At 44.1% G+C, this 144,179-nt stretch overlaps 1 protein-coding gene and 2 long non-coding RNA genes across 5 annotated transcripts; 1 reads left to right on the forward strand and 2 right to left on the reverse strand.

Annotated features, from left to right (window-relative positions):
* Positions 1–2,450: 2,450 nt before the first annotated feature.
* On the reverse strand, positions 2,451–6,270 carry LOC310901674. Its single transcript, XR_014586010.1, has 3 exons — positions 6,056–6,270; positions 5,713–5,789; positions 2,451–4,796 (listed from the first exon to the last, which is right to left on the reverse strand). It is a non-coding gene; the product is annotated as an uncharacterized lncRNA (long non-coding RNA).
* Positions 6,271–7,685: 1,415 nt separating this feature from the next.
* On the reverse strand, positions 7,686–32,737 carry LOC310901677. Of its 2 annotated transcripts, none has more exons than XR_014586012.1 (3): positions 14,086–32,737; positions 12,512–13,325; positions 7,686–7,822 (listed from the first exon to the last, which is right to left on the reverse strand). It is a non-coding gene; the product is annotated as an uncharacterized lncRNA (long non-coding RNA). The 2 variants fall into 2 exon arrangements; XR_014586013.1 differs by having other exon boundaries at positions 7,709–7,827.
* Positions 13,357–69,860, forward strand: HUNK (hormonally up-regulated Neu-associated kinase). 2 transcript variants are annotated; one of them, XM_083841720.1, is made up of 10 exons: positions 13,357–14,160; positions 32,757–33,049; positions 40,767–40,822; positions 46,341–46,476; positions 48,319–48,446; positions 54,215–54,350; positions 58,774–58,942; positions 60,050–60,130; positions 65,004–65,184; positions 67,564–69,860. In XM_083841720.1, exons 1-10 carry the CDS (start codon positions 13,693–13,695, stop codon positions 68,208–68,210), a joined length of 2,295 nt encoding a protein of 764 aa, XP_083697846.1. In that variant the 5' UTR covers positions 13,357–13,692; the 3' UTR covers positions 68,211–69,860. The 2 variants fall into 2 exon arrangements, with proteins under 2 accessions (XP_083697846.1, XP_083697847.1); XM_083841721.1 differs by having other exon boundaries at positions 13,358–14,160; positions 65,121–65,184.
* The last annotated feature ends 74,319 nt before the right edge of the window (positions 69,861–144,179 follow it).

The raw sequence follows: 144,179 nt of genomic DNA on the forward strand, positions 1-144,179 counted from the left end.
AAATATACATAATTATCAAAATGGACCTTGCCAAAATAAATGTTACTCTGCACGTGTGACTCTTTTCCCTACTTAAAGGGAGAACACAAGTTATATGATGGGTGTGTGGTTTGCCTTGCTACTCTGAAAAAATCAAGTCCTACAAAGAAATGGCTGATATAACAGTCTGCATTGTATGTAACAGAGATGGGGAGGCAGGGTACTGTGGCAGTTCTGGCATCTTTTCTGTAGCCATGCTGCAGAGTCCTTGTGCTACTGCTCAGCCCCTTGGCCCTTGCACCCTTCTGTAAGATGTAATTGATGGTTCCTCTAGGGTGAATTCATTACTCACTTGGACAGTCTCAGAGGGGTTGGCATTTATGAAGAGATGTAAAGGTCTATACGTGTTCCACTGCGAAACAAGAAAATAGGAAACTGCAGTACATACTGCTGTGTGTTTGACTCTCCTTAATATGTTAGGAGATGTATTTACATTTCACTGGGTAGAGTCTAGAAACAGCTGCTGAACCCATTAACTGAAATTAAGTCTATCAAAATAACAATCCACTGGTGAGGTGATTTTTTCAGCTAATTGCATAGCCTCCCACAAAACATATGTAGGCTGTTTTAACTTAAACACACAAATCCCATTGTGAGCATGTGAAGTTATCATACAGGGTGCTAATCAGTCAGGTCTGCAGATGGGAGCCCTTTATTTTTCTGCAGAAAAGCTGTATTGTTTGTGTCAGTATAACTTCCTGACAGGGTGCCGTATAGCACAACTAGTGTTCTGCCACCATGGCTGGGATGGAAACACAGCTGATGTACTTTGCTGAGACAACCAGAAGGTTCTAGTTAGAGAGGTGTTTGTTTGGTTGCTGAAGCTCCTAGATTAGTTCAAGAGTACTCTTGACATCCTTCTGTGAATGTAAAGTAATCTTTGGTTACTTCGTGGAGATAGGTAGAGGTAGCCATCCCAGGCCTGAGTGGTGGCATATTAAATTTTCAGGCAGTATATCCTTCAGCTGCACTTGTTATTTACAGAGATGGCGAATTCTACTTTTGAAGGAAGGCCCAAAGCTCTCTTTAAAAAGAAGTAAATGCAAAAGTGTTTCCTGAAGCTACAAAAGTATTTAGAAGACTGCATCCCACAAAAGTCCACAGGAACCAGATGGCCATGAGACACGCTGTTTCTTGTGGGAGGCGAGACAGACATCTGGGAGAAGGACCCTTGTCAGATGTCCCAGTGCCACCCACCTGGGTAGGTTCAAATGCTTTTGAAGGTAGGATTTTGTCCTCCAAGCCATTCAGACTCTTCTGAGAATGACCTACCAACACGTGAGTAGCATCCCAGCACCATCAGGTAGGTCCTGATGAGAAGTGGTGTCTGCTAGCTGCTGACCAGTGTGGGCCCTGGGTAGTCTAGTGATATTCCTGGGTGGTTGATGTGTACGGAACTGGACGGGTTTATTCAATAATTGTGATCTGGGAAATGAAGCTTATTCCTCCCTGAGCCATCCATCTCGCCTGCAGTTTCTATTTGTAGGAATATGCATCTGCCATGCAAGCAGTGGGGCTGACTGTAAAGCAGAGAAGCAGGCCCCTCTCAGCTTTAATGCAGTTAGCATAGGTAGCAAGAACAGAGAAGACAAGACTCCAGGGTGACCTGTGGAAAACTGCTGGAGGGTCAACATTTCTGAGCCCCAAGCCTTCCTGTATCTCAGGGAAATTAAGACATTTGGATTTTTCAGAATTTTTGTTTTGAATTTCCTGTTAAAAAGAGCAGTATTACTCTATTTTGTCCTCTTACTCTGCAGACTCATTATATATTTGCAATATTTTGCCTTGTGAGAGCTTGCTGTAACTACAGTCTGGCAATACTTTGGTTTCTCTGCTCTGCTGTTGCTAGGCGATGAAACACTAATAGCAATTTGCATGACCCTTTCTTTGGATGATATCAACACGCAGAAATTAATGCCACCCAAAGCTGGCGATGTGACCATCCACAACCAGCCTCCTCCTCCTTGCCTGGGTCTTGCCTCTGATCCTGCTTGAAATGAGTTACGGTGTGTAATTTGGTAGGGTGCGTTTAAAAATTGAGTACTGGCACAAACAGGACATACTGGCTGCCCTGTAGGCCCACGGCGCGCCATTCCTGGCATTGCTGCAGGCCTTCAAAGCATTTAGCCTGTATGTTCGAGCGAGCTCTGGCTTGTAGATCCTTTGTTTTCAGGTGGCCACTCCTGACATCCTTGTACTTATAGATGTGTCCTTTGTACTCTATAGTGCAACTCAGGAGTTTCTATTAGGAGATTCGCAGTACGTTATCTGGAGTGAGTTATTTACACAAGATCACTGCAATACTTTCTGTTGACCTACCATGTAAGTGGGTATATAAATAGAAGTGTAATATGTAAAATGTTATCCTAAAGTTAAACCAGAATAGATTGATAACTTCTGTCTTTTAATTTTGGTATATTTGCAAAGACTCTCCTGATAACATAATTATAACCACACTGCCTTCGTCAGTGTGATCCTTGTCCTGCATGCATGTATAAATGTGCATCATTCTCCTAATGATTATATGGCTGGGGCTTTTTGTGTGGTGAGACATGTACGTTGCAAACATTTTCTGATATATTAGTTACTTTATTCTGTTTTCCTGTGATTAATCTTTATCTACAAATATGAGGTATGTTGTAAAAATATAACTTTGTAGTGGAATCCAGGAAAAATATCTTGCCACGAGCTTACAGATCTGGAAACACGTTAATGTTGAATACATGTGGTTCTAAATAAGATTTTTATTTAGATATTTTACTTGAACGTAGTGATTGAGGCATACTTCAGAAGTAATTATTTCTGACATTTGGAAAGATTCTTAAAACCATTCTGTATTTTTGCTATTAACGCTATTTGGAAACCAACCAACTGGAAATGAGATACATTTTGCATGTATGGTGAAGAAGCGTGCGTTAAGCTTTGAATGAGCATGACATTTGCTAGCATTTTATTTAGAATACCAAGAAACTGAAGCTCATGTCATTATGCTTTTTGTACGCATTTTTGTTTATTTTGAGTATTTTTTGTGAAATCAGGCTTTCCTCTAGTCAGAGGATAACTTGTTTATATCCCTCCTTATTGCTTAACTGATTGGCTATTGAGAGCCCAAACCTTTAACTCCCTCAAGTACTGATCCTTATATATATGTATATATAAATATATATATGTGTATATATATATATCATCCTGTTCTGTCAGTAGGGTAGCTTCTAGAAATAAACTTTCATAACAATGGACTGATTTTAAATATTATGCTTTTAACATATTTGTGCACGTCTTTGATCCACATAAAACTGCTTACTCTGTTTCAAGAAGAAGACCTATTTCTTTTCAGCTGTCTTATTTTTTATCCTCTATTACTGTATTTTAGCAGTCAGGCTCTCCACATAAGGAGCATGTATTTTATACCATAACTGTAAGCGATTCAGAATGCTGCAGTGCACTTAATAACTAGGTATTTCATTATAATCCTCCTGGTACATAATCTTCACTGTCTGTCAGTCGATTGGGTTTTCACGCTCACTTGACTGTCTGACACAGTAAAACTGCTTCTATGAGGGACTTGCAGGATTACTGGCATCAGAAACAAGCTTAGAGCACTCTGGGTGCTCAACACTCAGTTTTCCTGCTCCATCTCAGGTCTCTTTAGGGGCCAGAAGGCAGCTCAAGGTACCCTGGTCCTGCAATTGAACATTCCTGCAAAATTAAGCTTGTTAGTGATGGCTCTTACTACAGCAGTAATTTTAAGCTGTGATACTCTTGGTTCTGAAGGGTTGAGAGTTTCACACAATATAATGCAGGTGTGGGAAAGGGCTGCCTCGAAAAAATAGGATGTGCTTTATATTATACGTAGCCATACATAGTTGTCTTTCTGTAAATTATTTATCCCGTTGCTGTGCATGCAGCTAACACTTTGCCATGCCCAGATAGTTTGAAACCACTGCGCCTAAGGATATGTCGGATTTCAATTCCTTGACCGAGAGGGGGAGCAGATGTTCTAGATGATTTGCCAGGCCGCCTGTGTAAAATGCACGTGAGGGAAAGAAGAGGGGCACAATGTCTTCAAAGGTTAGAGCTCATTTTCCATAAATGAGGTGGATGTCCCTGACTGAAAGGAAGATGAAGCAATTTAGCCATTATCCCTTTTCTAAACTTCTGTGCCAAATTCCATGCATGCTCAGGAGCTCAGCACCTTTGCAATGAAGAAACCAAGAATTTCTGGCTTTTGACTGTGTACCTAATCAGTAGGTATATAAATATGCCCCTGGATTCTTCGCATAAACACAGATTTATCCATCTTGTCCTTTCCATGTCTTACAGCTGCTTCTCATCTTCATTGTAAATCTGCTTCTCTCTCCCTTTGAATTTCATACTGACAATCTTGTGACAAGACCTTCAATCATTTTCCATGGTAAGTGAAGCTGGGTTTGTCAGGAGATAAAATATTTTATTAGGTGAATGCATATAGCTGGAAGAAACTCCAGGCAAGCTAGTGAAAGCTGATCAAACTGTATCAGTGGATTGAATGAAAGATAGCATCTCTGCCTATAAATAGTGCTTTGCTTCACCTTTTCACTGTCAGTCTTCCAACAACATAACTTCTGATTCCAATGGCAAATCTTCCTCCTGCTTCTTCCCAGAGAATCTTGTTCATTACAAAAGAATAATTCCAAATTGTGGTTCATGACGCCAGATGGGCTACTGTGATGCTCTAGCCCTCCTTCCTGTTTGACACAGCGTCAGGCTTCTTCCTGCTTGAAATAGAAAGTCATTTTTTTTTAAAAAAAAAAAAAAAAAGAAAGAAAAAAAACCATCTGATTTTGATTAAAAAAATTCCAAAGAAGGAGAATTTGCCATAGCACCTCACTGGGTTGCTGTGATGGTTAATTACCCTTACTGTTAAAAATGTGTGCCTTGTTTTACAGCTTGAATTTGTCTAGATTCAGCTCTTAACCGCTGGATCTCATTATAGCTTTGTCTGTGTGTGTGCACTTATACTTCTGAGCAATAGAGACTACAGACAGTCATCATCTCCTTCTGCCAGGCTAGAAGGACTGAGTTCTTCCACTGTGAAGCGTATTATTTAGGTCTTTAATCATTCTCATAGTTCTTTTCAGAATTTTCTTCGGTCTGCCCACTTCTTGAGTTGTGGAGAACAGAACCAGATGTGGTTTTCCAGATGGGGTTACATGAGTGCAGGATATTCTGATAATTTAACAACTTCTTTCTTTCCTCCTCCTTCTTTTTCCTTTGTGTATGCATTTATGGGCCACACTTTATATAGACTAAGATGTTATTTTTGATAGGCAGAAATATCCACCCAGGGCCTGAGTCACATTCTCTCTTTTGGTCATTCAAGTTAAGAGCAAACAGGGAGTGGCAGGGTCTGAATGATACCAAAGCCAAAGCTTTCATGTGCAATTCCTCTTCCGTGCCAAATCTTTCATGACACATAGTGTTCATCAGCCAGGTGGATAACTGAGTGCTGATTCAAGAGAGAAAGTGTTTGCTATAGAAACAGGTGCAGAAATGAATAATCTACTGAGTTTTGTAATAGTCAACCTGATATCCTGGCATATTCAAACACATCTTTGAGTGGTGCTGCAATCACGTAAATGCACAAACCCATAGCTATTTTTTTTCCCTTCTCAATATCTCTAGAAAGTGTACCTGTAAAAATGTGAGGGCTTTATTGGCTTCAATTTTTCCATTGAATTACTTGCAAGGACATGCTTACTGGAAATTCTCTGCAGAAAAAAAAAAAAAGTGAATAACTTTTTATAGTCAAAATGGATTTGATCATCCCACACATATTTAGGACCTAATTTGTAAAACTTCCTGATAAGGACTAGTATGACTTTGTTAAACAGGAGTGTTCATATGAATATGGACTACCCATGTAAACAAATGGTTGAAGGAGCACATATGTTCAGAGCTAGACTAAATGTCCTACACAACACTGACATAAAAAGCCAGAAACCAAGAGGGGAGAATGTAAAGAGCTAGCACTTACTTTCAGGAAAGTTTCATGACTTTTGGAGGCCTGAGTAATGGTTTTTAGATGCCCAGCTTAGTGCAGGCTCTGCAAGTGAGCTGGCCGAGGAGGTGAGCTGACAGTGCTGGGAGGCTGCTTTGAGTCTGTAGATTCAGGATCTTTGTGCAGAAACAATGAAGTAGGTTGTTGCTAGCACTTCTGGACTGCAAGTCACGTAAGGGAGAAGCAATAAGCTGAAAATAAACGGAGCAAACATCCCTTTTGAGTGTGCAGAAGGCACAGTGGAGATTCAGCTGTGGGCTGAAATGCAAGTGGGATGCAAGCGAGCCTTGGAAGGAGGGCTTTGCACAGAGTCCTCAGGCTTTCCTAAGGAAGAGCAAAAGAACAAGGCTAACAAAGAATATATATGTAGTGCAGGAAAACTTCGGATCATTTAGAAAAGAGTTGCACCAGAATATCATGCATGAACTACGCTATCAAGAGCAGCGTCCCGCGTTGAATAAACACTGTCTGCGTGCTATGTTTGTTTCCAATCATTGCTTCCTGCACTGATCCTGGGGCTGTGGATTTGCAATGACCCCTTTGGACCAGTGAAGCTGTGTGGCTGGGACTGGGGCTGCCCGAGGAATTTCCTCCTCTCCTCTTCCGAGCGCTATCTTGACAGCTGAGAGCAGCCAGAGCACTCTCGCCGGCACACCCTGAATCTGCACATCTGGAGAGTGTAAGCTCTGCTTTCCTTGTGAAACATGCTCAGCTCAGGAATTTACTTCTCCCAGCGGCCTAGCAGAGCCAAAGTCCGCTGACTTTCAGGGCACGATGTAAGGCCCATCTGTTTGCTCAGATCTGTGCCGGAGGGTCTGGCAGCGAGGCTTATGGTTAACGTGTCCCGTGGGAGTCTGTGCGAGAAGAACAGTGGCCAGCGCGCTACGTGTCTGTTTTTTAAACAATCTGCATGCATGCAGACTATCTGGAAGTTAACAACTGTAGGGAAATTAAACAAAATAATTTAACCTTACAGGCATTTTACAGTAAATAGATTCACTGAAAGGACCCCCATTTGCTGCCTGTGCCACTAGGGTTCTCCATGCGTGACCAAGAGCGTGATCTCTCCTCGGCTCTTCTTCCTTGGTCCTGCAAAGGAATCACCTCACAGACACTTCCGTAACGACAGACGGGCACACATTGTACGCTCAGGATTGAACCAACACTGAATCATTGAACAGAAGAAGCTTGTGTGACACAAAGCCCTTATTAAAACTTAAAGAATTTCAAGGTAACAAAGAAAGAAATGTATTTCTTCTCTTTTTTTGAGTTCACTCTGGTTGGTCCTTCTTTTAAGCACGCAAAGGAAAGCACTGCAAGCCTGGCATCCAGCTGGGTTACCTGTTGACTGAAATACCTGTAGACTAAATGGAGGGTGGTGAACAGGTGCTGATTAACTCCTTCAGGCTTTTGTCGTAGATATAAAACCAGGGGGAATCAGAAGGTGTCAAAACCTGTTGGAAAGTACTTTAGGCCACAAGTACCGTAGTTCCAACCTAAAAGCTCTTGTAGAGCCCCTGATGCTGTATAACCGTGTTTCCACTTGAAATCAGATGTGTTCCTCCAAGTTCACCTCCATTCACCTCTGCTCAGTGTGGTCTTTTGCTTCCTGTGCAGCATCGTCAGGTCCATCCTTACGCTGTTTCTGCTTCCACAGCTTGTCCTCTACACCTGCTGCCGCCTTTCACTGCTTGCAGAACTCTAGAGCAAGGACCAAAAGCCAGGTCTTCTTTCCTGCATGAGCTGTCCTACCAAAACACAAATCTCATAAATAAACTAATTTTTCAAATTAAAGATAGACACACATAGATTATTATGCTAATTGGGAATTGTTAGAAATTTCAGATACCAAGTCCCATTTAGGTAAAATCACTCAAACAGGATTCACAATTTATTTATTTTTCTTTATTTATTACTAAGCTAATATTACTTTGGAAATGTTTTAGGACTGTGCCAAGTCTTGGAGGTATGTCAAAGTATTCACCTCTTAAAAAATGCACACTTCATATCTGAAACTCCCAGCTCTGAATTTTTGGTGTGGTTTCAAGTTAGAAAAGTGGCATACAGAGCAACATGACTGGAGCAAGTTAACCATGACATGCAGGTGAGATTTGCAGTAATCATGTAGGAAGTCTATCTGTATATAATGGAAGGCACTTGGAAAATTAGTATTTTCAGTTTCAGAGCACCAAGATGAGTTTTCATAGCTGAATACAAGACTGCATTCATGTCAAGGTTTTTAATCTGTTTAAATATGTAAGGTTTCCCAAATTCTAATTAACACTAACTATACCCACAAGATTTGTATTTATATCGGTTTTGTGATGGGATTTGCATGACCGGCATAGAACGGTGACTGGATAAATATATATTTTTTTGTTTTCCTTGACAGACTATGCCATCAGGGAGGTGCGTCACTCCTTTTGTATGTCAGAGACGAAGTCCTGCATAGTTCGCGGGCTGCATAACTAGTAGATCCTGAGCCTACAGGAACCTGCATCAGTTAGGAACAGAGGAAGCTGGGCCACAGCTGAGAAGCGCGGAGTTGCTCTGCATGAAATCCTGGCTTTAACACGGCACTCTGTACCTCCCTTGAGGGAAGGAGCACGGCAAAGTTGCCCCCTGCACACACCTGGCTACATACAGGTATAGGCAGCTTGCTGCCCCTATCCGTGGAGAAGTCAGGGGCAAAGCCTGCAGCAGGACTAAAGCAGGACGAGCAGAGGCAGACACCAGTTGGACCTGAGCACCTCAGACCCTGTCCCTGAGCCCTCAAGCCCTCCCAGAGCCCATATGTACAGAGTACATATCCGTAATAGTTTTGTGATAGCGTAACGTGTACTTTCACCGCTGCAAAACTGTGCTTTCCAACAATGCATTCAGTCATAAGAAATTCTTTCAGGCTTAAACAAAACATGGAAATCTTAGTTCAGGAGTGAGTCACTGGTTTGTTCACATTTTAGCACTGATGTAAACAAGGTGCTTGGAACTTGTCTTGCAAGAAAGCATTTAAATAGCTGACTTGCTTCAACCCCAAAATCAGTGATTACTGTAGGTGCGAGCACACAGCAGCCACGGGCTGATGGTGCTCAGCCTGCAGCAACAATGGGAAAATCGCCAGTCCTAAATCACGCTCTGCAGTACTGGCACATTTTCTGATTTATTGCCAAGGAAAAGGAGAAGAGGGAGATGCAACCTTACGGCTTGCAGGCATCTTGATTCTGAATTTTCTTGATGGCAGGTTACTTACTTGAATGTTGTCTAGCATCACATTTACCATTTATAGGATCATTTGGACTAGTGTCAGTCCCTACTCAAATCTAAAGCTTTATTTCAACTACAAGCTCATTTAAATTTCTCTCAGAGCACATTAACAGTGTACCAATGACACCAGGGATTGACCTGGCAGTCCATTGTGGGGGTTTTGACAGCATTTGTAATACCTCGTGCCTGTTTCTGCAAGCCCTCCTTGGCTGCAAGGCCATTGCATTGCAAGACCCTTAAGCTGAATTTGGCTGTACTTATTTTTAAATTTCACATATGTGTGGTGGTCTAGGTTGTTGTATTGACAGTCCAGTATTTGAGTAACATACTTTTTCTCTACTGTTATTGAAAAAATTACCACGGGGACCTTCAGGAGAAATGTAGTATGAAAAGATACACTAATTCCAGAGATTTACAAAAGTCTGATTTCCTTTTCCTTTACATGTCCTCCATCACCGATATCCAAAGGCTTTTTAAAATATAAGGACTTCCAATAGGCATAATTAAGCAATACTCTTGCGTTCCCTCACATGTAAATGAAGCTTAAATTCGAGGTGCTAGCTTTTGACACCATGTGCTGCAAGAAGGGCTTCACAGCAATTTAAGTTCAAAAATTGAACTTCTTAATTAGTGGAATGTGGAAAAGAACAACAACATCAACACAGCTACCCCCTGCTGCCTGCTTTGATATTAAATTCAATTTCTTTTATGATACCTCCCAGTCATCACACACTCTTGACTCTTATATCAGCTGCGCAGAGCTACATTAAAGAGGCTGCAGGGCAGAGAGCAAGCTGAAGATTTCAGTGGGAGCACAGGGAAAGCTAGATCAGAGCTCAGAGAGACAGCAGCAGATAAACCCATTGCCAACACGTTTGTGTAAAAGTCAGCAAATAGTTTCAATGCTTACTGACTCAAGCACTTTTGCACCTATATTCGTCCTGAATATTTTTGAGGACAAATGTTTGTTCGATATTTTTCAAACACAAGCTTTAAGCTTACGAAAGCTTAACTGTGAAAGTCCCCTTCCTGCTGCTGCTGAAAGGTGAAGTAATCTTTCTCTGCGATTACAAGACCACAAGGATTTAGGAATATGACTGTGAACATCAGCCAGACAGTGTCTGCAGCATTCACCCGTAGGAAGAGAAGTCATAATGTTATTAGTCGATCCTGGCCATCACTGCTGTGCTGGAAGAGACGTGTCCTTCACTGCTGTCCGCACTGCCACGTGCAGGGGCAAGGGCACCCTTGCTGTACCGGGTGCATCATCTGCTACTGCAGACTTTTACTGTGCCAGTAAATGTAGAAGGTCCTCAGCAGCCTGAACTTGGACCGGGATTTGAGCACTGCAAAAAACACGCCCCATAAATCCGTCAAGAAGAAATGGAAATACCTTCCCTCTTCAAAAACTATAATAAAAACAACTGTTCTGAATAAATATCCCTGTAATATCTGAAACCCAAATATGAGAAACGTGGACATCTGTCCAAAAAAGCACCCCAAAACCAAGCTGCCATTTTAAAGCAGAAAGAAATGCTGAAGAGAGAATAAGCAATAGCAGCAGAACTTTTTTTAACCTAAGGTATCGGTACTAAGCCAGTGTTCCTCCTGCAATCCAGCTGAAGTCAGCAGTTAACCATTGCCTTCCAAAGGCCTGGTGATGGTAGATGGAGCTTTCCATTTTTAATTTGATCTGAAGAGAATTTACGCATTGCTCTTGTGCAGCACGTTTACAAGTTTACCCGCTTCTTAATTTACCATTGTGCTGTTGAAAAGAGACGCAGTTTCTTCCTTCCTTTGCTCAAGGACCTCAGACCGCTCCAGAAAGCAATTAATATGGATTGCACGCGCAGGTGAGGTGTAAGGAGAATTCAAGCATCCCCGGCGACAGCCCTGTGCTCCAGCAAGGAGCGTTTGGCAAGCTGCCACCGGCAGCTGCACCAGAGGAGGCACCAGCAAGGTGAGATGAGCCTCTCTGCTGATGGGCTCTCAGGGTCATGAACATTTCTTTTGCAGGACCACGTTCTGCTGCTGGACCAGCACTTTCCAGCTCTGTCCCCAGCCGCATCCTCCCCTGGCGTGGCAGCAGAGCCTGGGAACACAGCCATAGAGCTTGACCCCACGAAGGACGCAGCCCTTGGCACTGGGGATGGGGCTCGGGGGCCTCAGCCTTCCTCGGGACTGCAAAACTCCCCGTCTGCCCACCGACAATGCATTTTACTACGGTATTTTAGAATGGTGCAGACGGCCAAGGACAATACTGTCAGGGTAACTCTGAATTTCTTTGCTTTCACAGATTTAAATCAAGCTTTAAATTATTTTTAGTAGCTTGTTATTACAGCTTTTGCAACCTGAAGACAGACTACTGCCTTTAATTCATTAGTAATTTCAACAGTTAATCAGAAAATGTCATTACCTAGGAGGACTGCGGCTCAAAATAAAGCACACTGGAGTTACATTTAAATTAAAGCATGGACAGAAATGAATGCAGCCTTTGATCCCCCTTCCATCCAGACTGCACCCTGATGGGCACAGCTGGACAGGATAGAAATCGTGAGAAGGGAGCAGTCTCGCCTGTTTAAAAGGGCACTGTCAACTCATTACGTCCTCAAGTTGAGCAAATTAAAAAAAATAAAATAAAATTCACCGGGTTCTTTTGGAGCTCCACTAATGTTTTCTGCAATGGCCACTACTTGCCCGTTTAATTTTTAAAAGAGGCTGATTTTCAGGTGTTTGACTGAAAAAAAAAAACATAGCCTACTGTTAACAACTGTTTAACCTTCACGGTGGCCCCAAACCACCTTTCTGTTAGCTGAGTGAGAGCTGTGAGCCTAAACAAGGGCATGTACCTCTGCCTGCCTGTCTGTCTGTCTGTCTTTCAGCATAATCCTTTGGGCAAGCTCAGGGCCCGCTCGGCAGGTGCCAGAGCCCCACGGCGGCAGGGTGGCACCAGCAGGGATGCAGGCGCTGAAGGAAATGCCCTGGCGCATGTGGTGTCCCTGCCCGCCTTCCCTGACCCACGAGGACTCAGTGGCAGTACTGTGCCCTCCTTCCGTGCATACTGAGGATGGTATGCGAGGAAGGATTTTTCCCCTTCCATTCTGCAGTACAACTTTCCCCCCCCATACATCCGTGTTGTTAAAAAGCTCACGCACACCACGTCCTGACCTGCGGAAGGATGGGGTCACCTTCCCTGCGAACAGCGGGGCGCCCCGGGCACCTCCCCGCTTCCAGCTTTGATTTAGGCAGCGTCAACAAAGCTGTTTCCTGGACCGCTCACAATGGGCGGGAGACAGATTTACCAGCCCCAGCTGATTCAGCGGGGCTGGGACAGTCTGATAATGGCGCGAAATTCGGCTGAGGGTAAAACTAGGGACGTCGCGGCATCCAAGGGGACCCCAGCTGCTGGGAGCACGGAGCTGGCACAGCAGCCGGCAGCCCAGAAGTGGAACCATGGTGCATGTAGCCACAGGGAATCGATTTTGGAGGCTTTGGTAGAAGTTTAAGGGAGCTAAAGCGGGGTAGGGGAAGGTAGCCAGCTGTGCTCCAGAAGGGTGTAGAGTGAGTCTGCCTCCCTGGTTCTCTTTCCCTACACTTTGCCTTGCCTAAAGGCAGCCCTGGCCGTGTGTTTGTCCTGAATACCGGTGGCTTGGAAGCCTGGACTTACGTGGGAGAGGCTCCCAGTCGTCATTCGCTACAGTCGGGAGGGTAAAACTACGATGTTTCTCAGCTCTGGCTTAAATTAGGAAGTTTTACCAGCGTAGCCTTGTCAACGGCAGCCGGTGTGAGAGGAGCACACGGCTAACCAAGACCTGTGCCAGCCGAGATCCTATTAGCGCCGCGGCTGGGCTCCGGAGGAGGCAGGGAGCAGAGCGCTGCGGCTCAAGCAGCGTTCAGCGCGGAGCGGAGGCAGCGCGCAGGCTAGCAGACGGCAGCACGGCGTAAAACCGCTTCGACATTTTTGAACGAGTGAAAGGAGAGCCTTAAAAAAAAAAAAAAAAAAAAAAGAGGTGGTGGCACGGGAGAGCAAGCCCCCTAGCGGGAAAGCAGCCCTGCGAGCCGCCGGCGGGGTTTTCGCTGCGGCCAGGTACCCCGGCATCCTCGGGGGGGGGTGCTGCCCGCAGGGCTCCCTGCTGGCCGTCCGACACCCCGCCGCAGGCAGCTCAAAGCCTTCGGGGGTGTCAGGGCGGAGGGTGCGAGCGTCCCAAAGGTGGCGGTGGAAGCGGACCCCGCTCCCCGACCTTCCCTTTCCCCGTCCGGACGGGGAGGGCGGGCAGCGAGCCCCCAGCCCCCGGGGCAGGGCTGCGCGAGCCTCCTGCGGGCTGTGCAAGCGCTCCCTCTTCTCGGGGATGAAATTACCGCCAGCCCAAAGCGGCGGCGGCGGCGGCAGGAGGAGGAAGAGAAGGAGGAGGAGGAGGAGGAGGAGGAGGCGGAGGCAGAGGGAGGCGCCGTCCCCAGGCGGAGGGGCGGCAGCAAGGGGCCCCCCCTCGCCCCGCTCCTCCCCTCGGCGCCCTCCGCCGAGCAACTTTGCTGCCGGGCGGCTGCACGGCCGGGGGATGCCGGCGGCGGCGGGGGACGGGCTCCTGGGCGATGTGGCGGGCGGCGGCGGCGGCGGTGGCGGCGGTGGCGCCGTGCCGGGCCCGGTGGCGGCGGAGGGCAGGCTGCTGGCCGCCTGGCTCAGCGCCGCGGCGCCCCGGGAGCGGCTCCGCGACTTCCAGCACACCAAGCGCGTCGGAGGCTACCTGATCGGCAGGAAGCTGGGCGAGGGCTCCTTCGCCAAGGTCCGAGAGGGGCTGCATGTGCTCACCGGAGAGAAGGTACCCGGCCGGCCGGGGAGGGCTGGGCGCGGGGAGGGCGGCGGGGCGCTCTGCTGCCCCCCGGGGATGCTCCGCTGGAGGCGCACCGACCCTTTTTCCCCCTCCGGGTTGCCCGCTTTGAGTGTCGGCACGGTAAAACCTTCCCCCCCCCCGCTTTTTTCCCCCCTTGGGTATTCGTAAGAAAAGTCCGCCGAGGGGCTCTGCTCCTCGTCTCTTCTCCCCAGCCCTTTAGTGGAGCCTCCTGCCCATCGATCAGGATGTGTCACCGCGCGATAAAGAGCAGAGGGTGTTTTAGTTCGATTCACCAGGCTTGGGACCCGCGGAGGAGTTATCCTGCTCCCGTTAGAGCTGCCCTGTCGGATCAGACGAGGCAACAAAGCTCTACCTAAAGCGGGACACCTTACCACTACTGCAAGCTCCCTGGACCACCAAGACTAAGCACCTCCAGAAATTCCCTCCTGCACTAGCAGCACCCTAAATATGCTGTCGGTACGGTTGCATCTTCGTAGTATGCGTTCCTGCACTCCTGGGTCCTTTTTCTTTCCCCTTCCAGTAAGTTTGTCGTGGAGTGAATTTTGGAGTTAGGGCTCTGGATTTCATCGGGACAAAAAATGGTAATGTTAGTGATTATTATCATACAGGAACGCAAGAGGAAAATAATTTTGTGCTCTTCTGTTACCAAGCGTGTGCTTCTCCTTGGTAACAGATACATCCAATGATCCTCTCGTTGATAAAAGGCACATGCACACACACGTCCTTCCCACCTCCACTTTTTTGGATTGCTACATTTATCTCAGTCTGTTAAGAGGAAAAAATAAAAAGGCCCACCACACGCCCCTCCGTCTCAGCTCCCAGGCCTGCTGCCTTCCTTTTTTTTTTCCCCCAGTTTCTTGAATAACACATGTTATGACAAAGTGCCGAGCAGAAACTCTAGGAGGATCACCCTTCCCTCCTGCTGAGCCCCCGTGTCCTTATTTGTGGCCGGGTGCGATGATCTCTGAGCTCTGCCTGACCTGATCTTGTGCCACGGGGTCAAAGGAGGCGCTCGCTGTCGGCTTCAGCGGGTAAAAGGTTGGTCGCATAGCTTCAAATTCACACATTCAGGGTCCGTCCGCCCAGAAAAATCACCTCTTTAATTTCAGGTATTTATGGATGAGCTATTTGAGTTAACGGATGGGAGATAAGGGCAGCTAATGACTTCCTTCAGGTGAGGCCCTATCTCAGCGAGGTGCCTCCCTCTAACCGGAGGGGGGAACGCTTTCCGTCCCACGCGTGACCCCACGTGAGGATCTCACAGAATGGTAGGGGTTGGAAGGGACCTCAAGAGATCATCAGGTCCAATATCGTGCCCGGCAGAGAGAGTTGATGGACACTCAGCTCTTCCGGGCATGTTCCTCCACCACGCTTTCGCGTGGCCTCCAGCCAAAGGAGGCTGAAACGTGCCCAAACTGGATCTGCCTCGCAGCTGCCGGCAGCTCTGCCTACACGGAGCCCACCACAGGCGACAGAGCTCTGGCTGTAACATGAGGAAGAGAAGAAAAACATCTGCTTACCCGGGCTCCTTTCTTTGGGAGTGCATTTGAGAGGAGGCTGGGGCTGGCAAGCAAGCGTGTGCATCGAATGGGGAGGGAAAGCATGAGGCAGTGGGAGAGCTGGGATCAGCGGCACCGGGTCGCGGAAGGAGGCCCTGTGGGAAGAGGCCACCAGAGGCCAAGCACAGACCTCATCTGGGGTGGAAACCAGGGTCAGGCTGGCATTATCAGGGCTGCCCGGGAGCGCATGAGTATGTGACAGTCACCCTTTGCCACCTCTCCATACCCACCTCCGTCCCCCAGCTCAGGACATCCCCCCGGCGCAAGGCTGGGGGAGAGCATCACCCTGTTACGGCCTGACCCTTGGTCATTGGGGTGAGCCAGAAACTATCTTCCAGTCCGTTCACTTGCAGAGGAAAAGTTAATCTGCAGGAGTGTGTAGTCAGTGCGCCTGCAAGTGGAGTTCAGCAAAGTGAGCTGTGGAAACAAAGCCTTCTCCTGCGGACAGCCTGCTGGATCGTCCCAGTCGCTGCATTTTTCTAGGCTGATGTTTTATGAGTCTGTTATTCCAGGATTAGTGCCTGCATGTATTTTCAGAGGAAAAAAAATAATAATTGACATCTGATTTTTGTTTTGTAAAGCAAGGGCGCTGTCTGAATTTCAATAAAATTGCAGCGATAGTGTAAAGTAGGGGTCTTACTGCTAATTCCTGGTAGCTGGTTTGGCACAGCCCAAGCTGTTACGGTCACCAGATTATCTGACTTCAGCCAGGGGTGCCCAACCAGGTTTTGATTTGCAGCAGACTTTAGCAACTCTGGAGGAGTTAATGCGCATTATTGTTTCAGAAAATTGTGTATTTAGAAATGAAATCTGTGGATTAATGAGTCCCCAGCTAGGCTCGGATCCATTGCACTGACACAATGCATTGTACAGAATCAAGGCAATGCGGAGTGAATGCCAAAAATCTGCCATTACCTCACCCTGAAATCGCTAGGAGCTAAAGAGGTCTTCAAGAGAGCATGAGATGGTGTGTGCTCTGGGCCAAACGCTAGTTGCTTTACCAGCTGCTCCAAGGGCAGCTGGCTGGATTATGCATTTGGAGTACAGCGTGTGGGACTGCAACCAACAGCTCTTACGAGCGCCTGAGCATGGGAGGGTGAGCTAAGGTGAGATCTTAAACCTTAGCTGCGAGTGTCTGCAGCGCTGGGCTTTAAATCCAATCCGTTGCAGTGCTTCTTGTGGTTTATGTTACCATAATGTAAGGCATGTTATTATTTTCTGGGCTTGAAAAATGTTTGGTAATGCCTGATGCAATTAAGTATATTTTAGCTGAGCATGGGAGAATGCTGAACAGATTATTCTTTCCATTGCTTTTGAACAAAAATATCACAGCCTATAATCTAACATTTTGGAGTAAAAGGCTGATTTGTCAGATCAGCTCAGGCAGTCTTTATTGCCAGTCCTAAGGAAACGTAGTTTCTCTATGAAGAGCAGGCCAATTTAGATTTAAATTGTGGCTACGAAACCCCGCTGAGCTAGCTGCATTGTTATTCAGCTAACTTTTGCAGCCTGTGCACAAGATACTCCCGGATTGTTTCAAGCTTGAGGCTCGGCATGGTCTATCTCTGGGCAGCAGAAAGCAGGCAATATTGCAAGATAGTATTTTTGTGTAGTTTCAGACAGCTGAAATTGGGTTCCTGTCAATGCAGGGGGGTAATATGCTCTACTGGTAGACCAGACGGATTGTGTTATCCGCTGTGGACCCCAATGAAATGTCTCAATAACTCCGTACAGCATCACAGGATGGCAGTATGTTGAGGGGAGAAAACGGCGTGAGCGTGAGTCTTTATAAACAAACTTGACCCGAGATTGCTTTTGTCTACTTTTAGGTACAATCTTTAGCTCGACAAAAAAAAAGGCATTGAAGCAAATTGAATCATTTGACTTCTCATCCACTGAAAAATGTGTTTATCAGTTTCTTTAGCGCTATTGTTAAGCTCAAAAAGGGGACATTTTTAGTTACAGTGAATCGAGTGGTTTTCTGTAACAATGCTACTTAGTGGGAAGTGGCTGCTAAAAATGCAGTTTACCAGCTTCTATGAAGGCAAAGCAATTAATATCGAAAGTGGCCTTTTCACAAAAGGGTTTGCTTTCAGAATGCTTTTCTGTGTTAAAGTTGCTAAAAAAAAAAAAAAAAAAAAGAAAAGAAAAGAAAAAAAAACTAAAAAGCTGCATTTGAGACTCCTGGAAGTGCCGGGGCGGGCTGCGTGGGCAGTTGCACCCTAGGAAAGGAACAGGGGAGGTGTTCTCAAAGGGCACCTGGGCAGCGGTCCCGCAGGCTCTGTCCCCTGCTGGTGGCACATTGCTCTGCCTGCGTTTTGCAGAATTACATGCTGGCAGCATCGCGGGTGTGTTTCTGCTGGAACATCATGGTCTGTTGTCACCTTCTGAAGCAGATCAATGGGTGCAAGAGCTGGGGGGAGCTGCACGGCTCCGCACCTCTGCGGTGGGTGCTGAGCCATGGGGCTCAAGCTGCCTCAGGGAGGCAAAATGGGATGCAGAGGTGGTTGGGCAGGTTGTGTTGCTGCCCTACACCAGCCAAGGCTGTTGGCTCCTAAAATCCTTGCTGTGGCGGGGAAGGCTGTCAGACAATCTGTACCCTAGTCTCAACATCCCGTTTCTAATCCCTTGCTGGCACTGAGGACATTTGTTGAGTTGCTTATGGGCTCGCTACCAGAAGCAAAGGCTGGAGTGATGTGTTTTGCATAATTCCTATCTTCCAGCAGTGTCCCCTAGGAAACTCACCAACCCTTCAGGATAATATAGCCAGATGGACACAGAGAAACATGGACAGAAGTAATGCCAGTACACATCAGTAGATGTTACAATGCCATGCACATTTTTTGTTTTGCATTTTATGCAAAGTGAACACACGCTATGGAGTTAAATTTGCCTTGAGTAAATTCACTCTTTTCCTCTTATGTTCTGCCATGGACTTGAGGGAATTGGGGCTTGACTTGGTGGCCAAAAGCCTTTGGGTGCATTGGCAGTTGAGATTTTGCCTTGTTCCTGCCCTCGATAACTGTGCCACCCCTGTGACCTGTTTGGGAAACCAAAACCTGGTGGGGGCTTCACATGAAGGACTTCTGCATCAGGATTTGCAATCATCAGCCGTGCCTGTATCCCAAGATCCAGGGCTGCCCAAGTAGTAATGCTGGCTTGGGATCAGAGAAATGTGGTTTATACTCATACGTAGTCAGTTCTAGGATCATAACCTTTTTGAGTTTGGGGGGCTGTGTGTGCATGGGGGTCGCTTCCAAGCCATTTTACCAAGCAAGTGGGCCAGAAAGTTACTTCACTGTAAATAAAAGTTGAGTTTCTAATGTGACCATTGGTCTTTCAGTTCAACCATTTGTTTTTACTCCCAAATACTATCAGGCTGCAGATTGTCCTTCCTCCAGTGATAGTTGTATATCAGTTTCCTCAATGCAGTTGTGCTCTCACTGTATTTAATTAGTAGTTCTCTTCTTAGCTGTTCCTCTACATATTTTAAAATTTTATCTATACCCCAAAAAAAAGCTTGCTTAAGAAAGTACTTAACATAAATTTGCATGGTGGCTTTCTTCTGGGATTTTTATTAACAGCTGCCAACTGTTACACCTGGATGATGTGTTATGATGCCGCTCTTAATTATATGCACCGAGGAAGTGAAATGAGGGTGTTTCTGCAGCCTTAATTTTGACATTTCTGTGCTTCTAAGTGCTTGCTTTCACAGCTCTGACACCATTCTTTTCAGAGAGGTTTGTGTACGTGCACGCAGATGCATAATTTGTATTGAAGCCACTAAACACATGCTTTCGTTAACATGCGATACTTCAGAGAAGGATTTCAAGGGGGCTGTCAGGGTTGCAGTGACATGAGCAAGGACTTGGCTGGAAGCAGGACCAGACAACCAGATGCTTTGTCAGCACAAAGTTCTCCGAAGCGTGTTCATTTAAGAATTTGAGCGCGGGGCAGAGTAAACACCAGACCGCTGCTGTGTGCTCACCTGCTCAGTCTCTTGTATGAGCACCTGCTAACAGTTGGTTCATCGGGAGAATAACCAGTTGCAACAGGCACTTGTTATAAAGCCACACTCTTGACTCTAACCCTTTTCTGTGTTGCATGCTTGGAGTAAGCAAGAATAGGCCTGAATAGGCAAGAGAGCCTGTTCATTATTGCAGTCTGCTTCTTCCAGGAAGCTTGTTTTAATATTTATCAGCTGTAGCTTGCAACTTGTTCTGCAATGAGCTGAATTGATGCACATGTGGCAGTTGCTTATCCTCTTGAGATAATCTGCTTTCAAGTTTACATTCAGCAGTTTTAAGGACGTCACTAACAGTGCATGTCAGCAATGTGCTGCTTTTCATACAGACTGTTATAATTTTAGTGGCATAGGCAGGATTGAGGGAAGCTGAGTGTTTAGGTTGAATTGATACCAGGTGTAGTTCTTCTGTGGCACTCACATCTGGATCCCTGTATTTGTTCTCACAAGTTTTGTGTTTTTAACATATTTAATGATGTGTAAAGCTGCGAGGCTGTTTTTGTAGGCATGCGTTACCTACAAGAGTGTTAGTAATTAAAACACGTCTAGCTTTCCACGTCTTGCAGTTTGCTGTATCTCTTTTCACACTAATGAGCTGGGGAATGCTACCATAGCTTCATGCTTTTCAGTGGACATAACACATTAGGCATCTTCGCCCCTCTGCCCTTGTGAGTTATTTGTTAGCCTGCACTCGGGAAAGTGGTTGTTATTAACGTTGTTTACCTCACAAGTGAAGCAGTCATGAGGTGACGTGATGGCCCTTCTGGTGACTGAATTGTAATAATAGCCTAAAAGCCAAGCTGTTGTCTTGTATAAACGACAAAAGACAAATAGGCTGAAAGTTCATGTGCTGATTACGCTAGTCTTTGAGATCTTAGAGAGGGATCTAAAACCATCCATACCCAGTGGTTATGTAGATATTGGCCAGAAGAAGAGTTATGTGGGTTGCTGTGTTGGTGCTCACCTGGCAGCATGGGGTGCAGCTGGACCAGGATAGATGCAGGCTATCCCGAATACCTTCTGCTGGCAGCATGGTCTCACTTTGCACTACTTCTCTTTCAGATTGGCTTAACTACTATCTTCAGCTAATCCGAGGAGCAAAAACCTCAAACCTCTTCATTCTGTGTCTCTGTAAAACCTTTTCTGCTCTACTTTCCTGATGTGCTGTCTGTTGGCCAATCTCCTCGAGGGCATGAACTTAGCGGTGCCAGTGTTTTCAGTGGGCTGATGGAGCTGGCGCTGATGAAGAGAGACAGGGAGTTTTTTCCTGGTAAATTTTACTGCAGAAGGAGAGAAGCTGCAACCACAAGCACGACCCTGTGGCCCGTGCTAGGACAGAGGTGCCCGTTTCTAAGCTGTTGAGGTGAAGCACTGCCAAACCCGTGTTTGGTGTCGGTGCTTGTAGGGGACAGAGTCAAACCTCCTCCTCCTGAGGGGGAAGACCACTTCAGGAAAGAGTGGTTGAGCATTTAACGTGGTCCCCAAGGGAGACCACCTACAAAAGCTGGTGCTGCCTCAACCAAAGCTTTCTTTTCTGTGCATGCTCTGCTGCAGTATTGCGCTGCCGAGCTGCAAGTCTGGCACTTCCAACGCGGGACCCAGTTGAGCTCTTCTCGTTCCTGGTGCGAGATCAGGTGCCACCAGGAAAATCACTGCAACAAAGAGAACTAAAAAAAGATAAGTTATATATAATGAAGTTCCTTTGCTTTCTGCCTGTTGTGGAAGATTGTCATGGAAACATTTGCTTTCTTTCTTTTTTTTTCCAAAGAATAAATTTATTTTCTGTGATTAATGTCCACAGAACTAAGGGAGAGAACATATGTACAAAAAAACTTTATTGGCGACACCCTTTTCTCGGTTCCCAATGGTTGTAAATGTTTTATCTACTGTATTTTAAATTGCTATAACTGGGCTTTGAAAGCAGTGGTTCTTGTTGATGTAACAAACATATTTTTTCTTTTTTCCCCCCCTTTTTTTCCCCCTCTTTTTTTTTAATCATAAAGCTGTATTGGTGTTAAGGCGCTTTAAATTAGGGACACTTGGTCTTCTGAAAGTCCAGTTATGGATTTGATCACTAAAATGTGAAGCAGGGACTGCTTAATATGAAACATGCCACAGGTCCATGATCACGCAAGGGGCAAGCGGCATTAGCCGCAAGGTTTCTCCTTTGAGGAGTGGTGCTGGAGGAATGTTACTCCGTATCACTTCTCCGCTTTTGTTTCCCCACAAGTAATCCGAGATCCTCATCCATCTCACTGTGACAGAAGACGTTTTCAGCGTTAAAAAAGCGAGCTTTAGTTTATCAGAAGCAGCTGGATAGGATACGGTTCATTTGTGACCGAGGCGTGGAGCATGCCTTGCTGTGCTCCAGCGCTCGCTGCTTCCTGTTGTCCTAGCAGCTTACTGGGGCCGTGTCTGGGTGAAGAGGACCTCTGGTTCCCCAGCAGTTGTCACACAGCTTCCTTCATGCTGGTTGTGAGTAGCCATCAGCTTTGGTCAATGTAAAATAAGGACCTTGCTCCTCTTAGCAGGCTTTCCCTCAGCTGCAGCGGCTGCACATCAGGCCCCCATGTGCTTGTGTAACAGGACCTGAAAAACATCTTTCCCTCTAGCTGTTAATACCTTGAGCTCAAAAGAGATCTCGAATTGAGTGATGGATGGTCTTTTAGCATGTCAAAGAGCCCTTTTCTGCAAAATAGCTAATATTTGGAAAGTGATACCGGGCAAATATTTTTACATTTCAACAGCTGGGCAAATCCAGCCGTTTCAGACACTCAGATACACGCTTTCTTCTCGCAGCACGTGGCCCAGGCCTGAAGGCTGGTTTTGACAAGCTCGTTAGGATTTTTTGGGGAACCTCAGTATCACATCCTCGTTTATCTCCGCCTCTGGCTTTCTGCCGCCGCCACGTCCATCGGTCTCTGCGTAATCTCTCTTGACTTGTGTAGATATCGCTAGAGGCCAGCGAGGTAAAACGTGCTCCCATCCGTCAGGGGACTCAGTTATTGCTACCCCCTTAATTAGCTGACCAAGAGAGCAGTGAAAGGTCACTGCAACTGGTTTCTTCTGCCAAAGGCTAGGCAGATCCCACCCGTGACCCACTCAGGACAAGTCGTGTGCCCTGCCTGTAGATGTGCTGGCACTGTAGCAGCATGGACTCCTGCTTACCAGGCTCCTGTGCTGGGCTCTGACTGTCCTGCATCCATACATCATACACATTCTGCTGGTTTGGACATAGAGCTCCAAGAAAAAGTGTAATTCATGGAGATTTCCGTACAGAACATATGGGAAAGGACAGAATTGCTGCAGCCCCTTACCTCAAAACCATCTCCTGGCAGTCGCTGAAGGTCTGGCCGTGTCAGGTGGCAGAGATGCTCACAGATAGGGGTATATCATTCAGTTCGAAAATGGAGTGAAGCAGAAGATGAGGGGGAAGGAGGTAGTTAGCATTATGGAAACAGCAGAGCAGAAGTATGTCCAGCAGAGGATATCTGTAGTTACCTGTGAAGTATGGCTTGATGTTACCTGTAAATATGGCATGAAGTAAAAAGCATGTTGAAGAGAAATATGGCTGGGAACGGCTCTCCTCCAGTGAAGCTGAGCTGCTCTGTGGAAATAGACCATGTCGAACAAGGCATTAGTTGTGTGTTAGATCAGCAGTTACCTCTGTTTCCTTCCTGACTGACTGAAGGAGGAGGAAGCATTGCAGAAATATGGGGAATGCCGTACCACGTAAAAGGGCATGAAGGTAGATCACGAGGAAGCTCTGACCAGTCTGTGCTCACAGCCTTGCAATATTGACTGTTTTAAAGCCTTCATATGGTCTGCCCTTGCACATAGCATGGTGGAAGCAGCCCTATAGTATGTCCTTACAAACACCAGTCCCTTGACACATCAGGACTCTGGCTCCTCACGGAAACACTAATGCGACTGTGCTGATGCAATAGGCAGCAGCAGCAGCGTGGGCGAGTAGGGCTGTCTGCAGGAGCATCAATATTTGCCTGAGTCCTCGTGACACTTCGTGTCTTCTGTGCCACAGAGCTCAGGAAAGGATGTCGGAGGGAGCTTTCAACATTTGCATCCCTTGATGTGACTGCTGATTGCTCCCAGACTATCTTGCCTAGCTCAACTCCAGTCTTCCCGTGCTGTGCCTTGCCCCTGTCTCTGCTGGGACCAGTGTTTCTTCTCACTTGTACTATCACTAAAGCTCAAAGGGGTCACGGTGGTCATCCAGCCTGACCTCCTGTGTAAGACAAGATCTAGTGTTCTCTTTGGGAGTATCTGTATCAATGTCTTGTTGAGCTATTGCACACTCAGGGGGCGGGGGGGATTCAAAATCTACTTTCATCTCTGTAAGATAAGATGTTCCTGTCACTGCTTCACTGCACCTAAAAAGCATGGATCGTGCTTACAGCCTGAGTTTGCTCAACATTACCTTTTGGGCAGTTAATTTTATTTTATTAAAGAGCTGTCTGTTATCAGCAGTCCTTTCCTCCTGCAGGTACTTGCAGAAAATCATCGTCACTGCTTAATTTTCTCTTAATTAAAATTTCTGAGCTTCAGTCTGATATTATGACAAGAAGTTCTTGGACCTCAGACTGTTCCTGAAGCTCTTTTCAGAACACTTTGCAAACTTTTAACATCATTCTTGAAGTGCTTGCACCAGAACTAGATATAGTAATCTAATAATAGTCCCCAGTGCCATGTACAGGTGTAATTAATACCTTTTCTTACCTTAACAAATACATCCTGCTTATGCTTTTAAGGATTACATTTAAGTTAGCTGTGACATCAAGAGGGTTCATTTGCTTATCTGAATCCTTTTGCACATTGCTGGATACTGTTGTCTTTGCATTGTAGGTAATGGTAAGATTTTTTTCTTATCTCCCAGTGATTTGATTCTTTCCATTCAAGCTACCTTCAGTCTGAAGTATACAAATGACCATACTGTGAGCTACTTTCCTGTTTATAAAAGTTTATTCTCCTTTAGGGGCTGATTTAAAGTTTTCCTGACTGTCTAGTCTGCCAACAGAGAGAGTGGTCCCCTGCGTACTAAGACATTTATCCTGTACTTATCTCTCCAGCAGCTGTTTTTATCTCTTGCTAAACCCAAAACTCTTGGCTTACACTGTCATGGACTCTGAAGAGAAGACAATAATTTAACAGAAGTGACTCCTCCCTACGTTTTTTAATTGTTGATTTTACTAATTCCAGAGCAAATACAAATGAAACAGAATATATAATTCAGCTGTCCTGCAAAGAGCAAACACAAAAGTTATCAAAGGCTGAACATCACCACTCAACTGTGAAGCAGAGAGATGATACTGCTTGTTTAACATGAAATCTCAATGCATCTCTAATTGTATTGCTACTGAGAAGCCTTTTCAGTGTGTGTACATGCACATGCATGCATGTTTAACTCAGTCTCTGATCCTCCTATTCTATTCATAGCAAGCACACAAGGCAAGTATAAAAGGTATCAGATGGCCATGGTTGAATGGTTGGTCTTTTCTATCCTTGATAAATGGAACAGATGTCATTCTTGTGGAAAAGTCTGCCTTCATGCGTTGCTGTAGGTTTGGATGATTGCTTACTTCCTTGAAGTGAATGGCTAGGCTGTAAAGAGAATGGTTAACAAGCGTTTATCTTTTTGTAACACTTTTAGAATTGCTCTGCAGTCTTCTTTGAGAGCAGTTCTTGAAAGGATGCTGGTGTTTGTTAAGGAACTGGGCAGCGGAGCAGGATAGCCAAGGGGAGTTCCTCCAGAAGTGCCACCCCAGGACCACTTCAGGCAGATCCTCTGAATTGGCTGCTACAGGCTGCTGGGTAATTCAGTGAATGCCAGTGTCAGGCCATGGAGAAAGTTAAATTTGTGTTTCTGAAATGGTGCATGGACTCATCCACGTCTGACAGTCGAAGCAGAAAAGCTCTGACTTCTCTCTGTCTTGAGCAGAGTATGCGTGGTCCTTTCTGAAGGTGTACAGCTTATTGATTGCTGGTATGCATCTACTTGGATGACCCTTTAATGCTTTATTTCTTGGGATATTGGTACTTATGATCTATGAAAATATTCCCCTGATGTACTATAAAATTTACCAAGCTTTAACAGTTAAAGCAAAGAATAAACACTGTCCGGTGAAAGAAGTTAGCATTTTCTAATCCTTGGATTCAGTTATGAAAAGCAACTTATTATATGCCTGGTTGGTTGGTTGGTTGCCCAACCTGAGATACCCTGAAAGGGATTGCTCTCAAGAATATGCTGAGAACTGGGCAGGCTTCAAAGTTAGGTCCGTTTAGTATGACCTAAATTGGCCCCCCCCAAATCACCATCCAGCTTTGAAAACTAAGCTCAGATTTTTGTAGTGAGAGCAGTGGTAATTACAAAGCAAGCTACAAGTGATGCCAGACACCTGTCACCAAAAGGAGGGAAAAAAAGAAAATGAATTCACTGCATGAGTTGTTCTGGGCACCTCAAAAAAGAAGTGGAGATCGACTTACACTAACTATGGCTGTATGAAATATCTACATGGTCTGGCTCTTTGTCTCATTCTCCTCTAAGCATAAATCAGGAAATAAAGGTCTGGTTTATGGTGGAGGCTCAGTCCTTCCCATTGGCTGTCCTCCTGGCTGCACCCAGTAACCTGCAGCTCTGAGTTTCATGTGAATGGTCAGGGTGCACTGGGACAGTGCTGAGAACTGGCTCTGTTGCCTGTCTTGGCATCATCTCCAGCAGGGCTGCCACCAGCAGTTCCTGGAAAAAAAAAAGAAAAAAGGAGGGATGTGGAGGTGGGGAGGGGAGGAGGTGTCCCTCCAATAGTCTATAGCTGAAGTTTCTCGTGTTGTGTTGGTCTCCTGGCCAAATCCCACAGTGCCTGCTGGATTCTTATTCAAACCAGCTTCCTCTCAGTTCAGCCGGAGCTCCTTTTGGCAGAGATCTGCAGGAACTGGCTTCCTCTTATTAAAAGTTAGGAGCGAATTTGCAGAAGGAAACTATTCAAGTGGCTGGATAAGTGGGAAAACTCTCTAAGAGTCCCCTAAATATCATACCCTGATTTTGCAAGGTCACGTGCAGTCTTCTGTTCTCTATAAAGTTAAACATGTTATAACATTTTTTGCTAGGCTGGGGCTATTGCTACGAAACTGTTCTTCCAGTTGTTACCGCAAGCGTCTGACATGAGTATTGTTTAAGACCTCTTGACTTCAACTCAGCAAACAGGCCATTGAGAAAACCCGTTTTCTGGCAAAGCGGAAGGCTTGCTTCCATTGAGATTCATCCGCCTGCCAAGAGACAGCCTGCGTAAAGGCATCCAATCTGGCAAGCCAGAAACCTGAGGCGAAATTAGGACCTGGGTTCCCTGGGTGCTAACATACTGCGTGACTGAAGTCACTGGTAGTCATATGCTTGCTAACTTAGTTTAATTCGGGCGGAATGATGGTGTGTCTTAACTGGATAAAGCCTGAGATTCCCCAGGGAAAAGCTAGGTAGTGAGAGGTTTTTGTTGCAAAATCATAGCTTGAATAAAGCTCTTTGCAGCTTTGGAAGCAAACAGAACCCAGTAACTTAAAACACACACGCACAAACACCACCCAAAAAACAAACAAACAAAAACAAACAAACAAACAAAAAAACCCACTATTACCCTCCATCAATTTTGCATATATTTGAAAATCAGCTCCGTAGCAGGCTTGGCTTGCCACCCCCTCCAATGTTCTTTTGTTTTGTGTGTTTGTTCAACTTCATTGTGGTTTCCAACATTTGGTTTCGCATCAGCAGGACACTGCAGGAATACCTATCAGAAGTATTACTCCTTGACCCATGGTTTCTCTGAATGTCACTGTCGGAGTTACAAGCCGCAGAAGGGGCAGGGGAAGGGATGACGGTGGCTTCAGCACACCAAGCACCAGGAGGTTCCTCCTTCCTACCACAGCATCCCCACCCCCAGTTTTGTGGGCCTGGCGTGCTGTCAGGGTGCAGATCTGGGGAGCTGGCATTGCACAGTGTGTCTTTCGCAAAGACATACAGGCTGCCCCAGGGCTTCTCTTGGGAGATGGCAGGGTGAGCCCAGCAGAAACCCTTTGTGTGCTGCGTGCTGGGTCAGCCCGAGACAGCGTGTGTTGGAGGAAAGGCAGAGAGAGCTTCGTCAGCAGGATACTGGGTATGGATAGCCTTTTGTAGGGTGGTCTGCTGAGGTCTGCCTGTTGTCAGGTCTGAAGGCAGGGGTCTGTCTTTTGGGCAACTCATTCCTTCCGTAATAAAGTTTTTCCCCGCCTTGTGTTTGAGGAGCAGAAGGGAAGGATGGAATAGGCAAGGAGGAACCAAGGCATTATTTGTCCTCACTTGGGATCATGGGGAAACGCCAAACGCTTCCCCTGAGCCGCCTTCCATGCTTTGTTGCAATTTTATGTGTGAAGGTATGGCTGTTTATAAAGAGCATGCAAAATGTGCTTTCTCTGGATGCTGAAGCCCTTGCTCCCAGCTTTCTCCAGGCAACATCTGGTCCTTTAAACTGTCTCTTCTTGCTTTTTCTCAGGGCCTTGCTGTGACTGGTTTTGTGCTGTCTGGTGCCAGCCAGCTCCACCCCCTGCCTCTATCTTGCAGCTTCAGAAACCCTCCTGAAGCACTAAGTGGCAAAAATCCTCCTCCCACGCGTGTCAAACGTGTGCCTTTGTTTGGGTGATGGCACGTGCCTGTATTTGCCGATGTTGGTTTAGCTGTTGGGTTCTGCAAGCAATGCAACCGTCTCCTACAACTATCTTTGGAGAATAGTGGTGTTTACACTTCCCCCTCACCTCCGTTCCAGTACATTTTAGCCCAGCCTGAACTATTTTAGTGCAACGATCGAGAGAAGCAGCAATTGCTCATATGATGTGTCACACCATAAACTTCAGGAAAGTAATTCATTCCAACAGTAATTCTAGGACTCTGGAACCAAAAATATGGCCTATTACTCATCTTCGTATCTCATAACACAGAATAACCTAAACCATTTATTTATTTACACAGCAAAGATTTAGCCAAAAGCAAAGTGTTGAATGTCAAGAGCCACTGTTGATACATATTCAGAGTAATTACTTGCTTTATCATTTATTTTTATTTCTATGCCAATATTGGCTGGCAATTCAAGTCAGGAGATAAGCGTGATGCAAAGAACCCCCACGTGAAACTTGGGAGAGCAAAACAGAATAATTGTCATATCTTGAGTAGGTTATGAAAGCTTGAATGTGTTTGCTTTGTGGTTAGCTAGCATCTACAGAATTTTCTGTACTGAATGCTTTTTCCTTCTGCATGGATGAAAATTTCAGGTGTATGCGTGCAAAGGCACCATACATGAGTCCGTGCATATTAAATGTGTCAGGGCACATTCCGTCTCCACTTACCTCAGTGTAACTCTGGATGAACTCAAAATCAGGGATATTGAGCTAGGTCAACCCTGGAGTTACTGAGCACACAGTTTGATCCATAGATTTTCTCTGTATGCTTAAGAATTAATTGTAAATTTGAGAAAAATCCAAGAAACTCAAACAGGCAAAAACAAAAACTAAAACAAAAAACCTACAACAAAACAACAACAACAAACCAAACCAAACCACCGGAGCTCTGCCTGACAGTGCTGACCCCCTGTCATGGGATGCATTTCATTTAGGAAAGAAAAAGAAAAGAAAGAGAAAACAAAAGCAAGAAGAGCAGTGCAGGGAAAAGGGCATTGACTAGAAGAGCAAAAGAACAAATGAAAGGAGCTGTAATGAAGATGAGCTGGGATGAAGAGAGACAGAGAGGCACAACAGCTAGAAGCAATTATGAACACCTGTATGACAGTCAATAGGATGCTTATGTGTTGGGTCAACTGTGTATTTTTTTCTTTAGATATATGGAGGTTTCTTTAAAGCTTTTGAATTGTCCCTGAGATGGAGAGGGGCATCCATCTGAAATACTTCTGGAGTACCCTGTGCTGCAGCATGGAACTAGGAGAGGAGGCAAGGTCCTGCTTGCACTGTCCCAGGAGCAAGCAAGGTATCACAGAAGCTCGTGCCCTCTCTGATATGGGAAATGCAAGCTTTCCATAGTCTTAGTTGGTGTTTTACTCTTCTCTTTCCCCTATGCAAAGCTGTTGCTGAAACAAAACTGTTATTGCTTCCTTTGTCAGCTGGCTGTTAGCTGTGCTGGTGGACCTCTTGGGCCCAATGCAAAGGATGTTGAAGATATGGAAAAAGTAGCTCAGACTCAACGTTGGGTCTGAAGGCAGCTCTGCTGAGATAGATAGGGTGCCTGACCAAGCATCTGTCAAAATCAAGGAGAAGATTCATCCTTAAGACACAGATAGCTAATTCTTTGTGATAGTGAAGAAGTTGGCAAGTAGTCATGTAGTTGGCTCTGCCTCCTGGGTTCAGGTGTTTGCCCGTGTTACCCACAACCATGCTCAGCCTGCGTAGGAGATATGCATGTGTTTAGTAATATGCTTTTTTTAGTCAATGAGTTCAGGATGACTTCCTGATATGGACAAGAGGTTACTGCTCCATTTTGTTAATAACCCATGTTGTATATCCTGCAGCTGTGGAAAACAGCAGCATTTTGGTGTGCATTGTTTTCAGCTTTAGCAGAGGTTGTGTTGTGCTGCCAGCAAACAAACTGGTATATCATGTTTCTGTTACCCATGAATTTGTTTGTCCTCACCAGAATAGCTTTTGTGGTTTGCTGTCCAAATAATCCATGCAAGCCTCTGTGTTCTTGGTCTTATTTCATTAGATTGAAAAACATACTAATTTAAGACTGTTTCCTTGGTGAATCACCTGAGGCTTTCAAAAATGGTTAAGTAAAGCTCTGATTTACCTGTTGTCTTATCTTAAAACAAAATGATCTTTCTTTAATGTGACTAGTCAGGAACGTAGCTTCCAGGCATTTATGGCTCTGATGCTGCTCCACATTTCACCCAGGCAGCTGTCATGCATGTGGTGTTTAGCCTTGCCTTCTTATCAAGGGTATTTCATTAGAATCATCTTTTAATAGCAGAAATGTATCCAGCTAATAACGTATGCCACGATGCTGACTTCTGTTTGTTAAGACAAACTATTAAGCCCACACTCATGTAGTTTTATTCCTCAATTCATCTGCTGATAAAAACTTGACTTTGACTCAAGGAGTTTGTGTTAAAGAGTCTGGGTTCATTTTTATTTATTTATTTATTTATTTATTTAGCTTCAATTTTCTGAAGGAAAACCAAATTGTTTACTAATTCAACCTTTCTTTTTCTTGTAGAAAAAAGGCTAGGCTAGCCAAACTGGGAGCTGTCACATGCCTTATGTGACACTTTCTCATGCGGGGAGGGCAGCTAGGCATTTTGTGAACAACTTTGTCTCCCTGTTGCCCAAGACCAGCAGCCCACAATGCCATGGATTTTAACAATGTAGTTGGCTGTAGCTGGAAGCGAGCGTGCTGTGAGTAGGTAGCTTGTCAGCCATGAGGAGGGATGCTGTACGAGATGGAAATGGATGGAAGAAACCTGTTTGGCTTGAGCTGCTGTCTGGGTGTTGAGAATTAGCAATTGGGTCAGTAAAACTCCAAGATTTTCCCCATGTTTGTTATTTCTCCTCATTGTAGGAGTAAGGTAATGCAGGAGATCCTCCAAGGCCAAATCAAGGCACGCAGCAAAGATGCAAGTGTAGCATCTTTGTGCCTCCATCAGGGAGGGCAGAGGGATTGTGGCATTTTTTCTGCCTTCTGTTGGACCTGTACGTGTGCAAGCAAGAACCTTTCCAATCAGTTTCATGTAAAATTCAGCATCACATGGAAATACTAAGCACTGTATTTCCCTCCCCTCATCCTGACAAACAACTGTCACTTGGGTAATGATCAGTGAGCTGTTGGGGCTGGTGCATGCGTTAAAGGACTTCCTTTGTTGCAGAGCTCTGAGGAAATGAGGGGCAGGGGAGGAGGATCCAGCAGTGCCTTTTGTTGCTCTGCTGGCATATGTTGTTAAATCATTGTCTGGCGCAGATGACCTGGAAGTCTGCGGCACGCACTCTAAATAAGAAATCTCAATAAATAAATATCTATAAATTTGAGGCAGATAAAGGCAGACACTAATTTATTGCAATTATTTAGTGCCTCCATTAATTCATTAAAAGGAATCAGATTCTTTAAGCATAGAAAAGAGTGATATCCTCACTGGTCCCGTCCTTTTGTTCTCATGTAGTGTCTGCACCAGCAGCAGGAATGAAAGCACTTCGACAGGGGCTAGACTGTGTCATAGGCTGTGGTGCAGAGTCTCTTTGCTTTTATTATGTACTTTCATGATGGGCTTCAGTTGACTTGGACAGCTCTGAGTGGTATGCAGTTTAGTACCTGCATTTAAAAAAAAAAAAGTCTTGCCTTCTTGGATTTTGCAAAGTTGCTTGGTTCTAAAAGTAATAAGGGGATTGTCTTTCCTGTATGTTTTAAAAGAGAAGAAGAAATGTGCCAAGAGAGTGGTACCAAAACAGTGGTTTTTCTTAGTAAATTTTTTTTCTTTCCAGTCATGTAAAACTAACGCTTGGCTATAGTTTCAGGAACTTGTCATGGAAGCATATCATCTGAAGTCACATGTCCTAAGCCAGGAAAAGCCAAAAATGAGAGTTAACAACTTGTAAATACCAGCTTGGAGACTTTTTGAGATAGTAGATGAAATTAAATGTCCAGCATTAAATATGCTTAGTATTTGGGAGTGGTTAATGAGATCATTGTCTTCCCTTTGTTACCTATTTCCTTGCAATAACTTTTGTCTGTCACCGCCCAAGGGGGTAATTGTCAGTGGAGGCTGGGGTTGCAAAATCAGCTGTTTCTCTGACCTGGGCAGCTGTGCCTGAAACAGTGGCATATCAGCTGCGAATTACACCCCTTTATTTATTTATTTATTTTTATTTTTGAGGTTGTTTGTGCAGGTTTAAAGCGATAAATCATTAGTGTGCGACTGCTAATAGCCCCCCCCTCCTCTGTTTTTCACTAGGTGGCAGTGAAAGTAATTGACAAGAAAAGAGCCAAAAAGGACACTTATGTCACCAAGAATCTGCGACGGGAAGGGCAGATCCAGCAGATGATCCGCCACCCAAATATAGCCCAGCTGTTGGACATACTGGAAACTGAGAACAGCTACTACCTTGTCATGGAGCTGTGCCCTGGTGGCAACCTGATGCACAAGATCTATGAGAAAAAAAGACTTGAAGAGCATGAAGCACGCAAATACATCAGGCAGCTTATTCTGGCAGTAGAACATCTTCATCGGGCAGGAGTAGTCCACAGGTAATGTTTAAAACCCTCTCTGGAACAAATTTACCTCAGAGCCTCAAAGTGGTGTGTATGCATGTATTTATATAACAAGGTGACTTCCTTTTGGAAGTGTATTCCAGCCAGCTTTTCGGCTAATCTTTAAGATATTGTTTAGTTGTTCATATTTTAGACAATAAAGGTATCTCTACAAAGCACTTATCTAACTGTTTAACTTCAGAAAGAGTGCACAGGAGCTGCACCAACTCCGTGTCCTTAACCATAGGCCTGTACTACATCAACATAGGCCTGTACTACATTAGTACTATTTTGCTTCTTTGAAGCTCAGTGCCAACATTAACTAATGTATGGTTTCACCGTGTCTTTGAGGAGGTCATGTCTGCTGTTTTGCTGGTGGAAATACAGCAGTATAGGGAGATGAACTGATTTGCCCAAAGTCTGTCAAGGATGAAGCCTGAATGGGTTCACAGAAGTCCCTTGCTTGTGCTTCTCTGCTCTTTCCACTATTGCATTGCCCCAACAGGACCTCGCAAGATTGGAGAAAGGAAAGTACAATCCAGAGTATGCAGCTGTTCCACTCATCTTGCAGTGTCTTCTCAGGAGAAATCCAGAGCTGCTGTACTGCTCTGTGATGCGTTTCTTTCTTTAGGACTTTATTTTAATCAGTGCATAAGCAAGATGTTTACCTGGGCTCAAGGGGAAACAGGACAAGTTAATCAAATAGAGGTCTGCTAAGGGTTTCGGAGTAAGGAATAGCCTTACTGTACCTCTGCCTGAAGCCCATGAGCAGCACCTGGCAGAGGCTGGGAACGCACAGGTGGAGATACCACACATGATTGCCTGCCCCTATTTCCTTCTCCACTTATGTGCTCTTGGCTGCTATGGAGACAGGAGGATGGTGGGCTGATGTACCTTTGGTACCCAGTATGTCTCTTATTCTGTTCCTAGGTGTATTTATAGGAAGTTGTCTAAGAAGGAGACTACACTTTCTAAATTCGGGATGACGGGAGTCAAGTCTGAACTCCCACAGGTTTGCCACGTGGCGCTGAGCAAGTCATGTAGGCCCCACCCTCTCGGGTAGCAGGAGCGAGGCACCTGCATACTTCTGCAGATCTGGGACTTAATACAGCCAGCCTACGCTGCTAGGCCCAGCTCCACACGCCTGGAAAGCTGCTTTTTTTGGTCTCAAGGTCTCTCTGCTTGTTCCCTGCGGTCCTTTAGGGGTAGGTGCTATGTGCACCTATAACCTCGGGTGCACTGAGGTCTTATCTCGAGCTAAGCTTCTGGTACCACTGCACTATAAATATTTGAGCAGCAGCCAGGTCTTGTCTGCAGGTTCTCTATCAGCAGCTGAACTGCTGATCTCTTTAAATTATTAACCCTACAGTTTGGGGCATGGAAAAGGAAGAAGTCTATTTATTGCTCTAAAGGATCAATTCATATCCTGTATGTAGGGAGACGAGGTGCAGGGGAAGAAAAAGGTCAAAGTTTCTGAGAAGGGCAGAGAAAAACCTGTCAGGAACAGATGAGGATGTTGAGCTTCTAGTAGCAGCACTGAGTTCAGCAGCAGCAGAGGTACCTCTCACGGAGAAATCTGCCCTCTGCTTAATGGCATGGTGTCCAGTGTGCTTATGGGGGGCTGGCAGGACTGGCTTTGATTTCCTTGCTGGTCAGAGGATCCAAACCATCATTATACGTCTGGATAACTAGCAGGTCTGATTCTGGTTATACCGATAAAATATTTTCTCTGGCTTAACTGTTAGCATCTTGACTTACTATATTAACAAGGTATGTAGAGCAGCACAGAGACACAAGAAAAACACGGGCAGCCCAATCCAGATTTCTTCTGCCGTCCCTCCATGTGCAAGAGAGGGACAAGGACTAGTAGTCACTGCAGGAATTGTCCTTCAGCTTCTTGGGCATTTGACCGTGGCAGTTCTAAAAACAGACTACTTAACTGAAGAGGGGAAAAAATAGTGCAGAAGTCTGATTCATGCTCACCCTGGATGAAATGACAGTGTTCTGTTGTTGTTATTGTTGTTATTTTTAAAACAGGTAAAAATAACAGAGCTTTCATTGAGGTGGTGATCTGTGGGTGTTCACATTCACTGTGTGTGAAACAAAACACGGCATTGTAGGCCAGGAAGCGGTCTGCTGTTTGCCTCTCTCAAAATGCTTTCATCATTCACCCTGAATCAGGCAGAGCATTGAAAAGTATTCACTGAACCTTTGATTACAAAAGTCACCGGCATTTTGGTCCACATTATTCAGGGAATAATCTAGATGACTTGCCCCCTTTTATAATTCTGGGTGGAAAAAAAGCCAGAAAGAAGTTGCATGAAATTTGGTTACATTATTTGATGAATATTACTCAGCCAGCTTCATGATTTACAACCAAGACTTGGCACGGCAGAAAAGCACTCTGATCTTTGGACGAGTGCTGGGACTCAGAACTCAAAAGAAATGCCTCTTTTAGGAAGCAGTGTGACGTGCAAGCAGTCAAAAAATTTTCAAGAAACCTGACTCTAATTAGAGACATTAAAAAAATAATTTGAGTTTGACCATATTTTAAATTATAAATATTTCTTCTCCTATGATGTATGAAAGCTGCAAGTACCCCAGGGTAGGAATGGTATCTTTGATGAGGAGTGTCCAGGTTTCAGTGGCCGCTTTCTGGAGAAAGAAATGCCGCTATTCTAAATATAATTCCATGTAATCACTTGTGTTTCATTGCTTTTATCAGAAGAGCTGGTTGGTTGCTAAAAATACACTTGCAACAAGCTCGACTGTGAATCAGGTAGGAATATTTATCTTTCCCTCTGACAGAAGAAAACAAACCCAAATGGCAGTATCTGGTGAAGCTTTCTCTTTTCAGAGGGTGTTTACACAGGCCTTCATGCTGTCAAAAGGCAGGATGAACAATAAGCCCCTTGGGAGCATAAGGACAACAGAGAAAACGAAGTGAAAGCCTTGGTGCTTGCAACTGCATCCCACAGGAAATTCTCAACAACCCTTTTAAAGTAATTTTAACAAAATTCAATCCCATTCAGTGCAATTACTGTCAGGATGTCAAAGAAAAGAATTTAATAATGTATTGGTAGCAAAGGTAGCTTTCTGTGTTCCCCCTTTTTCAGTCTTCGTGGCAGTATATTCATACCTTCCACTGCCATTTTGTAATTAAAAGCAGATCAGGAGTTTGAGAGACATAAGAAAATACTTGAGGTTTTGAGTGGAGTTTGTATATTTTTCCATAATACCCTTCTGCTCTTTCCCTAGCACACCAAGAAGAGTAAGGTGGTATGATGATAAAGTTGCTTAGGGTGCTACGGGAGTCCTCCTTTGGTACCCGCTAATTTGATGTGTGTTGGCTTTGGTAACTTCCATCCCATTAATTTTAAGTGCCAGTAATCTGGCTGCTGATGCAGTATTTATGACAGATCCTGCACCACAGAACAAAGTCTCTTTTTGAAGTGCAAAGCTGGTTTGTCTTTCTATTTTATGTCAGATTTCAAAATTACCTTTGGGCATTCTCTCTTGGACTGCTGTGCTGTAAACAAACTAAACATTATTTTAGTAAAGACAATGGAACGAATTCCGCTTTTACAGAGTCAACCACATTGAATTCAGTGACTTTCTGGCTGATAGAAGAATCAGGCTCAGTAAACAACACTTTGATAGCAAAGCAGTGCCTTTGAATTGTGTGTTAACATGATGATGAACCCAAAACCCTGCACCCTTCCCAGCTCTTTCATGGGCCTACAAAGTGAGCTTGTGGGTTGGTAGTTGAGATGTGATTTTTGATGGCACAAGCCTAAGGTAGTTTGCTAAGTGAAGCAGGCTCGTGTTGCTCAGTGTAGTCACTGGCTTGAGTAGGGATTTCCAAAGTGGTCTGTGAAGCTCTGAGCAAAGCCAGGGAAAAATCAGCTCCATCAATAGAAGAACAAACTCCAAACCTAAATAAGCCATTCTATGAAGCACGTCCCACTCTGAACTGAAGGTCTCCAGCAACTGCATGTCTTCTCCCCACCTCAGTTCCACATGCTGTGGTACGTGTACAGCTGCATGGCCCTCCCAGTCAGAAAGCAGCTGTGTCCTGTTGAAAAGTGCAAGCCACTTGCAAAATTACAGGAACCTCTGGGTCTACAGGGACCTGCATATATGCCTAACGTTTAATTGCTCTGGGTCTTCCCGTTGACTTCCAAGAAGGACTTGAAGCATTATGTGTGTCATAGCAAGCAACTCACATTCTGCCTTGCAGTATACTGCCATTAAAAAATGTGCAAAATGGAATCTCACCAGAATACGTATGGTGGGATGTTTGCTTTTGTTTGTTTGTCAACCCGTTTATAATGTTGTGCATGAAATTCAGTGTTCCCTAACTTTTCAATGTAATGGTGCTTTTTTTTTCCATTGCAATGAATTAATGGAAGCATTCAAACAAAGTAGCAACTGAGATAAGCCTGTCTGTAAATAATGATAATAATAATATAGTAATAATAATTAAAACCAAACAAAAACACTTATGTTGGAACCAGATTGAATTGACATAATAAAACATTTAGGAACTTGAGGGAAATGAGTGCTGTCTCTACAGGATGATCTTAAGACAGACATAAAACCAGATTGTACAACCACACTTTTTGTCAAAAAGAAATAGCGGGTGATTTGGCGTATTGTTAAAGTCACTTAAACTATTCACAGAATAAGCCCTCTATCCTGTCTGACGAGCAGGCTGTGTTTGCACTCCTGCTGCCCTGGCCATGGGTGCCAGGTTCCTGCCGTATGTTGGTACCAGCCATCCATGAGCACTGCTGGTGGCCATCCCAGCAGGATTAGGCTGCAAGGTGGTCCTGCCTTGAGCCCTCTGGAGAGTCCATGTCTCTGTAGCAGTGGTTCTCCAGCTATGGTCTAGTCTGGCTTTTCTTGGTCTGGTTTTGTAAAAGCTTTTGCTTTGTGTTTCTGAGACAGGTTCACATGGAATCTTCTTGTTAGGTTGTACCAAAGAGTGAAAATATGTTATCCTATTTCCCAGCGTCACACCAAAAAAAAGGGCTTTCATGTTGACGTGGACTGACAAAAATGTGGTACATATGAACTATTAGATCAGCTACCGCTTACTGGCAAGTCTGCTGAGAATAGACATATGGGTGAATGGCTTTAATTAACCAGGTCTGATTGCACTCTATACTGAAGCTATATTTAATTTTTTTTTCCTCTGATAGCTTTAAGATTCCCTGTAATATTTATCCTTAGTTTTATTTTTTAACTGTGAATCCTTTTAAATATCCTGTGTTTATTTTTAGTTCTTCTGTCACTCATTTGTTATTCTAATTGCCTGCATGTCTTTTCGCCTCAACTTACAGCTTTCATCTTTCTATTTTCTTTCCTCTAGTTTTAAAAGTTTACCTCTTTTTAGCTAATGTTTAGTGTACTCAGAACTTCCAAATTGCATTGCTTCTTGCTTTGAGAGGTTGTACCGAGTGTGTCAGTGTGCGACTCGAAGTCCCACTTGGTTCTGTTGGTTTTTCAAGTCTTTTTTCTTTTCCATACTGTTTTTTGGCACTCTCTCTTGTTAAGTACCTGGCCCCGATATCTTTCTAGAGGCTAATCACCCTGTCTGTGGAAAAATCTCCATCTGCAAGCAATAAAGGCGTGACACGTGAAGAAATAAGCCCTTTTTTGGCAGTGGGGGGAAGTGGAAGTGGGTTGATCTGGATCCATCTGGCAAGGCACGTCACTCTTGTACCAAGCAATTTCTCAGCCGTGGTGGTTACCATACGGCAGAAGCTCCCTTTGGAGGAGGCAGAGAGGTGGGTTTGTAGCGCGTTGCAATGCATGGAGTTTCCTGCAAAGAGAGGAATGCCACCGAATAGCAGAGATTTGCAAAATATTCTTCTTCGATAGGCTTATGTATCATTTCCCCTCTTTCTTTTCATGCATGAAGCAAGGACAATCTGCAAGAAGTGCTAACTAGGGTATGGAAACATCTGTTCGATAGGGAGAAGGTCCTTGTGATTGTACGGGTGAAGTGAGTGTCATCCTACATGAAAATATTCTTCTTTCTTGGATTTATTTGAAAGATAGCATGGACATAAAATGAGGGGAGAGGAACATTTAAAAAAAAAGGCTTGGAGTTGGTCACAGTTATTTTTGTTTCCCAGATCCTTTCCTGTGAAAGTGCTTTGTTTGGTTTGGTTGGTTTACTTGTCTTATTTTATTAAGCGTATATCTTCATCTGCAACAGAGGCATTCTTCATTACTCCCGTTTCCTTACAAAGGCAAAATAACATGGATGTCACTAACTTCCCATAATTATAGCTGATGGCTTTATTATCCATTTTTTTTCCGAAGTGTACTGAGAGAAACACCACTGGCAGTCTGAGCTATTGATATCCTGGCATGCTAATAGAAATATTTTATGTCTGGATTGTGGAAAAATTCTTGTAAGAAAGACACAAGTAATTCCTAGAAGTCATGGGCAAGTTGTGTAGCAACCTAAATGATTTTTCATGTTATACTTAATGCTTATACTGTACTTAAAGCATTTATTTATTTATTTATTCATTGTTTTATTTTTAGGGAGAATAATCTTTGGGATATTTTTCTTATGTAGAACATGGTTTAGAAATTCACAGCCACATTGTTAAATGATGAAAGAGCACATGTAAAGTGAACTAAGTGCTAACAAATGCATGTCAGCAGACTGATTGGTAGTCTTGTAGAAGACGGCTGCTTTCATTTTATGCTCAGTCCCCCCAACATTGTTCCGGACCCTAGTCTGTGAAGTGGTTCTGGGGAGGTCAAGCAGAGTAGCATGGTGGAGAAAGCACTGAAGTGGCACTCAGAAAACCTGTGTGAGGACTTCTCTCAGCTTTCTTACTAGCATACTGGATGGCACTGGGCAAACCATTTCAATCCCTCAGCCTCAGTTTTCAGCTCTAGCATGTGAGAATCTTAGAATCGTGGAATGGTTTGGGTTGGAAGGGGCCATCTAATTCATCTAGACCATCCAGTTCCAAACCCCCCCTGCTGTGGGCAGGACACCTCCCACCAGACCAGGTTGCTCAAACCCCCATCCAGCCTGGCCTTGAACACCTCCAGGGATGGGGCATTCACAGCTTCTCTGGGCAGCCTGTGCCAGGGCCTCACCACCCTCACTGTGAAAAATTTCTTCCTTGTGCTATATTTCATCCTTATACTAGCATTCTACTGTTGACCACCTCTGTAAAGTGTTTGGATGTCTCATCCCCATGGGGAGGCTGATTCTGGTCCCCAGAATTGTAGACAATATCAGAGAAGAGACATTTGGCTCCTCAAATCTCTGCAGTTTATTCTCCAGCTACAGCCAATGAAGAGACTTTGGTTATGAGGAGTAATGAGAAAATGACCTCCAATTCAAAAACATATTTGAAATGTTTCCCATGTACAAGGTTTCTGCAGGCTTATAAGTACACGAGAAATTCAAAGAATCTGATTAATTACAGGATTTACTGACAAATGTTTGTAAATTCATTCTGTGCATGAAGAGTTGGTGTGAACCTGTATGTGAAAGTACTGGTAATTACGGAGAGGAGACAGCACATGGGGCTTTCTGCTTTGAATGTGGAACTGTGTGCACTGCTTTCATAATACCCGTTATTATATATATGAATCTTGTAAATGAACTGATGAGAGTGATGGGAAGTTGCTTCATTATTTTGGAGGCTCACTCAGAATATTTTGTTTCTTTCAGAGACTTGAAGATAGAAAATCTGTTGCTAGATGAAGACAACAATATCAAGCTTATTGGTATGAAACTAGTTCGGCAATTCCAGTAATTAAAATTGGTAGTTTTATAAAGAGAATTTTAAGACTTCATAATCCTCCATGTGACAACTGCTAATGTTGCTGCAGAGAGGAGCTGGGAGAGTATAGATAGCAATCAAGCTGTTCCTGACAGCATCTTGTGAAAAAATGTTCCAAATAATTCAGCTTTAACTGGGTATGGGCATATTCCTTCATCTTCTAACCAGCGGCTTTCCTATTTAAATCAGGTACTTTGTAAAGAATTAGAGAACTGACACCACAGAAGTAACTTATTTTATTATCTTTATAATTTTGCATTTACTGAGTTGGATTCTGCCCCCATATGCATATGTTTCCGCTGAAGTTGGTGGGAGTTGCATGCATTTTTAACATCTAGCAAAATTTGGTCCTTTATTTATATTTGTTAAGTTTGCTTCCAGAACCCGATAAGAAATTGTTTTAGAGGGCCATTAAAAATACAAAAAAGATCGACAATAGAGACTTGATTGTATCCGGGTGTCAGTTGTATGCAGTGCTCAATTCATTCAAGTTATGCGGATGTTTTAGATTAATCATTTGTGGGTATAGTCTCTCACTGCCGTTGTGTAATTGCCCTTAATGTTAATGTCTGCACTGAAAAGAAAATATGCCCCTGACTAAAAAAAAAAAAAAAAAAATTATATTTATTTCTATGCCTACACTCTTGCCAACAGCAGTGTCTGTGGCTGCAGACTTAAAACACTTGACTGACTTCCTTTCTTCGAAAAGTTTCATCACCTGAAAAGTGATGAAAAACACTTAACATTCAGGTCAAACGGACAGTCTCTGTAATGTATAAAGCACATACATCTCAAAACAAACAAGAAGAGCATGGTTAATGAAATCTGAAATACTCAAAAATTACTCAGGGAATTTGGCCTCTAGAAGAGCTACCATGACTTCTAGTCGTTACTCTGCAGTGAATCAAATGTCTCTGGGAAAATAAAAGCAAAAGAGAATGCTGCATTACCTCAGTTACGGGTCAAAGGATACTGATATGTTACCATGAATCATTCATCAGTAATGATGGATACCACCCATTATCTTGATTTAGCAGATAAGTGAGACCAGATGGTTTGCAACAGTGCTATATGAACATCTGATAGATTTTAAAAATTTCTATAACTTTCCTGTTATTGGGTGTTTGATTACACAACAGTATGTGAACTTGACATCCAAAACCAGATCTAATCAGATGATATGTGTACAATTAAAACTTACATGCCAAAAAATAACTTCAGAGCTGTTCCTGCAGTTTTGTTGCTTCAGTTGCATGGAAAGGTCTCCTCACAGTGGGTGGTGTGGGACGTACAGAGAGAGAGAGACAGATCTTCCATAGCCTAGCTAGCTGAGATAAATTGTCCTGAGGTCTGCAGCCTGATGTTTTAAACAAGGCAGATTGTACACAGTATGTATTTTAAAGCAAAGCAATTAAATTGCACCGTCCAACAGGGTATGTTATAAAAAAATAAAGGTTGCTTTATTAGTAATAATTTCACTGTAAGTAAAAACAGTTTTAAAGTCACAGTTTGCTCAAACACTTGTGTTTTATCAACAGTCAGCTTAAGTCAATTGTTTCATCTCCTCCCATTCCCAAAGGAAAACCTCTGATCTAATTTTCCAGAGAAGCCACTATTTTATTAAACAACCCCAAACAGTTAGGATTTGTTTTCCCATGTTTCACACAAGCTGGCGTCCCGTGTCCTGCTTCTGCACAACTCATGCAAGGGAAATGTTCCAGCACATGTCTGTGTCTGCTGGAATAGACCTGATAATTTACTTCTTTTCCTCCTCCATGCCTGTTCCCTCACTCATCTTATTCCGCATTTAGTAAAATATTTTATGTAGTCTGTCTTTCTAGAAATGTGATGAATCAATTGTGTTGTCATGTAGTGCTGCCCAGGAAGGTTCTTCACTAGAGAAGAGTATGTTTAGAGGAATTATGTGCTGCTTGTCATGCTTTCAAGAAGAGACTTTGAGCTACAAAACCAGATGACGTTAACTGCTTTGCAGTAGGAGCTTAGTCTCTATGTCTTGTGCAGCAGCGAACACTCTAGTATCTAGTGAAAATGTTGCTCTTGTAATAGCTGTGTAATATAAAAAAATAGGAAAAAAATAAAATAAAAACACAAAGAAAAAAGAAGAGGTGAATGGAAGACGAAAAATATAGCGTAAAGTGACATTGACGGTCCCTGATTGCTCATGCATTTCAGTGAGAACTGAATCCCCTGAATCCCTTTCTTCACACAGCTGCTTAGTGACACCTTGCTTTTTGTTACTCTTTTTAGCTACGTGATAAGATGGTTTAGAATACGTGCTTAGATAGTATTATTAGAAAAATTCCATTTGCTGTGTTAAGTGGACTTGCTGCTAGCTGCTTGGTAAGTCTCAAATTGAGGAACATCAGGATTAGCAACGCCGGAAGTGATTCACTTCTCTTTATCTACCATCCCATGGCGGTAGGTGACTGATAAAGGTGCCACAAAAGGCCACTCACAGACCATGCAAAGTCCTCGGCACTCTGCTCAGGGACCTACGGCACCAAAAGGACCCTGCCTATAAGTAGCTCTACTGAGGTCTGTGGAGCTCTACTGCCATAGACAAAGGTCAACCTTGTTCACGATCTCTCACTTTATTCTAAGGCTTGTGCTGTTAAATACCTTTTTCCATATTCCAACTGTCACAGCTTCAGAGATAGCCATGTATCCATAGCTTAATGTTGATTTTCTGGAGGCGTTGAAAAGTAGTAGTGCAATGCGATACTTCGATAGTATGAAGAGTGGGGGTGGTGGAGCTCCCATGTCATAATATTTACTCTGGAAAACCAAGTGTGGCCTTTGATCTGAATTCTGTAATTAGCTAGGCTTATTGAAAAAAAGCCCAAGAAAGAGACAGGAATGGCAGTAAAATTATCAATGCTGGTGGTAATACCATTCTTACCATGATAAAAATGCATCCTTACTACAAATGACCCTGTGATCACGATGTGCTGCCAAAGTATTCATAACAATATTCCCATTTCTTTTGCAATAAAATCCCCGTCCCCACTATGCATGCATTTGCACGCATTTTTAATTTCAACAGGAACTAGCAAAAAAAAAAAAAGTATACCAGTCTGGTTGTAATGAATGGGCTGAGAAAAAGTCAATGAGATGTTTATAGTTTAAATAAATAAGATAGTGAAAACTTTCACTAGAGGATACCTCCGTTGATAATGATAAACAGATGCTGGTTTATACCAGGTCAGAATATAGCCATTATGTATTTTGAGTGTGAAGCATTATGTTACAGTCAAGTAATTTTGAGGTGGTATGTCACAGTAGGGTAAAGACCATGAGTAATACCCTGCAGAGGTATTATTTCTAGTTTTATAAAGTATTTTACAGCTGACATAACCCATCTCAGGCCATAGCTAATAAATAAATTAATTAAGTAAATGGATCCTCAGAAGTATTTGTATAAGCCCCAGGGATAATACATATCTAGCAGAGATGATTAAGCAGTGTCCAGAGACAATTGTTTTCCATCAGAGGCAAGGAAATTGCCTTGATCCTCCCTACAGTTTTTACAGTGCTCTCCAACAAACCCCTTTGAGCCTCTTTGGCTGTTTAAATGTGGTGGTGCTGTGCTTGCCTCCCTCCCAGAGAGTCAGCCAGGCAAGCAGCAAGCACTCTGCAGTCGTTTGGACACTCCAACCCACATAGTCATTTTTGTACTTTTTTTTTTTTTTTAGTAAACATTATTCATTTTTAGCCCAGTTTCATAAGGGAACAAGACTTATGTGAACACCCCAGCAGTGTGCTTTTAATATCTTGAGGGACTCTTGTCTAATTTTAGCCACATTTGGCATAGGGTGAATCCTAAAGGACAGGCCGTTACTTCAAGTCTCATGAAAATACGTAGGCAGATAAGGGACAGAGGCCCTAACCAGTGACTGGGTGGAGGGCGGCATGGGCTTAGCAGTAGCCTGTTATATTTGGCCTCCAAGACGTAATGCTTTTAGCCCAGCCGGGCAGGTGGGTAGCACACACAGAAGGCTGTTTTATGAGACACGTGGATAAAAGACATGAGTCTCTAGGAACAGGATTCAGTGGTCTGCTTCTCCACACTGCCTTGTTTATGTATAAGACAATTTTCATTTTAAACACACCTACATTTGGGGAATTTTTAAGAAGAGAGGATGAATGAAAAAGGAGACAAACAGATGTCAGTATTCTTAATAACAATATTTTTGTTAAAGCTGTCATCAATAGGAAGCTATTAATAAATGTGAACATCTTTGATTGTGACCCCTCTAGATCCTCTGCTCCTGGATATGATTCCCTGCTGCAAAGGCAGACTTCCCAGCCTGTCAGCTTTGCCTGCATCCTCCTCTTCCTTGCCAGTTTGCCTCACTTCTTCCCCTTTATCATGTCAAGTTGCTGCCTTCTCTCAAGACCCTCTGCAACCTCTCCTCACCTTCCCTTGTCATCTCCAAGGCTGTAGTTTCATAATTGCTCTCTACCAAGCCAAGTGTGGGCTACCACTAGACAGGGCGGGCTTGCACACCCCTGACTGCACATTGCCCCCAGCCTCTTCTGCTGCTGGTGTGAGCGAGCTGCAAGCCCATTCCACAGCCGCTCTCTGTGAATTTCTTTCCTTGCTGAGTGGTTTAATTTTTAAGATCCTTTCTTAAAAACAGCTCACCCTGCAGCCATACCAGCGCTGGAGCAGACGAAGGAGGTTGGGAGAGCTCCCTTCTTGGCGCCAGCCTGGGCTTGGGTTGGCTGAGAGCACTTGTGAAACTGCAGCCTCCTCTGGTGCGGGGAGACTGCGTCTTGTTCCTGATCAGTTCATGATGCCAGCCTTTGCCAGTCCCTTGCTATTACTGCCAGCAGAGAACATCAGATACACCCAGGGGCCAGAAATACAATAATTCAAGACAGAAGAGGGGGAGGGAGAGCCAAATCAACACATTCCCCTTCTTGCTCCAAAATCTCCCTTGTGTTGCTTCAGAGCTGAAACGCCGACTCTGCAACCCCATGTGTTTGCAAATCACCACAACAGTCCCAGAAAGCAACCTCCCTGCCTTAAATCTGATGGCTCCTTTAAAAGATTTAAAGGAAAAATTTGAAGGAGCAACACTTGGCCTCTTAGCAGCAGTACGGAACCCATGACAACCCGAGGCTGCTTTCTGCCCCGTGCCCATCACGGAGTGAGGGCATGAGACAAACTCAGCTCCAGTCGCTGCCATCCAGTTCCCAGTGAAACATAATTGCTTTGTCTGTGAAACTGATGATCATGTGTGTTCTAAGATGTTTTTTATTGCTTCTTGAAATCTCTTTTTATTTAGCACAAATTGTAAAAATTTTTCATGTGATGATTTTTTCTTAGACAGTTCGTTGCTTAGCTTTTGAAAAAAAAAAAATGCTTTTTTCCGTGCTGTTTTAGTGCTTTTTTACTGTATCTATCTCTTTCATAACTGTGTCTCTATGCTTCACAGACTTTGGACTGAGCAACTGTGCAGGCATCTTGGGTTATTCTGATCCATTCAGCACCCAGTGTGGGAGCCCAGCATATGCAGCCCCTGAACTTCTGGCAAGGAAAAAATACGGGCCCAAAATAGACGTTTGGTCCATGTGAGTTACTTGTCTAGTTTATAATTGTTGTTACTTGTCATCATTACCCGTTACTCAAATGAGAAAAAAGCAAGAAAATCTGTTTAATTAGCATGACTCTGTGAACTAAGTTATGCAGATATTTTGATTTAAAATAGAGCTGTATATAGATTGGTAGAACACATAACATGGCAAGGTTGCAGTAAAGTACAGCTTCATCAATGACTTTGAGACATAGTAGAAAACATGGCTCTTGCACAAGAGGAACATTTTTTTTTGTTTTCCCCAAAGGATCTTCAAACTTTTACACGGTCTCCATGCATTATCCACAGTCACATCTAGCAGGAAATGTGAAATCTAGTCAGGTCATCCCTTTGAAAGCATAGTAGTTAAAAGGGAAGAAGACATGGGCAGAAATTTTGTGAGCCTGAGCACTTAGCAGCATTCAGGCAAAAGAACAGGCAAAAATCACCTGTGCCAGAGATGGGGAAAGCTATAAATGTGTTCTGGAGTCAGTGAATTTATCTGCAGTACTTTTTTTAGACTGTGTAACTCCCACTGCTCTCCTGTTGGCCATGGCCATGGTGTCAGTTATTGTCTCTCCCGGAGACGAATTAGGTGAGATTAGCTGAGTTTTAGCTTTTGTGTTAGGATCTGAATATTTTCCCTCACCAGTGAACAGGGGATAGTAAAATACAAATCAATTTAAATAAAGTAATAGATTTTAGTGGTTCCCTAGTTTAAGTATTTGGAATACTCTGAAAACATAAAGTGCTGTATAAGTGCTACTACTGCTAAGAAAGTTTGGCCATAGTTTATATATGAGACTAGGACCTGAGTCAACTTCATCTCTCAGGTTGATCTGGTCAGCACCCTGTGACACCTTAATACTCTTTAAAACTTCCCCCACAGAAGCCTGATCTGCAGTCTGTGTTCCAAGGAGACCTGCACCTAAACCATCACATGGCTACTTCACTTCTCACTCCAGCAGTGGGCCATCCCTCCGCATCAAGGGGGAGATTATCAGCCCTGAGGAATGCAGGCACTCTTACTGGGACTGGAATGCAGACAAACAGAGCACAGTCATTCCTGTAAACCATTTAAACTTCTCCAGTAATAATATCCTGCTCTTTTTTTTTTTTTTTAATTTAAGAAAGAAACATACAGTTAACCCCTACCCTTCCTCGTAGCTGAACAAATGCTTGCTGTGATCAATGGTTCATAATAGCACACTGGTTTAGATTCTTTCTGTTCACATACGTTTATTCAGCAGACTGGGGAAACAAATTCCCAAAAGGAAGGGATTCCACTCACTTGAATTTAAAGCCGTTTTGCGAGAGAGAAGAACAAGAGTACCCAACCCACTTTTTGTCACTGACTGTGCTGGGTAAAAACAAGCAATAAGTTTTCTGCTATGAAAAAATGTAATTGTTCATACCTGATCTTTGAGCTGCACCAGAGGCCAGTGGAAGCCTTTGGGCATCAAGCCAGGACTTGCGATGTACCCATTGACATGAGCAGTTATACCACACCCAGGGAAGCAGCGGGATAAGGCCCCTGAAAGCACTTTAAGTATTTATGCAGCCTGAGGAGTGACATAATTGTGGATTGGCATTTAGCTGAGAACTTGCCTAACAGCTGGACTCGGTTCTGTGACTCCCAGCTTATGTCTTACACATTGTGTGACCCTCCATGAGCAAACCTCTGTAAACTCTTGCCCAAATCATTGTGTGCAACAGAAGGAGAACATTTTTCATCCTTTTTAGTAGCTGTTAGGCACTGAAAACAGTCACTAAAACCTCAAACTAAGTTTTTCCTTGTTCCTGATCATTTTGGTTTCTTTTATTGTATGTTTTCTTTTAGTGGGGTAAACATGTATGCGATGTTGACTGGAACGTTACCTTTTACTGTGGAGCCATTCAGCTTGAGAGCTTTATACCAGAAAATGGTGGACAAAGAAATGAACCCTTTTCCCACCCAGCTCTCTACAGGTAATCAAAGGAGTATGTTTGTACCTATTCAGATCCAGTTGGTTGGAACCATTGCATTGAATTCTGGATTGTGAGTCATTCTACCAGCATGGCATGCTAATCATGAAAAATGTTCTTTTTCATTTTATTCTCCAAAAGATCTGGGGGTGTTGGTGTAGTATAACTCCTTTTGTTTTGACTTTTCTATGTAAGCTGGAGAATCGCCAAGTTGTACAGAATATGAGAGAGGAACAAATCTGTGAAAATCTGTGAAATTGCTTTCAGAAAATAGCTGGTCAGTTTTGCATGTTTGGATGATTTTAGTGTAGGGTATGGATGCATGAACTCATTATTTTGGAATAACACATTTCTGGGCATTATCGTGATTAAAGTTGAGTGATAAGCTACCTTGATTGACCTCACATTCATTATGGAATAATGACATGCACTCAGAAAGTTATTTTGGGACAGTAGCCTGTGATAACCTTCGTGCATTCAGAAAATGCAAAATTGTCATTGCATTAATATTAGAAATATTAATTCCTTCTTCAAAGCCATGTCACTAGGCAACAGAATCATGTTTCAGCTTATAGCAAGACTGTGTCAGCATTTGGAACAAACTATGTTTTGTACTTAGGTTTTATTTTTGTATGCTAAATTTGATGCTCATGGAGAGCTTCTGTTCTTATCTGCAGACAGTTTGCAAGGGACATTCAATAGATTTAAAAGACTGCAAATAGGAAAAATTTGAAAGATCATACATTTTCACTTAGATCACTAATAATGGCAAACCATTGCCATGGGGTATAAGAAAAAGCCTTTGAAAGTTGTGTCGCAAGATGAGTTCTCCAAGGACAGATTTCCCTGCATGTGGAAGAAGTAGATAGTTAAGGATTTTCTCACATGGTTTATCTGTGAATCAAGTGGTGTATATTGTTTCTCATTTACTCAGCATCTGTATGAAGTACATATTTTCTGCCAGCAGTTCATGTTGCTGGCATGCTGTAAAGTGGTAGGTTTACAAGTGAGCTGGGATGCTTCAAGTCTTGCCATGTATTTGATGCAGTTAGAGTGTTTGGTATTTCCATTCTGAGGACTCCCCTGTAGGATTCAGTTGCACAAAATTGCTATTTTAATGTTCTAGCACATGTTCTAAAGCCCCATTGAGTAAATTAAAAAGCGGATTATACTGTATAAAGCAGATGACTGCTTCATATTGCATTGATCTGGAAGCCAAATCCTTCATCAATTGCAAAGTTACTCTTGAATTCAGGGACTTGGATATAGTAGTAAAAATTTGCCAAGTTTGCCAAATATTTTACCAAATGGACCTCCCACAGTGAGGCTTCTACCAAAAAATAGCTGTTGTAAAATGACTGTACAGTCGCTTTGATCCAATGTACTGTTTCCCCAATCATTTTATTTCAACCAGAGTCATTCTTTAAGTGGGAGGTTTCACTGACTTCACAGGGACAACTCCTGTGTTAAAGTCTGAATCATCCATGAAAGGCCTGTAGAAGACCAGACTTTGTGTAGCAAAAAAAGATAACATTACTTTTGACAGGTTTCATTTTACTGTTTCAGTCATCCTACAATTTTATCGTGGAGATCAAATTTTCTAACAGTCGTGTTCTTGTAGAATTTGTGGCTCACTAACAATATGGTCTCCAGTGAAAACAATATTTTATTTATCCTGTGAGAACAATAGCAGCTTGAACTTTCAGAGATGATGGAAAATTAATGGAACAGATTTAAACATCTTAACCTTTACTCACTGTGAAAAAGGTATCCATCAGTTCTTGATTTAAGTCAACAGGCTTGCACATTCACCAACATGGCAAAGTGTGATTTAAGATGACATTTGTTCTTGCCACAGCTAGGCTTTGGGTCAGTAGATAGAAAATCTCCTCTGCCCTGCAAATTGTTTCATTAGTTAACTCCTTAGGTATATGGATCTTTTTCTTAAATCAGGTTTTCTTTTTCTGTTAATTCACACAGAGACCACAGAAGAGATTTTTTGCAGTAGTCTGTTTTGCTTGTTCATTATATTCTCTTTCAACATTTAATTTCACAGCAACTGAATGCAGGGTTTGTTGTAAAAATAGCTATTCTTATCACTAAACAAGAGTATATTTTATTTGTATTAGTTACAGTTTTGTGTGACCATGGACACCCAAAGCAACTGTGTAGCAACAGGGAAAATTTGGGGTTAGTGTTTGATTTTCCCACTTAGGAAACTGTTTTTTGTTAAGCTGCTTAAACAACACAGCTGTCTGATTATTGATTTTAGGTGAGCTGAGTTCAGTTGTTAAGGAAGTTGGTATTCACCTTGCACACATTGCTTTTTTTTTCCTCAATGTACTGCTTCTGTGTTTATGGTCTTCCTTTTGGAACAGAGTAGTGCAGTGGAAACTAGAAGAATCTCTCTAAAAAAAGGAGTTTTTTAAACCCTTAGCTCCTTTACTTGATAAGTTTTCTGTATGGATGATGTTTTTTTGTTACAGAAACCCATGTCTTTCATAGCTGAGAGTCTAAAAGGTAGCGTCGACTGACACGCTACTTTCTTGTGATTCCCTTTTGAAAGCCTATCAGACACTAACCACTGCACGTGTGGCCACGTATCCCATGCTTTTGGAGCAGAAATGAAGTGTCACTTTTTACGAGCATTCAGAAGTCGATCACTTAAACTCCAGGAATACGTGTGTCATCTGGTGACTTATATTTCTTCTGTGAAGTACAGATTAATTGCAAACAGTCAATCAAGTCAGTCCTGGGAAGTTACCGCACCTCAGCTAGATGTTACCACTGCCAGGAGCAGACAGGCAGTGTTGTCAAGCCGAGGTCTGTGTAAATTCTTAAGAACAGCAAGCAATCGTCTGCCCACGTCTGTAGTTCTGAGCTTACTTATGGCTTTATGAAGTGAAATGACCTTATTTCATTTTCTCTGGCCGGTTGTGTAAGCAGCACCTGTATACCTGATTTTAGCCAGGGCCCACTCAAAGCATGGCATTCTCTAAACAAGACACTAAGCTGTTTTTGTTCATGTCAAAGCAAATGAAAGCAGCAGAGGTCTTGTAGTTCATACCTGAAGCACTCTGCGTTTCTGTTCATTACTGAACTCAATACGCTAAAGGAAGTTTAAAGGGAGAGTTTTTTTTTCTCATGGTACTGGTCTGTCATTTGTCAAAAGAGCAAACTTTGCCCCAAAGTTACACCATGGAAACAAAATTCCATCAAGTGCAGGTCACTGGCTAATCAGATTAGTGCTGTCCTCGAGTTCGTTGTAAATGAGGCCCTCACATTCCCTCACATAATGAAGCATTGGAGGGATAATTCACAGTGTCCTTTGTTCACGAAGCTACTTGGTTCAGCATGAAAAGCTGCTTCAGATGCCGTGGGTCCAAAAATCGATTCATTATCTTCATGTTTGTTTCCTGGGGGATTAATTTAGATGTCCTACAGCTGCATGGCTGTCTGAAAAAGACCCAGTCTTCCTCACACCATCTAACAGCTCAGGTGAGCGAAGGTGCTGTTAAAAATCCCTGCTGCATCACCTGGGACCGGCTGGTGAGGAAACCTCCCTGGAGGGCTTCCCTCTCTGGAATCAGTTTCTCCTGCTCTGAATCTGTAGTGCTTTGTACTGCTTCACAGACCTCATTCACTTTGTCTTTTGACAAGGGGAAAAAAAAGATTAAGGTTTTTAAGGAGCCGTTGGCTGATTTGGGGGCTGAGGGTGTTGGCAGTCAGTTTGTAGAGGGATTGCTTTGCACTGAGAAGCATGCTCTGAGCCGTGGGATGCATGCGGCTCCTAACAGGGCAGCACTGGGAAGAGAGGAACTCAAATGGCAGAACAATGGGGCGATTGTTTCCCATAACAGGGGTCTGCGCCCAAGACGTGTTGACGTGCGGGCTTTCAGGGTACGCAGGGAGCAGTCCTAACATCGGCTTCCAGGAGATTTATGAACTTGGATGTAGTTTCTTCCTGCTGTTTCCACAATATTGCTGTCATAGGAAAATAACAAAAATGTTGGGAAAGATTTAAAGTGAAGTACCTCACATAAATCAGCTATTTGTGAAGACAGAGCTTAGAAAAAAAAATGAGCTCGTGCCTAGCTGAACTGGTAAATACATAATCATAACTCTCTCTCTTCCAAATATAAACTTCTCAACACTAGGCCTGCACTGAAACAGATATCCTCTCAGGGCCTTCTCTGGCTGATGTTTGATGGTTGCAGGATGGTGAACACGGAGGTTACCCAAGCTGCCTAGAGTCAACACCTATCACGTCTAACCTTGATTTATTTGATGAGAAACCCTCCCTTCCTCTCCTGCTGCTCTGCTCTGGCACATCAGCCCATCCAGCCTGTCCCTTGTTGCGGGTGGGCTTGGAGACCTGAGAATGCTTGGGTGGACAACCAGGCAAACATGAAGAAGTCTTGAAGAAAAGAATTTTATTCTTAAAGGCAGCGGTGCTTTGTCTGCCTGGAGGCTCTGTCCGTGAGAGGAGCAGTGCATTTTATATGCCTAATGAGCAAGGCAGCTCTGGCAAAACTTTTATACATGAGACAAGACTCCATTTAATCTAAAACACCGTTGTTAAATCCAAAGACTTGAAGTGGGGTTAAATTTTTCAGTCCTCAGAAACCCTACCAAGCTGCAGGCAAGGCATAGCGGTGGTCCTGTGCTGCTACTGCCCAAGGTCTCCATGCAAGGTCTCTCCAACGTCTGGAAACAAGTAGATGAGGCACTCTCAGGAGAGTCTGGGAGGGAAGCTGCAGCTCTACTGCAGAATGAGGTGGAAAAAAGCCTCTAAGATGTCATCCATATGAGTTGGAGAAAACTGCTGGAAACCATCACTTGTGTCTTTTGTTTGCCAATGACTTTGTTCAGGGTGCACTCAGCATCTCACTGGACTGTATCATTCTGGTTTTGGTTTTCCCAGAATTAGGTTTCTTTGTCTTTTGTTTAGAGAATGATAGAGGACATAGTTAACTCTTTATTGTTTTGTAGCTGATAAACTAAATCTAACCTTGATAATTTAAGGAGTAAAGATCAGAAATAGTTAACTTAGAGTTTATTTTCAGCTCAGATATTCACTTCTTGTGAGTCTTTTAGCAAATCACTTGATTTCATTGTTCATAACCATATAAGAAGCACTTTACTTACAAATATTGGAAAATTACTTTTGAGGCTTTTCATAAGAAAATCCCAAGGTGTCATGGAATGTCATTGAAAGTTGAAGCTATGGTATTTGAAAACAGAATAAAGTCCATTAATTTTACTGTACCCTTTTAATTTTACTAAAATCTCCTGCAACTGATTGTAGTTTGGATGGAAATCATAAGAGAATTTCTCCCCATGTCAATGGGAGCAGAAAACCCAATTCTCCATGTCCTCCCTCCCAGCTCTGCATCCCTTCCCTCCCCTGCACTCACTCCCAGTCACTCTCTTTCTACTCCAAACAGAGTATGAGTGATTTGCCTCTAATCTCACTCCAGTCTCCTGTTCTCAAACAAAAATTTTGACTAGCGTGCTCAGAAACTTCAAACAAGCTCTGAAACAAAAATTTCTTTTTCTCCTCTCCTTCTTACTCTATAAATCTTCGTTTATTTTAGTTACTAATCTCTTATCAGGCTTTCTTTTTTCTCAAGGACATTTGAGCATACTAGAAGGAAAAGGTTGATTTTTAGTATATTCTGGGGTCAGGCTACATAGCATAACATCTCAACTACCGTGTTAAGTCATAAAGCATATGACATAGCTCTTGTTTTTTCTTGATTTCTTCACAGCGGCCATAAATTTTCTACGATCCCTGCTAGAGCCAGATCCTGCAAAGAGACCAAATATCCAGCAGGCACTTGCAAATCGGTGGCTTAATGAGAATTACCCTGGGAGAGCACCACCTAATGTAACATATCCAAACAGGTACTGTGTGAAAGAGCAGAGAAAACCTGCCAGTGTGTACATTCGTTAAAATGTGAACAACTCTGGTGCTGCAGTTTCGTTCCTTGTGTGACAGTGTCCCACTGCATTTTCTGGGATTGCTTTTTGACTCAATCCTTTTTTTTTTTTTTTCAGATTGGCCATTGAATATGTGTTTCCTGAAATGACCAAAACCAAACCTTAAATTAGAAGCTGGCATATGATGCATTTGTGGGGTGGTCTGGGGTACATATCAGGTGATTAATTGGCTGCAGACCTTAGAATAGATGTGTGTGAAGATATTTTGTCGGTTCCGATCTTCTTGTTTGTCAGTAGACCCATGCTACTTTTCCAGTAGAGGCTATACCTATTTGTGATACATATGTGAGGTTCTGTGGATTAGGTAAATATGCAAACAGTAGTGAGAAAAGTCAGAGTTAAATGATCTTCATTTGTTGTTTGTTGATCTTGAATACCTGTGCAATGCTAAATGCATGACTACATGCAAACAGGTAGCAAATCTCATGGTTATTCAAATATCAGTCTAAGGAAAAACAAACAAACAGGAAGAAAGAAAAATACTTCTGGTCCACTTTGGTTAGAAATAATCTTGCTTGATTTTCAACATCCCTCAGCATAGAGTTCACATGACCAAGTCAACATGGGCTCTCATTACAGTCAATGGAGAAAAATAAGGGCACATTTTACAGAATGATTCATCTGACTTCTTTTTGATTCTGTAGTAGGATGACATTGTGCCCAGGAGATCTGAGTTTCTCTCCCATGAATGTAAATAGAGCCTCAGGCAACTCACTTAGAAATGTATGTCTATATTTGATCAGATAAAACTTCCTTCCTGCATCAAAGCCCTTCAGCACACACAATCTATTACCTGCAGAGGATTCATTGTAGTAGTTACTAGCTCTCAGACAAAGATCCAAAGTAGTACTGAGGCAAAGACAGCAACTTAAAGCTTGATTTTGGCGCTTAGAATCTGATAGTGCCCCAAAATTTCAGTCATAACTCACTAAGAGTCAAGTCCCTAAGAGAAGAGCCTAACTTCCACTCTACAGTTTACTCAAGTGCCAGGTACCTGATGTAGCATTCACCTAGGGGCAAGACGACCTCTCTTTGTGTGAATGTCTGAACCATTGTCCTCTACCCAATATGATTTCATGTTCATCAACTAGGCCAACTCTTTGTGTTGGTGCCCTGACAGACTCAGTGCAAGCTCAGACCATGCATACAGACAGCCTTGAGCATTCACTTGAGGCCACAAAACTGCCTCCCCATCTGTCTTCCTCTCTGGTCACCTGCTAGCCAGGTCCAAACCTTGTGGGGTTGAGAGGTACCTACAGTGCCAGTCTCTTAGTGCTGAAGCGCTTGATACTGCTGACAACTGGGCTCAGGAGATCAAACTGGGTCCCAAAATTCAGGACAGCCTTCAGGAATTTTTGGAGACCTTTCCTTTCAATGTTGCTGTCTTATAGATCACAGTCCTGTCTGCTACCTGAGTCCCCTCTATATGAATAGGGAACTGAGGTGCCCTCATTTAGCAGCAGGCATTTCCCTTCCTGAGTTAGCATTTTAAGTATAGCATTGTGGAGAATCGCTGTGCCTATGCATTTCTTTGGCCTGAGGAGAATAATGTTTCTCACTCTCAGAATATGGCTGGATAGTTGTTGAGCAGCTTGGATGCTTGTTTTCCAACGGGTGCCATCACTAGAGCCATCCACTGAAACAATTGTGAGGCTGGCTGCCTGCAATCCTCAGACCTACGTGGACAGAGTATAAAAATGGCCCGTAAGAATGATTGTTTTGCAGGGAATAAGATACAGAACAGACAGACTCATTATCTTAACATTACTGCCTGAAATTTAAGGGCAGTTGAGTTAATTTGAGTAGGGTGCTGTGCAGCAAGAGGAAATCTGAGTTTCCATGGTGCTTTGGACTCTACCGAAGTGCACTGTACATATGAACACTGTATGGTAAAGAAAGGGAAAACAAGTGTAAACTGAATGAGTCGTTAAGCTAATGAAATCACTGTCATAATGAGCCTAATCAATCTGCTAAACGTGGCATCTGTTAAGTGAATGTAAGTGTAACTGAGAGCTGTATGGGTGATTTAATTCTCTCGCTGCGTGTGTCTTATCTGCAGAAGAGGAAAAAAAGAAATATGGCTTAAATGTGATTTCAGAATTCTTTTGAGTTTGTAGGTACATTTTCATGCCTTGGTTTCTGAGTTCTTAGCTTGAAGTTACCAGCCCTTAGACAGGCTGTGGTGGAGGTGTCACGTTAGAGCTTGCTCTCTGGTCCAATTAGGTCGGAGACTTACGAGACAGGCCAACCTCTATTAGGTAGAGTAGCTGTGCAGTGCTGTTTATGGAGTGCCCATTAATCATTCCCTCCTAACGACAGGCAAATGAAATGTAAGAATAGAATAAAATGCAATATTGAACCATAGAGAGAGCACGTTTGCTCATGCATATATGTGGATATAGTGATGACCATAATTCTTTCCTATTATAAGCACTTTTAAAGGGAGTATCAATATGAAGAGATACCCTTTGCTATTAAATAAATCAGCTACATTTTTTTTCTCATTGCATAGTTTTTCTTATTTTTTTCTGTTTGAAAATAAGAGAAAAATAGCTACTTCTTTCAGAACACAGGTTTTATGATGAAATCAGTGAAGCTGTAAAGGATAAAAGCTATAATGATTCTTTCTTTCCCTTCATTTTTTTATAATATTTTTTATTTTTAATTTAATTAAAATTTAATTAGTTTAATTAGTTTATACCTAAAGCTTGACCTACCTAGAATTTATAGAGCCTTACTAAAGCCTTATTGGGAAAATGCTACAAAGTTTGAAATATTTAAAGACCTGACTTGCCTCCTTTGAGTTTGTCTCCAAAAGTACTGCTACGGTCAGCTTCAATAGAGTTTCTTCAAGTTTCTGTTAGTGTGCAAATGTGGGTAAGATATTATCTGTTCTGAAAAATCAACTACCATATATTCTAGGAATCACTTTCTCTCTTAATCATGCTTTTTATAGCACAAACAAGAAACTGTGTTCTGTTCTTGCAGTCCTCTTCTACCATTTTAAGGTAACCACCTTTGTTTCCAAGGCAGCAACACTATAGGAAAGGGGAGAACATGAAGATAAGGTAGAAGAACAGCAGAAAATGCATTTTCAGGCAAATATTTTCTCAGGCTTTTTATGACCTTGTTTTTGTTAAAGAGGCAAACAAATATTTCCCATTTTGCTGTGCACTTCAAGTAGAAATTGCTTGAATTCTTTTTGCCGTCCAAATGCCTTAATGTGCAATGACCAAGATAAGTTTTGATTATGAACTTAAAAAAAACCAACACCCAAACTTTTTTTTTTAACTGCAGAATGAATGTTAGCATGCTGAATAAAGGAAAACAGTTATTTAAGATTTTCCATATTATGTTTATCATCTTGTTTAAGTCCTTATGTCAGACCCAGACTGCTCTCTGGGCATTCCTCACATCACAGGTGTACAGGACAATGGTATAGGAGAGGAGGGGTGAGAAAGGATGAGAATTATCCTTTTGAAGGGGGAAAGCAGGTTGTAAAAAGGCTCATAACCTAAGCTTCCCTTAGTTGCCTTAGCCAAATATTAGGCTTCATATTGGGAGCAAAGAATATCCTTTAGAAAGCAGACAGAATCCAGCATTTCTTTGGAGATGGATGGAAGTTGACAGGTACATCTGGGAATCTGGCCAGCATATTTAGATGTCTAAACAGGAGCAAAGTTCTTTGGAAAAATTGTTTTTAACTTACACTGTGAAAGTGCTTTGCTATTTCCACAGCCTGCTGTACTGCATTTCTCACCTTGGCCAAGTCTATTATGGACTTTACAGAAAAGCACATCCATAAACTCATGTTGTATTTCTTCTTCTAACCAATATGAGTATAGCAGCAGTTTTACCATTTTGGGAGCTGCTGTAATAACCCTCCCTGTGTGTCACCTTTCTCTGGGGTGAAATGCTCTAGCCATCTAGTGCATAAATATTGTGCAAAAGGTGAGGGGTGAAGCTGAACACTGTGGTGTCTTTAAAAGAGTCATTTCGGAAAGGAAAATGTAGCCATCTAAGTTGGATTTTACATCTTTTCCTTCAAAACCAGGTGGATGATCTTGACGGTCTTCACTGGTCAGATCTAGGGTGACAAACTGAGACATCCAGGGCATCGCGGTGCCATTTCATTTCATGGTAGGATGTGAGGCCACTTTGGCTTGGTTTGTTCAGCTATCACAGTGTGCACATGGTTCCCAAGTAGTCTGCCTTTCTCCTCACGGCCATGTTACTGAGCTTTTCAGGTCTCTTCTCTGCCACTGCTAACAAGGCTCTGTCACTGGGAGGACAGTACAAGCAATGTGCTTCACCTCTCTTTCTGCAGAATCCACCTGGAGGACCTCAGTCAAAGTGTGCTGCTCCACATGACTGAGAAGCTTGGCTACAAGAACAGCGATGTCATCAACACTGTGCTCTCAAACAGGGCAAGTCACACGCTTGCCATCTACTTTCTGCTTAATAAAAAGCTGGAGCGCTATTTGGCAAGCCTTAGGGTAAGTGCTGCTTGGTGTTGATTCTTTGGACAAGCAGGTGAGAGGGTAAAAAAGTGCTTAAAGTTTCCCTGCTCTCTGGCATTTGATCTCAAGGTATTGCCTGGATTTTTATTCCTTCATACTAAAAGCATTATTTCCAAAGATAATTCCCCTAGCTGCTGAGGTAATTGCTTATAGGCTTGATGTCTCATGATTTCGTGCTTTTGAAGATCTTTCCATAGAAAACTAATGGTAGAGTTGCCACCCCGAGGTAGGATGCTGTGCAGGCTGTGCCTAGTGTGGTATGCAGTCTGGCCCGCTTGACTTTGCAAGCGTTCTCCCAGGTCATTTTTTCTCTTCTTTAGTGCTGCTCTCCTTAAAATCCAGTGACAGCGCTAGTGCTGCACAGCTGCCCAGCTCATGCAGCTGGGAGCCCATTTGTGCACAGGCCCTGGAGGGGACATCCCTGAGAGCCACCAGGCTGCAGTGTGCTGTGCATCCCTCCCTCTGCAGCAGGAGTGCTCTGTGTGTGGCTGAAAGGGAGCTCTCACCCTGCCACACCACCCTTTCTTGGACGTCTGGGGGAGCTGAGCTCCCTAGCCACATTGTGCACGGCACTTGCTCGAGTGTTAGGATGGGCAAAGAGCACCAGGGCAAGCTGCAGCCATGGCTATCTCTCCACGCAGCTATCTGCGGTCTGGCGAGGAGTCTTAAACAGTTACGAGTCTGTAGGCTCCTGCATGACTTGTGTAGTCGGTAGGGTGGGCTGTATTCTGTTTGAGCAACCTGGTGGAAGGGGTTGGAATTAGATGATCTTTAAGGTCCCTTCCAACCCAAACCATTCTGTGAATCTATGTCTGGAGTTTTCTTTTTGACATGTTTGTTTCTTTGAGAAATTATCCCCAACAGCACCTTAGTTTTTCTCTTCTCAGTTCTTTTAGCAAGCATGTTTTAATGATGATGCCATCAATGATATTTAAAATGTAATGGACCAAATTCACCACATCCGTAAGTTGATGAGACTACTGAATGCCAAATGTGGATATGGTCCATTAAGCAGTAGCTAAACATTAGCTTTCTCTAATTACCTTTTATATACTTTAATTTTCCATGCTTCTCTCTCCACAGAAATCTGAAGGCCAGGACATTTGCCACAAGAACCAGCTATACCAGATAGAAAAGTACAAGGCAAATAAAGACTCCTATGAGGTAAAGCTCATTAAAGCTTCTTAAGGTACTTTGAAAGCAGGCTGAATTTGAGGATCCCCAGCTGTTGGGATTAAGACAATGAGTTTCTGGAGCTGTGAAGAAAAAAAGAGATCTGTGGTCTTGCCTGCACAGGACAATTCTCTCAATTTCTTTTTGAAGGAACAAATAGCACCCCCTTAGGTGGAAGTTTAAAGACAACTTTCAGCTGTCATGAGGAAACTAAATGCTCTGTTTAGCAGAATAACACAAACTTCTTCAGGGGGCTCCTTAGTTTCATTATGAGGTGCAAGTTGCTGAAGAAGACAATAACAGCATTGCCTCGAGTCTGAAGACGGTGGTGGTGTAGGGCAGAGAGCTGTGTGACTGCCAGGGTTCCCTCTCCCCAGCGACTTGCCACAGATCTGCATAGCAGAGTGCAATGTCCTGACTTGACTACTAGAAAATGTAAAACTGTATTAGTACAAAACTCTGTCTGGGTGAAAATTTTTGCTTCTCAGCAGAACTGATGCAGAACTAGCCCACTGTGTTGTGACACACTTCCCTTGGCCAGAGAAAAGATTTAACCAGATTACCTTTCGCTCTGTCTGTCTCCAGTCTTTTTGCCTGCAATAGAGGAGGTAATTTATATTAGAGGAATACATAACAGATATTAGGAAGCTTCTTCTGTGCGGATTTTTCTTCTTTGGCTGTTTCTTTGCCGAGCACTAAAATTACAAGGGTTGTGTGCACTGTGCAGGTCCTATCTAACAACATAAATAGCAGTATTCCTGAAGAGTTTACCTGTTTCAAAAGCTACTTGTCAATGTTGGATTGATGATCTAATTGCAGGGACAGATTTGTATTATGGCTGGGTTTGTTTATTTTAAAGACTGCTTGCAAATTTCATAGAAAAGCTGAATTGCAAGCCAGATGGATATATCAGGACAAAGTACTTCTCATTCTTTCCTTACATAAATCAGAACCACCTCACTTAACGTGTGTCAGCAGTGGGTAGACTAGATAAATCTCGTATTTCAAAACACTCTGTGGCAGTTTACTTGCATGGCTGGCTCACTGTGTCTGCATCCACGCCACATGCAGGCAATTCTGCAGCGAGGCTTGTCTGGGCACCTGCACGTAGCCAGGAGAGAAATGCATGCTCTGTTTTCGTGCTCTTCCTGAAACCCCCACGCTCCTGGAAGGGAGCTGATGTTTGGCTCCTGTAAGGATCATTGAAAACTAATGATGGTGTGACTGTATGACCCCAGTTTTGTTTGTATGCACAGTTAGGAATAAAGGCTCCCTCCAAAGCCTCTCCTGCATTCAGAGTTAGTCCCAGTGTAGCTATTTAAGGGATGAGGGGGTGTCCTTTCTTTCCTGAAATAGTTACCTTGAAGCAATCGCAGTGCAGACACTGTGATAATAATACAGTATAATATCTTTCTACATGGGCATAGCTGAATATAAAGCACGTTGATATCGCTTTAGCTGTGTTTACATGGGGGGATTGTATCACACTTACTGTACCAGGACGGTTAAAACAGCACGCTTGGGTGAACACAGACCCTGAGATGCTCCTGCCACTTGTAACTGTGGGAGACGTTTCTTCTAAAATGCCTTCAGGGGGACGGGAACCCAGCCATGGAAGTGTCTGGATCGCGCTGCTGGGATCAGTGGGTGCCTTTGGGACTCAGAGATGCAGAATTCATAAGCTCAGAGAAATTTGTGGGCTGTAGGTAGGGTCCCCTTACCATCCCCTCTTTCCAGACTGGAACTGGGAGGTACTGGTCCCTGGGCAGATAATGCAAAGGAAGCATCGCTGTGTGTTGCCATGGAAATGCCATGGAGAGAGGTGGTCGGGTTCAGCAGAAGCAGCTGACTGAATTTCTCCCACCTCACTCCCGCCATGCGAAATGAGGACTTGCCCTCGGGCCGGGGGCTGCCTGCCAGCAGGGGCAGGCAGCACGGCACGCGTGCAGCAGACGTGCCCAGGCCCTCTTTTCCCTTCGGTTTCCTAAGTTCACATGGTAGCATCGGCGTGCTGGGGCGGAGGGTGAGGAGACTTGCTGTCAGGGCTAAGCAGACGCGTGTTTTTGCAGGCTGGCTTCACTTGAGCACTCAGGGCACTTGGGCAGTGTAGGGTAATGGAAGGAGACAGCAGTCTGTCTGTCTGTCTGTCTGCCTCTTTTTTGTTGCAGAGGGTTCAGGTGATGAGCAGTCATCCCTACAGCAAAACCAGGGGACCGGTACTGGGGCTATCTGCTTCCCTCCGAGTAGCTGGTGGGCTCAGGCTGGAGGAATTTGTAATTATAAGAACTTGTGTCATTGTCCTATCACAATATTAGGCAAGGCCAAGGCAAATACCCATTATCTTCCTTCCAAGTTCGTTGCCGGGACTAGGATAGATTTTAGGGTCGAGGTCAGGACAGGAAATAGCAGAGGCTGATGTAATGCCGAACCTATTCAAGTATAACATACCGGCACAACTCTTTCATTGTGCAACAGCATGCCATTGCATGGCTGCGTATAGCACGGTGAGGACTGAACTTTTTAACTCCCCTGAAAGAACACTTCCTTTCCTTTTTAAAATATAATAGCATGCAGCACCTTGGGAGTTTAGGATTTTGGCCGTTTCCCCTCCCACCACTATCATCAAAGAGAAGCAGTCTTGGTAAATTTTAAATATAAGGCTATTTACAACATTCATCCAGGGTAAAGTAATTCATTGCTAATGCCGGATGTATGAATTTGCATTTTCATCGGTGCTTTAGTTGTACGGTACAACTGTGTTACCACTGCTTATAAAACATTACAGCAGTGTGAAAGCGAAGCCAGGGGCACGTGGCACGTGTTTGAGAGGAGAGCAGTGAGGAGTTCTGGCTTGGCTCTCGCACCATTAGGCTAAAATGCTTGCAGCGCTGCAATGTCCTGCATTCTGACAGATGCTGCAGCAGCCAAAATGCAAATTCTTTCCTCACCTATCCAAAATAGCAAAAAGCCCTTAAACAATCGTGATTGGCTCCTGTAGGCTTTAAATAGTCACCACTTGGTCTCATCCTCACAAGTACCTTTAAAAAAAAGGTGGTTGGTAGAACCCAGTCTCTGCTGAACTTGGCAGCAGAGTTTTACAGCCTTGAAAGCAAAAAAATAGTTTAGTGGGCTCAGAATTAAATGCACAGCTCCCACTGACTTCATTGTCATAGTCTGTTATTCACACAGCATTATTGTTATTACTGCTATTGTTGTTATTACTGTTGTTATTATTTCATTGTCATCAATAGTGACTGTGCTCGCCAAGATAGCGTCTGGGACTGATCAGACATTGCATTGTTCCAGGCATAGCACAAGCAGGGAGGGATAAATGCTCCGTGCCTGACATGGCTACAGCCTCTAACGGCAAGGGGGACAACGTCAGGTGAACAAGGAGGTATAACGCAAGGAAAGCAATGACAGCTCCAGAAGGTGTTGGTGTGTTTCTGTGGAAGAGTTAGCCGGCTTTAGATGGCTAAAGGAAAATAAACTGGAGGGAATAAGGGATGTGTGGAGAGAAGGCTGGGGAAAAAATGGGTGTGTGACAGTACACGGAGGGGAGGAAGACAGGGAGGAGCTCCCAGAGGGTCCCTGGTGCTCTCTCTCCCCCCAGTTACTTCACAGCTTCTGAAATAAAACTAAAGTCTTAGTTTGTCATTTCCTGAAGCTCTTCCTTCTGACTCTGTAATTTCCGAAAATTCAAAGATCACTGAGCCCAGCAGTGCCCAGACACCATCTACGCAGTGCCCAGTTCTGTCTGATGTGGCAGTGATCAAAATTTGTGCTGCCTAGTTATTTTCCTCTTATGTGTCTTAACATGTTTCCAGAGTTGTTTAGTGGACAAAACAAACAAACAAACAAAATGTCTTGTACATCCTTATTTCCCTCTCTCACATTTATGCACATTACTTTGCATCACACAGATGCCCCACTAAAGAAACAACCCCAAAGCAACCAAAACAAAAGCTCAACTTCTTTGAGATTCACATCTAAAACAAAAAAAAACCACACAAGTTTATTCAAGAAAAGTGGGAATTTCTTGAAGTCTTTGAGTGATAGCAAAATACAAGCCATAAATTGGATGCCTGAGGTTTAGAAGTAAAATAATACCCTTGGCTGCCTCTGAAATCACTGGCCAATAAGGAGTATTACGCAGCTTACAGAACCTAGTGATTCCTGTTGTAAAGATACAGTGCCTTTTTACTGTAAAGCAACTCTTCAAAAGCTGGAGCCTGGTATTGTTTTCTCTCTGTCACCACTGGACATCAAAATTATGTTTTCGGATGTCCATGTTTGCAACCCCAACTTCATTGCTGCATTACAGCATAACACACACGTAAAATCAGAGCCTGTGGATGCACAGCAAAGGCCGTGTTCCTCAAGATCTTGCCCAGAGAGGAGATGAGTGACTCAGAGAGTTCAAAATTCTTTAAAGCTGTGCAGCTCACCTTTGGAAATATCAGAGGAAGTGTAATAAACAGGAATCAAAGACCTTTTTCTGTGTTTAAATGGGCAGGCATATTTCAGATCTGAAAGAGCACAAATCTGCATCTACTTGGTTGAACGAGGTCTCCTAGGACAAATGACCTCTGAACAGAAAGCTGTCCTTTTCCCTTAATTTTCTGAAAGCACCTTTTCCTCTGTGTGTCAGCGCAGATGGGAACCCTGACACCATGTCAAATGGGTCAGAGGAAAATGTGATGTGGAAGATGCAGTTATTTTGAGTAACCTATACAAGTTCCTTGTAAAGATATTGTTTTCAACCTGACTTCAGTAAGTGGTGTGCTTATAACTCTGGGGGGTTTAGGACATTTAAACTTCCTTAAGTAAACCAAATTGTTCTTGTTTGTTTTACAACCTAAAGGACAAAAAACTCAAAGAGCAAGAAAAGAAAGGGGAGATTCTTCACCGTCAGCTCCCAAAGAAAGCTGAGAAAAGTCCAGTTTCATATAGACAGCCTTCTTCCTGTCTTATCTCACAGATACAGAACACCAAGGCTCTGCTGAGGGACCGAAAAGTTACCAAGGCTGGAGGTGCAGAGAAAGGTCAGTGAGAGAAATACCAGCGTGTCTCTGTGCGCTTGTGCCTTCCCGTGAATGTGCTTGCATGGGTCTTCCTGTACCAGTACGAGTGTCTTACGTGGCATACGGTTGTTAGTAAATAGTCGTGTGCTTGCATTTGCTGCCTGCTCTGGAGGTGGTGATGTGAACGGGGATGGAATAATGTAGTCAAACTTTGAACAAAACATCCTGAGGAAACCATGACAATGTTCAGCAGTCATGAATCTTCGCTTTTACTTCTGTTTTTATGTGACAGAATTTCAACCGCATTTAAAAAAATAAAAAAAAAATCTTTTCCTATTTTTATGTGCTTATACAAAATCATCTGTACTTCACATTGGCACTTTGAAAGCATCAACACCCACCCCAGATCAGTGCTGGGCTGCTCACTGACAAACCAAAGCTGATAGGGAAGCTTCTTTCTGCCAACAAATGCATTTTGCTCAGAGAGGAAGGAATAAGGGGCAGCACAGAAAGAAATTGCTGACCCTGAGGAGAGCGCTGGTACCCGTGGCCTCCTTTGAGAGCTGATGGCAGCAGCTGATGGTGGGGGGAAGAGAGATGGGCAGCCAAGAAGAAAAGCGGCAGGGACTGCCGACCATTGTGTATTTCAAACAGTGAAAGGAGGAGGAAAAGCATTAACAGGAAAAGATGAGACAGACGTAGGAGAGAAAGCATTAATAATGCAGGGGAGGAGGCAGCCTGGGGAGTGCTGGGTGGGACCTGCTCTGAGGATGGCAGGACAAGGGAGGAGGGGAAAAGTGCAGCCGGCAGGGAAAATGGGGCTGAAGGAGTGCATATGTGGGCAGGACGTAGAGGGGAGCAGGAAGGTGACGTAGCTGGCTGTTGAACAAGGGAGGGTAACTAAAGACCAGCACGGAGAAATACAGTGACTTAAAATGTTGATCGTGGTGTCAAGCAGTTCTTTAGAGCCTTGGCTTAGGGTGTTTTCATGGCCTTTCTCATAACTTCATAACTTACCACTTGATGCTTTCAACGTGAAGTGTCAAAATGGTGTTCGTCTGGCAGCACGGGCACCTCTGCTGTAAGGCAGCAGCAATCTGTAGAGCTGGTCACAAATAGGACATACTTTTTTGAAAAAATAATTTAAAAAAAAAGTAAAAAAAAAAATCTATTTTTCAGAATTTGTCACTACTTTGGGGAGGGAGGCACAGCAGGCAGTAAGCAGCTGATATTTTTTCCTGTCTAGGCTTCTCCTTGCTTTTTTGAACTGAAACCTGAAAATCACCCAGATCTCAACTAAAGCATTTCTTTGCTTACGGAAACTGTGTTTTGATGCTTGTTAAATCAAGCAGTCAAATAATTTGGACCAGTTTTGGAAAGAGACTAGTCAGATTAAACCCGGCCTGCTTTTCCCAAGCTACTCTCAATGCACGTGATTTCATCCCGTACACCCATTGACGTCTCAACCTCTGCCAAGGCCATCCCTTTCAAAAGACACACGTGAGATTTGTAGCTATGACCCGAGGGCTGCAGACCTCAGTAATTTTCTATCCCCTGTTCTCTTGGTGTGAGGGTGGGAGAAGTCATGGACAGTGATGAACTGCCAGTCTGCTATTCTTTCCATTAGGGGGAATAGCAAAGCAGACTCCTTGGCTAGCTTTTCCTAAACGCAGCAAAATGTTGGTTTTTTTTTCTTTTTTTTTTTCTTGCAACTAGCTTGGCGTGAGTGCCAACATTCTGTAGAAACTGAGTAGATCTTCTCCATGGGCTGTTTTGTATTATTGGGCCAAATCCTGAAAAGATTTTCCATTTATATTCGGTCCTTGCTTGGGGAAGATTCTCGCTGAAGTCAGTGCAGCAAATCTGTTCCAACTGTAACAGCCTGAGTCTGGCCAATGCAGTTACTCCGTATTTACATGTGGGAAACCAAGAACAGATTTTCTTCCAAAATGCAAGTAGAGACATTAGGAATTAACTCACTGTTGTTCCCTATGTCTGTAGGTATGTCAGTGAATACAGTACGCAGACCCAGCTAAAACCATGCAAAGGAGAAATGTGAGATTTCTCAGACGTTGCCTTAGAGGATATAATTATTACAAACAGCTGAAGACATCAGTGGTTTTCTTTTTCTTGTCCTTGTCTTACTCACTTCAAGCGCCCTTCCTGCATTTAAGGAAAGTGGCAGATAAATTACCCATGAAACAACAGCGTCAGTATCAAATAAGGATCAGGTTCTTTGGTGCCAAGCTGAGTGTATCCCTAAGGCTGTTTGTTTTAGCTGGTGCATTTGTCATGCAAATTTGTTAAAGGTGATGTCCGATGCTATCTGCCACCAGGCAGAGAAGGCAGTGCCATTGATTGCCATTTGCTCTTCTGGTTCCTTTTCTGGTTGCTTTGTAGACTCCACCGGCGGGTTAAGCCCTTTCCACGAGCCCGTGGCGACCAAGACGGGCTGCGTCACGTCCAGCTCCCTGGAGTACTTGGAGGTCCAGACACCGCTGCCCAGGACCCCGCGGCTCCTGAAGAGGCAGGATTCCCCGCAGCAGGAGCCAGCCCGGGCTGGGGGCCGGGCCAAGGACTCTCCTCTCATCCTGAATATTGTGCACTCCTTCGAGTCCGTCGACAGAGAGGACCAAACAGACCAGGTTTCCCCCTCCCACCAGTACAAGATTTTAGGCTCGCCCATGAATTTCCCTTACAAAAGCTCAAGTGAAAGGACACTCTCCCCGCTTTTTCAGCCAGGAAGTACGTCCCCCGTCCACCCCACCCAAGTCTCTTTCACGTATGAGGAAAAAGCATATCCCGCGAAGGAAGAAGCCGTGTCCCCTACTCAGCTGTTTTCCAACAACCCCTTGGGCAGCCCTAACTGTGTTAAAAGCAGGGGCAGGTTCCCCATGATGGGGATCGGACAGATGCTGCGGAAGAGGAACCAGACGATGCAGTCGGCGAGCGACAAGCCACTGGAAGCACGGATGCCTCAGCTGCAGCAGATGAGCCCCACGCAGATCACCTTCAATGCTGCAGACACTGTCAGCGGCCAGTGTTAATCTGGCAGGCCAGGATTTGTACTGCTGTTGTCTGGGACCTAGCCTTTTTAATTGTTAAAAAGAGGGGAAAGCCACAGGCATGTTACCGTCGCTACGTAATACACTACAGTTGTCCAGTGTAGAAAATCTGCTTGTAAGGAAGGGGTTGTCCTACGTAATAAAGATGAAAGAAGAGGGCTCTGCTTGTGCTGTTAGGAAATATTAGCATTTGGCATCTGACTGTACAGTAAAACATGTCTTGAAAGAGCCATGTCAGTCTGTGCTTTCACTGCTGTGATCTAGTATTGCAGCAAGTAGGCTGGAAGAACGATGAGCATTAACGATTTGATTCATCAAGGTAATTGGTGTGGTGCCATGAGTGCTGGTCCCATCAGGACCAGTGGTAAGACTGTCCATGCTCCACCTGCCTGTGCCACACTGTATGTTGTGCTCTTACAGGCATTGCTCAAGTGGCTCGACAAGTGGAAAAACTCGAGATGCTCTTTCTAAAATCAACTTGCTAAAAAGCACTGCCAAGAAGATAAAGTTGGTAGAAGCTTGAATAAAGACATGGGTGATCTAAACATTTAGAAGAAGGGGGAATACTGAAAGTCAAAGCAGCTCTTAGTTAATTACATAAAGTAGCTAATAATGGAATCATTTTTTTCTAAGGAAAATGATTTAATGATGTCATTCAGAAGAAACACGATTATTTAAAAACAAGGTACATCACATGGTGATTTACCGCACAGAAGGCCCGTTCGTTTCATGTAATGGGTTTGCAAGTGGATGCTTTAGGCAGTAATCCCAACTGCAACACGCTGTGTTTAAACAACCCAGTCACCTCCAATTTTTGTAGCTGTACTAGCTCTGCTCCTGTGTGCAGGATTGCATTAGCCCCTGTTACAGCAACAGAGTACTGGACATACCTGAAGGCTTTTCTGAGAGACTGCAGTGAATTAAAGAGACTAATAAAGGACACGTGAATCTGTACCAATGCCGTTTTATACTGCAAGATTGGTAATGCAGTGGTTACCAAAAATTTGGTGTTGTTATGAGCTGTGAAGATTAAGTTTCTTAAAAGGCAACATGTTCTGCATACTGGTCTTGTTTTTCTAAGTAAATGATACATTTGAGAGGTTGGCAACATTTTTTGGTTCTGTTTTTGTGTTCTCACCATTTCCTATAAACTAGAAGGTTTAGCCAAAGACTATGCTTTTATTTCGTCTGTACTGTGCTTGCATATGTGTTTGTGTATATGGGAAATCTCAGCAAAGCTTGTACTAATCTGGTCTCCCCCTGGGTACCCCACTGCTGCCCACCCACCTCTCACCATTCCACAAATGAGGCAACAGAAGCATTGCCCTCTTATTGGGGTCTTTACTGGAATATAGGGATTTTGCATCAGTAGGAACCCACGCCCTATTTTTATCAGTGTTACTGCAAATGATTATGGAGCCCCGCTGCTTTGGTTTCTGTACAAATATGAAGAGATTCCCTTGTTTGAAAAGCTTTCCTTCCAGTTTCGTGAGGTGCAAAAGGACTGGGGGAGGAGGGTCACTAGAGGTGGTGAAAGGGTCGCCAGCAGAGCCCATAGCTGAGTGCATATTCCTCATTTTCAGTATAGCTTAGGCTAAACACCAAAATCTGCAGGGGAAAAAAAAAAGAAAAGGCATCAGTCCAAATACTAACAGCACAGATAATTGGACTGTTCAGTATTTTGAGTGCTTGCTAGAAAAAACAGCAGAGCATGAATGCTCATCCCTGCAGATGGGACCTTCACCTCGCTTTCAAAGCAGCCTGTCGGGTTGTATGGGGGAGTCTGCGTGCTTCCTACTGTACTCTTCAGGGTAGTGAGGACACACGCCTCTGTGGTAGTTAAGGCAGCTCTAAAATTATATACATAGAAATCCTAACTTATTAAGAAAGCCCTGAAATGCTTTTGCTTGTCTTGAGATTGAAAGTTGCTATCTTCTATTTGTACAGAACATCCGTGTATCCCAGGGGTCCATTTTCGCTCTTCCTTTTGTTTAAAAACATCAAACCGTTTTCTTTTCTTTCACAGTAAGAACATGTTTGTGCTGCAAAGCTAGTGAGCAGGGACAACTGAAACACCGTCGTGTGTGTGCATCAGACTCGTGTACCTGATGGCAGATACTGACTTGAATTACAAACTCAGGTTTATTTGGAACCCAATAAAAGGTTGGGGGAGGCAGGAAAGAGACATGTATTTTTTGTGAAAACCCAGTAAATATATGTATGAATCAGAATGAAAACAGAAATGTTAAATCTTTTATTATATTTATAGAGAATATATGAGTACTACACTGCTAAAACATAAACATGTATCCAGCTTAGACAGTAGCTATGTACAGTCAAACTGAAGTGACCATGTAAGGGACTTATTGAAATACAGTAGTGGAAATTCCAGGGGAAAAAATGTATTTGTTATCATTATTAAATATATGTACTTTTTGAACAAGATTACCATGGAGTGCTGACTTTGTTTGTGAGGTCACTATATAGCAAGGAACATGTAAGTACAAAGCAACCAGCAAAACACCAAGGTGACAAGAGGATTACCAGTGACTTTACCTTCTCCCGTCAAAGGCTGTTCCTTTGCAAGGGCTGCTGATTTGCCTATAAACCCTGAGAGAGCTAAAAGGTGGATGGTTAGTACAGGGTGGGATTTCCCTTGTGTAACATTAGCCCTCTTCAGGTTGCGCATCTCATCTGTGTTCATTATCCAAGTTGTTTGTCACCAGTGAAGGCTGATAGGAAACTCCAATTCTCCTTACCTTAAAATAGAGATTTGAAATAGGGGAATGAATTGCTCCCCAACAGTGCCTAGCTGTTCCAGTTACAAGAAAGGGAATAGAGTCAGTGAATTCAGATGGGAACTGAGCTCTTGGGCACTGAGGTGAGTCCCACAGATAAGAATTCACACTGATACAAACAGAAGTATTTGCTGATCAGCTTTCTGTGCCTCTGGAGTATATTGCTTGGAGTTGTAAGGACCTTTGCTAAGTTCAGCACAGCCATGCAAACAGACTATCAAGCTTACAGCTTCAGCTTGAGCTTTTCTGTTGTTGATCTCACAGTTCTTGTAAGTACTGTTTCTTCCTCCTCCTACCTTTTTGATTTTTTTTTTTCCATATGACTGCTATTCTGAAGACCTCCAAAATCAGCAGAGGTCTCTTTCAGGTGTTTGCAGTAGGCTTGGCACCAAGCCCATGATGAACCTGTTTGACAGATCTGAAAACACACCTTAAACTTCAGGTCATGCCCATGGGGAAAGAGAGCACTTCTGAGCTTTAAGTGCAAGGTGAAAGCACTGTGGCTAATGGGGCCTTTTTGAGGTGCTATTTATGTCCGCAACCCAATGGAGTCAGTGGACCAGTGGTGAAGCACTTGAAGAGCTTTGTAGACTAACTGATCACTGGACAGCAGCTCAGGATCTGTAGTAATAAAGTGATTTTTAGACTTTACTGCCTAGGAAAACTGGTGTCAAATTTATTCAGCAAGACAAAGGACACAGCATCTGTTGCTAAAGGTGTTGTTCTTTGTCATTGCCTTGTAGGTAGGCTGATAAATATTAAAATTGCAGAATAATGAGGTTTACAAATCCTTAAAGTAACTAGCAGTGCCTTTCATGCTTTTGCACTTTACCTCATTTGATCTTTGCAACAAAATCCCTCTGCATAACTGCAAGATGATGGGGTCGTGTTTTCAGATGACTCCTCAATCCTCATTGCGCCAGTAAAAGGTTTTATCAGTGCCACCCCAGAGACAGCCAGGCACAAATCTGGTTAATGTGATTCTGGACCTTGTTTATCAAGAAGAAAGCAGAAATTTCAGGGAAGCTATTTCTGTGTGCAGTAGTTTTGAATTTGCCTGCCTCTTCCCTGCTTTTTTAAATACTCAGTAAACTTTCCCTTTTGTTCTCCCCCACATACCTTCTTGAGCATAACAAAACCACTGAGTATAGCATCAGTACCTGTTTTTCCTATTAAAAAGCTATCGTAGCTCTGTGGAACGAGAGCTATAAATCACTCGTGCACAAATACAGCCGTGTGGCAAACTGATTCATAGATGTGACTCCTATGGTCCTTAAGCAAGCTCTCTACCTCCTGGTTGTGTGGCTTGTTCGCATCTCAGGCGGCCTCCAGTACAACAGTGTGGGGGGACGCTGGGAGACGGTTCAGCTTAATGTCCTCACTGTTTGTCAAGAAAACCATGCTCCCTCAGAAGGGAGGGTGTGTATTATTTGCAGCAGGCTTTCTGTCAAGGAAGCTTCTTGAGTATTCATTCCTAAAACACTGGCATTAGCATTGTGTTTCCTGGGACATGTGTGCGTTAGGTGTACTTGCCTTTCACAAAGATGGCTTGCAGATGTATGTAGGGGGAAAACAGGTTACATCATCCTGAGTCCTTTAAATATTTAGTATCAAATGAAGCTTGTAATATGATGCTTTCTATTATTTAGGTACAGGCAATAATTAGCTGCTGCTAGCAACAAAGGGTATCAGGATAGAGCCTAAAATAGGATTTGGAGTTCATATGAGCTTCCCTGCGGTGTGGCTGCTTATGCTGGGACAGTGAAACACCCAAGAGAGAAGAAATAAGAAGAGGTTTATTGATTAAAGATGAGGTGCTAAACTTGTTTCAAAATTTTGGTTAATATTCTAAAAACAGGACTAATGCATTTTTGAGATGCTAAAGAAATATGTTTATTAATGTATGAATAGCACTCCTACTTATAAATGTAAAAATCCCACAATTTATTGTGTTTCCTGCAACCAGTAAAGATAATATGCCATCTAAAACAAAGGCAAGAAAAGAAAAGCCACCAGAGGCTTTATTTCAAAATAGTTTCAATCGTTCGCAGAAGGAAACAGAGAAGGAAGTATTGTCTTGTGCTTTTAGCACAGGGCTGACTGTTAGACAGAAAGGTTTTTCTCTTCCATCTCTACCTGCCCCAAGACAATTTGTTCCCTGCTTACCTGTCCATGAACTTGAACCCATATTTTCTGTGTGTCTCCCTGAGCTAATTCGGGTCTCCTTCTGTATCTGGTCAGTGAGCCACATGAGATCTGTGGGAACTTTGGAGACCTCCTTTGGCTGAAGGCAGCCGGGAGTGTTCAGACCTCATTTGGGAGAGACTGATGGATGGATGGACAGACTGATCTGTGATATACTTGTGAAATACCTTTTCCACCCCACGTAGACATGAGTGTTATTTCGGGCAGGTATCTGACACACACTGATATCCAACAAGGGAAGGAGCTATTGCTTGGGCTCTGGTGTAGCAAACCTCCCTTGCATGGTCTGTGCCACAGGGTCCCTGTGACACCACAGGCAGGGCCGTGAGCACTGCCAAAAGTTTAGCCACTTGAAATCACTTTCCTTTTTTTTTGACTGCTACAGTCTTTGCTTTTAAAACACTGTTTTAATTCAGCTATAACATTTCTGCCACTCCTGAGGACAGTGTGTGTGTGTAGTGAGGGACTACATATTTACAGTCGCCAGGCTTACGAGCTCTTGCAGCTTCTTTCTTTGACTACAAAGGAGCTGTGGGTGGCCTTTGTGCTGGGAAGCCGTCTGTCTGTCCCCCTGAGAGCCACCCGCATCCCCCTGTGATGGCCAAGTAGAAGCTGGGGGGCGGACAGCAAGCTACCGAAGCCTTTGAAGGAATGATCAGAGAGTTTCTGCAGTGATGTTGCTGCATGCAAAGGGTGCTCAGTGCCACCAGGGCCACCAAGAAGTGCCCATGGGTCCTGGAGCTCATCCTGTGAGAGGCCACCTCTGCAGTTTGGGAATGCTGGCCCGAGGTGCATCCATGACCCTATCCTTCAAAAACCCCTGCACAGGGAAATGGGAAGTCACCCCTGAAGACAGTGCAGGCTAGAAGTTCACTGGGTACTACCTCTGTAGCACTAGGAACATCTTCCACACTAATACTTTCATCGGGGCACTTGCCGTCATTCCCCCAGCAACAGTTCCTCTCTTTTATTGATTGTCACTTTCCAAGGAGCAATTAAGTGAAACGTTGGTGCAGAACAGTTTCAGAGGAGGGAAGAAGTCCATTTTCATGGTATGTCTTCCGAGTGGAGGAGTTAGCTATCCCAACAGAAAATGTCTGAAATATGTGCTCAACTCTCCAGTCCCTGTAGAGGCCAGCAATTTGTTATGGTTTATGGATTAATTAGATTTTACTTCAAACCCCAGGGCTATTGGTAAAAACTTTAGGCTTTTTACTGATGCGTTTAAGGCTTACCTTCTTAATAACCACACAATGCAAAACTCCTTATTCAGTTACTTAAGCATGCAGTAAAATTGCAAGTTACAAAACCAGCTTTTATTTACAAAAACAGCAGCATAGTGGGTGTTGTGGCCAACATTTTAATGTACACAGCTGTTTTCTCATGTTCTTTTGAAGAGGACAGAAGGGAAGAAGGAGCAGCCTCTTTTCCCTCACGTGGCAGGCAGCATCTACAGAAGGCTGGGGGGAGCAGTCCAGCACTGTGTGCTCTGGGCAGCTCTTCCATGGGACTTTCCTGGTCTTTGTCACCCCTAAAACAGGCCTTGAAACAAGCATGTTGGTGAAGGGTGTAGAGGGCAAGACATATGAGGAGTGGCTGAGGTCCCTTGGTTTGCTCAGCCCAGAGCAGAGCAGGCCGAGGGGAGGCCTCATGGCGGCCTGCAGCTCCCTCACGAGGGGAGCGGAGGGGCAGGCGCTGAGCTCTGCTCTCTGGGGACAGCAACTGGACCTGAGGGAACGGCATGGGGCTGGGACAGGGGAGGGTCAGGCTGGGTGTTAGGAAAAGGTTCTGCACCCAGAGGGTGGTCGGGCACTGGGACAGGCTCCCCAGGGCAGTGGTCACAGCACCGAGCTGCTGGAGTTTAAGAAACATTCGGACCATGCTCTCAGACATGTGGACTGATTTTTGGGTGGTCCTGTGTGGAGCCAGGAGCTGGACTTGATGATCCTTGTGGGTCCTTCCAACTCAGGATATTCTGCGATCCTATGATCCTATGTTTCTGCATGCTTTTTGGCAACTTCCCTGCTACCTCAAAGCATTATTTCCCATTTCTCCCCCAGCACGAATATGCAGCTTATCCTCAGGAGAAAGCACAAAATCAAATTGTTCCTATGTGAAAATTAACAAGGGCTCCATGGGGCTCCCTCCCTGCAGCTCATGCCTTGACCTTGGTATGTGCTATATGCACGTGGGAAGAAAGCGCAGTGGCAACTGGCACCACTGAAGACCACAGACCAGACTGTGAGTGCCTGATGGACGGCATCTCCTAGACAAGAAGTGCAGCTTCCAGCAGTGAATGTCTAGGCCAGTGGGTGATATTTGGCAGGTGACATGGGATGTCCTCCCTGCAAACCACTCACCCACGCTTACCCATCAAATTGAGCCCATTTGTGGTGCCTCAGGAGCCACTAGAGGCAAATGGAGCCTGGGAAATGCTGAAGGAGAAGTTAATAAGTGACACTTCCCTCAGAGATTGAGTGTCCTGAAGAGAGAGGTTGTGTTTGCACAAACGACCTCAGGGTATAATCTGTGTCTCTGAAAGTACTGCTGAATGCCAGCTTTTAGGTAGAGATGTCCTTCATTTGGGCTTGTTTTGTGTGTTAGGGGGGAAAATGTAACTTTAGCCTTCAGCCAACTATATACTAGTGTTCATGGATAAGTCCCATATTGGTGAGTGTGATTACGTGCAGCAAAGGCTTGACAGAAGCCATCTCGACAGAGACAGTCGTGTTTTGCTCTTTCCTAGAGTCACTGCACTAATTATTAACTCGGAAAAAAAAAAACAAAAAAACAAAAAAAAAAAAAACAGAGTGGCAGGCAGAGGGAAGACAACAAGTAGATAAGAAGTAATTATCCCATAGTTTGAACCTCTCAAAAGCAGGGCTGCAGCTGGATCATCCAACTCTTTCTTCTCCAGCCCATCACCCCCCTCCAGCTCTGTTGACTTGTTTTCTGCCCTCTCCCACCCTGGGGCTGTTTTTTTGGCACTTCACAACGAATGACTTCGGGAGCTGACCCAGCTGAAAAATAATTAACTTATTTGCCAGGCTGGTTTTCAGCTAGAGCGGCTCCCTTAGCCCAGAGAGTTTCTCATTTAAGAGAGGGGACAGGAGGGCAGAGGTGGGGTGGGGGGTCTCTGTCCCTCAGCAGGCCAAGGCAGCTCCCGCGACCAAAGCCAGGTCCCGCAGAACTGCACCCCCAGATGCTCTTCTCCCAGGTGGGACCCTTCAGGACAGCTCACGAACAGAAATCAAAGGCTTTGTTCTTTGTCTCAATGTGAAAACAGGTTTCAGATGTGAAAGAGCACAACTCTGCACATGCTTTCTTCAGTAAGAGGCCTGCCTCAGCCCTTGTAGCAGACCTTGGTCAACCCTTCATGTACATGTCCCCAGAGGCAGCAAAATCTCTGTTTCTCATGTGTGGGAGAACAAGGACACAGCGAGCTTGTGCTAAGGTGTAATCACAGTTGGCAGGAATGGAGCCGAGCTTTGTCAGTGCGTGGTGGTAACTGTGACAGGTTACCAGTGCTTCTCTCCCAAATCTCTGAAAGGTATCACTGCTATTAACATTTCTGCAGTCTTGAGGCTCTGACAACTGCACTAGGTGACTGGGTGCAAAACCCCATGTGGAAAAACATTGATGCCTAGGCAGTGAGTGTTTGAGAATATAACGCTACCTAAAAAATGTGTCCCGGATGATGCTATGTAGCCAAGAGAATTTCATGTGCAGAAACATGTCTGAATAATTACTATTTAGTCATTATTTCCTATAACAGAGCAGTACAATTCAGAGAATTTTTTTTTTTAACTCAGCAAAAACTGCCCAGAACTAGGAGTAAAACACTTGTTTTGTGTGTGTATGTGTATCACAGTACATAAAAGAAAGGCAGCTCTTACCTCAACAGTGGTTTTTGCTCTCCCAGGCTTTTGTTATGCCAATTCTGATGCCTGCACGACCTCTTCATTTTGAAGGAACATGTAGCAGGGCAAAGCCCCAAGGATTTCTGGGGCTACTGCAACCTCGGTGACCCATGGACCACATCTGAGGGCATGGATTTAGATAAAATGAGAATGCATCTGGTCCTTTTCCCAAAACCAGTTGCCCTTCCTGAGCTTGGAAAATAGGTGGAACTGCTGCTTTTAAAGCCATGCCTTATCCATTCCAGCAGCTGTGTTATGGGTTTCTCTTCTGACATGTGTCCCCCTGGGCTCAGGTGCCTCTGTGCAGAAGCAGGAGGAGGTGGGCTCTGCAGTCTCTCTTTGGGGAGGGACTCTGTATGCCTCACAGCCAAAACTGCACCGTAGCAATCTTGGCAGATATTTCAGAGTGTCTGTCCTATCAAGAAACCACTGGAAAAGGGAAGTGGGAGGATTATTTGGGGTCTACATCTGCTGTCTTTACTGTACATCTATGGAAATGGAACTGGGGCAAAGCAGAGCTCCAGAGCAGGACTGGTTGTCTTGTGCATTACAAGCATGATATATTACCATGCCCTAGGGACCCCTTTCACAACTTTTCATTTAAATATTTATCCATGGATGCATCTGGATGTGACCCCCTGTCCTTTTGTGGCGGCTGGGTGAGGAAGAGAGCCTTTGGGAGCACTGGGAGTTTCACATGGAGCTGTGCTGATGGCTTCGCATCAGCAGCACCTGGTTAAAAAATACTTGCCTTGCTATCCTGGGATCCCTCTGGATGCAGTTACTCATCACTGGTGCTTCACAGAGCGCCTGTCAGGTTGTAGATTCAGCTCCTTAAGGCTGCTGAAATGAGGCATAAATCCGTGCAGTTGTTATCCACGGCTGTCGCTCCCCTTCTCCGCCGGCTCCGATGTCACGCTGACTTGCGGAGGGGGCAGGGACGGGGCAGGGCTGTCTGTGCGAATTCAGCAAGGAGCTGACAGTGCTTTGGTACGGTTTGTCTCTAATCTGGCAAATCCTATGGATGCTCAGAGTTTTCTTTTTGTCAGAGCTGCGCCCTCTTTTCCAAATGGAAAAGATGACATATTTAGGTCTGCTCTCCAGAAGGGCACTTTAAACTACCTACAGCTGACTGCAGTCCCCAAGTTTTCACGTGCGGAGGCACCAGCAAAGGAGTCACGGGTCTAAGGTATGTGCTAGCCTCAGCTCCAAAACGTGTCCGAGCAGAACTGCGTCCTGACCCCTGCAATGCTCATGCCTAGAGCAATAGGTAGAGTGACGAGAGATGCTTGTGCTCCAGCCTCTCCGTCTGAGGAGCGGGGCTGGCAGATGGCCTGGGGCTGCGATTAGAGCATGTAGCACACTCACTGTGCCTGCGAGGGACAGCAAAATGCTCCCTTCCCCCTCAGCCCAGGTTTTTCCTGGGTTCGTTCTTGCATTTCAGATTCTTCACTTGGACCAGAGAGGATGCGCTTCTCCCCAGGGGCTGCACACCCAGGCGTGCCTCAGCTGCTGAAAGGCACAGCGTTTCACTCAGCAGATCCTGTGTTACGGTGCTGAGGCTGCTACCCGGCCTCAGGTCCAGATGCAGCTGGGAGCCCTGAGACGGGAACGTGAGGTCTGTCTGCACCCACCCCCGCAGACGTACCTGGGGACCCTGCGTACCCGCAGCTCCCACTGCCTTCTCTGCCTGTGGAAATGAGTCCCTGAATGAGCCATCACAAGGCTTTAAATATAGCACAGTTTCCTGTGGGGATGAAACCCTCTGTAGCACGAAGAATTGGAGACCTTCCACGTGAATCTGAATCCAGCCGTTCCCCGATGAATGAGCCCAGACTCCCACCATCTCCACCAGTGACAGGGGCCTGATCCATGTCGTGAGGGTTTTTCCCACTGCAGGAAATCCCACCTGGCCTGTGCATTTATTTTCAGTTGTGAGGGAAAACCTGTCTTTGCCTTCAGACAATGCACATCAGCATGAATAAAAAGCTTTCCAGAAAGCCACCCAGCACCTGTTGCTTAGTGCGCAGCTGAAGCACTAATCCCAAATTGGTGACTTTGCAACAGTCTCCATAGTGATTAATTGTAATTTGCAGACAGGGCACTGTGACTTGACAAGGGAAATTGGATGCAGAAGCAGGAAGACTCCTTGCTTATAAAAACTGGGGAGAGACACAATTGATTCAGTGCATCTGTTCTGTGTTATTTATTATTGCTGCACCTCAGCCTTTCCTGTTCTGCAGGAGGGGGTTTGGGCAGCACCCCAGGGCTGAGGCATAGATGGAGAATTCCCTCTGTAACCCAAATGGATGAGTTCATGGAAGACAACACTCGCCTACCTGCCGCATCTGATTCAAATGTGTGAGTGGGGCAAAGACGCAGGCTGACAGCACCAGAGAATGAAAATCCTCGTGGTGTTGGCAGCAGCATGTGCTGAACGTTCATCCCAGGAGATGGGGATATGACATCCACCTGATACCACTCGCTGCCTATACTGTGGGACGCTAGGGCTTGGGCAAGCTTCTTGTGAGAATGATTCAAGGATAGCTAACCATTATGGGGAAGAAAGGATAACATAAGGCAAACTTCCTTCACTTATTTTGTCTTTGCAGATGTCTTCTGGGAAAGTCCAGCATCTATCTGCGCACACAGACAACTGCTCTTCTTTCCAGCTCATCCTTTTCTCTGGGTATTTTCCGCTTCTCATATTGTGGTTGCCAGGAGAGCAGCTTGCATGGATCGTGTCATCTTCAGGGAGTCCTATCTCGTCATTATTCAGTTACCTGCAATCCTCTGACTGAAGATGCTAAATCCCTAGCTCACAGCCAGATTAGAAAAGTGATTAGTTACCTGTGTATCCCACGTTAGAAGTATAGGATTATATGGCAATTATAAGGGATCAGACTCAGCCTATTTAAAAGGATGCTGACATCTCAGAAATATCCTTTACAAGCATTTTACACTGAGCCTCCTTACCTCAAATCTTTTCAGGCATGTTAAGTGAAATTTTGAAGTTGGTTTCTTAAAACCATTATGTTTTGTATTTCGTGCTCAAGTGATTGGGGACAAGGAAGGCAAACTGCTGGCAATTACACTTGTCAGTGAGGTCTCAAGTCCCAGGCAGCACCATGGTGATGACACTGCTTAGGCCCAGGTACTGACCAGGAAACACAATAGGGCTGTGTGTTTTTTTCCCTGTAAAAGAAAAATTAACTGATGTGTTGGAGCTGCTTCAGAGTTTTAAAGATCTACTGAGTATAGAATATTTTTTAAATAGCTACTAATATATCTTGAGGGTTACAGTCATGCATTCATGCACTCTTACTATATGTAAATGTTATTGTATGTGAATATATAACTCACAGGTGAGGGTGTGTTTTCACCCAGGCTTGCACCATTATTAGCTTTTTTTCTGTCCCTCAGTGTGTCTGTCTGTCTTCTCCAGTCATTTCTGCACTGTTGGCCAAGCTGAGCCGCAGAAGACAGGGATGCAAGCAGTCAGAGAAATCACGTAGTTCTTTGAAGTTTCATGAAAATACACAGGGAGGTAGAGGAGAGAGCCACTGCTTGTCCCCCAGAGAAGGGCTGCAGGTTGCACTCAGCTTGTAACACCAGCTGGGTGCCTGCCATGAGCACCGCAGCCATGGGCAAGCTTCAGTCAAAGCCCGCGTCCCATCAGGCTCCACAGACCCTGGCCATGGGACTGTGGGTCCTTAAGGGTCCCTTCCAACTTGGGATATTCTATGACTGGTCTGTGGGAGGCCTGCCTTTGTTACTCCCACTGCTCGTGCAAATACTCTACCACTCTTTTATTTTTCATGTACTGATGTCCATCTCCACACCTCTAAAATGCAACCAGCTACTTCCAACTGGCTATTACAGTTGCCATCTTGATCCTTTTCAAATCCTACAAAAAAAAGAAAGGGCTTTTATTTTTCTTTTCTTTTCTTTTCTTTTCTTTTCTTTTCTTTTTTCTTCCTTTTTTTTCTCTTTCTTTAATTCAGATTCTAAAAATCCTTGTGCATAACTTCTCTGTATTTCTCCCTAACCTATATTTATTGTGTAAGCTATTCCTTGGGGAGCAAGTAGCTGTGAGGCTGTAAGATGCCTCCAAGGGAGGCGGGCTTTTTCTGGTGATGGGGAGCCGTGATTCTAACAGTCATGAAAAGGGAGATAAGATCAAAATTGACTAATGCCTTCTCTGTTGCTCATCAGGCCTCTAACTCAGATGCATATGCTGATGCTGGCCAGCACAGGCTACAGGAAATGCTCCTAACTGCTGCACCGAGGCACTTCATTTAGCCCATGAAATTCGTGAGTGAAGCTTCTTTCCCAGTCAATGGGGAGATGCAGGCTCCTGCTCTGAGTCAGCTGATGGAGGAACACGACTGAAGTGATCTGAATTGCCCTCGGCAGGAGCCAACCTGTCTCTGCTGACTGAGGGAGGTGGCTGAGTACCTCCGTATACATCTTCAGAGAAGTTGCAGCTTCTATTAAAAACTGCTTCTTTAGCAATGTTGAGTCAAGTGCACTCAGCCTCCTCTACAGCAGGCCTGTTCTCCTGCAACTTTATTCCTCGTATCAAGCATAGCTGCATAAACAATACAAAAATAGTCTGTCTAAAGTCTGTTTAAAGGCCTTCCAAAGGTGCAGTGCTTGAAGACAGGACAACAGGAAGGGGCGGAGGGAAAAAGCTTTGTTTATTCTTCTTTACCTTTACTTGTCTTCCAGTACTTTTCCTTCTCACTTCTTTGGGAAGGGAGAAAGGGGAGAAGGTAGGCAGGCCCTGAAAGGGCTGCTGTGAGCAGTGACTTGCAGGGTCTGTGGGAAGCTGAGGAAGGAGAAACAGATCCTGATGGAGGAGGTCGAGTGAGGCTGAATGTGCAGGAGAGGCCCCAGGTGGTTGGTTTTGTGGCAGAGCTGCAGGGGTAAGGCTAGGACTAGAGTTAACAGCGAGACAAAGGCTGCGTGAGGCCCTGAGATGAGACTGGGGTCAGTGAGGTTGCTGCAGCATGAGTGAAAAGGGGAGTTATGGCAGCAGGAGGTGGGACTGGTGTGGCGAGAGTGCAAATATGGATCAAGGATGACCTCTAAGAGGAGAGAGGGGACTGTGTTTCTCAAGAAAGAGATGTAGCAGAACCTGGAGGGAAAATGAGCACCATAAGCAAACATCTGTCTTCTTCCTGATAGGCATCTTGCGAGAGAGAAAGGATGCACTTCTCCCCCAGCACTGGCGCCCAGAAACATCTGAAACCCACAGTCTTGTCTGGCCATTCCTTCCTGTAGGAAGGAGCTGCATATGCATTGAATGCCAGCAATCACTCTTACATTACAGCAGCAACTGAAGAGAACAGCATGGGGTTTACTGGGCAATAAATGTCCAGCTGGCACATTATCTTCCTGTGAAGTGTCAGACCGATGACCCAGGGACACCGCTGTTTTACAGCAGCCATTCCCGGGGAGAGAAGCCAAATCAACCAGGAGATCTCTCACCCCCAAAGCGTAGTGAGATACCAGTCCTTGAAATATCCTGCAGTACAAGCAGAACTGATGTATACTTTATACTTTAGGCTACAGGATCATCCTCCCTTAAATCAGAGAAATGAGCATTAAAGAAAGAGAGAAAATAGCAAAATAAATAAAAGTATTTTCACTCAAATACCAGCTGGAAGAAATCAGTGCTGCTTCACTGAACTCAGTGGACTTAAAGTAACCCACAGCTCGCCACAGCCATGAACCAACAGATCTGATCTTGGACTCAGGCTCTGACCCAGACTCAAACATTGGAGATTTCTTTTATTGTTGTTTGTTTGTTTTAACTGCTTCCTTTAAGAAAAGTTATAAAAACTTTCTGAGAAAAAAAAAAAAGGATTAGGAATGGCTCTTCTTGGATAAGGAAGGCTAACATTTTTTCTATTTTTGTCTTTCCCTTTGTTCTCTAATCTTTTGCTGATGCTAATGGTTCTAGTGGTATAGGTTGCTCTGTGTGCCACTTGAGGATAGAAGGACTGCTCTTATCACTCGTCTAAGGCATCACAAGGCTTGGCAGAAATCCTGATCTTCAAGGGTTGGTGTTATTTACATACATACTGTCTTTATCTGTCCTTAAACTGATGTCTGGAGATCTGTGAAAATGGTTGCTTCAGCAAGATTTTAGGAAGTTTCACGATTGCCAGTTTTTAATTCATTCCTCCCCCCACCCCCCAATTAGTGCAAATCAGGTATATAACTATATTTTACATTTTACATAAAGTTAATATTTACATTTTAAAATTCAAAACTTCTTAGATCCTAGCTAAGAGAAGAAAATATTTTTTATATGGGGATACAGCTAATGGGGATACTCTCACCACTTGCATGTATGGCAAGATCTGGGGGGAGCTATGAAAGGGGGGTGAAATAGGGGGGTAGCTCGGGACATTGCAGCTGTGCCTGTCTGTAGCATGCAATGCTAAGGGAAAAAGAACAGTCACAGGCTGTAAACTTGCTCCAAATGAAAAGCAGACAGCTAGAGAGCCAAAATTCAAGAAAAATACATGGACAACCAGAGCAGGGAGAGTTACTGCTCTGTTGCTAGGTGATAGATCTGTTATCATGCTAATGACAATAAAAGATGATACTGGTACCAATAAAGCATCTTTCATCTGAGAATTACCAAGGGTTCTCCCGACAGCAAGGCTGTATTATTCCCATTTTCCAGAGGCACAGACAGAGATGAATTGATTTGCCAAAGGTCACCCAAAGCATCACTGATGGATTTCAGAATACAAAATTGTCCTATTTTAGTTCTGTTAGGCCAATGACTGTCATAAAACCTTTCTTTGAGAGCAATCCCTCCCCCCTCACCTCATCAATCACCCCTGTGTCCCGCTCTCCTGAGGGGACATCCTCCCCTGTCTTGTTTGTATTTCTGGTCTTGTTTAGATTACAAGATCTTCTGGCCCAGGAGTGTGGCTTAAAAGGGACTGAAGGGCAGAGCAAATGCATGGGCCAAACTGTGCTGTTCTACATACATACCCGGCACTTTCCTGTCCTCTGGCACTTGGAAGTAAATATGCTGTGATAGGCCTGAAAGTTTCTTGTCAGATACTATCTTGTTTGCCCTCGGTCTCTGACTTATAGCAACAAATGGCGTTAAGCACCCATTTCTCCTGGATATTCTGTCCAGGAAAAGTGCAAGGGGCTCCTCACTGGCAACAGCTGTGTGACTTCTGTGTGAAGGGCTTCTAGGTTGCCCCCCATGACTTTGTGTTAGACAGTTATCTCCATCAAAGGCCAGGAAATGCCAAGGGGCTGTATTAAGAGAAATGCAAACGCTCCTGAACCCACTGAAAAACAACTTTCTCTATCTACACGTCTCTTCCCAATACTGGGGCTCCTTAGGCATGAATCAGTAAAGACATGACTCAGGCGTGATTTTGTCTGTCATTGTTTCCCGTTAGAGATCGTGAGGAACACACAAGCGAATCTAAATTCTAGCACTTGTAGGAAAATAGCATTTCTGATTTCCATCTGAAGAACGTAATTTCCATGATGACGAGGAGTAGTCTCCAGTTTGCTGATGAGCTGATACAGTGTAGCAAGGACAACAGGGCTAGAAACACAGAGGGGATGCCTACATGAGTGATTTTACTCTGAGTCATTGTTCCCTCAGGGGTCTGGGCTGTGCATATATTCCACCAGGTGTTTCCTATGGTGTTTCCAAAGGTAAACCCCCAGCAGTTTCCACTATATCTAAAACCCAGGCTTTTAAAACCTGTATTTCCCTTTCCTCATGTGTAAAATAAGGATGCATCTCATTTGTCCCTGACTGTCACTGTGAAAATTTAGCTAATCTTTCTACAATTCAACAGAGATGCAAATTGCAAGCGCAGTAGGTGCTAAGCATTTTAATGACTCCTCTCTCCTGTTTTTCCTACCTCTCAGAGTCTTGGCAATTTTTCTCAGTCTCAAGTATTTCAGCACAGGAGGACACAGCCCCAAAGCAACTGAAGTGCAGGAGCCACACAACAGCTTTGTGGGCTTTGTTCAAATTATGTAAAAGACGAAGACAATTTAAAACCTCAGGGCATGTCTGTAAAATAGATCCTACTGGAGTACTAAATCCTCCAAACTAATGTAAGGCTGCCACTAAATAGCTCAGAAAAAGTCCCAGTCCAGCAAAACATTCATGTGCTTTACTGGATTGGGACTTTTTCTCCTTTCCATGGGAAAAAAAAAATATAGAAAAATGTGAAATGGCACTTTTTAGGTAAATGCACACCCTGGCGAAATAGAGATATTAGCAGCAGTGGCATGTGGAAAGATCAGCTAAGGAAAACCCTGCTGGCAGCCTCATGGCACTTGCAGTGTAAGTACTGCTCATAGATTTCATGTTATGCTTGAACCTGGTTTGCAGGGGAGCCTGAAAGCCCTGAACAAGATTAACTCCTTCTAAAAGGTGGAGATGCCGGATGGATGGGTAAAGGCTGCTCTGCTTGAAGCACTCCAAAATGTTGCCTGGATATTGCCTATCACCTTTGCAGGAGTTAGCTCAGTTCTGCACATAACAGCTGCAAACAGATGTGGTGTCTTTGGTGAGCTGCATCCTCTCCATTTCTCCAAAGATTCAGTGACTTGTCCCCATGGAAAGACTGCTGGCAGCAAAGCTTAAGTAGGTAGCATTTTAGTCATTGAATCTGGTGAGGGAATCTGGCAGTCACTTCTTCCAGCAGCTTTCCTAACTCTTGAGCTTCCAGTTTCATTGAATGCCAGTGTGCCCCACTCCATGGCCCAGGGAGTGTGATGGGCAAGAGGCCATCTCTCAAGCTTCAGCTGTGGAAAATGCTTTTTTGCAAAGTTCCCCAAACACTCTCCAGAAGAGCTTGTTCCCAGATGTGCTATGATGGGACTGCATGGCCATGTCCCACAGGCCAGGCTCAGTCCCTGAGCTCTCCCATCAGAGGCAACAGACACAGCCAAATAACACTGCAAAGGAGCTAGATGTGGAGATGGGGTATAGCAAGAGGGAGGCAGAATGAGTTGATCTTAGGCATAATTGTTTAAAGCTTGGCAGTAGGGCTCATCTGTGATAATAAAACTGCCACCCCTTCACTCCCAAATCATGACCAAGAGAAACAATGCTTATTTTCAAACAAGCCCTGCAATCCAGATAAGGGCTGTGTGCAATTCATAGGAACATGTTTACATTTGGGACACTAGAAGGAGGTTAAGCAGGAAAAATAGCCTCAAGCTTATATTACCATTTTCTGTAATTTCCACATTCAGACAAAAACCAGTAGACCAAACCACTTCAGAATTGCTCAAGGTTTACACCAGTTGCTCAACGTGGACTATGCTCCAGACAGGTAAGGAGGACACAAACATGAGGAACTGAATTATTTGCCTTTGATTTGCAGCCAAGACTTCCCTCAGGCGGCCCCTTTCCAAAATCAATCCTTGGTTTTCTCAGCTACAGCTCTGGTGGAAAGCTGATGGCTAGACAAGGTCCCACAGATATATCCCAGATAAAATTGTCTCATAGGCGAGGTCTCTCTGCAGCCCACCTTTCCCTTTGGCAGCCCCTTTCAAGCCTCACACTGACAGCCTCACAGCACCAGACTCACCCTGAACCCTAAGCCCTAACCTCACTTGAAAAGTAATGGATGGACAACCTTTGGAGAGGGCAATCAATCTAAAGATACCTTGCTGCCAAGCTCTCTTGGCAACCCAGATTTTCTTTGAGCAGCCCCTTTCCAAAACAATGCCAAATGCAGCTCCATGATTTCTCCCCCTCTCAGTCCTAACCCTAACACAAACTTGCAATTGACTTAAGGCATGCAGCAACAGGCATCGATCAAATAAAAAGTACCTTGCATCCAAGCTCTCTTGGCAGGCCTAATCTGACTTTCACAGATGTCTTCTGCACCCCAAGACAACAGCACCTTCAGCCATTTCCCCTTCTTAACCTCAACCTGAAGACCAAACCTAACACTAACTGATGATCAATCTTTGGATAAGGTGCCTCAGGCATTGCCCAAATTGAAAACTAACACATAGACAAGTACTCTTGGCACCACACTTGCTTTGGGCAGTCCCTTTCCATCCCCCCATAAGCTGCAAATCCATGTGGCCTTTGTCCTTCAACTCTAGGCGTACCCCTACCCTTATCTGAGGGACAGCTTTTGAACATGGACTTCCAGATACAGACCATACAAAAAGTATCTCATAGCCAAGCTCTCCTGGAAGACTACTCTTTCCTACTCCATAATGAATGTACGTCCCACTACCTTCGTCTCTGAACTTTAACCCTGACTGTAACTCTACATGAAGGCTAACCTTTGACAGGTCACCCAGACATATTCCATGCAAAAGATACCTCACAGATGATCACTTGGCAGCTCACATTTTCCCCAAGCTGCTCCTTTCCGTTGCAATGAACTGATTCTTGCTCTTTCAAAGCTAACCCTGGCCCTGACCATAAAGCTAACCGATGACTGAGCTTCACACTAGGCATACAATACCCAGACAAAATATATTGCACAGGAAAGCTATCATGGCAGCCTGTTCTTCCCTTGCCCAGCCCCTTACCCACCCCACAGAAGGTGAGGCTACCTCCATACCTTGATCCTAACCCTACATGAAGGACTACCTTTGCACAAAGTTACCCAGGCATAGCCCAACCGAAAAATGTCTTGCAGTCAAGCTCTCTTGGCAGCTATCATTTCCCTTGGGCATGTTTTTTTGGAGCTCTTGAGGAGCAGATGAGTCTCTCAGTGTATGTCCCCCATGTGCACATCTCTGCTAACTCAGTTGAGTAAGATTTGGGACTCCTGACACTTTTCTTTAGGAAGATCCCACAAGGTGTGGGAAAGGATTAAAGAACCTGAAATGAATATACTGTTTGTTTAAATATTTGTAAGGAACCAAAGAGAACAGGATTTTAAAGGAACCAACAATGCATGCACATCCTAAATAAAGACCCGTGAGAGAGCTGCTTGTTGCTTTAATGTATTACGTGAGTAGCTGGTATGCCTGGAAGACTTAGTCAAGGACTAGTGAAGAATTTAGGCTAAGTGCTGTGTAAATATGTGCTATGAAGACAGCTCTTCTTTGAAGGATACTGCAGCCTACAGCAAATAAATGGAGAGGGACAAAGTAACAAAGGGTTAATTTTGGTTAGCGTGAAAACCTGTCATCTCAGCATCCAGTGGCCAGAAGCCATGCCTAGTTTCTGCAGGCCCCACAAAAGGGAGTGTTTATGTCGGGGTTAGGAGGAAAAGGCTAAATTAGTTTTACAGAGAACTTCCCCTCAAGTACCACGGGGAAATCAAGCAGGGCCTGCTTGCTAATGCAGTGCATGTAGCTCTTCTGGCAGACTCCTTGGAGGTGGGAGATGGCCCATCAGCACCGAAGGGAGGTGGGAGGCTCGCGCAGGGCCGCCAGGCCTCGCGTGTGCGGCGGTGAAGAAGGGAGGCAGGGCCAGAGGGTGGGCTGGCTCTTACGTTCATCTCCCTCCGCTCCCCATGGGGACCACGTAATATATCAGTCTGCTTTGCATCAAACAGCTGTCTGACAACAGCCTTCCTGAAAGCGAAAAGAAAAAAAAAAAAAACAAGAGTCCTTAAAATTCAGGCTCTGGCTCTTGCTTTTGTCAATTGTCCTTGTCAAAGCCCATTTGTCAGAGGCTGTGCTCTGCAGGCTGTCACGTCACACGGCTCGGCACCCATGGCTCCTCTGCTGTCCCACAATAACCTTCACAGCAGATGAAAGACTGAGCCTTTCTTCCTCCCCATCTCCTTGCTTTTTTCTTTATAAACCAACACTCATTTATTAAAACGGCATTTATACAGAAAAATTCCTACAATGAATGTACTGGCTCCATAAATGGTGATGCAGTAGGTCTAGATCTGCACTAGTGTTTTAAAAGAGTCCACAGCAATAATACAGAAACAAAGGACACACTAGAAAAATAATTCCAGGGATGGCATGGATTATAAAATGCTGCCACTTGTTTCATTAACTTGTGTCAGCCTCGCATGGCCACACACATGCCAGCCTGCACTGAAAGATGACTTAAAGGCATTATGGTCTCAGCTTCCCCAGCAAACGATGGCCCCTGGCAAATGTTTCTGAATCCAAATGTCTTCTGTCACCAAAGACTGAAAAATCCCTCCATGGTACATCAGTGCCTGTATCTGCCTCTGGCTAATTTCTGCTATCTGTTTATTATTTTTTTTCAGATCCTCATGTTTTCCTGAGCATGATAGGTACAACACAGGCGTAATGGCATTTTCTGTTAATTCTGCGTTTAACAGAAGAATGCAACGTTGCTCTGGGTAGTTTGTTTGTTTGTTTGTTATGATGGTAATTTCCTCCCTTGGAGGAAGAAGGATGCAAATTCCAATGGTTCACATAATTCACTGTTGCCTTTTTATTTTTTGTCACAAATTAAAGTGGGAGGTTCTGATACTACACACTCTTACTTTTGGTTGAGCCCCTATTACTTTACATTTTTGTCTGTGGAGCAGCCCAGTGCAAACGGGAAGACTAACCTGGGTGGAGCCTTTCCGATTTGGCATCAGTGGATAGTGTGAAATCTCAGTGGAGAAACCTGCAGCACCATCAAGCCACGTGCAATGGTCCTGTTAAAATCACAAGGAAAGCTTGCGTAAAGACAGGGCCAGAACCAAGATGGATATAAACCACCTCAGCAGACCCAGTGTAGGCAGTGAGTAGGAACATGGCCTGAGCACCAGGTGGCCACAGGACGACCCTACACCTGTAAGGCGCTCTACCTGTTGAGCCCAAGAGGGCACTGCTCTTCTCCTTCGGCTGACAAGAGCAGGTATCCCTGTACAAGCACAAGGAATGAATTGCTGTGAGGGCATCTAGTCACAGAGATGTGTCTGTCTGACCTCCTGTGAGCCAGGCTGAGTTAATTTCCCCACAGCCCTGTTAGTCTGCCAGACCCCTTGGAGCAGTGGCAGTGGACTGGGTGGTGTGCCACTCCTCGGCCACCAGCTCTCCCCTGGGGGCTGATGCAAATTGCATCAGACCAAGCAGCACACCACCCCCCCTTCTATCCCTGCAACAGGGATGACAATTTCCAGGCCAGGAGCAATAAACTTTTAGATCACCCCACCACAAATGACCAGGGGCTGGCTGGAGGCAACCTTGTTTATCAGTAATTATTTCTGGTGCAGGTTTCTTTCCCAAAGTCTCCATGTGGAGGGCTTTTGTCTTGTGCAAGGCGTCACTTCCACGACCAGGAGGTGACAACCCCAGCATCCTCCCTGCTGTGTCTCTGCACCAGGCTCCTTCACATCCCCGGTGGCTCCCAGGTTAAACTGCTGCACGTTGAGCTTTTGACAGCACTGTATGGCATCAAAAGCAACAGAGGCCTCTTTACCAGATCAGTTTATGGTGTTCCTCCTCTAAACATAACATGTGGAAAAGCCATTTACTTTCTGCTCAGCAGAGAGGTTTTTAAATAAAATATACTCTTCACCATAAATATGTCATGATGTTTGTAGGACACGTTGGTATTACAGATCCCACTTGACATGAGTCATTTCAGGTTGTATTTAAATAAGAGTGGCTATATCTTTCCTGCAAGCATAAGTCAGTTAAAAGTACCCTGTGGTTACTGCTTTGAAAATGCCTCAAAATCAACTTAATCTGATCACAAAAGGTAGGTCAATGGTGACAGTCTCATCAGAACATCCAGCTGCAGAGCACACCTGCATGGAGGTCGGTCCCTGCACATCACTGGCAGCAGGACTCGCCATGAAGAGAGGTGGGCTGCCTTTCTGAAGTCACTGCAGCAGCCACACTGGCCCTCGAGCTGCCCTCGCTGCTTCTCAGGCTGCTGGCACAGAAACAGCTGCTGATGCCTTCACAGAGGCATGTCCAACACCACCGGTGTCCAAGCACAGGACAGAACATCTCTGCTTTGGACTCACACTACATGTTTGATCTACAAGATGTGCTGTTTCCAGCCACAGATCCAGTCCCAGCGCCTCAGCCTCCCCAGCATGCAAACTACACCCTATCCCCAACTGTGAGCCTTTTCCTTTACAATTTACTTCTTCCAGAGCTCTGCAAAGACAGCTCAAGACACAGAGAGGCTTTGTGAGAGTTTCAAAGCAAACTGCTGTTTTTCCATAAAGAGAAGGAACTCAGGTCATAGATCTTTGGAGAAAGAGCAAGTTCCCCCAGTGCTGGGCTTCTCGGCTTTCCTCTGACCTCCCTCCGGAGGCTCAGGTTGCACGCCGGAGCCTGAGCGCCAGGTTCGTGACCTGTCTTCTCAGGTCCTGTACATTTGTCTCTCCTCGCTACAAAAGCCAGCTCAGCCATAAGGGGGGGCTCTGGGGGCCCTGGGATGCCCAAACGTCCCTGCGTGACCTCATTTGGGATCCCCACGCACGCCTTGCCCGTGGGTCTGGGAGCCCCATTTCAGCCCCATGGCCTGCCCCATGCTGCCTCCTAGGCTGTGCCCATGCCAGTCCTGGTGCACTCACTGGGTTTCGTGGGTGGACCAAAAGGGAATGGTTTCACCTGTTGGCAGGGCTGGTTTGATCTTGAAAATCCTGTTGGGAGAGCTGCCTTTCAGAGTTTTTATTTTTCCTTCCACATTGTTCACTCACTTGCAAACAAGCTCCTACTTTTCCTTCCCTTTCAAAACTTTGTCACTAAAAAGGAGAGAAAAGTTGCTCCTAGGATAGGGTATCTAATGCAGAGAATGAGCAAAGCCATTTGTTATCATCTCACCAACACTGTGTCACAGGCTGGGTAATACAGAGGTAGATAAAGCCCATTCAGCTCTGATGAACGAAGTACAGCAACTTCCAGAATTGCCACTGACCATTTTACCATCATCTGACCCCCTTCTGGCAGGCTTAGAAAACGTCACAAGCACTACAGACATGAGTGTAGCCCCACGGAGTATTTTGTCACCTTGCCTGGGAGCCCTGCTCCCCAACAAACATTGCAGAACCGAGAGACAAACACATGCTGATGAAGTTTATAAGCACAGCAAAATCTCCTTCCTCATTAAACAGCTGAAGCAGCATCCCAGTTTCCTTCCAGCTGCTGCAATCCCCTGTCACTAAAGGCTACCAAATCAGACGAGTCTTTACAGAAATCGTCAGGTGGGATTAGCCCCAGCCCCTCTCACCACTGCCCTGGCTGGGGGCTTTGCTTCCTCCAACCAGGGTCACCTCAACATTGCCCCTGCTTCTGATCAGCTCCAGGGCTTGAGGCCAGTGTGTTTATACTCTTGCTGTGGTGGATTCCTCCTGCCAAATGCTTCACACACCGGCATGGTTTGTGCACTGCAGCGCAAGCTGGAAGCCAGTCAAGTCCTCTGCTCATCTTCCAGGAGCAAGAAGCAGTGCACTGTCCACCTGGCTGTGTTGTAGTTCATGCTACTCACAAGCTCGCAGGGAGGAGAGCTTGTGAGATGGCTGGACCCTTTCCAGTGCCTCTTGGTGGCACAAGGTACAGCCATGGCTCTACCTCCCCTCTCTGCTCCCACTGCTCTCCTGCAGCAGGCTGGTATTTCAGGCTGGCACGTGGCTATTGCATGGCTTCAAAGGGATCGTGCCAGTATTGTCCTCTGAGAGCCCCACAAGCACCTACAGCAAACCTGGTGAATTTGCAACATGTCTTTATGCTCCTGCTGGCTCCAGCAGCAGGCTCGCTGCCCTCCAGTTGCTCCGTGCCTGCCACAGGGGAGGATATCAAACAGTCCTGGTGGGAAGCCACCAAGAGCAGTAGGAAGATGAACACAGTCCTAGCATAATTTTCCTTATTATGCTCATAGCCAGCCTCTTTCATTCACCAGCTAATTTTTAATGGCTGACATTAGGGTCATCTATAAAACTGGGCACTTGGTGGTTAGACCTGAGAAGACTTTCTGCACATTGATGACACTCTCTGAGGGTCTGCTTTGTCCAATTAGTAAAGTCTATTGTGCAGAGAGTGTTTATTGAAGAAGTAGCTGGTCACTCTAGAAAAGAAAATTCACAATCCCATTCATTTAAATTATTAAAATTATTTATGAAGCCTTAGGCTCATAAATGACAAACATACAGCCAATAAATTGTGTTTTCTCTCATGCAGTTCTCATGTTGTATGACACACTGATCCATGAACATTACTTGGGAAAAGTGGAGTGTGTTTCTGCTATCACCATGATCATCTAAGTCACACAATGGCATTTGGTTACTCCTAAGTGTATTATAAATATAGCCACCTGCAAGGTCCCAGAGCTGGTTTGTGGATTTTCCTTCAGCTCACGGTAGGAAAGAGGGGCCAGCAGTAACTCTGAACCCTGAATTCCCCTGGAGTCTGGATGCATTTATAACCACCGATGCAATTGCACTCTCTCTTTCATTGGACATACAAAAAGAGCTAGATGTAGACTTTGACTCTAGTCCTGAGCTCTTCTCAGACCCTCACCTATTCAGGCTAAGGGTGTAAACCCAGCTCTGCAAAATAAAATGAGGTTTCAAACTCCAAAAGTCAAATGTAAGCTTTCTCCTGGCATGGAGGCCCTGGATGAAGTGCTAAGGTAGGAGAGTAAGGAATGATGCAGTGCCAAGTGATTGCTGGCATTTGGCTGCATTGTTGAGTGAGCTTCACATAAGTCTATTTAAACCAGTTCCATTGGGAAACAAAGTTGATTAATTTGTCCTTCTGTACCTGAGGGGAAGAACTGATGGAGCTGCTCTGAACCACAGCTCAGTGGATCTCCTGTCATTGCTGTGCTGAAGAGTGGATTAAGACGCTGCCAGGTTCTGAAACCTAGTCAAGTCACAGTTACAAGATGGCATTTTACAGTGAAATTCATTTTGACATATATATATTTATTTGATTTATTTATACAACTATATATACATATACGTGTACGTATATATACACAGACATATTAAGGGGAAATGAAAATATGCCATGTCAGCTTCTTACAAAAGGACGCGTTAATTCACATATGAAAGTCTCCTGGCTGTTCAAGCGAAGCCAGGATGCTGACTTAAAAACCCACCCCAGACAAAGAAACTCTAGCAGCTCTTGGAAAGTCACAGACGTGGTCAAAGGCCCTCATGTCTTATTATTTCTACACACACGTTCGTAATTTCACTGGGCCAATTGCTTTTGATTGATTTCACTTCTTTGAGACACCACACATCTGGAATTATTCAGGACGTTACTGTATATAATGTTATGCTAGAATAATTGTTCCATTTAGCTTTATCCCCTCTGCTTACAAAATCTTAGAGGAACTTAAAATGCTCTTAACATTTGTGTGTGCACATTGGCCTGTTTGGTTTATGAGTCTGAATGACAGCATGAAAATGACACGTGTGTAATACTTAACCAAAGACTGACTCTGTACACACAATTCAGGAGAATTCAGATTTAATACTCTTACAGCAGTGTTAATGTTCTTTAGGTATGTGTCTTCTTATGATCCGTGCTTTGATATCCTCATTTGCACAGCCCAAGTTCTGGTGCCAGGGTTCAGCTCACTGAGCTCTGCAAACCTTTGCTTGCTGCATTAGGGACTTACTGTAAGTAAAAGTATTGCAGATCCACCCTGTGATTGCGTGCTATGTCCTGTCCAGCTTGCCTGTCAAAGAGGTTAAGGAAAAAATGTGCTGGTTTAATAGACAATGATGCATAACTCAGCTTATTTATAGAAGAGCAGGAAAAGGAAGATACAAAATACACAGAACAAGTCTCCTATGGTGACGTAGGGTTAACTTCTGCATAGTTAGAGCTGAACTGACCGGAAGGAAAAGGGTGTTTGCACTTGCTATAGGTTGTGTGTGGTGAATGAGGATGATGTCAGGGTATTTGTTTGGTATGTGTATTAAGGGAAAAGAGATTGCTCATGCCTCGCTATCGGAAATGTTTGGATTCCCCAGTCTGTCTGCTGTTTCTGAGTGGGTCTTTGGAGGACAGGACAACCTGCCTGAGCTCCAGCTTTCCTTAGAGAGAGGTGAACAGACACTTTAAAAAGTGTCCTGAATTTGTCAGAAAAGCTGGCAAAAAAGATGAGAGAAAAGTCTCTCTACTGCATTTGATTCCTAAGGAACTACCAACTATCCCACATCTAAAAGCAGTGTGAGTAAAAACTTTGTGTTATTTATAATTGTTCGGTAAAGAATGTCTATGAAGTCTCTTAGGAGATATAAATTGTTACAATTCCTTCAGTGTGGAAGAGGAGCCATGCCAAGTGAGGACATGCCAAAATGTTAAAGATTTCACTACCCGTTGCCAGTTGCATTTTGGATTTTTTGTTCCTCCAAATTTAGCCCAGTTATTTTGAAAATTAACACATATCTACGGTGGAAAGGATTTCCAAAAAGGCCAAAGTGATAGCTCTAGCATACTTCTGACTGGCGTATTTTTGCTAACAATGTTTTGTACAACCATGCAATGCAGAAATTGTTCCTACCATACACTTGAGAACCTATGCAAAGTTAGGGCTGGTTTAAGATGCACTGCCCATGCCATGTTTTCACAATGCAATCTGTGCTGCTTTTTGTAAGATTCATTTGTTTGCAAAGCCCTGTCCATTTAGCTAAGACCTGGGCTGGCTGGAGACTGGATTTGTGTGACAGGGACTCCTTCGTACAGCTGAAGTTACATTAGTGAAAATGTATTTTATGGCTACTAAATAATTGTTAAGGACTGATGCACTGGTGGTTATGGACACCTTTATGCCAGTACAGCTAAATCTGTGTTAAGGACTGTAGAAATGCCACTATTTTGGCAGAAAGTGCACTGCTCATCAAAACTGTATTACCAGAACAGAAGGCAAGCATCCAGCAGCCATCAGGCTCTTTGCAGCTGATGGGCTCTCCCAGTGTAAACTGATGAAGCACAGGAAGAGGAATTATCCTTTTTTTTTTCTTGCCTCTATTTTGAAAGGATTTGATTAACATTTAAATAAAAAGTTAAGCAGTTGCCCTGTGTTGTATATCATGCACATTTGCAACCACCTCCTGTTTAAGTTAGTTGACTGTTCAACCTTTTGCCTTTCTTTTTTATAGTTCTCTTGGTAGCTTCCTTACCTCATTAGGCTTTTGAATTCTGAAATAAAAACTCAATGCTTGACTCCTCTGTCCCGGGTCTGTTTTTAAAACCCCTTTTGAGGACATTAAATCAAGATCAGAGCCAATAACATTCTGCTTTAGGAGCACAGAGTGACTATTTAAGGTGTTTGGGACCTCCATATGATCATTTATCATAACATTATTCCAGTTCAAATGCTTAATTATAGAATATTTTCAAATCCCTTTCCAGAAGCTCTATAAATACCTCAGCAACATCTAAAGACCAGTTTGGCTGCCAGTAACTAAAACTGTCTTTTCATACAAACTAGCCTTTTCTTTCTCCTCTGCTAACACATGTCTGTGTTTTGCAAGTAGGAGCCCATAAATGTTGTGTCCTTTCTTTGGTCAGCTGGGTGCCACCAGGGGCTGAGCATCGTGCTTTGCAGACTTTGCTGTGTTTCTCCCTTGCTCCTCCAAGGTGGCAGGCAAAGGGCCTTCAAGGCAGGGAAAGGTGGAGATTGAAGTTTCTCCCTGTCTTCCTCCTTGTGTGCTTGTCTCTGCTGTCCTCGCCAGAGGCAGGGCCTGGCTTTAGTTCCTCATCACTTCCATCCAATCTGTGCTGCCATATGTGAAACGAGGGCACAGCACACTGGAGGAAGATGCACCTACCTGATGGTGTTGCTCTCAGTCACAAGAAGAAAAAGAGACTGTTGGACAAGGACCCCACAGGTGTAAAGCCAGCAAAGGGAAATACTTCCCCATTAACACACATTTTGCCAGAAGAACACAATGCCATAAGTATGACCAAGGCGGAAGTTTTACTATGAGTCTAAACCATGAGTCAGACATGGAAAATAGCCATCGTTATCCCAGAAAAGATTTGGAAAACATTGCAAAACATTTAGGATTCACCACCTTGGTCAACTGCCCACCCTCAGCCCTGTCAGCAGGGATTTCAAGATGCTTTTGCTTGAAAACCAGTGCCAGGGGGAGACATTTTGGGGTTATAAGCAGGGTGACTTTTCTGTTTCTCTTTCCTTCCTATGCAAGTGTAATGGAAATCGCACACAAAGTAAGAGAACAGGACTTTTTTTTTCCCTTTCCCAGAGGACTGCAGTGAGGGAATATGTATGCTTTGTGGCCTCAGGGCATTTGGTCCCCCTTTGGCCCCTTTCTGAGGGAGCTGGGACCCCACGTGCACCTGGCTGCTCCAGCCCCACTGAAGATGTTCAGTGGTCAAAGCAAGCCATCTTAAACCCAGCTTCATGGACACTAGTTCTGCTGGACTTAGTTGTTTTCACTGTCTAGAGTACTGGAAAGCAACTTAAAAGCAGACATTTAACACATGGATGAGTGATATTTATAAGACTCCATGTGAGACTGGGGCAGAGCCATGTATATATATTGGCAAATAGTAAATTCATTGAAAAATGTGGCCTCAGTGTTTCTGGAACCATCAGTGGCTTTAGAACTGTTTGGGCTGGAAGTACATTTATTTTGGGAAGAGATTCATAAAACTGCCTGCAGGCTGGGAGACGGGATTCAACTCTCCTCAAGCAGAGGAAGGAAAAGAACTAAATTTACCCGCAGCCCAGCGAGTCCTTTCAGCCCTGAGATGGTGAGAAAAAGGGGATATTTCTTCTTGCAGTTTTTAATACCCCAGCTTTTCATTTTGTTTGCTTTTCTTCCACGAGCCCAGAAATCAGCATTTTGCTCAGGTTGAAAGGGTTATTTTGTGCAGAAAAGAATGCTTTCTTTTTTTTTCTTTTTTTTTCTTTTTTTTTAATTTTTCTTCCAAAAGAAGAGAATTTGAAAATCTTTCATAACTTAGTTCAATCCAGAGGGATTTTCAGATGATTTGCTTTGTTTGGCTGATGTACTGAAAAAAAATCACTTTTATTTTCTTAGCCCTAAGCAGCATTCAGTGAGCTCTTTGGCAATGCTCTGTATCTAGTCTCATCATTTAATGGTGAATCTGAAGAATTAAAAAGATAAAGGAACATTTTTCTCTTACAATTACATTTACATTTTAATTGCCAATCCTCTGCCTTTGACAGCTTTGCATACTTGTAGCCGGTACTGTTGTAGCTGCACCCTTCTGAAAAACACACAGATAACATTTAACATACCATGCAATGTTTTCCTGCTCAGGATGATACGGAATCCAGATCAGCCCTACAATTAATATAGGTGTCTACCCTGAAATCCTTATCGCATGACAGTAGTAAAGTAACAAGAAACTGGAGTGGCATCGATTATGAAAACAAATCAAAATTTCTATCATGCTCGAACACCAGTGAAACACTGAGGTTTTCAAGGTGATGTATGTTAAGTTGAAACCATTTGTGGAGAAAGTGTGAGGTTAGAGTCAAGCGCTTGCACCTTTGGTTGGTTAATCATAATCCTGGCAAGTCAAGCAAGTCATAGCAAGTGACCGTGCTTACAAGGACGGTCCAAAAGGACTGTTGTGGTTTAACCTGGCCGGCAGCTAAACACCACACAGCCGTTCGCTCACCCTCCCCCCTCCCTCTCTGGGATGGGGGAGAGAAACGGGAAAGTGAAGCCTGTGAGTTGAGATAAAGACAGTTTATTAAGACAGAAAAACAATAATAACAATAATAATAATAATAACAATAATAGTATTAACAATAATAATGTGTAAGAAAACAAGTGATGCACAATGCAATTGCTCACCACCCGCTGACCGATGCCCAGCCTATCCCCGAGCAGCCGGCCCCCCACCCCGGCCAGCCACCCCTATATATTGTTTAGCATGACGTCAGGTGGTATGGAATACCCCTTTGGCCAGTTTGGGTCAGCTGTCCTGGGTCTGTCCCCTCCCAGCTCCTGCTGCACCCCCAGCCTGCTCGCTGGCAGGACAGAGCGAGAAGCCGAAAAGTCCTTGGCCTGGTGTAAACACTGCTCTGCAACAATTAAAACATCAGCATGTTATCAGCGCTCTTCTCATCCTAATCCAAAACATAGCACCCTACCAGCTACTAGGAGGAAAATTAACTCTGTCCTAACTGAAAACAGGATAATCGCCTACCTTGGCAACATAGCCTAAAATCTTTAAAATGTGATTGTAACCCAGGGCAAAACTGAGTACTGGAAGGTGCACCTGGAACTCCATGGCCTGGGAAGGGCCCTGCAGTGCCCTGCAGGGCACATCTCACCTCAGCTGGAATCAGATCTTGGCAACAGTGCAAAAGTGCTACAAAACCTATATGCACTTGCCCAACTGACACTGAAAACAAGAAGAATAAATAGAAACTAAAAAATTTTTAAAACCCTTCCTACTGCTAGGAAGATGTCAAGCTGCTCTGCTTAAAACCTTGGTGGCAGCTAAGGGAATGATGCTGAAACCTCATACCCACCGTACTCCAGCCCCACAAGCATTTTAAGATGGGGTTAAAAGTTCAGTGTGTGAGCAGGTCCTGCTGATGCTGAGCTGCTTTATTCTGTAATTCTCGAGATTCTTTCACTCACCTTTCTGAGAGTCTAATGCCAACATTTCTCCTAGTGGCATGACTTAGCAGGTGTGACTCTTTCTCCTGGGTTTATTCATGGTCTTTTTAGTAATTTGCTGTGATTTTTCTGGTCAACTGTGTTGCACCTGGCGGGTGGAACACATCATCCCACAGACTGTAGAAAATGAGAGAGATGTTTGTGCTGAGCTGCAGAATAAAGAGAAGAAATAACCCTTGCTAGAAAGCCAAAATATGAGTGTGCTTGAGTCAAGGATGACACCATCTCCTGGCCCTATTTCGACTGGCTCTTTTCCAAGACCACCCACTTTCAATCCTTGGTCTACATAATTGGCCAGCACCCAGCAGACTTGCTTTAAATCTTTGCCCCTTTTGGTTCCCCAAACCTCTGCCTGACAAACAGCTTTAAAATTCCCATCAATAACTCTGCACTTAACCATAACAGTGCATGCAGGTTCCCTTTCTCACATGCACTAGAGGACCTGAAAAGAGCACAGGTAATAACTCAAGCACCATCCATTTTGGTGGTCCCCTCACACCTCCAAAAGAGGCCTCCGGGTTGCGCTGGGTTCCAGAAATACCACCCGATAAACAGCGACTTTCTGAAAGGCTCCAACTCTGCATGCTCGCTGCAAAACCACTCGGTGCGCTGAATAAACTCCTAGAAAAGTCAGCAAAGACCGTGAGAGGAGCTGTGGGGTGTCCTCTGTCGCTGTAGCAGAGTTTTCACACGGCTGGGAGCCCCTGTGCACACCACGGGGAGGCAGGAGGCAGCTCCCAGGGCCTGGCTGCTACATGGCAGCCCCGGGTGAGGCTGGGCATGAGGCTGGGTTACAAACTTCTACCGCACTCAGTTAAGTTCAGGATTTCATCTTTTGTGTTTTTCTGCTCAGAAAATATCATAGAATTACAGAATCATAGAACATCCCAAGTTGGAAGGGACCCATAAGGATCATCGAGTCCAACTCCTGGCACCACACAGGTCTACCCAAAAATTCAGACCATATGACTAAGTGCACAGTCCAAATGCTTCTTAAACTCCGACCGGCTTGGTGCAGTGACTACATCCCAGGGGAGCCTGTTCCAGTGTGCGACCACCCTCCCAGTGAAAAACCTCTTCCTGAACCTCCCTGCCACAGCTTGACACTATTCCTGTGGGTCCTATCACTGGAGACTAAGGAGAACAGATCGGCGCCTGCCCCTCTGCTCCCCCTCGTGAGGAAGCTGTAGGCCGCAATGAGGTCTCCCCTCAGCCTCTTCTCCAGGCTGAACAGGCCCAGTGACCTCAGCTGCTCCTCATATGTCTTACCCTCTAGGCCCTTCACCATCTTCGTCGCCCTCCTCTGGACACTCTCCAACAGTTTAACGTCCTTTTTGTACTGCGGTGCCCAGAACTGCACACAGTGCTCGAGGTGAGGCCGCACCAGCGCGGAGTAGAGCGGTCTCTGTCTTTCTCTCCATCTCAGTACCACTGCATCAGCATATGCTGGGGGACACGAGCGCCCTGCTCAGCATACCGTGGTGACTTTAGATATGTCTAGTCACCTAACTGCAATTAAACAGTAATTTCTATTTCTGCTTAAGCATATTCAGTGTATAACTACATATGTACAGTCAAGATTCCAAGTCCTATGGTGACTTTCAGATAGCTTTTAGTTATTCCCATGTGTGAGAGTTCCAGGACTGAGACCTGTATAGACAGGGAAACACTGAAAACACAAACACAGACTTAAAATACTGTCTGGAAGTTTTATTGCTGTTTTTGTATTACTTTAATGTAACTCTGTATTCAGAACACATATGACTTTGTGGGATGTAAACCTCTTAAAGCTGCTGTCTGAAGAAGGGATCTCTCATCCTCATCCTGTTGGCTATTTACTGAAGGCTTTAAGTTGTAGGCAGAAGAGATTTGGACCAAAGTTATTTAAAGTTTCACTGGAAAAAAAATCTTTTCTATTGAATATTCACTTAATGAAATAAACATATACAATTTCAGGCTATTGTTACTGCAGAAAACTTTCCCTGACAGTCCAAACTTTCCTTCTCCAACCTTCTTTCCTTTCAGTACTGGCAGAGACTAGAAGAATTTGGTACAGCCTCATAGCTTTATCCAGCTGTGAGTTTAAGTCTGAAGAACAGCACATGTTTTTATCTCTTTAAATCAGGTGTGTGTAATTCCTACCCATCAGCTGTGCATTTATTTTTTGTCCAGCCTTGATAGCAACTAATAGCACACTGCTAAGGAAGTCTTTCTGGTTAGTAGCATGAGGAAACCATAAAGATGCAGCTGGGATCCCGGTAACAGCTTTTATTGGGTAGGTATATAAACAAACACAGCTTAGCTCCATGTGCAGCTCTGGGCGGTGGTGCCCATGGTAGAAAACTGGGAAATGCAGCGGGAGGTCCCAAAGATGTTGTGAGCCCCACTCTGCAGTGCAGGACTGTGCACAGGAGCTGCCGGGATCAGGTCCCTGTGCTTCGGTGCTCATCCGGGCTGGCTGTACCAGGTCCTGAAGTCTCTCAAGGCTTCGGGGTGCATGGAGCCAGCTTTCCAAAGTTGTAGGGTTCAAATTCAAGCAAAGCAATGCCTAAGCTCCTTGCTGTCCTAAATTAAAAGAGGGTTAATGTTGAAGGAGCAAGAACATTTTACATATATATTCAAGCACATTTGTATGTCCCAAGTTTGGCCTGAAGAAGAAGTGACTGGCTGCCTCCGCAGGGCTTTCCCACGTGGGCTTTGCTGGGTAGCGAGGTGCCTTCAACACAAAGGCAGGGGAAGAGGTTTTTACCCCACTAACACCACCCTGCCTGGAGGAGAGTGGTGGCCCTGCACAGCCACTTTCTGCTGCCACTGTCCCTAATTGATGTTTAGGCAGCATTATAACTGAAACAGACACTTTCTTATAGTATTCCTTGCAGGTGGACACAACCAGACATGAAAAGGGACTTCTGAGGAAAAAAAAGAGTGAAATTATGTCAATATGAACTTTGGAGCTATCTTTTGGCTTTTTTTTTTTCTTAAATCAGAATAAAACAGGTTATGAGTTGCCTTTTGGAAATACGCTATCTCTCTACATACTTGCCTAGAATTTGAGTGGAAAAAAAAAGAAATCATGACGCTTGTATTTTACCCGAGGTCAAGTTTCTACATAAAGGAGAACAGTGTGAATGATATATATGTAAACAGACGGCATTCCCAATGTATGGACCTTCGAGTCCGGGAAATTAATGACAACTCAGAACCCCATTCCTCTCCAATTTCCTCCGCTAATGCACACGAACCAGTTGGAGCGCACAATTAGGAGAAGGCTGCCTGTTTCCAATTAGGTCAGAAGAGAGGACCTGCCTCTTTCCTAAATGAATTGCAGATAAAGCTTGCCAGGAGTGGGCCTCCTTCTGTCCATGCTGGCATAAATCAGGGACAGCAGCAGCAGCCTGCAACATCACACTGGGGCAAAGCGGGGTCCAGCCTGCCCCACATGTGCTGCCTGCCTGCCCGAGGGTCCCACCCTGCTCTGGAAGGGTGGCCACGGTTTGGGCTGACTGGCTTTGTCCTCCTTTTTTTTCCACCACTTTCCACCATTCCTGGGTTTATAATGCCTAGCACATCTGTATTTCATTCCCTCCCTTCAGTCTGGAGGGTCGGTGTGGGGGGAAGGTGGTCTCTCTTTCAAAATCCTTGTCAAGAAAATGAAGGCGCTGGAGCAATTTGAAGGGGAATGGCAAGTTATTTTTGTTGACAGGATTTCAACAAGTAACAGTTCTGGCTAATTACACTGTAATTGAATTGGCATGTTAGTACGGACTTCGAGGGACTCTCTTTAGTTTTTTATCCATTACAAAAGGATTTTGAAATACGGGCTGTTTTGCTTTAAAAAGAGAAACAAAGGAAATAAAATTGAGCAATTGAATTAATTTGCTCAACTCCCTCAGGCCCAGGCAATAGCAGTTACCACTGGAAACCCAGATGCTCCCATATGAGGAGCACTCAGAGAAGCATTAGGAAAGCAGACCAGGGTAACTGGGTGCTGATCGCTCAGTATTAGCTGCAGCCTGGTTTCCCCTACCAGTCACGACAGAGGTTTTTTCTGTCCTTTTCATGACCTAAAACCCTTGTTTCACAGTCATTTTTTCATTATTATTTTAAAAAGGAGAGAAAATATCTGTGTATTCATATGGGAAACAAAAATCTCAGTTTCAGATCCACATTAAGGAGAAGTTATAAAAGTTCAGCCTTTCTTTCTCTTCCCCTTTATATTTCCGAAGTTAGGCCAACTGGTGCTTCAACCTAATACTGGGAGAAAGATTTCCTCTTGTCCAGGATGTCCTAAAATTGTCCAGTCCTCGTTCTGCAGCATCTGGCATTGAATGATGATGGAATATGAAAGATGATTCTGAACCTAAGGAAATGAGAAAAAAAGCTCTGCTTGCATGAGGATGTATCAACATTGTTTCTATAAAATGTTTGCTCTACAGTACAGTAAAGTTTCATTTGACTGCCTGTAGGTGTTCAGCTTAAACCGCATGCACAAGAACAAAATGTATATACTTTGGTTCGTGCATGTCCACACAGTATGGGAGACCTACGTTGTGCTTTCCTCTAATAATAAATACATTCAGTGAGGCTTAAAAACACGACATCAGAATCTGCACAGAATTCCAGCTTCCCTTACAAGGTACTGTGGTTTTAATGTGACACCACTGTAGATACAAAACAATATGCTGATTTTGCCTTGTCCTTAATTGCCTCCAACGGTATCATCTCCCAAATGCTCTTTTACACAGTAGGTGCTTCACTTTCTGAGTTAAATGCCACCCAACACAATCTCAGGGGAAACGGTGCATTTATATTGAACAAATCCCAGGTGAAATCATGGTATTTCTTTCGTCATGAACCATGGTAAAATGCTATATTTGCAGAAGAGCAACTGCGGAAGCCGCGGCATGGTTGCACTTAGGGTGCACACATGCTGGGCATGTGTCCCATCCTCACCCAAAACGCAGTGGTGCCTGCAGTCCTGAGCCCTTTAGCATCCACGGCCTGGCTTCACCCTGCTGCAGTATGGCCGTGACTTAGTGGGGCCGACCTGACCGATCACACACAGTGTATCACACACAGTTCACATACTGCTCCGTCCAGCTTCCCCTTGCAGTACTCAGTGTCGGTATTAAATCTCACATGAACTCCTCTGCAAATGATGGATGGAAGGGAAAGAAAGGGAGCTGGGGCCTTTGTGTGAGCTCATGCGCAATGACTTAACATGGCTCCTACGCCGAGTGCCAGTGCAAAGAGACTCTGAAAACACATTCAAAATGCATTTTAAGGGCCTCAGAGGTGCACAGGCCTTTTGTGGATCCTCTGCATGGGGTTAGCTTCACGATCTCTGAGATATCCCTAGAAAAATAGCGACTAGACATAGCCCTCAAAACACTGCGGCGTTGTTATTACAGCGGGATGTATGGTGCAGTTTGATGTATGCATCCACTGATAGCAGTGGAAAAACTTCCATTCAATTGAGTGGGCTGGAAGCCAGGCCCACAGTGAAGCCTTGTCTGTAGCTGTTACTGTGATGGTGGATTCTATAACAACTGTATCATAAAACACTTTACAAAAGAGTCATGAACCCTGGGAAAGAGTAGGGCTTAGAGAGTCTATTTAAACAGAGGAAGTTGCTCAGTGACTTGGCAGCAAAGCATGACCCCCAGTTATGGGTAACTGAAGCCAGCATCAGAGAAACTACATAAGCAGATAGTTAATATCAAGGCTCACATCTTTCCAGTCTGTTACTGATTCTGAGCTGGGCCTAGAGACGGATAAGAGGAAAATAAAAGTGATGTGTGATGAGGGTGACAGCCCCCTGCATGCAGAGAGCCCGGGCATAGCTTTTTGCAATCTGTCAGGTCACTGTTTGAAATTGCGATTTCATTGAAATTAATAGCTAAATTCCTCTTCACGTCAGTGGGGCCTGAGTTTCCCATTTTGGACCTATAAAACGTCAAAAGGTGAAGTAAAGTAGCAATTGCAGAAAGAAAGAACGCAAACATAAATAGAACAGGGATGAATTAAGAGCTAACAAATATTCTCTCCCAGTCATGTGGAAGATCTGGAAGAAAAACACAGTGTAAGGAATAAGTTAATCCCCAGGTTTCTGGTTTTGGATGATAAATAAATGTCTGAATAAAAGGAGAAAGAGGAAATGAGAGGCAGAAGCACATAACTTTTCACTCAGAAGGGTCTGAATCTTGGCTAGGAGAGGGCTATAGCATAAAATCATTTTCTTTTATTCTCAGGCCAAGGTTTGATGGAACGGAGGCTTTAGTGACAATATTGACTTAAATAGGTGCCTTTCCTGGCCTCATATTTCCACTCCTGAGCAGCAGCACACTGTTCCCGTACTACATTGTTTCAACTGTTTGTGGAGCCATGCTGTAAACACACTCAAATAACTGATGGGTTAAAAAAGAAAAGTTCTAGGGGAATTTGTTGGCAAGATGGTGATGCTGTCAGCCCTGGAATGGGCATGGACCTGGTGACACCAAGATGCTTGATGTTTAAATGTTCTCTGATTAGCTTCATATAATCCTTATCTCCATCCTCATTACCGCAGAGGAAGGTTTCACTTGCATGGTGTGATTAGGGCAGTGGGTTTGGTACTCTGCCTTGCATGAGCTGTAAACAAGCCTGATGTGCAAGCCCAATCACATGATTCGTATATCTTATTTTCCCCTTTCTCATGTACTGACCCTCCTTTTGGCTGTGGTTTTTCCTCCCTTTCTCCACTCCAGGCTTCTTCCAAAACCGTCACTAAATACTTTTTCTTCATTTGGCCCAGTTTTGCTTCATCTGTACCAATTTTAATATTTCTGATATTAGTATCTGGGTAATATGTCCTTATATGAGGGAACCAATCTGGAGAGATGTTAGTTGCAATCCAACACGGAGAAGCACGCTGCTCTATGTGACGGTAGGGGCCATCCACACAATTACATGAAGGAACAACCAGTTTTGCAGAAAAAAAGGTTGGGTGGTTTAGTGATTACAGGATGATCTTGGATCTGTAATGACAAACTGCTGAGAAGAAGGCACCCAGTGGTGAGAGATATGGACAGGAATGCTGTGCATAATACAATCAAAAACAATCCCCTTACCCTGTTGGGTCTGGTTGTGAAGATTTTGGTTGGACTACCTTGTCTAGTTTTTAGGGACAGTTCTCTAAGAAAGTTGTGAACTGGATAATGTTTCAGAGGAGAGCAACAAGAACCAGGTCTAAGAAACAAGACTTGTGAGGAAGTCTTGGAGGAAATGAAAATATTTAGGCTAAAGAAAAGAAAATGAAGGGAAAGATGCCAGCAGTCTTCAAATGCTTGAAAGGTAGCTGCACAGAGGAAAACATAAACTGCTCTTCATGTGCTCAGGGCACGGAGGAAGAATTAATGGCCTCACGGGAAGATTTAGGTTAGTTGTGAGGAAAGCTTTCTAATGGGCTTTGGACAAGACTCTGTACCAGTTTGCCTGAGAAAAACAGAGAAGCTCCAGCAGGGAAAGTTTTTGAGAACAAGCTGAAGTAACATCTGTCAGGAGGGGTTAAGTACAACTGATCCTGCATATAAGCTGTGAGACTGACCTTGTGGAGTCCCTTCCAGCCCTCTCCTCTCTCAGCCCGTGAATGTTCCCACAGCGAAACGAGAATTTGCTCAGTATATCATTAGCCTGTCTGATCAGAGCCATCCGCTGCAGTCAAGGCTCCTTTGGCTGTTCCTCCAGAAGGAGAAACTGATGGTGGAATTGGGGATCCGTGACAGAAATCCGTTTGTTTACAAAAGGTGGACAAAACCCTGTTGCACTGAATCCAGTAGAAATCCTACAGCAGAGGCCAACTTCTTTGCTTACAGTTTTCAGACTCCTTTCAGCCAACTCGCAGATCAAAAACATTCCCAGAGGAGTTTCGAGCTAGTGTATCCCCAGTGCTGAGTCAAGCTGCATCTGGTGTTTTTTTACTGCCTTCTCTTTGACTTCTTTCCATCTTTCTGCTATTCCCCTTTTAAAAACACCCAAGTCTTCACCCTCCTTCTTTTCCTCCCTGCATCACATTATCCCTTTGTACGTGTTTCCATTTTGTGAAGGATACCTGATTATGTAGAGGCATTTCATTTCTTTCAATCTGTTCTTTCAATAATCAGAAGTGAAGGGGGTTACTTAAACATGCACATTCAAAAAGATTTAATTCAAATCAAGCCAATATTATGAATGACTAAAAACTCCCCGCAAACTGTAAAATGGCAACATTTGCAGGCGACAAAAATGACTTTGTGTTAGTCATGATTGTGAATGATGATTTGGGTGAAGAGATTGTGAAGAGAAACCTAACAGAGCTAGGTGAATGAGAAAAGAGATATTCAGTTTAATGCTGGAGCATGCATGGAGCCTTGAAATTATGCAGGTGAACTCTGCTGAGGCTGGAAAAAAAAAACAGAAAGTCAGCTGCAAAACAGTTCATACCAGTGACAGATGTGCTATTCCTGTTTAACAAGTACTTTTGGGCTCTTTTGCCTGAAGAGTAGTCTCCTCGCTCACGTTAATGGTGATGGTTCTTTAAAAAACACTAAGTTAAGCAGCAAAGAATAAAATATATTTATTCTAAATGGAGAGGCAATTACCTCACCAACGTTCCCCTGTGCATAAAAATCTACACACGCTGCTCAGTGGAGCTACAGTAACCTGCTCTTGCAAGTCATTTAGCACGTGGGATTGAGTTGTTTTTAATTGCTTGTTGAATTACCTGGGTTTCAGCTCTCAGCCAGTTCCAGATGTAACTTAGTTACGAGCTAAAGCAGAGAAGGCAGAAAAGTTGTGGGTTTCAAAGGAAGCCTGAAAAGCGCTTTCCATTTCTGATAAGGTATTTCTGATCTGAATTGGAATTGTTCTCCAAAAAAAAAAAAAAAAAACAAGTCACTGAGAATGCACCATTCAGACCTCTAAACAGATTCTCCCAGGTGGAGGTAGACCTGCTTTTGGCTGGTTTTGGCTTAGTTTCTACCTATCAGAGGCAATAATAGATTGTCTCAACATTGTCTCCAGCTAATATGAGGGGACAGGTTCACACCCATAATAACCAGGTTTGTTTGAAGTCTTTTGGTATGCGAAAAGGTGAGATTAAGTGAGATTTTTAAAGGATGGCTTGTCCTGAGTTAACTGAGGATCGTGGTTTGGATTTGGAGAAAGCCCTTCTGACCCCTGCTGTTAGTTTTGGGGAAAATAGCGTTTTCAGCAGCCAACAGCAACGCAATCCTGGAGGCTGACCTGGAGGAGAAACGGTATCACTGCGAAACGTCAGTGAGTGGAAAGCCAAGTACTTGAGGCTGAACCAGCCTTTACTGGTTGCTGCAATACAGCAGCTGAAACTCCCACCAAAGCCCAGGGCAAAGAGCATTAGCTACAGCAGGCGCTGGGCAGAGCCCTGCAAGCAAATCTCCTTTACTGCGCCTCCCACATTCTCTCTCATCTGGGGGCCTCAGAGTCCCTTCCTCTGCTCTGGATCTGAGCATGCTACTGCAGAAGCAGGGCAGAGCAGCTCCTCTTGTTCCTGTGACCAGAAATAATAGCAGCTGGAGTTTTCTGCCTCATTCTCTTGCTTTTCCCATGCTCCTTTGTTTTTGTGAGGGCGCCTGAATCTCCGAGAGCTCAAACAGACTGACCAGCTATGCCCCTGAAAATAATTACCTGTGTCCCTTAAGCGGTTCCCCTGCCCACAGCTCTATTCCTGTGCATTCGTACTGACTCTGCATTGTGATAGCAATGAGGCACTTGTGTCACCTCCACAGGCACGTAATGGCAGGCATTTGGGTAGTCTTGATGTGAAAACTGACCCTTTGCTCAGCCAGATGTACTGCTACGCAGCAAGGAAGAGGAAGAGGATTGCTGCTTGCAGACTAGAAGACTTTTAGCATCTCGATCACCAGGAAAGCTGGACCCTCAAAAGCAACCCACACCCGTGCTTCAGAGTCCTATAAAATAAAGCTGTGATGGCAATTAAAAGCAAAGCCAAGCCCAGCACTGAAGATACCACTTAATGCTTTGCAAATGTGCATGTTTTGTTCTGTCATATTTGTTTGCCAAATTCTGGCCTGACGCAGTTTGAAGCAGCTGGGACCTTTAAGCCCTGTGGTGACTCTGGCCTTCCTAAATCGGAGCTTTTGGCACCGTGCTGTTCCTGGTCACCACAGGACTCTGTCTCCTTTTCTTCTGGCAACAAGGGCTGTGTAGCTGAACCAGAGCCTTTAACACCTCCAGGTGTCCCCTGGTGTCACTCTCCTGGACATTGGAGAGAAGCTGGCTGGTTGAATCTCCCCTCTGCCTTACCCCCCCCGCCACCTCCCCCTACCCCCCCACCCCCCTTTTACAGAGCTATGGGAAAGACGAGGACATAAACTCATTCAAGTGCCAAAGCTCCATGCTCTCATTATCTCCAAGCCTTGGCTGTTGCTTACAGTGGCTTTCCTGGAGTGCTTGGTACCCAGTGTGGGTGCCTAAATCCCACCCTGGGGAGGGTGATGTCAGCCGTTCCCACATACCACAGCTATATGCTGCTTCGTGGTGCTTCATCCCAAAGCTGCTAGGATTCTGCCACCTAGCAGGACAGCACCCCTTTGAACTGGCCAGGAAATATGGGATTCCACTTCATTTGCTGCTCCCAAGCAGTGAAGCTTGGGAAGTGAGTCAGAGGAGAACACACACGTGCTCTCTGCTGGAGGAGCACAGGTGCTACAGGGAGAGCCCACCCATCCAGGTCCAAAATAGGCTGTGACAGGGAGCATCGTGAACCAGCAACACACTAAAGGTAGAGCAACTGCAGTCAAGTGCTGGGCTGAATACACTGAAGAAGCAGCCTAAAGAAGAGCTAAAAAGCTAGTTCCTCTATTACACGCAAAAGGTTGGCTCTCCAGGCCCTAGTAGACTGTGTGCTGCACTGAGTTGCTGACTCCTGTGATGAAAACTCAATGGGAAATAAGTCCAGTCAGCACATACATTACATTACACTTTTATTTTCATCTTCCTTTTTTTTTTTTCCCATTGTGATTCAAATACCAGTCTAGGGATGTCATTCAGAGAATGGATTTGTTCTTTGCCTATCTGGCTGGAAACCAGTGTTAAACTTCAGACATGGTTGTGCTTTGAGACCCATCCAAGGCAGAAAACACAGTGTTTAGATGTCCTTTATGAAGATTTGACCTCTTCTTTCACTGTTCTGCAGTGAGTTACCCACCGGACTCTGGCAGCGAGGTATGTTTTTCTGTGCTGACGGAGCCATCGCAGGCAGAGACAATGGCACTCCAGCACATTCAGGTCATGAGTTCTGCTTTTCACCCTGTGATGGATTAAAAGCTCATAGACATTGCTGGAAAGACTCCCAGTGACTCCGACAGTCTCTGGAGCAAACCTGCACACAGCGTTAATACCTCACGGTAGGCTGCAGCTGCACATCAGGCAATGTTCGGAGCAAGGATGAAATCCAGCCTCGTGTCCTCAGTTCAGCAGATCACTGCCGCACGTACTCACAGGGGAGAAAGAGCACGTACAAAGTCAAGTAGGGGTAAATTTACTGACTAGGAGGGTTTGACTGTCTCATCCCATTAGCCATGTCTGCTGCCACACGTATGCTCTCAGCTGTGTGGTGTGGCCAAGTAACTCCTGATCGGCCCTTGCTCTCCAGCCATACAACAGCTGCATGCAGCCCTACACGCACACAGAAAAGCCCCTGTGGAAGTTGTTTCAAACCCGTTACAGCTGTGACCTTGCAGAGCCCAGCTCAGCAAGCTGGCAGATCCAGTGGCACCATGAAGCTGCTTTTAATGCAGAAGGGGCCATTGTAAAATTCCTTTCTCCTTTCTAGTTATGTCTTTCCTAGAGGAAGTTTTTTGACATGGCTTTGGTCCAGCTGGCTCTCTGAGGAAAGACTTTCCACAAATCTGTTGAACACATAAACCTGCTCTGAACTTCATGATATTTTTTTTTAATTGACAAAGTTAAACACGTCAATTTTCAGTTGGTATAATGAAAGTAAGGAGAGGAAAGAAGTAGTTTTATACATGTGAGACCTCTTGTTCTTAAAAACAAAATGGAAACTCAAAACCAATCAGTGCTGCATATGGGCCCAAATGATCTCTGCAGGCAATGGGAATGCAAATAAAGAGGGTTATTTTAAGAACTCAATAGGTAATCAAGTTCCCATTTAGGTTTGGCTGATCACAAGCAAGTGAATAGTTCCTTCAAAAGAAAAAAAAAAAAAAGGCTATTTCAGAGCATGTAGCCTTGGAAAGTCATTGCAGAGATTAGCCTTTAAAGTAGTTTGCTGCCTCTCTGTAGGAGTTAATTGAGGGACAAAAGGGAATAAAATAGGAAGCACATCACTTTGTTGATGTGTGATGTGTGCCTTATCTGTTACAGAAAGCATTCTACAGAAGGAAAAAGGGAGTGATCTTCATGGCACAGTGAGGCCTTTCCACTGACATTCTTACAAAGGGTCTGAAGCAGATAAAAACCTTCTCCAAAATATGTCCAGATCATCCTTACCCTTCTCGAGGAATGAGAGGAATGAGAACTATTGAGATCTCTTTGAAAGGAGCCGATCATGCCACTGTCTCAAAGCAAAGTGACTCCTGAGGCCACTTAAGGTCTTAGAAATACCCCTTTTGGCCTAGCGCAATAGATATGATGGACTAGCAATAACAGAATATGACTGTGACTGCAGCACACATACCTGTACTGGCAGCAAGGGATTTTTGGTAACAGAAAAAGGGATTTAGTGGAACATGGATGTGCGAAACAGGAGAGGCCAAATTCAGCCCCAGTGTAATCAGCCCAAATCTTAGCCACATGAGACTCCATTTGTTTTAAGCATTCCCCAAACTAAAGTCATGCCTTCCTCTGGCATGTGGCTACATATCTTCAAGGCAATAGGTACACGAGTCTCTTCTGGGTCTTACCAGACCCCTGGGAGCACAGCCACAAGGTCCCTCCTTGAGCTGGGTGGCTCTACAGCAGCTCTCTGGTGGCTATGGAAGGAGTTGTGTGTCATCAGGAGCCATCAGGACAACTGGGCCCATAAAAGGGATCTGGAGACCAAACAGCATTTTGTGAGGTCCCCTCTACCACCTTGGCAAAGTGAGTGGGTTCCTGAGCTTGACAGAAGCTAGATCTGACTTTCAGCCTCTCACTCGAGACCAGCCAGCTAATTCAATCTGCAAGTCTGACTAACTTGAGTCAGAGACTTTTGTACCCAGACAGGGTAATTGCTTAATAATCCAATTTAATTTCTGTTGAAGATGTATTCCTAGAGTAAATACAATTATTTAGACACGCAACAGGAATTCAGGATGAGCGTAACATAGAAATTAGTTATGCTGAGTGATTGTCCAGCAGGGCACACTGGATGTTTTGTAGCTGTACGCTGATGGCAAAGATGTCTCATCTTGTAACTGAGGAGTCATCCCAGCATCTTCTCAAGGTGAGGACTGACATAAAGAATTTTCCAGTCTGGTCATCTGCATGGAAAATGGGGACAAATGGACAAATACATACAATGAGCAGACTGAAAGAAACTCTATCTTTTATTTTAGTTTTGTTCTGCTCCTCTAAAAGTCAGATGAATACGTGGATTGGTTCTGGAAAGCCATTTTTTTGTGTGTGTGTCTGTGTGTACATACAGATATCTGTCTACATGTACTATTGTACAAAATATACCAAGAACCTGCATATTCTCAGAATTAGTAGCCCTTTAGGCTGAGGGCTAAGTGCTATTTCTTTTGAATAAAAGGATAATTATGGCTCATTAGTAGACTAGGTGCTCTGTTCTCTTTCATTTTAGAATATTACATTTTCTTTCTATTGAAAGAATGCAATATCATGCTGAAATAAATGCTGAAAAGTGGACTATAACTCTAAATACCAGTAAGGAGAAGAAAAATGCTTTTAGGCCTAGAGAAATCCTCTTATTCTTTAAACTTTGTGGGTAAAATCTTGGACATACAGAAGCCAAAGGCGAGACTCCCACTCATTTTACTGGGGCCAAGATTTCAATATGCTTTGTGTATTCTCAGTGTGTACAACTTGATCCCTTCTAAAGAGATTTATAGCAGACAGAAGAAACTACAATGCTATAAAATGTTGGTGTGTACATACAAAGTGAATTAATAGACACAAAAGATTTTGGCACTTAAAGTCGGGTTTGAAAACATAACCCTTTATCAGCTCGAGTAAATGCATGTAGTAAATCCTGGTAATTCCTGTGGAACTGCTTGCACATTTCTGAGACTGTGGTTTCTGGGTATTACATGCTTTGCTTGCCGAGCGCCAGAGCCTGCAATCAGCGGCAGCTCTGAGTCAGGACTAACAAGCAAGCCCCAGTAATGCGTTGCAGAATATTCTGCTCCCCGTGTGTTATCTCTGCAGACATTAAGTATAGATGTTAAATCTGGAAACTTTCTGTGGGGAATTCAATCCGTTTCCCATAAACAAAAATACTGCCTATACGCTGAAGCAGGCAATCTCTCGTTTGCAGAAAATTCATACACCTGGATACAATGCAGAGTTTTAAACTATCACTCCATGAATTTTGCATGAAGAGGAAATACAACTGAAGGACTCTAAAAAAGCTGTGACATTTCAAACAAATAGCCCACCATTAAACAAATACATCTGAGATTCCTACTGGTAATAAGAGGGAGAAATCATATCTCTGTGTTATATGCTCAAAATTAATCTTGAAAAAGACCTGTAAGCAACCCAATATCCCTGTCGGTTATGAAAGTGCAAGTTGACTATTGATCTGGAATGAAAACAGATTTTAACCTCAGGACCTCCTGTGAAGCGGAAAGGCTGGCTGATGGGCCGGTTAGGGTACAGCTGGCTCTCAGCCTGTCATCACAGCAGGTCAGGTACTTTCGCCCACAAGTCCAGCACCTGGGAAGCAGCCATTGTGTCACCGGAAGCATTTCCAGCTATCATCGTCTTCTGCCCAGCCATCTCCTACCATATGGAGAGGCTGGCTGGGTGGAAGGGGATCCTGCCAGAGCCTCCTGGGGAAGGCCCAGAGCCCCAGCAGGGCATGCAGGAAATGCTTCATCAAACAAACAAGCAAATAGATAGACTGTGGATCCAGATAGCTTTTCACGGGAGCTACATGATTGCCAGTTGCTGCTGTTAGGTCTGTTGGGGACACGAAGTGGCATGTGATGATGCCACCAGCTTGACAGGGACATGCCTTTGAAGCGATTATGTGAGCTGTGTGCCCTGCCAGGGTAGAAATGAGCCTGTAATTACTATGTGGAGACAGGCCAGGGGTATGGTGGAGCTACCTGGCTGGTGGCACCAAGCTGAGCACCACCAACCAGCCCAGCAATGCTCCATCACCTCCTGATGGCCTTGTCACCGCTCAGGCCACCCGGGCCTCCACAGGAGGGAGGGCTCTCCCATGACACTAATGGCATGCCAGTGGGGAAAGCAGTCACTACAGAAAAGGTTTGATCTCACACCAAACAGCAAGCACCCTGATGCTTATTCCTGCCCCAGATTTCACTAAAACTGGGTTTTACTAGTTGCTGTGTCGCGGCACTTTGCAAAGTGTAAATTGGAAGCGCACAGAGCAGTGCCTTTGTAGGCAAACAGGGCAGCCATTATGTGCTTGGCAGCACGCAGAGCCCTGAACACTGGGGGCTGTTTTATTGAGGGAATAAATGCAGGTCAGAGGGGTGAGGTTGCCCTCTCCTCGCTGAAAAAGACTCTGGCCAGTGACCAGGGAGAGCTCAACAAAAGAGACTCTTCCATCTCTTTCAGGCAGGTTACTTTTCAGAGGTAAAATATTCAGGCTGGTAATAAAGACATTATTCTGAAGCACCGCCTATGCATTTACCTAAACGCCCATAAACTGTCGGACTGTAAAAGCAAAATGTTTTATTTAATTCCAAAATAGACTTGCATAACCTTAACTCTCAAGCTTGGTGAAAGGAAAACATGTGTATAAAATGTGCTATCCAGGATCCAAAGGCAGTACAGTTTCAGCCTTAGGCTTTTCCACAACTGTTGTGCTTGGGGCTGCAATTAAACTTTTCAACTTTGAAGAGAAATATTTTTAAAATGAGAATAATCCTCCAAATTATTCTGACACAAGTTGGAATGTTTACTTTTCATAAATCAATGAGGAACATTTCCACACCCGGTGATGAACTTTAAACAGGATTCAAGGTGCTGCGAGAAATTAACCACCTAAAATACTCAGGCCAAGGCAGCATGGGGAGCATTTCAGTGACAGGCAGCAGTACATGATGGAGTTAGTCAGGGGAAAGATTTATTTTCTTCTCTTTGTAGGAAATGGATTTCCTAAGATCTTCAAGCCATTGAAACACAGTTCCTAACACTTTAACAGTCTAGGGCATGCATTATATACATGATACTCCCTTGCATATTTTGTAAAGGATTAAAATGATTAGTAGATATTGTAAGAAGTCGCTGACATGAGTAGTATGTGCTACAGATGGTTATAAATACGTCAGTAGAAGCTTGCTTCAAAAGATTTCATTGACCAATGGTGTCTTTCTTTCTTTCTCTTTTTTTTTCTAAGCACACTGAAATATTTTAAGGACATCCATTTTGTGGACTTTCAGTGTAATGGTGGCATTGAATAACCAGTCATTAGATGAACAACAAGAGAAAAGCTATCAGGGCAAATATATATACTTTTAATGTATGAAAGTAGTGTGATCAGAAGAATTGTCCATACATTCATGTTTCTGGGAAGGGAACAGCATCCACTGTTAAGTTAGCCACGCTTTTGAGCATGGGCATTAGGAAGTGTTCCCACAGCCTTGCTCTGCCTTTCACACACCTGAGCTACCTACAAGCTGTCAGTAGGGTGGGCAGACGACTACCTCAGAAGGTACTTCGACCTTGGCTGTCCCCACTGAGGGAGCTGTGAGCCAGTTGGCTGGTCACTCATGTCAGCCAACCCACCCCAGCCCATGCCCCAAGGAGCCAGCTGTCCACCTTGTGCTCTGACCAGGAGAGTCCATGCCTGAATGGCCAGGCCAGAGCTACCTGCAGACACCTCTCTGAAGCCCTGGCATGAGAAACAGAGCAGCAGGGCAGCCATACACACATGCATATGGGCTCTCTGCTACCTGGCATTTTAAGGGGGTGGCTGTTCACAGGTGTTATGGGGAGGTATACACCAAACAGGATGGGTAAAACCTTCTCCTTCCCAGCAAGCAATCTCTGCTTCTGGGGATCAGAGGGATAGAAATAATAAGAGGCACTTTAAATCACAAACTTAAAGAAGTCAAAGGTCCTTCTTTAAAGTTTGCTCTAACCACTTTCTCCCCAGATAAATTCCTCCATACTTTAATTCCCAGGATACTTTACTAATTTTCATTTGTTGAACTATTTCAGTTCAATCTGAGTTCAGAGCAACAATTTCTCTTTCACACTCAACTCCCCACTTCTTGCCCTGCCCAATAACCAGAAGCGCACTGTGATATTAAGTACACAGGATGCGTTTTGGACAGCTTTTGTTTCTTGTTCATACAAAAAGGAATGACAAACCTGCGCTCAACCATGACTGTCTGCATGACCAGGACACTTGCCACCATGTGACTGATTAACTCATATACAGAGAAAGGTAAATTGAGAAAACTATTTTGCCTTTCCAAAATAGTACTTATGCTCCTGCCAGGCAAGGGAATAATTGTGTTCCTCTTTATATCAAAATTTTAAAAGAGGTTGGTTCAAAGCAAACAGTAAAATGAGCTTAGAGGATCTCTAACTTGATCACAGAATGATGTATGCAGTCTTCTGAAATATTTGCAATTTTTTAGAATCAACATATTGCCTAAAGATTCAAGTCACACAACAGGCAAATCATTTCTACTTGACATGTTATTACAGTTTCCTTGGGCTCCATCTGCCCTTCACCCAGCTTGTAAATTCTCTGGGTCGAGGAACGCCTTCTTATCCCGTTTGTAGAGCCCCCAGCACCAACAGGTCCCAGGCTGGTGGTTATTGTCATCACAGTAATAATTAAAAATATCAGATTTACAGTGGAGCCCCTGTAGCCCTTCTGAGGTTATGCAACTCTGCTTCCCTTAACTTTGCAGCCCAGTTTGCAAACTGTACTTATTCTGGGGAGTTTCTGACAGAAGCTTGTCTTTTAGCGAGGACTTAAAACTACGAATAGTTGCTATTAGACTGTACCAAAATGCCTTCTTGAACAAGGGTGGACTGAAGTCCACACATACATGCTTTGCTCTAGGTGGTTTTCAAAGCCCACTTCCCTGGAAAGATGTGTTGCCTTACTATTCTCCAGGCCCTAATTTCATGCACTCATGAGCCAGAGAGTTTCTCTGAGGTGACAGAGGTCCTCTTCCAGAGTCTGCAGTAGCCTCCCAGCCACGTCATTAGTGCCCTTGGGGAGGAAGCGTGGCCCCATGCAGAAGGAACCAGGCTTCCTACCTGGACATTGAGTTACTGGAACTGCAAATGCTGTACTTTGTGTTAGTCATGAAAAAAGGCCTCAAGATCCCTTCTGCCAGCATCCGTGGCCAATATGAAGCATCAACGGCACATGCTGCTATTCTTGCTGGGATTATTACTAATATGCATTATAATAAGAAAGCTGCTCCCTACTCCTAATGAGCAGAGAGGATTTAACATCTCCCTTGAAGAGAAAACAGGTGATTCATCTCTCTTACAGGGAGGAAAGACTGACATATGCTGAGCATATTGTACCCTCTCTTGTGAAGCTATAAAGCTTCCTCTGTAGGCAAGGATCACTAAGAAGAAAATGCCTTCCTTTTCTCTCCCTTCCCCCCCAAATGGAAACCATTTGATCCTTCCCTACGCTATAAACAAAGCTGCCTGTGTGCAATTGAGAAGAGCTGTTCAAAGATGTGAGATGTACAACTGAAGTCAACCACAGAAAGAATGGCTGAGGCTTGGCTACAGCTAATTAAAGTCATTCCCTTACTTATGCTGGAAACCCAGACGATCTAAAAATACCTTGGCTCTTTTTTCTGCCTCTGATTTTAGGCATGTGCTCTGTGTTTATTTCTTTTTGGTGGCAGAAGAATGTTACCTAAGAAGTTGCCTCTCTCTTTCTTTACTTTTTTTTTTTTTTTAACCTTTTCTTTCTCTTCTTTTTCACATGGGCTTTTCATAAATCCTTTTCTGAAAGCCAGGACACAGATTTTACAACAGTTGGGGAATAGCACACATCTGATACATTGGTAAGGTATATTATAAACTATAGCCATTTGTCTGTTGAAAAAAATGCAGGTGCCTCGCTTGTGGTGGGATTTTTTTAGACTGCAGACCAGCTAAATAGCTGAAGCAAGATTCTTACCCTTATTTTTTCCAGCTTGTCACACAATTCTAATACCATCAGCTTGACTTCTGTGAAATGGTCCTGAAATTGCTCACACCCAAATTTTTTCTTTGAGCAGAAGGACTGGATTAACAAAAGGAATGTTGCTTTACACCATACTGACGTCTGTGTATGTGCAACATGGGCATCTCGGAGAAAGTGTCTGATCTGATCTGTCTGGCTAATTTTGAAATAAGTCAAGAGAAGCGCTCCAGCTTACTCTTGATGTCTTTTGTTTGAGGCCTGGGTCATAAAAACATATTGACGATCATGGAATCTGGAGGATGAATTTTGAAAAGTTTTCAATAAAATGGGTGTTTCATCATTGTTAGAAACACAGAAGCAGAAAACAACTATTTATAACAGCTTCTAGGTTGTTGATTGATCTTTTCATTTTTATTAAGTACTAAGAAAAAAATAAATAAATGACCTGCCAGTCACACTGGCATACAAAATACAAGAAGAAGTTAGTGATTGAAAAATGTATTTTTTTCCCAAACATGGTCATGAAAATGCTATCTTTAACCAAAACTTCAAATGTCAAACAAAATGATGTGTCAGTTTCATTTTTTTATACGCTTCATAGCTGATTGGAAACAAGATTATATTTTCAACCTTTTCAGCTGAAAATGTTGATTGAAATTAAATATCTACTCCAAAATAGCAAATTTTGCATATTACATGAGCAACAGCTCATTCTTGTGCATATAAAAGTAAGCGTTTCATGGTATGGCTGTAATACTTACACTACAATCCAAGATGTTATGGAAGAAGAAAGCAACAAAAATAAAACCATCTAGTAAAAGGACCGTGGTACGACAAGAACAGCAGAAAGCACACGACCCATTTTTGCCTCTTATTAAGTTGCAGCTCTTATTCTCGCTTTTGCAAAATCAGTCAGAAACTTTAGTCCACAGGGGATTCTCACAGAACACTTAACATACTTCCAATTTGTTTTATTTTGTGGGTGCTCTGCCCTTGCCTTTGGGGAGCAAGCGCCCTGTGAAGCTCTAGCACAGCAGCTTTCTCACTCTGGCATCCTGGGGCTGCTGCAGTCACTCTGGACACCCAACACTCCCCTCTCCCGACCTTTTGGGTCTGTTTCCCAAGCCCAGACACTGCTGCATCAATAAAGGGGCTGCTCCAAAGCAGTTCCCCCCAAGTTAGCTCTGCAGTCCTGGCATTTGCCTCCTGCTTCCCTTCTCCCTTTTTCTCCTCTCTGTTTGCTCAGCCTCCTCCAGGCCCACCAGCAGATGGGGAAGAAAGTGCTGCTCTGACAAACATGTTCATCTTCATTTGGATAGTCTGCAAAGCTACACATGTGTGGGAGACCCTCTTGAATATACACACCCAGGCACTGACAGGACTCCTGCACAGAGCACTGAAGTGTGCTCTGAAGCCTGGAAAAGACAAAAACTACCTACAAAGCAGCACCAGGTCCTTCCCCTGCAACCAAGATTCTCTAGGTATGAAAGAAACTCCCCTGTGGGCTACCAAAGAGCTAAAAAGCAGGTGAGCCTCACCTGGACCAAGCCCCACATCTGAGGGTCTGCAGAAGGAGGGATGTACTAAGGGGGAGTCTTTACAATGCCAGCTCGGCCCCATGTTGCCCCAACAACCTGTCCCATCCACAGCCTGTCCACCCATCAAGGCATGCAGTGTCCTTGCAACACCCAGGGCTCCCTGCGTCCCTGCAGCACCCAGGAGCCTGGGGTAGGGGGGGCAGAGTAGGTCCCTCGCCCCTGTCCCATTGCTGCCCCCAGGCATGGTGCTTGGAAAGCTCCTTCTCACATGCTCGGCTCACAAACCTCCCTCTCCACTCCTCTGCCCTCACTTTGCCTCCAACTGCTGTGTTCACGTGCTGTGGGGAGGTATGCCAGCTTTCCCGGGTGATGCAAGGGATGGTGAAATAAATGCAGTAAAAAAATCATTAAAAAGAGCTACCTCCTGTCAAAGCAAGCCCTGAGCTCTGAATGGAGACCAGAGTTCAGTGGGGTTTAACAGAGAAAAGAAAAACCCTAGACCTTACACTTTCTGCTACAAAATTATATGAATAGCCACACTTACACAGAGCATATAAACACACATGTGGAAAGACTTGCAGTAAAGTATGATTAAGACCCTCAGCATTGCCAAAGCTGAGCAATGGCAAGCAGATGTTTCACAGGGCCTTTTGGTACAGCAGCATCATGGCAGGAGGGAGTTGTGCCTCTCAGAGACTCTTAAAATCCCCTTCTTGACTCAATCCTATATCTCTGGGAGTTTTCTCCCTTTCACCGCACCCTTGAATTTAAAGGAGATCATGAAATGTAGAGAGATGATGTGATTTGCCCAATCCTGCACGTTAGGTCAATAGTACAGTCCAGGAACAGCCACGGACATCGCTTCATGGAAGGCTGAAAGCTGCACGGCTTCCAGGACAGGCAGTCTCGGCATAAACTGAAACAAATTGCCTAAAGTGGCAGCTTGACAAAAGGGTCAGGGAAAATATATTAAATTAGTCTCCAGAGCAGTGTCTGCCCAAGTACTGAAATCTGAGTTATCCGAACCAAATACACTGAAACAAACTAAAGTATGTATATATATGTATATAAATATAAAAGGATTGCAGATAAGAGAAATAGGTATGTTGCTCAGAGTTTATTTTCTTAGCATTGGAGCTGAATTTTGAGTGGCTGCACGCCAGACAAGGCACGAATTTACCCTAGTCTGTCAAGTCACACCATTTTGCTGCCAGCCCATGCTTGCCTCCAAGGTCTCTGCCCAGAGCAACCGGAGGGCTTCACCTTCCAGACCATGCAAGGAGCCGTGGGCCAGCTCTATGTGCACATGACCCACCACGAGGCTGTGCTGGGGGTCCTGTGGCCATGGGGATCGCAGCACCACGCTGTGCCCCTGCCAGCTTGCAGCTCAGAACATTGCCTGCAGTGCAGCTGCTGCAGCCCTGCAGGGCCACAGCGACCCCTCTGATGCCTGGGAGGCAGAGTGCCCAGGTGTGAAGACCCCATATCTTTCTTCCCCACATATTTTTTAAACTTAGATTACTAAAACAATAAGATTTTGCTCCTCTAGGGGCAGAGAGTGTCTTTTCTGCAGACGTGCAATCTCTTCTCAGACAGATGTTAGGAGGTGAAAATATTTTCCTTTTGGGTGTTCTTTTTTACTCCCTCTCTGTGGCACAGTAAAAAAAAAATAATAATAAAAGAAAAAAAGGCTGCAATAACTTTCTGCCAATGCTTTCCCTGGGTCCTGGCAAAGGGTGTGCAGCTGGCTGAGATTCTGACTAGTTAATCACAGCCAGTGAGGCTTTAACCTTTAAACATCTGAGAAGGGGCCACCTGTAACAGATATAAGGTTTGAATTTATGGTCAAGTTCCTATGGAGAATTTATGGTACTTTTCCCCAACATTTTTGTGTTTGACTGCCATACTGAAATCATGCTACATAAAAACTGTCAAAAGACTTGCGGAAGATGGACAGGAAAAGGAAAAGCAATTGAATTACTAAGTATAAATAATTTTAGAAAACAAGTCAGAAGATTCCAATTATAGCTGAAACCTTGGGTGAAAGAAACTTCAAAACATCAAGATAAATGTCAAACACTCGCCCCTGGAAGTTGGATTGCTTACAGCAGGTGAATATTTTTTTTCCAAGCAATAAAATCACAGAAAAATATCATTCTGGGTTAACCAAAGCTAATCACAACTCCAGGTCAAAGTATCATACATTGATTCAGTATGATAGGAAAAAAAATCGCAATCAGAAAATTTCAAATGTTTCAGCTCTATTTTCATAATGACATTTCCAGCTTCTCGTTTCACAATAACATTTTCATTTCAAATTGACCTGAAAAAAGGTTTTCAAAAAAGGGATGAAGCACTCTGATCATCCTGAGGCAATTCCCTCCTTTATCCCTCCTTTCTTTACTGCTAATGAACCAAATCAAAACCCCAAGCCATTATCACTTTAGCCGTGTTGTTTAAAAGGAGAAAGAATTCTTCCAAGAAATGGAAATCTTTTGTATACCAGCCACCTAATATTTTTTCCTGAGTTACAGATAAATACAATACTGGTTCCTTTTGGATTGTGGACAAATCTAGTAACTGCTGAATTCGTTTACTCCAGAGCACTTTCAGCAAATACCAAGGATGCCCTCGTTAATATTCCACAAAGGTTTCAGGACCAACAGTAGCATGCATAATAGTATTTAATGACAGCAGGGCTTATTATCAGAACAATTTGGCCTCATCTGGCCTCTTTTGGCAAAATAACATGCATAATAAGGTATGTTAATATTAGGCTCTTTGGCAGGTCTTAGAAGATGAGACGGTACAGCTGGCAGGATGAAATGGAAGCAGCTGGAAGAGGAAGACTTGGTTTCTACATATTAAAACATTTGACATTTGGTATCTGAAGGGAACACTGTTTGTTTAGAGCTAATAAATAACTCGCCAACGATGACAACTTGTAATGACAGCTTTTATTATGGTCTGGTTAATCCTCAAATTCAGCTTTGTCCTTTTATAGACCATCTGCCGTCAATTTTTTGTTGTTGTTAAGTGTCGTGCACTTGAAAAGTTGTAGCCATGCAAATACAGAGCGTGTGTCCTGGAGTCGCTGCTTGGTAGGGGGCAGAGCTAGAAGACAAGCAGAAATGAGTGCACAGATATCCAAATGGGCAAGCAGAGATGTTACCATAGATCATATGGTATTCCCTCCAAGACAGCAGTCAGCAGATGCTGGTTTGTGTGGAGGTCTGGTTGAATGCACTTTTCTTCGAGCATTCACTTTTCTAGGCATGGGAAAATGCCACTTTTCTTCCCACTGGATGAATGTGGCCTGTTTCTGCCAGAGAAATCATAAGCCTCTCTCTCCACAAACATCAAACACATGCCAGCACCCATGATGCCTTCAAAGCCTGCAGTGATAACTAGGCAAGGCCATACATATTCCTTGCAGACACAGCTGGTCAGTGTGGATGCGATGTTGCTGTTTCTGTCATGGTCCTCATGATGTTTGGTGTCACTCACTTTTGGTACATCATTGGAGCTAAAATTAGTTCACAGAAGAGAGTGCTTTGCACAGAACTATGCAGAAAATAACCTCTGCATTCAAAATCCTGGCTCCAGTGTAGTGACAGGATTGTCCTGTCTCCTTTATTCCTATACCTAAAATACTTAAAAATGAGGTATTTTTTCACCTTACTGAAAAGAGCCCCACCATGGATGCCCTTTCTGAAACCCATGTGGGAGCTGCTGAGGTGCTGCCCTCCTGGGAAATGCAGCTGCAATGCTGTCTGTGCTGGAGGAGGATGTTGCCCATTTCATCAGGGCACTGTGGTTTACTTAAGGATATCTATTTACTGGCTTTCAGGGACCTAGAGACAGGTCAGAGGCAGCCACAGCCATGGAAGTCGTGTCCCACAGCACATCTCCATAATCCTATGGTACCTCAGACATCTCGGTAGATCCGTCAAGGTTTTCCTGGCTCACACTTTGGAACTGAGATAAGTAGCTGGCACTTTGATCTTCCACATACTTTGCTGGATCTCCACGTTGAGAACCAGCACTCTACTCCCACTGCAATAAGGATTTCCAGCATGACCTTGAGTGAAGTCTTCAACTTCTTTGCCCCACAGGATTCCTACCTGTAAATGGGAATAACATCCTCTGTCCCAGACAAGCACTGTGAAGTTAACTTCCCTTGCATTGCTATAAAATGCCTATCTGGAGAGCATTTATCATACAGGCCATACTAAAGAAACAAATGTTTTAGGCCAAAGAAAAGTCATTTGTAACACTGTAGGTAGTATATACATAAAAATATTCTTCAGTTTCCCTTAGGGAAGAAATAAAAAACTTCCAAATGAATAGCTCAGCCTTCATCTGTGTGGGATTTCTTTTGTTGTTTAATGAGTAAGATCCCAAGGAAGAACTGACTGCCCTTTTCAGACACTTTTTCATGTAGCGGAGTGTTTTTTCACCTGTTAATTGATTTCCATCACATTACTCACGTTATGAGGTACACATCACAGCAGCCTTTCCTGAATATTAAGTGCAATATATAAAAACAGGTCTGTCTACTGATCATGCATTTAATCATATCTAATAATGCTTAAATATAACCATGGAGAGTAATTAGAATCAAGAGTGCACATCTTACTACTGAATTCACAGCACTTTTTTTCTGTGAATTTGCCTTTGAGATAGTGAATGAAATGAATCAAGCAGAATATTTTAACACACTGCTGCTTTATGAGCAGCCTAGGATGACCAGTAATTCTCAGCATATTTAGAAACAGGCTCTAATTAGGCCACTTACATTAGTCAGTCAAAATCAATGTTTACATAAAAAGCCTTCAAGTGAACGCAGCAGCGTGAAAAATATTATCTTTTTTTCCACCTGGGCAGATTAGATGGTTATGCCTGCCAGGCTGCCTGCTATGTGTATTTCCATCAGTGCTGAGGAGCTGCCTAGGGGCCTCAGCACTGCGCAGCCCAAGGCGAGGCAGGCTGCGAAGACACAGGTCCTGCCCAGGGAGGCACTTTCACCACCTACAGCATGGTTTCCGGATAGCACCCGGTGGTCATCGCGCTAGGAGGACAGCAAATTACTTATTCATGTGCTATACTGCTCCTTTTTGAGCAGGCTGATGATGTTCCTGGAGAGCCTGGCCCAGCAGCACTCTGTATCTGCATCAGTACTCAAGGAAACAGGACGCCAAAATGGTCTGGTTGTTCATCCGCTGCTGCATCCCATCTCCAGTGTCAGTCCCATGTGGGATAAAGGTAAAGTTCCCCCACGGAACTGGGAAGGTTTGATCTCTGGAGAACACCATGAACCCAGCCTCTTGCGAGCAGCTTGGTAATTCCTTTAAACTCATGAAAATTTCCCTTTTTGGGTTTGAGAAGAGTCCAGTGTCCTGTCTCTGCTCTGATATGGCAAGCTCATAGTGGCAAGAGGCCATCGCTGTGGTGAAGGCATTAGCCTGTGTCCAGCTCTCCTGGGGACATCCTCTGTGATGCTGGGCAGCTACCTGCATCTTTTCCTTTGGTTACCTCTCTGTAAACAGGGTATGCAACTTCCTTGTGTGCAGAGATGGTTTGAATTTAATAAAGCTCATGACATCCTCAGCCAGCAGAGTTATAATAGCTGAGAGACACGCTTACAAATATGTCAACCCAGAGGTCAAACATTTCTGTAGTTATGTCCATGTTTTCTAGTACTGCTTCCAACCAGCTTTGTCCACAGGAGTGTAGAAACAGTATCCCAAAGGGGTTGGAAGTCCTGCACATAGCACTGGTGCCTTCAGCAGCTCACAGCTTATTGGTGCTACCTGAGGTAGCTTTCTCTGTCTCTAAAATAACTCTTTATAAAGCACTTACAAATTTAGTGACAAAGGATAACAGGACACTGAAGAAATTCAGAAATTCAGGACACTAAACATTTTTTTCGCACTACTCTGGACGTGACCATTAGAGAAACATACATCAGGAAAGCCTCATAACCTGATAGTCCTGGATTTTTTTCCAGTAACTGAGCCACAGATGTCCTTTACAGATAGAGCGATAAAATACATGTAAATGTTTGTTGCTGTGTGTTTCTTTTTTAAATCTGTCTCACTCCCATCTTTCATTGGGACTTTGATTTGACTTCTTAGGAAAAGCAATGAAAAACCTTAATTAAAATTTTGCTGCTCCCTGGACATCTGTTCTTGACTGTTATATAAAATATTACACATCGTTATAAATATACATTCAAATTTTATTTTAAACACATTAGTAATTGGGATTTTATAGGGCCATAGTGATTTAAGCATAAGATTGCAGCAATAGAGACATATGTGCACACACATGGCCACAATCCTATATAGATGTCAATATATGTATAGAATGTATATGTATGTATATGTATATATATGCGCATATGTAGAATTTTGTGATGTCAAAAAATTCTGGGAAAGCTTTTTGTCAAATAAACAGTCAACTTTTGCATTTACAGTGTGTGCTTTGCTTCTAATATTCATGCTAGACTCACCATTGCTCTTGCCACTGCAAAAAAAAACGACTCAAACGTCCAGTAAGTGAGGGTATTCAGGGACAGCAATAACCTGCAGCATCTTTCATCCTTTCTAGTGCTTTACAAATGGATATCTGCTACAAGGCATGCATACTAAAGCGCCTCCTAAGGATGCATTTGTAACCACTAGTCCATTCATGCTGCATCTAATGCATCCATCCATTACTGTCGATGCTGCAAAACTTAAAATGTTGCGAAGAAAACTGTCAAGGCTCACCATTCATTTATTCACTTGTTCTGAACGATCCAATAGATGCGATTTTTTTTTCCCCAGACACTTCTGAAAGAACTTGCAATGGGTTTAAAAATGAAAGCCTCCCTGCAGTTATGAACCTAGTTACCATCAGAGACCTGATCCATCTCCAGGGTAAGTCTAAGTAGCCTCAGACTTTCTGAAACTTCCCTATGATCACTGCATGTCATATGAAAAATGCATGGCTAATTAATAGCAACTCTTTATTGGAAATTGCTCCAAGTATGAATCACTCCCACTTAATGTTCAGCTAGAAAGTCTAGGAGCAAGAGCCCTTGAGCATGCTGCCTCAGAATTGCTACTGCATTTCCAAGGAGTCCTGCTTTCAGAACAAAGGAGACAACATGTGGCAGTTTCTCTCTTTACAGAGCTAAACACTCCAGACGAAAGCTGAAGGTGAGGAATTGGCCAGAGCAGTGCTAGCAGAAGGAAAATCTCAGTATTTCTTCCCATGTCATGTCAGACAACGTGGGACAACGAGTGCAGCAAATCAACTGCTCCACAGATTCTGTCAGACGGGTTGCTTGTTCAACTTTGTACTTTCCCTGAACTCCTACCCCTCTCTGTTTTCATTCTTTTTTCCTTTGACATAGTCTCTGGAGCTACTGCATTGGCCTCTCCCTTTTTCAGCTCAACAGCACGAACTCGAAATGAAAACAGTCTGATGTTGCCGACTCACTGAATAAGGAACATTTTGTCCGAAACAAGCAGCTTCGGTGAGCCTATTATCCAGCCTAGTGCACAGATCACAGGGAAGAACCCAGGTTAGATTCATGGCACGTTGCGCTGGAGCTTGAGGGCCTGTGGCCTGGAAGTCCACAATGACAGCCAGGGAGATCATAGCTTCTGCAGCGCTGCCTGGGCCACAGCTGCAAGCATTGCCACCTCTGGGGGTGTGACTGAGCTGGGATTTTCTGTCACTCTCTGAAAAATACCTGGTGCCTGAAGGCTTAATTTTTCATAGGACTGTAATGTGCTGAGCAGATTTTGTTTGGGATTGTTGTTTTGAAATTAACCTTCCTTGGAATTTCACAGGTTGTAGAAAATTGCTAATATTTATGAATTTGATCTGGTTTGGGGTCAAAGACATTAAAAAAACCTGTAGCTCAGACATCCCGCTTTCTAGACTGTTTAAGCATTTGTGAGAACAAAAAATTATGGGGTAGTCTCAAGTAGAAGTTTGACATGGATGTGTGAAAGTCCATGAGATATGTTGTCATACAGCCCGTGGGACACACTGGTCTATTGTATGCGGATGTGTCTAATGCTGGATTTATCTAAGCAAGACAAGGCTTCACAAAATGTTTGCTCTTACCCTTTGGTGGTCAACGGGGGAAAATCTCATGTCCATGTTGAGTTACTGCCTTTAGCTCGCACGTGCCTCTGCATTGGCTGCATCAGTAGAGGCCCGTTATTTAGTGCTATATGCTGTATTATTTCACAACTTCATATGAAATTTTTTCCTGTCCTCATTTTTCAAACACTCTTGTAGGTCAGAGGCAATAAAAGGGTCAGATGAGGAAGGATCCCCCCTGCAAACGTACCTTAAGGAATTTCAGGGTGTTTTGTAAAGTTCCCCAGCCACATGAGAGATATGTCCAATGATTCCTTATAGTTAAATGTCTCAGCTGGGCTTTGCATCTCTTCAGCATTATATCTGATATATGCTTGATGGATTTTCAAAGCCTCCAATTTATTGGTGTAGCTATCAGGAAGATGTGTAGGTCTGAGGCCTCAAAGCAGGCATCAGTTTCGAGTATCGACATGTATCATGACACTCTGGTTTAATTAGTGTTACAGAATAGGTGAAGAAAATCTGTCTTAATAGCACCCTATCTCGGGAAACAGGTGTCTCTGGGAATGATGTAATACACGCAGGAATTAATAGAGTTTGCATCAGATATCGGAGATGTCTTGCTCCGTGAAAAGGGATTAAAACACAGATAAGCCTCCCTTTTGCAAGCCTGGGAAATGATTACTGGAGCCAGTGAAACAGCCTGAGCTGGTTTGTTGTGCACAGCTCAGCAGTCTGAAGAGCACTTTATCCAAGCAGTGTGTGGCCACTCTTTATGGGGCAACAGAAACCTCAGACCAGGTGTTGGTCCTGGCAAATTAACAAGGGATCTCGTAACCACCTGACATAACCGTGGATTTCCGTGTCTTTCTCTAAAGCTTAACAGAAGCCCGAGCTTCCTGTCTTGGTGACTGAAAGAGACTCTCACACTCCATACATGACCTGGGTCAACCAAAACCCAGCCGTGCCACCAGTGCACCATAGGGAGGTAACTTTCTGCTCGCTTCTTCACCTGAGGCATCAAACCCCAGCACTGCAGGCCCTTATACAGCAGACCATACTGAGCTGCAGGTGGGTGACAGGGAGCTGTCCCTGGCCCTAAAACCAGCAGCCAGCATGAAGAGCTGCGGGATGCAAACTATACCCTGGCAGTGGGAGAGGTGGTGAAGGATGTGCTTATCTACCCTCTAGGGAAGAAAACAGCCTGTTTCATGAAGGAGTGGACGTGGCAAGTCTGACCTAAATCTGTGACGGCTCTAGTGCAGCAGACTGGAAACTCAGTGGCAGCTCCAGATAAATTAAAAATGGGGCAGGCTTTTGTTGGATTGTGGAAATGATTAGCGTGAAACATGATTGTGTCGTACTTAATTGCATTAGTTGAATGTTCCCACATCACGTTTCATATTCAGAGCGCTGCTGAATATTGTATGGAAAATAGCCACACAGAGGGGAGCTGAATGTTTAGCCTAGCAGGGAGAGAAAGATAAAGATTTTCTAATTGTGAAAGCATATCTGGAATGATTCTGTATGTTGGGCGTTTCCTCTAAAATGAGCAACAGGTGAATAGTCAAGTGCTGGTTTTCATTCCTAGGTTCTAGAGTTAACTCCCACATACACTTTTCAGCAAGGCCAGGAGTCAGACTCATCAAGAGGCTGCTTGCAGGTCCAATCAAGCCTCACTGACAGATGGTACAGTGGGTTTGTCTGAGCCACATCTCAGGATTTTCTTCTTAGTTAACTGTATTAGCTAAAAATCAGAGCTGGCTAAAACCTCCTATTTTGCATATTCAGACAAATGCTCTAAATCTTCTTACACCCCTTCAGTTCTGTAAGCCTTTGAGGGTAATTTTGCTGAGAAGGATGTTTGTAACTCTGAAGTTGCCATAGGCATTTTAACTGGAACAGCCAGTATCTGTTTGGAGCTAGTTTGGGTATTTTATGGGAACCAATTTTCTTATGAATATGCTTATCAAGCTCTCAAGTAGGTAATTGTTTAAATCTTTCATCAAGCTCTACACAGATAAATACATACTCACTTTTAAGGGAGAAATCATTTTTCCTGACAAGCACAATGACTGGCTACTTCAACACAAGTTCTTTGTTGTCTGACTGAAAGGTCAAGTTAACAAGTTCAAGCCAGTACGACTGCTCCAGTCAATCCACTGTGCTCCACTGTATGATTTCCTAAATGAGCCTATAATTATTTTAAATTGATGGATCTGAAAGGCACTTCCATTCCAGTATCTTTTTAACTTTAGAAATTGCCAGGCTGATACTCAGATATCAATTTTCAGGCAGCTACCGCAGGAAAGTGCTGACCCATGGTCATCACACTCTATTTTGACGATCTAATGAAGGTTCCTGAGCACACAAAAATGTGCCTGCAGTACAGGGGGCATTAGGCAGGCATCTGAAGTTGCGGGGACAGAAAAGCTGAGACAGTTTCTGGAGCGGACATGGATGCTTGAGCTTTGGCTGTGGCTAAGTGTGACAAGTTGGGCAGGTGGCTGCCAAGTCAGAGGGGTACCGGTGTGGACCCACCTATTCCTGCTCCAGAATGGATGCTGGGTGGGTCACAGCACCCCTGTTCACAGCACACCCTGTTCCCCCTCCTTTTTTGGCCCATCTCCTGGCTCAAGAGCTACAGTTCTCATCACGCAACATAAGGAGTTAGTTCCAACACTATAAGATAGTTTAAGAGTCAATACTGTACAACCAGGGTCAAAATCCAAATGCTGTGTAGCAATGTGGCAATACAGCTACAGAGTGTTTGCTGTTGTGTCGGGATACTACCCACAAAACCAGGTGCATTGGTCCTACTGGAGGTGTTAGGAAGGATCTCAGCACTTCAATGAAATGAAATGCTAAAGTAATACATAGATATTGGCCAGACTAGAGAGTTTGCAACTGGCACAAAGCTGGGAGTGAGCACTGCCAGTCGTGCCGGTAACGTTTGGTACAGGGACTATGCTGAGAAAGGGTGGCATTTCCAGGCTGCAGATGATGCCTAAGCTAAGCCTACATGTACGGTCACTACATTGCACAGCTATACCTTCTAATCTACCTTGGGACTGATGCTGGCAAGTCACACAGCCAAACGGTCCCAGTTGCCCTTAGCTGGGAAGTTGTCGCTCCCTCTTGGCAAGCTCTGAAGTGCTCCAGTGGGAAGGGGAAATGCGGTCAGCAGGGGCAATGGCAGGCTGTTGGACTTTCATGTCTTCAAGTCCTTGCTTTGATTAGCTTTCTCTTCACTTGCTCAAGATGGCAAAGTTTATAATGCTGTATCTGAAAACAGAAATATTATTTCAACTACTGGCACTGTCTACATGTACAAGGGAGAACCCTGTTATGTTTTTCTGCTGGAATTGTTTGAATTGAAATGTTCTTACTTTTAGAGACATTTCAAAGATGATGATGTTTTGTAATAGTTCATCATCTCGAAAATTACAATCCATTTCCACTTCTTTCATGAGGAAGGCAGTAGGTTGTCTGCAAAAATCCTATGTCCTTGATTTATGTGTTTCAATTCCTGTATTGTTTGCTCATTTTCTTCAAAAAGAGCAAAACACTGTCATGCCCTGCTCTTATCACCTGCCAGATGCCACTGAGCACTCCTTGTTCTGCTGGCTCATCTTCCTCAGACATTGTGTTTGGTCATAAAACGGTCTCCTCCAGCAGCTGTATTGCCAATGAAAATCCTTCATATGCCATGTATTAGAATTTGGCATGTTGTACACGTGAAGGAGCCAAGGTTATGAAACCCAGGTGTACAGCACGAGTTTTATAAGTCAGTGTCCGTGCCTCTAAATAATGACACTGTGTGTTTTTAGGGGAGTCTATCCTCAGATTTCATTGCCCTTCTGTCATTGCTGATCCTGTTTGCAATGCCTAGGGCTTTAGATAAAGGGGAAGGGATAGACACAAATCACAGGGACATCTTGGAAGCCAAAGAGCAGGAGAGCTTCAAATGTTGTGTAGCCTGACATCTGTCATCTCAAGAGTCCCACCCGTTCCCGGGGGATGTTGTCTCTCTTTGAAATCAGTGATATTTTCTGCTCCTTCCTTCCCTCAGTTTCCAGAGGAAAGCCCCCCATGCAGTGCTGAGGGGAGGTGGAGACCCGCCACTCCAACACAAAGATTTCAAAAGGATGGGACTCCAACAGCCTGAAAGGCGAAACGAAAGCTGAGGGATATTTCCTCTTCTCCCCGTTAAAAGGTGAAAAGAGACTAGCAGGGTCTCTTTTCTCTCCTTTTTGTTTGCAGCTGAAGAGGGGCTGGGGCTCAGCTGGGGGAGTTCCTCTGCTGGAGGAGGCTGCTGTAATTGCTTTTCCAGCTGGACTGCTTGGAGGCAGCCTCTCCTGCACCCTGTGAACGAGGACCCTTTATTTACATGCCCCGAGCACAGAGACATTTGGGGAAAGGCCAGGGCATAGACACCGTCCTGCTAGATTTCTAACAGATACAAGGCTCTCGAGCACGTGAGAAATTTTGGGTGCCCTTGCAAAGCCAGAACCATTCCCATTTAGATACCAGTGTGTGATCAAGAGAGTTCATAGCTTGAATTAATGGACAGGGCTCACACAGCATTGCAGTCAGTTCGTGGGCTTAGGGAGAAAGTAGAGGTTTCCCCCAGAAAACCATAAATGAAGTACTGCTGTGGGGTCTGCTGAGGGTTGTCTCCAGAGAGAAATGGAATATTTTCCTTACGGTGAACCACAAGAGAATGTTAATACATCCTGCTCTTTGCATGGCATATAAATAGAACAAGGAAAGGAATGACTAGTTAACTGTTTGACCTCAGTTCAGAAAAAAAAAATGCTCCCAAGGAACCTCAGGAACTCACCCCATTAAGCATACAGGAAAATGTCACAGATCTGGCACCTTAATTATATGCTAATAGCATCCTACTAGGAAGAAAAGCTTCAGATGTCTGAAGGAAAAATATTTGACTGAAAGGGGTTGTGTATGCTCACATAGCATTTCCCAACAACTATCACTTCTTCCTTTTTTGTCTTTTTTTTTAGCATTTGAAAAACAAAAAAAAAAGCAGACTGAAGAACTAGGTGAACCTTTGACATTTGTGTTTGATTTTCAGCCCCTAGGCATGAACTGAAAACAAAACAAATCCTGCTGCAGATTTATTCGTCAAATGTGCAGACTTTCAATGACCCTTCTGTTCATAATACTTTTCCGATTTGAGTTTTGCTAATATTGCAAAGGGCCTTTACCCAACACTTCCTGGTGAACTTGTCTGCAAAACACTTAGTATTTTTCTATAGACTTATTTGCTCCACATGAAAAAAAGTCTCAGCTGGTATAAATATGTAGCAAGGTTAATGAAGGTATGCCCAGATATTCAATGCAAGCGCCTGGTATGACTTTGATTGACTGACTGATTTGTTCAAATTATTACTTCACAAGGGCTTTTGCATTACACCTGAATGCTCATTGAGTCCTCTACTAATACCAGAAGCTAATGATTACATTTAATTGGGCAGTTCTTCTGACTAATATTTACATCCATTTGCATGCGGTGCACTTATTAACATTGGAATTGTGCTGTATTTGATTGCTAAATATTCTTTCGCAAAAGTTTTGGCTGAGGACCTTGGATTACTCATCGTTTCAAGCCTCAGTTTGATTGGTACTTCAAACCAGGCCTGAACCTGCAGGCAAGGAAGCCACGAATTGTCTGCTGGATCCCAGAGGGGTAGGAGGCAGCCTGGCATGCCCAAGTCTTTCCTTCAAGAAGGTTTAGAAGTGGGAAATGTTTAATGGGGCTCCAGCTGGGGAGCTAGGACTCCTCTCCTGGTGGAGCTCACTATGGGAGCAGAGGAGCCTCAGCTCTTATTACAAGGCCTGCAAAATAGCACGAGATGTGAGCAGAGTCAAAGTTGCTTGCATGTTTAAGAATTACAATAGTGAAAGGAAAAGAGATTTCAATGTCTGGAAATAATTAGAAAAAACAAACAAACAAACAAAACAAAACAAAAAAACAGTTCCGGAAGGACTACTGAATATTCATAGACAAAAAAAAAAAAGCCTCCATCATGATGAAAGCAATCCCTAAAATAATGGTAGAAAACTTGTCTTTGTCTCCACTGAGTTGAAAAAATATTTGAGCCCAGAATGCCAGCTCCAACCCCAACTAGCATGGGACTCACGTGGAAAAGGCTGCATGGAGAAACTAGCAAAACTGGCGATGGCAGAACAGATACTATTGTAAAAGAATTAGTGCGTTTCCAGGGAGAAGTCATTATCCCAGAATAAAATTATTTATATTCTTTTATTTAAGAATAACACAAAGAGGTTATTCCAGGATAGTTATGTGAAAGCCTAACATGACAGTAGCTCTTCCAGTTATTTTATCCAAATGGGCAAGTCTTTACTTACAAGGATAGTCCCGCTGACTTCCCAAGAGTGTCTCATATATGGAAATGCTGCAAACTTGAGATTTCTACCTTGCTTGTTACAAAAACATTACCAAAAAATGTCTTTTGCTCCCATTTTCTTCCTCTTTTCACCCTGGGGATGGCTATTTTTTCCTTTTATTAATTTTGGGGTCTATAATTCTCAGCAAAGTCTATGTGATAATCCCTTTAGGCTTTATTTAACATTCAGGAAGTAGCACTGCTACTTGTGCAATAAAAAGGGTTTTGTTTTCTACCAGAGGGCATACATTGAGTTTATTAGATTTAATTTATTGGATGAAAAAATGTTTTGTTTAAATTATGCTAAAAATATTAGCTTTGTGTGTGTCACAAGGATTAGCAGTCATGGGACACAACAACATGGTTTTAAGAGATGTAGAATAGAGACAGATGAAGCTAACCTGAGGCTTTCTCCTTGCTAGAAGATGTGCTGTTTACTTCAATATAAACAGGCTATATGGGCTAGCCAAAAGCAAAACCCCATTCAAAGCTATTTGAGGTGTGTTAGCTTTATTTTGAGATAGTCTTGCCAAGATTAGCCATATCCTCCTACCACTGGGGTTAGCTTTAGCAGGTTTGTTTAAGGACGAAACACAAGGACTGGGTTCCTTGTTGATACCACTCACAGCTATTAGCTTTTGCCTGTGAAAAAGACGTTCCCCCGTGGTATCTTCCCGTTGAAAACATCCCAGTCTGGGAGCCTGTTGGAGTGAGCAGCCCCCCTCCACCTAAGGGAATAGGTCCCAGCCCTTCTCCACCATCTTCCTCCTCCTGCTCTGCCCCAGGCCACTTGCTTCGCTGCCGCCCTCCCTTCAGCTGATCAGGTGGTCATCAGAGTCAAACTCACCAGTATGGCAGAAACCAGCAAAGAAGTAACATTCTTCTGTTGTGCTTCTGGTGGTGTTTTGTTTGTTTGTTTGTTTGTTTGTTTTCATCTAGCTGAGCTTGGCCAACCCTACAGCCTCTAGATCCCATAGTCTGTCATACCTGCAGTCCCCAGAGTGGCAGGTCCCAGCACCGCCTGCTCTTGGAGGTGCCATCCTCCTCTCTGAGGCACTCCTCACTGTTCCTCCTCCACCTCTGGTCCTTGTGTTGGGAATGGGATGCAAATGTCTTTTGCAATGCTACCTAGAGCCAGGCATTTTTGTATCTAAAGGTGCATTCCCCTCCTGTTTTATAGCTAAATAGCTCAAGTACAGGTAAAATAGGTATTTTTGTGGGTAGGACACATGATGCTAGAGGCCCCATTGGATTGACCAAGCGTACCAAAGGTCAAACTGTCAATTAGACATTTGCTCCATGAAATTCATGATCACTAATATATAAGCAGCCTTTTAAAGAGAAAATTTGCTTTATGTTATTAATGCCTGACAGGCCTCATAGCGATTTGCTCTGCCTGTACAAGCTTGTTCCTCCCACCACCTCCATCCCAGATGCAGGGATGTGGCCATCACTTCTTATTAGCATTATGTGGTTCTCTCTGCCAATTAATAGGAAAGAAGTTGTACATATGTCCATAGGATCTGCATTGAGATCTAATAGAGAAAAAGTGTCTGCATGTGCTCATGAGTGCATGAGGAAGTGGGCGTGTGTCTGTGGGCATGTTCGTCTGTGCGTGCAAGTGTGTCTGCACACAAGTGTTCACAGGCTTGTACGTGCAAAATGGAGAGAGACAAACAGGCTGTATGCTTGAAGCAGCTGGAGTCCATGTGAACAAAAGCGAACAACAGGAGCCTCTGTTCAATCCGAATGGACAAATGGGGTCAGGGAAGTTCTCCCAGACTCTCTGCTGATCACTTCAGCTCACACAGCAGCACTGAACGCGCTGCTCTTTACCCGTCTACTTGATGGGGCTTCTAACTCTTTCCAGATGAATGTTGTTTATTTAGCTTATTGATTAAACCAGCTGCTGCAGCTAACAGGAACTTCACATTTTCCAGAAAGACAGATATGAAACTTTACAAACTTTAAAACTGGTGACCCTTTCCCCTGCCCCGCTTTCAAGAGGATGTAGCTGGTTTTTGTGAAGAGAGGCAGCTTGTGCCACACAAGGCTGAGCAGCCCCACGACCAGGAGTCCTGGTGGGGAAATGAAAGGAAGTTCTGCTTGAAGGAAATTTCTGGAGTTTGGGTGGCTGCTTCACTTTTTAAAAAGAAAATAGATAATTTCCTTCAACATGAAAACAAAGGTGATATCAGAAAATACAATCACTAAAACAGCTTCATTTACAAAAATGTTTTGACTGCCTTGCCATGCCGGTGAGTGACCTGGTGCACTGGACAAAACACTTTGGACTTGAATGGAGGAGCACATGGAATGCCTTGGCAGCCACTGCAGCACCACCTGCACGGGTAACATGGCTCTCAGTGACCATCTGAGGTTACCTGCAGACTGACTTTCCTGGGGATTCGTCACTGGAATACCTTGTGAGCATGCAAGAGCTAAGACCCCATTCCCTCAAGGTGTAAAGCTGCCTTGGAAAGCAGGGAACAAGGAGTTATTTGGACAAGCCAACAGAGCAGCCTGGTGATATACCTGGAAACAGGGCTCAGCTCACCTCCCCGTTTGGTATTTTAGGCACAAAGCCAGCTTTCCTCAGTTAGCCATGCCTGTGGCCTTCGTTTTTTCAGTGGGAGGTGACATGGTTTCTTTCTTTGAGGAAGTTGTTGACACATCCGTGCACCTGGATCAGTCATGACCAGTGCAAAACTGCATTGGTCCAGTTTTTACTGAAATCACACTCACTCCCTAGCTGGCATTCTGGGGCAGATGAGGAGGCAGCAAGCATTGCACAGCTTCCTCCTGGCTCGGTCTGCCTCACAGCTGCACACGTCCAAACCGCAATCTCACTGTCTGATCGCCCACTGATCAAGGACTGTGTAGTGGCTCCATCAAAGTAAACTGCAAAGTTTTCCTTGATTTTAACATGAGAAATTGGAGGCTCCAGATCACTCAGTCTGCCTTTCCCCTCTGTTTAGGATATGCTGGTCTTACAGCATCTCACTGTCATGTACGAGCAAGGTCTTTGTTTCCCAACCTTCAAATACATTCACCAGCCTATTCAAGACAGCTGAAAATCCCTGGAGAATAAAAGGGCAAAAGGATAAGTCTTATTATCAGGCTGCTGAACCTGAATAACTGCTATGCAGCCATACAGCAGCCTTAGTAGTTCATGCACAAACATCTGAAAAGAGAAGTTGGGCAGAGTCTAAACCAAACTGCTAAAGGGCATGATTTCTTACTATGTCCCATCCCCAAGACAATGAGGAGCCCAACCAGCCTAGATAATCAGTTAGATATTAGGACACCCATCAGAAAACCAAGCATACAGTCTCAAACTGCAGGATTTCCTATGGAGTGATGACTGATCTCCACTCCCTTGCCAGTGTTGCAGGAACTCTAGCTGCTCCGTGTCCTCTGTCACACAAGTACCAGATGAGCACTGTCATGTGCTGCAGTTCTTCTGAGGCTATGTTATTCCCAAACATATAATGATCTAATTCTGCCCACCTTTCCCTCAGTAGTACATTCTATACTGCCTTCCCACCACACTGCTGTATTTAAAAAAGACTATAGCCCTCGGTTACCTTGGAGACTCTTACTGCATTGTCAGTCTTATCTGAAATGTCCACTAAAAAAGTTATTACAGGGAGAGACAACAGGCAGTCAGGCAAGCCCATCTCCATAAAACAAAAATCCCAGACAAGTACTGGCACAGTGCATATGAAACACATTCAAATACCAGCTTGCAGGAGACTCAAAGCTGTGTGATGAGGCAGTGCCACCGGCTTTCCTGTGCACTTCTCCCATGCCTGGTGTTTCTCCCCGTGAAACAACCACCCTTTGCTGGTTACACTTCAGAGAGAGGCACTGGGAATTCTGCAGACAAACACAGAGCAGCCTGGAAGGAAGTTGCCTTCTTGTTCCTTCCTGATAGGGAGCTAATCCCAGGGAGTATCTGACTGAAAGCTATACATCTCGAATGTGCTCCCTTCCGCTAAGAAAACATCCAAGGGAGGACATCTTTCCTACAGCTTGGATAAATTCCAGCAGCTTGATAAAACATGACCACTGTGATGCACAAAAAATCCCAGAGGAAAAGATAACTCACAGTGATCTCCCTGCTGGCTGACACGTTGAACATGTCCTTGGGCTCCTATGCTTCATGGAACCCCAGAAGCCTAGATTCTTCTAGGTTGGAAAAGACCTTCAGGATCATCAAGAGATATCTTACCACACCAAGTGGAGAGATAACAAAAAACTATTTTGCTGTGAGATGCCAACTTATCTGTAATAAATCTAATTGAAATGGTGATTTTCTTCAATTCTTTCTTTTCCTCCAGGAAGAAAGGGAATTACAGCTGTGCTGGAAACCAATGTGGATAAAATGACTGAATTTGTGAACTTTTTGAAAGGTCACTTTAGCAAAAAATTCAGTGTTTGATCTTCCTTCTTCTACCACCACTGGCAATGTTTCCATTAGTTTGATAGAGGCATGAGGAGCACTTCAGAGCAGGCATCTCAGACAGAACTGACCTGAGTAACCAGAATGAGAAAATAGGAACAAGACTGAATGGAAATCAAGAATTACCTATCTAGGTTAAAGTTAGCAAAAGACACAGGTCAACCTAAAAGCAGTAATGAAAAGCAAATGAATGCACTGCACTATTCAATGCTGTTGAAAAACAACAGCAACAACAAAACAGGTAAGTTTGGTAATTTTTATTTAAGTTTCACGTAGGATATTTTCTAATTTTGGCTTGTAACTACACTCAGCTTATTTTCTCTTCTGCAGTGTGCTCATGATGAGGCACACGTTCATGCACACAAGCACACCAACAAATATAGACAAGTTTTCTTGTTTCCTCATTTAGTACCCCCATTCACTGCAACTTTTTCAATTCCCATCCTAAGCATAAAAGTCTGAAAGGTACAGAACTTTTTTAAAGCAATCCCCTCAGCCATGCCACCCAGCAGTACTTCTACGTCACCATTTTCTGTCAGTTCCTTCTGCATCCTTTCCACCCACCAAAAAGACTTCTCAAAAGAAAGCAGAGGGCAGATAGATACTACTCCCATCTTGTGCTGTGTGGCTGAAGTGTGACTTGCAACTTGTTCATTTAGAAATAGGAGATGGCTGAAGAAGTGAAGGAACAGCTGACAAGCTCTTCTCCACCCCAAACAGGAGAATGCCCTCTTCAGTGTCTGAAAATCACTTTTCCAATATAGAATCCTGAGACTCCAAACACAACAGTTTTGCTTATGTTATCCAATCCTTTTCTTGTTAAAATAAAGGGCAAAGATCCTCGCTGGCTTTAATGAAGCTAGGCTCTTGGCTGGCTGGTGTGAGCCAGCACAGTCCCCGTATGGGCAGACCGATTCCCCTTAAAGCTGTGATTACCAAGGATGGGGGTGCACTACAGGGACAGCAGGTGAGAAGCACGTTTATTAAAAGCCATACTGTTAATGCAAATAAAAGCAGATGGCATCTCCACTTGAGCGAACACAAACCCCTAAGAGCTTCTGAATATCCTGAGAGTTTTAATGACCTGTTCAGTGCTTTAGTGATTTTGCCCTTCAGTCACAATTCAATAGCTTAACCATACAATAAGGCTGCTATCTATAAGGGACGGTATTTCTCAGGTCTTCACTAAATAATAATTTAAAATGGCTTTCTTTTTTTTGTTAGTGAGTATGATTTTTGCAAGACAAAAATCCCAGAGGAAAATAATGGACTTCACCAGAATTCATATAGGTTTTGAAGTGACTCCAGTGTGAAAGTATTTTTCTTTCAAGCAGTAACTCTACCCATATGTGTATTTTGATCAGTATCAGTGTCATCATCTGTGGTAAGGTAGCCTCAAGGTGCCCCAGCCAGGCTCAGGGGTTCGTTCTCCTGAGCTTTGGTGACAGTTAGCTGAAGAACTGTAGCAAATAAAAGGCAGAGGAAGGATGGAGAGAAGAATGTGATTGCATAGGAAAGTGTAGGCACAAATTTGTGAAAATACTTTCTAAACAATATAGTGGTTTTAAACCAACATGCAAACACAGTAGTCACCAGCATCTTCCAGAAGCTTCTTGTTATTTCTACAAAATCCCTTGAGGAATGGAGCATGAGAAGAAACACACACGAAGCTGTGGTATAATTCCTAAAACTGTACAGGGCACCGTGATAGCAGACTCTGTTATTGGTTCCCAGAGATCAGATGCTTTCCAGAAAATTACACCACCTCCAATTCTACTCCCTCCAGATATGACAGCTGTGGTGTCCAGGCTCCCAAACTATGTGAAGCCATTTACTGGCAGGGTTACCATTGTATTGTTTCTGTTTTCAGAGATAACATCCACTCTTCCCAAGCAGATCGGAAAAAAAAAAAAAAAGTAAAAATAAATAAATAAATAAACACACAAAAGCACACAATCTCCAAGGAGAAGAATGTGATCACCCCCGAAAATTCTGTCATGTGCCACCAGGGCAGACAGATGTCCTCTTAGGGGTAAAACAGGCAACAAATCAAGAGTTCCTAGGGCTCTTACTGCAAATATTCTGAAATATATTTGAGAAACAAAGGAGGAAATAGAAACTAAAAGATCTCTTTTGGATTAGCATTGAATAAAATCTTGTAAGCAGGGAAAACATTGCAAACAACCAAGACAGCGTTAGCAGCATGCCAGGTCACAGTGAGATATTGAAGTTGAAGTGCTGGTCCCATGGGAATCAGACAGTGCTGGGTAGCTTACTGATTTCAGCAGATGCAGTATTTCCTTCCCTGTGTAGTGGCAGCTATTTGCTTAGCTGCAAGATCAAGAGACAAAAATAAAAAACAAAACCAAAACAAAACAAAACAAAACAAAATAAAATAAAATAAAATAAAATAAAATAAAAATAAATAAAAGGGGGGAGTTTTTTTCTGGCATTTAAGATAAGTTTTGTTTTTGCTTTGTTTTGTTTTGTTTTCTTAGCTATCTATTTTAGATAACAACTCTGTCTCAGTCTTATTAATGCTACTCTCTGCTTTGTTGGAAGACTGCTCTGTGTCCTGTCAGTGCTATCTTTCTGTTTTTCCTGGTCAAATTTACAAACACAATGTTGTTTAATAAACTTTTAAAATGGTATTTCCTCCTCTCAGTGTGGAATTGGATCTGCCTCCTCTGACAGACAGACCATGCAGCCTTGAATTATTTGGGGTCCTTTGGCCATGTTGCTTACTGACTCATAGGATTTGCCCTGCAGCCTGATGCAACCTTCTGTTCAAAGTTGTCTTTTACCCCTGTATGTGCCAGATTTGACAACAGCCAGTGTCAGGCACATGGATTTCTTTAGCTTAGGCCAGTAACTCTCTGCCCTTGGTGAGAACAGAGTAATCTGAAGGACGTTGCTGTTCGGCGTTGAACAACTTGCAGCCTCTCTACAACTGTGCCAGACATAGTTGTGTGTCCTTGCTCACCATCACTGAGGGCCCACAAAACACGTGGACAACCGAGGAGAGGCCTGGAGCATCCCTAACACCCCAGCTGTGGAAAGAGGGAGACATGATAGGAGACAAGCTCCATAACAGCTCCCTGCATTTACCCTGACACATCGAGATTTTTAACATCTGGCCAGGCTTGTGTTTCGCCAACAGATGTGATTGTTTACCCCTGAAGTCACCCTTGTATTCTTTTAATTTCTCTTAAATGCCAAAGAGCCATGTTTGGCCAGAAGCTGGACTATGTTTAGAATATCTACTGAAGCTGACTTTTTATGCAGAGCTATGTTTGTATTGTATCATCTGACTTGTGCTGACATGGTGTCCAGTGATGAGGCAATGTGTCCATGGTTTCTCCTGTACATGTCCTAGGATCAGATAACCGCGACCATTTCAAAAGGATCATACACAAGCTAGCCCAAAACCATTTCAGGAAACTTTACCGATCTGATCATATGAACGTAAGGCAGTTAAGTATCTTGGTTTTCAATGGAAATCAATAACAGTAGGTAAAAACCCATCCAAGAAAAAATCTGACGGGTTTTTGTAAAGGAATGCAGGGAGCCCTCTGTGCAAGTTTTCTACCTCATGACTACTGCCATACCAGGGCAGAGGAAAGGACAAAAATGATCATTTGGGAACATTTTATTTTTACAAAATGACGAATTCCAGACTGAAGTTTACTTTTTCAGCAATGATTTTCCATGTACATTACTACATTATGTTGCACCATCATTCTGGGTTTAAGGAAAAAAAGATTGCATGTGCCTAATAATGAGTCAGTGCCATCAGCAATTTAGTCATACTAGTCTGATCAGACAGAAGTTTCACAGCTGGGGACCATGAATTCGACTCCAGTGGCAGCAGAGAAGGCAGGCTCAGTGAGGTGAAGGACTACGGGCCATCTGAAACATGCTCACAACTCCAAGCAGTAAAAGGTCTCCAGTATTTTTGAAAGTAACTTTGTCTCTCCACTGCTCTGAGAACTATGTGCTCAGAAGTGCCTTTGCGAAGTCTGTGGTGAGTAAAGCACAAGCAAGAGGGGTGCGGAGTGGCCAGAGAGGTGAGCTGTGAGCTGCAACTCCAGGTGTTTGCACAGCATTGCTAGCCAGTGGAGGGAAGGGATTGTCCTGCTTTACTCCACACTGGTGCAGCCTCACCTCGAGTACTGTGTGCACTTTTAGGCATCACATATTAGAAGGCTATAAAGCTATCAGAGAGTATCCAAAGGAGGGCAACAAAGATGGTGAATGGTCTGGAGGGCAAGACATATGAGGAGTGGCTGAGGTCCCTTGGTTTGTTCAGCCCAGAGCAGAGCAGGCTGAGGGGAGGCCTCATGGCGGCCTGCAGCTCCCTCCCGAGGGGAGCGGAGGGGCAGGCGCTGAGCTCTGCTCTCTGGGGACAGCAACAGGACCTGAGGGAACGGCATGGGGCTGGGACAGGGGAGGGTCAGGCTGGGTGTGAGGGAAAGGTTCTGCACCCAGAGGGTGGTCGGGCACTGGGACAGGCTCCCCAGGGATTTTTTGGGTGGTCCTCTGTGAGCTAGGATGACTTGCTGATCC

Source organism: Anser anser, assembly GCF_964211835.1.
Source record: "Anser anser genome assembly, chromosome: 1".
Classification (NCBI taxonomy): domain Eukaryota; kingdom Metazoa; phylum Chordata; class Aves; order Anseriformes; family Anatidae; genus Anser; species Anser anser.

What these genes read in the sequence shown, in the direction of transcription:
- HUNK (XM_083841720.1), top strand. Translation starts at nt 13,693, where the DNA reads ATGAAATTACCGCCAGCCCAAAGCGGCGGCGGCGGCGGCAGGAGGAGG. An exon ending in AAAATAGACGTTTGGTCCAT is followed by an intron (nt 46,477 to 48,318) that starts GTGAGTTACTTG and finishes GTTTTCTTTTAG; the next exon opens with TGGGGTAAACATGTATGCGA. An exon ending in AATGTAACATATCCAAACAG is followed by an intron (nt 54,351 to 58,773) that starts GTACTGTGTGAA and finishes CTCTTTCTGCAG; the next exon opens with AATCCACCTGGAGGACCTCA.